Source organism: Camellia sinensis, chromosome 2 (genome assembly GCF_055761805.1).
Source record: "Camellia sinensis isolate YWXY chromosome 2, ASM5576180v1, whole genome shotgun sequence".
NCBI classification, from domain to species: Eukaryota; Viridiplantae; Streptophyta; class Magnoliopsida; order Ericales; family Theaceae; genus Camellia; species Camellia sinensis.
Window position 1 is genome coordinate 60,620,044 of NC_138962.1, and position 144,179 is coordinate 60,764,222.

The 144,179-nt window shown below is 39.5% G+C and overlaps 1 protein-coding gene and 1 long non-coding RNA gene across 4 annotated transcripts; one reads left to right on the forward strand and one right to left on the reverse strand.

Moving 5' to 3' along the window:
• Window positions 1-10,619: 10,619 nt before the first annotated feature.
• Window positions 10,620-13,778, forward strand: LOC145819571 (uncharacterized). The gene is made up of 3 exons (XR_014360321.1): window positions 10,620-11,244; window positions 11,355-11,835; window positions 13,660-13,778. It is a non-coding gene; the product is annotated as an uncharacterized LOC145819571 (long non-coding RNA).
• Window positions 13,779-51,859: 38,081 nt separating this feature from the next.
• On the reverse strand, window positions 51,860-101,304 carry LOC114265059 (disease resistance protein At4g27190-like). Of its 3 annotated transcripts, none has more exons than XM_082914537.1 (5): window positions 101,032-101,304; window positions 99,875-99,976; window positions 93,117-93,171; window positions 52,638-56,219; window positions 51,860-52,216 (listed from the first exon to the last, which is right to left on the reverse strand). In XM_082914537.1, exon 4 carries the CDS (start codon window positions 56,068-56,070, stop codon window positions 52,645-52,647), a length of 3,426 nt encoding a protein of 1,141 aa, XP_082770663.1. In that variant the 5' UTR covers window positions 56,071-56,219; window positions 93,117-93,171; window positions 99,875-99,976; window positions 101,032-101,304; the 3' UTR covers window positions 51,860-52,216; window positions 52,638-52,644. The 3 variants fall into 3 exon arrangements, with proteins under 3 accessions (XP_082770663.1, XP_082770662.1, XP_082770664.1); XM_082914536.1 differs by having other exon boundaries at window positions 52,638-56,226; XM_082914538.1 differs by lacking the exon at window positions 93,117-93,171 and having other exon boundaries at window positions 52,638-56,226.
• Window positions 101,305-144,179: the final 42,875 nt, after the last annotated feature.

Below are 144,179 nucleotides of genomic sequence, written 5' to 3' on the forward strand. Positions count from 1 at the left end.
TTCTAAGATTAATTTTTTGGACAAAATTCATTTGAATTTTTTTTTCCAAAAAATCTTGCGGGAAAGTTAATTTTTCTAGACAAAATTAATTCAAATTTGAATTCAATTTTAAACTGTCCATAACAGTGAATTTCCGGTCCAATTTCAGCCAATTCAAACTATTTATAACAGTTATAAAACTACCAGCAGTTGGATAGGTTCAAAACTGTCGAATAGATTCAAAATTGCAAGCAGATCTGTCCAGTTTGAATTCTACACATGTTCACTTCAATTTGCACCTGTTCGAACAGATTGAATGGTCACCAAGTTGCCTATTAATAAAGACCCATTTCTAGCAGTCAAAACATCCTGAAAAATCTGAAATTGTCTTGGTTTCCTTCCAATTTTTGCACTCTTGCATCAACTTATTCTTCATATTATTTTAGGGAAAATTTGGAGAGTATAGAACACAGGTTTTTGTTAGCCGTATAAATTGTTTGAAGTGCTACCACAATTTGAGAAAATCATTGTATCCTGGGAGATAGACGCCATTTATCCGTAAGCACCGTAGCGGGGTGAATCTGTCTTAAGGATAGAGTGTCACACACTCGACTTGATCTTTTTGTACTTTTACATTTCAGTAAAATAATTTATTTTTATTTGGTCGATTTGCTTCAAGTTATTTATTTTGTAGTGATCCCGGTTTTCCCTTCCTTTGTTTATTGTATTCCGAACTTGGTTCCGTGGTTATGTTGTTGTCTTGTTCTCATTTGCATCATTTACTCTTTGTATTTGAGTCTTGGGTTGTGTTGGGCAGGTTTGGAACAGGTTGGTTGTGTTTAGAAACCAAAAGTTGATGCCCAGATTTTGGCCTTCACGCTCGAGCGGGGCTTATGACGCTCGAGCGGGCCCTTTGTTGTTGCTTATCCGCTCGAGCGGGCGTTTTGATGCTCGAGCGTAAATATTCATCTCCTAGTATTTTCTCTACAGGTCATCGTGCACTCGAGCAGGAGTTTTGACGCTCGAGCGGGCCCTTTCGATTTTGTTCCTCTGCTTGAGCGGGGAGTCTGATGCTCGTGTGGGGACCATGGTCTGCAAAACTTCTGGAAGTGTGAAATCAACGCTCGAGTGGCGCTTTTCACGCTTGAGCGTGAGTCTGTGTCTGACGCTCGAGCGGGGAGTTCCACGCTCGAGCGGGGCGACTTTTATATCAATCCGAAAAGTGACATTTTGGATCACTTTTTGACTTTCTTTCTCTCTCCTACTTTTTCAAAACCTCTATTGGAGAGCACCTCACTCTAAAACTCCAACTTCTCTCTAGGGATTGATCTAGTAGGAGTGATCTTCTATCCTTGGGCCTTTGTAAAAAGTGTGGAGCTTGTTGAGGGCTACATTTTGATCCGAAAATATTGGGGTTTGGAGCACTTTCAAATTTCTTCATCTTCTCCTTTGAGCTCCGAATTTGAGGTAGGGATAACTACTCATTTTTATGGTCTTTGACATAAACTAGTGGTTATTTTGTTGTAATGTTGAAGTTGGGTAATTTTGGGTGTTAGGGTTACAAAATGAATAAAGAGGGGTTTGGTTATATTGACTCATAAATGTGTATCTTGGGTCTTAAAATGATGGTATTGATGTTGTTGATGATATATGGGACCTTTGGGTCATTGTAGAGAGAAAGGGGGAGAAAGCCCTAAATTGTTGTATGAATTAATTTATATAATTAATTTGGGAATGTTATGGAAATATGGAATTGAGTTGGAAATAATGAAATTGGCTCATTATAAGAGGGAATGGTGGAGTTGGATTTATTAATCGCTCACTTATGAAATTGTTGTCAAATTATCTGTTAATGCATTTATTATATGTTTAGAAATAAATTGCTTTGGCCTATCGGTGGAGGATAGTCTTGATTGTTGTAAACAATGCATGATGATTAGGTGAATTAAAACTAATCAATTGATTATGTCATCGAATATGACGGTTGGAATAATACATCAAATTTATGTATTGACTGCTCATGTATATGATATGTGTTTATATATATTGTGTTGCGTGGGAGGAGATAGGGGATGCACTCCACGGTTTAGGGGAAGATAGGGGATGGACTCCTAAACCGGATTTTATTTGGGAGGAGATAGGGGATGAACTCCATTGATAGAGCGAATCTGTGTATCATTTATGAAGTATGGAAGTGTTTTAATGTGTTATTGATACAGCAAATCTGTGTATCATTTATGAAGTATGGAATTGTTTTGATGTGGTATTGATACAGCAAGTATGTGTATTTGTTGTGAATTATATAAGTGTTTTGATATGAGTTATAGTCTCATTAAATTATTGGCCAGGTTCTGAGCCTTATTCATGAATTGAGAACTAGATAAGTAATGGAAAATGGAATGAAACATGGGCATATTTGTCATGGAATTGAAATGTGTTATAAGTTGGTATATATGAGTTAAAAATTTATCGAATGCTAATGTTTTAGTTATTGCTCATATTATGTTTAGCATATCTCTACTGGGCGTTAGCTCACCCTATATGGGACATCATTTTTCAGGTTCAGGTATTATGCCGCCTTCGAGGTCTTAGCTTAGATGGTTATGGGAGTTGAAGGTTCTTGTTTATTTTTGTGTATTACATGTAAATCAAGCCAAAGGCTTATTTTGTGTTTTGAGTTAGTACTCTCTTTTTGTAACCAAGTGTCGACTTGGAAAGTTGTAAGCCCGTAGGGCATTTACTTTTGATGTCAACATGTAATACTTTTGTAATGAATACTCTAATGAATGAAATTATGCTTTATTCTCTTATGTCTAAGTATGTCAAGATTGTATGATTTTTAGGTTTATTTCGAAGGCATTACATATTTTACGCAGAAGATTGTTCCAGAGTCAAACAGCAGTACTCAGCCAACTTATGAAGAACTTGGAAGGGGCAAAGATTTGATGGATGAATTAACTAAAGACATTTATTTGCACCAATAACAGTTGCATTTTTAATAGCCAGGTAATGTCTCCTACCTTTCCCATTTAAGAAATATAGTGGATATTTTCTTTTCCTCTAAAAGCATTTATTATACTGGACCAACCAAACTCTCATACATGCATTGTGATCACTCTTATTATCTCCTCTATTTCAAGTTAAATTGGGATGGATCCTCAAATTATGTATACATTTTGCTTCTTTTTAGCACCTTTTGGGTGACATTAGATTGTAATAACAGCACATGCTTAATTAAATAAACAACCAGTGCTTGATTCCCTTAGCTAATTGAACCATCACCCATGTGGTTAGAGCCTGATAACAATTTACTTCCACAGGCAACAGATGCATCCAAATTTTTGTTTTTATTTTCTCACTAGGCTTACTATTACAAGAAGATTGAATGAATTTAGGGTCACACACATCTGGAACATGACATTTTGCCAATTAATTAATTAATTTTATTGATTTTGACATTGTTTGTCATATTTGCCATTTGTCTAGTGAGTGACAGTTTATGACAGCTTCATAAAGACCCTTGTGGTAGAAGATTGGGACAATCCGATGGTGTTAAGGAGCTTAAGTTGAGGAACTGTTGCTACTGGTGGCTGTAAATACCAATAAATCATCCTCAAGCAAAACCGATTAGATTAAGCTTTATATAAAGCTTGTTGGTTAATTTCTTTCTTGTATTAATTTCTGCTTGTTTTCATGCTTTGAATGCATTGGGATGTGATGCTTTATTTTCTTTAACTAATGTCTTTGATGCTTTATCTGTTTTAATGTCTCGTTTGGATGTGATCGTGACAATAATTATTGTAAGTGTTGTTTGCTGATATACTTGTTATTGTCGTTTACTTGAAATCTATCAGCAATTTTGTGTAATGTATTTTGGTAACTAAATGCAGGGAAATTTTCTAACTTCATCCATTGATATAGTACTGGAATTGATTGACTGTACCAGTTATGACCCATATGTAACTTACTTGGAAGGATTTGGTTGAATTAATCAAGTTTCAGGGTGGCTTTCTGGCCCCACTCCTGGGTATTCATACTCTAATGTTAACAAGAGCATGGCTGTTAATCGGGAAGAGAAAACACTGTACGATTACTTGCTTAACCCAAAGAAGGTATGAAACTGTGCTTGTTTCCCTCTTAATTGGTTGATTCTATAATTTTTGTAACTATTTATGAGAAATTTGTAGTCTTGGGACACCATAACCTCTATTTCTTATATTCTTGGTTATGCTGCTTGACTATGGATATAGTAATTTTGGACCCCGTGATGTGTACATCATCTAGCACCTATGAAGGACAGACACTTTAACTTAGTTGCCATAGCCGTGTCGGATATGACACCGGCACACTAGGATATGCATCGGTCATGCCACGTGGTGTGTCATGGACATGCATGCCTTGCCTCTAGACACACTCCAAGGCACGGTTATCTTACTATGAGCTATTCTAATATGGTTTTAAATTCATAATTATCACTATGTAGACATGTTGTTAGTGTTATCGCTGTATATTTTCTCTGCCTTATTCATTAAACTCTTCCTTAATTTTTGAACTAGTCTTTGATTGTTGAAATTGTTGAATTGCCATTTTAAATTAGTGTATGATTGTTGAAATTACTATTTTAAAATTGAAATGATTATTGAAAAACTTGTCTTCTTCTACTTGTGCAAGTAGATCACACATAATTTTTGATGTTGATGAAGACAAACAACTCTAATGTAATGATTTATGACTGATAAAAGTAGTATAGCCCGTTGCACTCAAACCCCCTGCAAAAAATCTTCTTCAAAATTAGGTCCTGTAATAAGCAATGATTAGGTAAGAAAATAACAGCACAATGAAGGTTTTTAGCAAGGTGACTAACAGAGAGAAGATTTTAAGCAAAACGGGGCACATGTAAGACATAAGTAAGTGTAATATCAAATGACAAACACACATCACCCTTATGTTGGACATGTGAAATAGACCCATCAGCAAGACATATAGTCTGAGCGGTAGTAGTAACAGGAGAGGATAAACAAGAAAACTCACCGGTCATATGATCATTGGCCCTAGAATCCAATACCTAAGTAGGTGCAGTGCAAACATGAAAGGCTATAAGAGTACCTGTAGCGAGTGTGGCAGTGGAAAGGACACTTGGAGACATGGTAGTGAATGAACCAAGTTGCTCTTGAAAGTGATCAATCTGAGATTGAAGCTGATGAAGATCAACGGAATGAGTTGGCTGAGGAGTACTAGATGTGTCGGGAATAACAATAGTATGGGGAGGGCCTGAAGGGCGTGCCTTTGCAAAGCGTTGCTTTAACTCAGAATGAAGCTTGAAGCACTGTGCTTGGACATGACCAGCTGTGCCACAATAGTGGCAAATAACCTTGCTACTAGAAGCTTGAGAACTAAACTTGGCAGCAAGAGCCATCTAATCTGAAACTGAAGATGAGGCAGGAATAGTGGAAGGAAGCGGAGCCATCGGTTGAACCAATCGACAACAATGCTCCTCGCTGTCAATAATAGCAAAAGCCTCATATAAGGATGGCATAGGTGATGTGTTCAAAATCTAAATACGAAGAGACTCAAATTCAGGTTTTAAACCCATCAAAAATTGATAGGTGTGCTGGCAAGCAAGACGAGCAGACACAATAGAAGCGGCAATAGATAAAAAATCACTCAATGGCTCATACTGTGCTAACTCCTCCCGACGAGACTGAAGATACCCAAAAAATTTAGCAACGGTAAGACCCAAAGCTTCCTGAGAGGCATAAGAAATATCCTGATAGAGCTAGAAAATCCTAGCATCATTGTGGGCATGTGCGTACATCTGGGTAAGAGCACTTTACAACCGAGGAACTATATCACAGTACATAAACATGTTGTAGATGCGTTCTTCCATAGAGTTGAATATCCAACAAAGTAAGGTGCAATTGTCAATATCCCATTGAACCCGCTTAGGATCATCAACGGGAGGTTGTGTCTCGGTTTCTAGAAGCCATCCAGATTTGCCTCTACCCCTAAGGTAGAGACGTATAGACCAACTTCAAGCAGCAAAGTTGCGACCATTAAGCAACACACTAGTAATCCGATGAATCGGAACATGGGAGGCAAGGGAAACATCTGAATGAGGCATAATGCTCTGGGTTTGTGTAACAAGGTCAGACATTTTGAAACACCACAAAGTTGAAGTAGCGACGTCACACAAAAGAGATGCTACCGAACAAACCGGTAGCCCAGGTAATAAGAAACACACACAGAGGTTGCTTACCACATCAGCAAGGCACAACCCTAAAAGGGTTAGACACCAACCACCCTAGAAGGATGCCGAACTACACAGAACTAGGACAGAGCCTAGTCGGCTGCTGGAAAGGACTACCAATAGAGAGAGAAAGGATTTTGGGTGGTGAAGGGTGGTTGAAGAGGGCTGGGTAGGTGAGTCGGCTGCTAGGAAAGGGAGAGGCTGGCGGTGGTGATGGGTAAGTGCAGCTAGGGTTTCTTTGGCTCTGATACCAAGAGGAAAGTTGTACAATATTTGCTTATCCTAATTTGGGTGAGACCATGTCTATAAATAATCAATATAAGATACACGGGAAAAGGGAATTAAATAATTACACAATCAAATCCTAAAATCAAATCCCTAAATAACCGTAATATATAGAAATCACGGTATCTCCTAAATATTCAATATTTCATATTCCAACACAAGGCATGGTTATCTTACTATGAGTTATTCTAATATGGTTTTAAATTCATAATCATCACTATGTAGACATGTTGTCAGTGTTATCACTGTATATTTTCTCTCCCTTATTCATTAAACTCTTAATTAATTTTTGAACTGGTGTTTGATTGTTGAAATTGTTGAATTGTCATTTTAAATTAGTGTATGATTGTTGAAATTACTATTTTAAAATTGAAATGATTATTGAAAGACCTGTCTTCTTCTACTTGTGCAAGTAGATCACCCATAATTTTTTATGTTGATGAAGACAAACAACTCTAATTTAATGATTTATGACTGATAAAATTGTATTTTTCATATTGAGTAAAGTTTAACTTATAGATTGAGTTATTTATCCATGTTGTATTATTGTTGTTAGTTTTCATTATTTTTAGTTGTTTGTGGATGTAATAGCAAATAAAAGTATATAAAAACAATTTTTACCTTATTCCCTCGGTGTAATATTCATATGCATTGTTGTTGGTGGCTTCGTGCATTTTTAATTTCACTAGCCCTAGAATTCTTTATTATTTATCACTGATGTGAAGCTCGGAACTTGAATGATCCAACTTCAGTTCATAGGACCTTTGTTTTGCATGCATGCAAATTTAGACTGCATCTTTATCTTGCCATATCACAAATGCTTTCTCAATTATTTGGGGTATTTTTATTGTAAGGTAGGGAAGATGTAGAACACCTTCGTTTATTGGGTCATATGCATAATAAGTAACATAGATCCTATGCTATAATCCGCCCAATGAAATAGGCCCATACGGTTCTGATCTAGTGTGATTTTTTGTTGTACGCGAAAACTGTGCATGTACTTGGAAGGTGGTCTGATTTTTTTAAAAATGATTGCCTAACATAGTTTAACCTGGAAGAGAAATTGTACTTCTGAAGTGTTGGTCTTCCCAGTGTGTTTTTGAAGTGCCAATTTCTTTTTAGACAAATTTCATCATTCCAGGTAATGACTACTCTTGAGGTGATGGGGACCTGTTATGAAGATATTGGAGATAACTTGGTTGTTTGTGTACCAATGGGGGAGAATAATTTAATAAAAAATTGTTAGTTATATTAGTACTTTTTTGGGGTTGTAAATGGAGAATATTCATGATGGAGATTTTGTTGAATAAGTTGAAGAAGATTATGATGGCTTTCTACTTTCTAATTATAAAATTATGGAGGGGCAAAAAGTTGTACTGAAATAGGCAAGGTGATATTGTAAGATAGAAAAAGAGCATCCTGTGAAAATGTAGTATCTTTTTGGGGAAAGGACCTTGTTGGAGTAGTTAAAGCGGTGGCGTGCTCTTATCTTTGCTTATAAGATGGTTTGGAAGTTAGGAAATTGTGGGATCTTTTTATTGACTTTCGAATTTCATCCTTCTCATTTTTAAATTTCATATGACATTAGTGAAAATTGAGAAGGAAAAAAAAGGAAAGGTTCTCTTTGAGATCATTCTCCATTTTTAGTTTTTTTTTGGGGTATCTTCTTTTAGGAAAAGTAATTCCAAAAAAAGGAAATGCCAAACAGCCCATCTAATGGGGTATATGTGTAAAAAGTAGATTTGAATATGTAGAAAGTGTATAGAAATATATGAGTTGTGTATTGAAATTCTAACCTTTTTGACATTATTTGGTCTTTAACAAATGCCCAATGGCAATCTACCAAATATATCTTTCATGCCATTTCCACCTTTCTTTTTGCTGGGAACAGAGTACAATTCTCAAAATGAGCACAATTCTTTCTTTGGTTTTGTAGTTTACTGTTAACAAATGTGTGCTAGTAATGGCCGTGTAGCGTGCCTTGTATTACTTAGACACGTTGTTATTTAAGTGGATGGTCTAATTTTTGTCACTTTAATGTACATGAATTTTCCAAATGGTCCATTTAGCCATTATATTGGATTTTACTTTAATTGTTGAGTTATAAGTTAGAAATTGTGCTTAATGTGTAATTTTTTTTTTTTGTTTCAAATGTGAGATTTGAGGTCCCAATTTGCATAACTATATCTACCTGAGATTGAATGAAACTTGTAGAATTGAATGTTCTAGGAACTTGTTTGATCTCTCACCACATACACGTTAGACAAACAAATAAAAGTTGTGAACTAAATCTATATGGTGTTCTCTGTGAAGTACACCCCTGGAACCAAGATGGTTTTCTCTGGATTGAAGAAGCCATAGGAGTGTGCTGACCTCATAGCATATCTGAAGCATGCAACTTCCTAATTCTTTTGCCTCATGTATTAAGGCATTTATATTTTGCGGCAGTTGGAAAGAGTTTGGTAACTCGTCGCTAGTTTGGAATTCTTTTTTCGGAACTTTAGATACTACCTATTTGTTTAAATAAGACTGTTAAGGTCTCTGCTATGCTATTCTTCGGATATTTGATCCGATATTGAGAATTTTTTTTGTCAATTTACATGTTTCTCAGATGATTCGATCTCATACCTAATTTCTTCGTCATGATAAAAGAATTAAAAGAAATGGTTCCATTTTATGTGATGTGATGGTTTTTTCTCATGGTTCAGTTTTGTGTGTTGGATTTGGCTGCTGAGAAGCATGGTTAAGGTTACCTTTTCGGTATATCATTTTCGTTTTCTATGTTTTTAGAAACAAATACAATGAAGAGCAAAAAAACATCTAACATTTTCATATTGTTTTTATTTGTGAAAACAATTTTAAAAAATCCTATGAAGTGTGTTTTCATAAATTTTTATTCTGAAAATAGTTTGCTCGTGTTTTCCAAAAATGAATATAGAGAACAAAAAATGTATCTAACAGTCTAAGTGCTTTGAGATTGATCAACTGATTTGATGAAGTAATTGGTTGACTATGTTTAGTGGATCTATTAGTCATCGTTTGAGAAATTAAATGTATGATTCTTGAGATGATTATTTGAATTTGTATTGTATTAACTACAAGAAATTAGTCTTTTAGAGACTAATATTTAGGGACTTTGGTCGCTAAAAATAATTTTTTAGGGGCAAATGTAACCATATAATAATTTACTTATAAGATTATAAAAAATAACTGTTAATATCCTCACTTAATATTTACATAACTTTTTGAGACCAATAAATTTAGTTGCTAATACATTATTTACATCTTTAGGACCAAAAATAATGAAAAATTTTCAAAACCACCAGATCAAATACACGCTTTGTTCACGCTCCATTCACTTTTACAAATCTACGATGTGAAACAGCTTCTCTCTCTGTCTCGAGCTCCATTACAGATCTTCGCTCTCTCTATCGCAGATCTTCACTCCACGTCAAATTTGAGATCTATAGCTTCAATCCATAGTAAATCTCTCTTCGTCAAATTTGTTGCAGATTTGGTGAGTCTCTATCTTAATCCCTCTCTGCTTATACATACATGCATATATATATATATATATGTGTGTGTATATATATTTGTAGATCTATAAAGAACACAATAAGTAGTTCACGTATTGTTCGATTGGACAGATTAAAATTGCTATATACTACATATTATTGTCGATGGAGCTCTCATTATCATCTTGTATAAAATCTAGGGATTCTTTCGCATTCTACATCTCAATCTCTTGTTCTTCATCTTTGTCTGATCTGATCATCTCTCTTCATTTGAGTGATTTGAGAATCTAAAGAGCACAAAATACCTATTCGACTAATCGAACGTCAAATCCGAGGCACTTGTTCTGCATTTTTTTTTTATGCTTTGGGACTGGAAATTTATGTGTCAATTTTTTTTAAAAAAAAAAGTTTTTCAAATAATCTAGGTAAGGTGTTTTTTTTTCTTAGCTAAACTGTAGCAATCTGGATTCGAATTTGTTTTCAATAGTTTGTGTTTTAATTCAACTTCATAATTGATTTGATTTGTATTTGATTGTTTTGTATTCAAGTTCACTCCAGAAATGATTGGATTTTGATGTTTATCAATGTACGGCCTTTTAGATTTCTTTTAGTTCAATTTGGATTTGACTGATTTGAATCTGGAGGTAAAGTTTTATTTCACTCTTCCATGGTTTCTATCAATCCATACTTTGCTATTGCTTGCTACTTCATATCACGTAATTAAGAGTGATTGCGTAATTAGGTACAAACTGTATATGTGAGAGGCATACTACATTAGGCAAAATAATTTTGTTATGAAATTAATTTTGTAGAGTGTTTAACCTTTTGGATTTGTGGTTTTATTTTTATCAATGGAAGACACAAGTTTAAGCTCATACACACCCACACTCATCATTCCCCCTTGCTCCCTTGTTGATTGTTTGATGTTTGAGGATCAAAACAAAGGTTAAAAGCCCTCCTAAAATAGCCTCTGCTGCTACAAAATTCCATCTTTCCCTCCCCTCTCTTGGTTTGCTTCATTACTAGGAATAGTTAATGATGTTGCAAGTTGTGGCTAGAAAGCAATGATTTGATGAGGTAATCTATCTCCACTGTGTTCTTGTTGTCATTATCTTTTTTTCCCCCAATTGTTGTAGTTGGCTAATGTCTGAATTCAATGTTTTAGAGTGATTTGGAGTATCAATTTTACTTTGTGATTACGAAGACGATATGAAACAGGTAGGCAATAGATGGTAAGATATTGTTCACTTTTTTATTTTTTATTTTTTGTCTTTATATTAAGCATAAGTAATTTGTTGCAAGCTAAATGTCTTTAAATTAATGAGCAGATGACAAACCTGACTAAAAAGGAATTTGTGCACATTGTTCGTCGCCAAAGCACCGGATTCTCTCGGGAGAGCTCAAAATATAGAGGAGTGACCTTGCACAAATGTGGTCTATGGGAGGCAAAAATGGGACAGTTCCTTGGGAAGAAGTGAGTGCCCTTAAACTCAAAACTGTTACTAATTAATTAGATGATCCTATTGTTAGATGTAAATATTAGAAGTTACAAACCTGGTAGTTGGTGTTAGTAACTCTGATTTGGTTTTTGAGAACTTGCCATTATGCTTTTACTCATGCTGGATAAAAATCTAGGATGGTAATTTCAAAGTAGAAATGCTTAAGGACCCCTTTTATCTATGAGATTATGATGTTTGCTTGCAGGTATATGTATCTTGGGTTATTCAACGGTGAAGTAGAAGCCGCAAGTTTCTTGTGTTCTCTACTGCAGCATCATCAGGATTCGCTATTTTGAATCTGGTTAGCTCGGTAATAGCTTGTTAGATTTTGTATTCTCTGGACTGATAATCAGATCATGTAAGTGAACCAAACAACTCCTAAAACAACTGTTTTTTCTCTTTCTGTTTCCTGCTTTTGGAAACACACTGTTTAGCACAGTCAGAATCTGCTAATATGTCATACACCCTCTGATACTTTGTGAGATTTTACTATTTTTTTTGTGTTTTTGATTTGATGTTTATTTTTTTAGGATGGAGATTGTTTGCTTGAAATTTATTCTATAATTTATTTATTTTTTATTAAGAAATTCCCTGTTTTGCTAAATTGTTCAATCTATAATTATGTATAATTAATAACCTAATTTGGGCTCTGTTTGTTTTGGAAAATTCCAATTCTGTAATTAAGAAGAATCTTTGACTTGATTGATTCAGAATGATTTGCTTTGATTAGACAAACCATAAATCATAAACTGTATGGAACATTATACAAATAAAAAATAAATTTTATTGGTTATGGCTTGTTAGGAAATTTTTATATCTATATCTCTATATATATGTATAACACTATTTTCTAAAGCTAGAGACAGTTAATTGAATGTTTGTTTTGTGACTCGACATTTTTATGCTTTTGGCACCATTAAATGATGTAAATGTTGTTTTTAAATATATATATATATTTTTTTTTATAAAAAATATCAATTTTTCAAACAACCAACTGAAGGAAAACAATTATTGTGTCTGCCTAGCATTGTGGTGGTCTGAAAGCAATCTTGATAGCATTCTAGTGGAAGTTATAGTATGATGGTGATGGTATTAATGGTGATAGAACTAGAAATCTTATTGAAACTACAACTGGACAAGATTAACCTATAGTAGTGCATCCTGAATGAAAGTAAGTTTGGATTCACATGTTTATCTTGCAAAATGTCAGATGTTTTATAAGACTAATCATTAAAGCAAGGGCCTATGAATCTGTGTTGTATTTACACACATCTGGGATTATTTACTAGTTTGATCACTTTTTGGGAGTCCATTCATATGATTTGAAATGTTTAGTGGGGATTTAGACTTTGTTATGTGGTGGCACTTAACATTATTCTGTTACATGAAGATAATGATGGTTTAATTTTGTTATTGGTTATTGTGCCATTGTATTACTGCTCTCTATTTTGAGAATCTTTTTACATGATTGCACACCACTTGCAACTGATGGCATATGACTACTTTTTTGCATGGCTAGTGAGATGATTTATTAGAGCAACAATGTCACACTTGATGGTTATGTGCAGGCATCTTAAGTCAAAGTATCTAAATTTTAGTTGTGGGTTGAAATTTTATTAAATATAATTAGATTTGATGGCTTAACTAAATGTTATACCTTATCTTTGTGTAATTACCAGCTTGTTTCATTAGGCTAATTTCTTTCCTCATTTCATGCCATTTACATACTGATAAATATTGGGTGTCAACTGATAAATATTTCCATTTACACACTGATTACTGATTATAAGTTGACTTTTGTGATGATGGTGGGTGATGGAAGAATGAATGTACTTCATCAAGTTCTTATTGTGTAAATTTTTCTATAGAGCAAGTTGAGAGGACATTTAATTGAGATTTCTAGACAAAATGAGGGACAAGAAGATAGAGAGAAAAAAATAACTATTGCCAAAAATTAGTTTCAATGTTAAGTTAATAAAATTGATTTAACTCATTCTATTCAATTTAGCCTTTTTTAAAATGTGTGGCTGGTTTGAATTCTCTCTTGTCTTTGAATTTTTGTAATCACATAGGTCGTGATCTTTGTGTTTACTATAACCTCTTAATAGATCAATGTCTTTTGTGTATTTTACAGGTTGAGAGCTCTATTTCTGCTCCTACGGATGGACAAAACACCAGTGGTCTAACAATGGCCCAAGCACCCTTCGATATGGTCTGGCATCTATCCCATTTTCACACCAAACTATGAGGTAACTATCGTCTATCGTTTTGTCTATCTCACAGGTAACTGAGTCACCAATATCTCTACCTTCTAAAACCGCAGAGGAATGCAATCTTTCTAATATAACATCAAAATCTATATGGTAAAGCACAGTAAGCAAGCATTCCATAGCAAAAGTCAGAGTCCTTGTTTTAACAAAATGATAAATAATAGATGAACAACTCAAATCATATATTAGCCTTCTAAGAAACCTTTTGATTGATTAGAACTTCAGTTTATGCTTTTGTCCCTAGACCTTTTCATTTGGATTTCTAAGAAAATGGTGTTGATCATCATCTTTGGTTTGCCAGGAAAGACCATTAGGGAAGGCCACTGAAGCCCTTTCTTTGCCAGCACTCTCAAACTGGGCATGGCAAATGCAAAGCCATAGTGTGGTGTTGAAGTCGAATTGGTTGATATCTTCATAGAGTTTTAATTCATATAATGAACTATGTTGAACTATTTTGATCCTATTTTGAGTTTTAACTCATATAATAAACTATGTTGAAGTGAATTTGGATACTTTGTGTTTTAATTTTTGTAAAATTTTATTTTCTATATGCTCTTTGTGGTTTGGGAGTGAAGTGCCTTTGGGGTATGGATTTTAAATTTTTATTTTATTTTATTGGATGACAAATTTAATTTTTGTGCATTTTAACCTATGAAATTAAATGGTTACAAAACATTTTCAAAATTGACTTTTAGCGACGAAAATGTGTGATAGAGAGTTATTTGTCTTTTAGTGACCAAATATAGTTGTCGTTAAAAATGTCATTTTGTTTTTCGCGACCAAATTGGGATATTTTGTGACGAAGTATTGGCGACCAAATGTTTAGTCTTGTAAAATCAAACATTTTGTGACAATATAAAATTGGTTGTTAATTGCCATTTTTTGCGACATTTTTAAAAATTTGTCACTAAAGACTTTTTTGGATGCACTTTTAGTGACTTTTTTAGTGACAAATTTAATTTTGTCACAAAAACCATTTAGAGACCAAAATAATGGTTTTAGGGACCAAAATAATTGGTCGCCAAAAGTCTTATATGTTGTAGTGATACTTGATTATATTTACACCTTTAAAACTTGCTTAATACCTTCGCTGGTTTCTTCTCCTTTTTTGGTGCCGTTTCTGTTATTTTATTTTGTTTTGTTTTTGATAATTGGGTGTTCGGGTTAATTTGTGTGTAGCTTGACTAATCTCAGGACTTCAAAATTATTGACTAATCTCAAGATATCAGATAAGTTTTCAGTGGTCTCTTAGGTCATATTTGTTTTCAGAGATGAAGGGTAGGATTGGATTAATAGTGAAGTGAGTTCACAAAATTATGTTTGCTTTGAAACATTGCTATGGGATTAAATTAGTCTTATGAGACTATGAAATCTAAGGAGGAGAACGTGGAATTGAAATTTACTTTCATAGGATTGAAAGTAGAAAGACTATTTTGTTCTTCTTTTTATAAAAATATCAAAGTCACCTTTTATATGTAACTAGTGGGGATGCCGCATGCAAATGGTGTCTATTATAAAGTGTATAAATAAAATAAGTGCGAGGGATTGAGACTTTTTTTGTTGATTATTTTTGTTCTTTTTGCAAAAGCATAAATAGAGAGAGTTAAAGAATAGACAAAAGAATTAAAGGTTGGTTTGGGAATTATTTTTTAGTAGTTTTTTAATTTTTTACATAAAAAATATGTAAAAATATAAAGAGAAAATTTGATTGTTTTTGTGGTGACTTTTTGATTGTGACTTCCTAAAATATGTCTAAATAAAATATAGGGGGATGCACCAATAAATCCCAAATTAATAACTTATACACTGTTTAGTCCTAAAAGTTTTCTTATAGACTGAAAGGTCCCATTACAATGTTTCAAACATCAGATTAATGTTTCGAACATTAGATTTCGAACATTAGATTCCAAACATCAAATTAATGTTTCGAACATTAGATTGATGTGCAAATGGGACTAAATGGAGCATAAGAAAACTTTTAGGACTAAATGGTTCAACTTTTCAGAAACTAGGACTTATGGGTAAATTTTCCTAAAATATATGTATATGTTACTCTAAAGAGGTAAGGAAATTTACGCGCTTATATATTATTAAAAAAATTAGGTTTTAATGGAAAACTTAAAAATATAATTTTAAATTTTTGTATATTTAAAAATAGTATAAAACATTTGTTGGAACATATTCAATTTTTGTGTTAAAAAAAAAATCGTATTGGTAAGATTTTTAAACATTCAAAATTTACGAGTAAAAACTATTAATCTCAACTTAATTAAAAAAAAAAAGGAAGAATTAAAAAATTTAAGGTTTTATAAGAAATTAAAAATAAAAATAAAAAATCATTCATTTACTACTCTATCTAAAACCTCAAAGTTAAACTTACATTTTTTTAACATTTTTAAAAAAACATCTAATCTTTCGGAGCGGTTACTATGTGCACTTCTAAAAGAATATATATATATTTTCTTAATTTTTTTACAAAATTTCATAACATAAACCATAAAATGTCATAATTTTTCTATTCACACGTTAGAGTACACACCATAAACTTAATATATATAACTTTATCACAAAGCGGCATAACACACTATAAATAATCATAATTTCACTACAAAGTTTATAACTTTTTTATAATATGCATCTTTTTTGGGGTGCACCTTGTAAATTTCTTCTTAATGTTTAGATCTTTTAGTCTTTTATTCATTTGCCATAATAATAAAACAATTTAAAAATTGCTATGATATCGACCCTCACTACAAGAAATTACAGCTTTGGCGACTAATTTTGCCGACTAAAGTCAATTTAGTCGCCAAAGGTGTATACATTAGCTACTAAAAATGTTTTGGTCGCCAATGGTACACACATTAGCTACCAAACATTATTTGGTCGCCAATGCTAAGACGTATTAGCTACTAAACTGTTTTGGTCGGTAAATGTGACCTACTTCGCTACTAATGTTATATGTAGTCGGAATAGTCTCCACTAATGGCGACTAATTACATGTTAGTCGTTAAATATTAACTTTTGGCCGACTAAATATCACAATGGTCGCTAACTGTATAATATTTATACATTTTTATTTTTTATTTTCGTATTTCTTTGATTTTTGGCTACTAACAGTACTGTTAGTCGTGGAAATGATTGGTTTCGGCGACTAATTTGATTTTGGTCGCCAAATAATTCAGTTTCACTGACTATGTTTTCGGTAGCCAAACGTGCCACGAACCACTGGAGGGAAAATTAATTTTTCATTACAAATATTACCGACGAAAATAATTTTTGGTCGGTAATAAATATTTTTTTCTTTTATTTTCATTGCAAAAGTATTCCATTTCCCTCCCTCTCGCACTCCCGCCTCCATCACTGCTCTGTCTCCATCGCAAGAGTTGCTGTGTAACGCCCTCAAAATAAACCCATTATATATATATATCATTAACATGCAATATTTAAAGAAAACAATTCATCCATCAGAGTATTACTAAATAAAAGCTTTACATGTAACATCAAATCAAATGCCCTGCGGGCTAACATCTTTCCAAGCCAACACTTGGACACAAAATATGAGTTCTAACTCAAATACAAGTAAAGCCCTCGGCTTGAGTGTTTACATGTAATATCAAATAAATAAATAACAACTAAACTAAACAGAGTCTTCAACTCCAATTCCTTCCAAGCTAAGTCCTTGGAGGTAGCTTATCACCTGAACCTGAAAATGATGTTCCCATAAAGGGTGAGCCACAGCCCAGTAGAAATATACTAAACCAAATATAAGCATTGAATAAAGCAATAGCATTCAATAGATGGTCAACCAAGATGATCATTTATAACTTAATACAATCCCAAGACACTAATGCCTATGACGTGTTTCAATTCCCATTATTATCAATATGGCTCTGAACCTGGCCAAACTTACAACAGTGAACTATATATCACATTCACATTACTTTCAATATCAACAAAACAAATGAGACTCAAGCTCATATCAAAACACTTCATACTTCCCATTTAATACACATTTTAGTGCTGTATCAATAACATGTAAAAACACTTCAATATAATAAGCACACATAAGAGTGATGCTAATGGAGTCCATCCCCTATCTCCTCCCAAACAAAATCCGGTTTAGAGGTCCATCCCCTATCTTCCCCTAAACCGTGGAGTACATCCCCTATCTCCTCCCAAACATTATGCATATGCAATGCTCAATCAATACAAGTATACTCTGTATTAATTCAATAGTCTAAATTTATGACTTAAACAAATTGATTAGTTTCAATTTCCCCTAATCCACATGCAATGTCTACAACAAACACGACTATCCTCCACCGATAGCCCAAAACAGTTATTTCTAGACTGGAAATAAATATATCAACAATTCAACAGGCGAGTGATTTAAATTATCCAACTACACCATTTAATCAATAAATTCCTCAATTTCATGAATTTAACCAAATTCCCAAATTTCCTTAAATTAATTACACACATCAATTTATTCATTCAACTAGGGTTTTTCAATAGTCTAAATTTATGACTTAAACAAATTGATTAGTTTCAATTTCCCCTAATCCACATGCAATGTCTACAACAAACACGACTATCCTCCACCGATAGCCCAAAACAGTTATTTCTAGACTGGAAATAAATATATCAACAATTCAACAGGCGAGTGATTTAAATTATCCAACTACACCATTTAATCAATAAATTCCTCAATTTCATGAATTTAACCAAATTCCCAAATTTCCTTAAATTAATTACACACATCAATTTATTCATTCAACTAGGGTTTTTCCCAAAATTTCCAAAGTGACCCCAACATATCAAAATACCAAAACTTAGAACAAAACTTATAAGATGGAGTAGGAAGTCCCTACCTCGAAGAAAATAACCCGAATGGAGAAGACGAAGGTGAAGACCCAACTTCCAAAGTGCTCCAAACCACCAAACGTTCAGATTAAATGGAAGCCCTCGACTCACTCTATCTTTTTAACAAAGGACTTAGGGTAGAAATACACTCTAAGTAGATCAATCCTAAGAGAGAAAGTGAGTAGGGAGAGAGAGATGGCGGTTCTAGGGTTTTAGAATCAAGAGGGAGATGAAAAATGATCCAGAAAGTCGGTTCTCGGATTTTTATAACAGTCGCCCCGCTCGAGCGTGGAAACCCCCGCTCGAGCGCCACTCACAGACTCCCGCTCGAGCGTCCAAACTCCCGCTCGAGCGTCGGATGCACACTCCCAGAAGTTTTTGCAGACAGGTCCCCGCTCGAGCTCCCAACTCCCCGCTCGAGCGTCACTCACAATACCCCGCTTGAGCGGCCAATCCCCCGCTCGAGCGTCCAACACTACACAGGACATACTGGATGGGTGAATTCCCCGCTCGAGCGCCCAAACCCCCGCTCGAGCGGACAAGCCAAAATCTGGGCAACTAGACTTGGTTCCTAAGCTCCACCAACCTGCTCCAAAACTTCCCAACGCAACCCAAGACTCAATATAAGGATTAAAGGGTGGATATAACAAGTAAAGAAAAAGGGAAACCGGGATCGCTATAACCTCCCCCCCTTAAAGAATTTCGTCCCCGAAATTAAGCATAAGGTTTCGAAAACAAGTTTTTCTCAAATTCCAACAATATGATAACTCAAAATAAACAACTTGACCCAACACCAGCCATTTCATCTCTTATCAAGAGGCATCTTACAAAATGCAAAATAACATATATTTACACCCGTATTAACACTATGCAATTTCCTTTCAATTTCAACAATTTTCAATATATTCAACATATGCAATGTTCCATTAAACTTCCATTTCAAGGCAAGTTCCAAAATATTTCCATTAACCAAAACATTCTCAATGTTTTACAGCTTAAGATATATATAAAGCTCTAAAGTTCAACAATTTTACAAAATCTAAATACAAGATTACAAATCGATAAACATGTCCGGATATTTCTCGCGGACTTCCAACTCACGTTCCCAAGTGGCTTCCTCCACTCCGTGATGTTTCCACAAAACTTTTACCAAAGGAATGGTCTTGCCTCGCAAGACTTGATCCCGTCTATCTAAGACCCGAACCGGCCTCTCCTCGTACGAGGTATCCTCATCTACCTCTAAGTCAATTCAATCCAATACATGCGATGGATCCGGCTCATACTTCCGAAGCATACTTACATGAAACACGTCATGAACTCCGGACAACTGCGGTGGTAAAGCTAAACGATAAGCAGCCTCGCCAATCCTCTCAAGGATCTCAAAAGGGCCAATAAATCGAGGGGACAACTTCCCACTCTTCCCAAACCTCATCAATCCCCGCCTTGGTGATATCTTCAGAAAGACATGATCACCCACCTCAAACATCAAAGGTCTCCTCCTACGGTCGGCATAAGATTTCTGACGACTCTGGGCTGTAACAAGCCTCTTACGGATAAGCTCAACTTTCTCCGTCGTTTCTCTCACTAATTCTGGACCCAACAAAGGTACATCACCCACCTCGGCCCAGCAAACAGGAGATCTACACGGTCGGCCATACAAGGCCTCAAATGGTGCCATACCGATACTAGACTGGAAACTATTGTTATAGGCAAACTCCACCAAAGGCAAGTGCCTCTCCCACGACCCACCAAAGTCAAGAACACAACCCCGAAGCATATCCTCAAGGATCTGAATAGTACGCTCGGACTGCCCGTCAGTCTGAGGATGATAAGCTGTGTTAAAGGTCAACTTAGTGCCTAAGGCACTCTGCAAGCTCTGCCACAATCTGGCAGTAAAACGAGGATCTCTATCGGAAACGATTGTCACTGGAACCCCATGCAACCTTACTATATCCCGAATATACAAGTCGGCAAGATGATCTACCGAATCTCTCACGCGCATAGGAATGAAGTGCGCTGACTTAGTCAACCGGTCTACAACCACCCAAATAGCATCACCACCCCGTTGAGTCCTCGGAAGACCCACAACGAAGTCCATAGTGACGTGTTCCCACTTCCACTCGGCAATAGGCAAGGGTTGTAACAAACCCGCTGGCCTCTGATGCTCGGCCTTCACTTGCTGACAAATAAGACACTTAGATACGAAAGCTGCCACATCTCTCTTCATACCCCGCCACCAGAACTGGCGACCCAAATCCCGATACATCTTAGTGCCTCCCGGATGCACCGCAAGGCGTGAATGATGAAACTCTCGGAGTACCTCCTCTCGACAAGACTCTGGCACAAACAGACGGTCTCGGTATCTCACACTCAGGTCGGGATACACCGTCAAACCCTTCTCACCCTTCCCACCGGAAATCCTCTCACGGAGAGATTCTACCTCAAGGTCACCCCTCTGAGCCTCTAACACTCGAGTCACAAGTGTAGGCTGTGCAACAACAGAAAACAAGGTCGCAGCCTCAACGGATTCGCCCAAAAGTAAATCAAACTTCCCAAGTGCACCTAACATCTCCCATTCTCGAATGGCTATACTAGCTATGTCACCAACAGGTTTCCTGCTAAGGGCATCGGCCACTACATTGGCCTTTCCCGGATGATAATGCAACTCGAAGTCATAATCCTCAATGAACTCCATCCACCTCCTCTGCCTCAAGTTCAAGTCTTTCTGTGAAAACAAATATTTCAAACTCTTATGATCCGAGAATACCTCAAATCTCTCACCATAAAGATAATGCCTCCAAATCTTCAAGGCAAATATCACAGCTACTAACTCTAGATCATGCGTAGGGTAATTCTACTTGTGAGTTTTCAATTGACGTGAGCCATAGGCAACCACTTTCCCCTCTTGCATCAACACACAACCTAGACCCTCTCGTGAGGCGTCACAATAGACTGCATAACTCAACCCTCTCTCCGGAATAATCAAGACTGGAGCGGTGGTCAGTCTAACTTTCAACTCCTGGAACGACTTTTCACAAGTCTCACTCCAAACAAATTTGACTCCCTTCCGAGTCAATCTGGTCAAAGGCGAAGCTAACCTGGAGAAATCCTTCACAAATCGACGATAATACCCGGCCAAACCCAGGAAACTGCGTATCTCAAACACACTCTTAGGCTGTGCCCAATCTTGCACTGCCTCTGTCTTGGATGTATCAACAGACACCCCTTCCCCAGAAACTACATGGCCTAAAAACTTCACCTCATCTAGCCAGAACTCACACTTCCCAAACTTAGCATAAAGCTTATGGGCTCTAAGTAACTCAAGCACCACTCTCAAGTGTTCCTTGTGCTCCTCCTCCGAAGGTGAATAGATCAGAATGTCGTCTACGAAGACGACTACAAAACGATCTAGAAATTCCCGGAATATTCGGTTCATCAAATCCATAAACACCGCCGGTGCATTGGTGAGCCCAAATGGCATCACCAGAAATTCATAGTGGCCATACCGCGTACGAAATGCCGTCTTCGGAATATCCTCCTCCCTGACTCTCAACTGATGATAACCCGATCTCAAGTCTATCTTTGAGAAACAACGAGAACCCTTCAACTGATCGAACAAATCATCTATACGAGGCATAGGGTACTTATTCTTAACCGTAGCCCGATTCAATTTCCGGTAATCTATACAAAGTCTCAAAGCACCACCTTTCTTTTTAACAAAGAGGGCCGGTGCTCCCCACGGCGAAACACTAGGACGTATAAAACCCTTGTCTAGTAACTCCTGGAGCTGAATCTTCAACTCAACTAACTCAGCTGGCGCGAAACGATAAGGTGCCATAGAAATCGGCACCGTGCCGGGCACTAGGTCAATAGAGAACTCAATCTCCCGATGCGGTGGCAAACCAACAAGATCCTCGGGAAAGACGTCCGAGTACTCACAAACCACCCGTGGCAACACAATCTGGGTCTCATCACACTCACTACTCAAAAAGCTTGCAAGTAGACCACTAAGCTCACTCCGCCCTCGCGAATCATACCCCGGTGGCAAAACACTACTAACCCGGTCCCCCAGAAAATGAAAACACTCCCCGCTCACGGTACAACAAGTTACCCTCTGGCAGTAGCAATCAATAACTGCCCGGTATGACGATAACCAGTCCATACCCAAAATAACATCAAAGCCCTTCATGGGCATAACTACAAAAGGAAATGGAAGTCTATGATGGTCAACCTCTATATCACAACCCCTAACACCTTGTTTCAAGATCAATTCACCCCCAAGAGGTGACACTACACAAATAGGAGATGCCAACTGTGCTAACTCTAACTCCAAAATAGATGCAAATGCAGCAGACACAAAGGAATGAGATGCACCCGTATCTATCAAAACACTAGCAACCGAGTTGCAAAACAAGAAGGTACCTCTCACAACAGATGGAGCCGGTACAAGATCCTGCGCAGTAACCGCATACACGCGCCCAGACGACCTCTGATCAACCTGCTCACCCCTAGGAGCATAAGGCTGCTGCACTGACTGGGACGATGAAGCCCCCTGATTTGCCCTCGAGGCCTGACCCGACTGAGCTGGCTGCTGACCCTGAATCTGCCTCAAACCAGATGCACCAGGTGTGCCACCCAACTGCAGGCAATACCTCTTCATATGTCCTGGCTGACCACACTGATAACACGAGAGTGGCTAGCCTCTACCCTGACTCTGGTTCAGAGATCGAGCCGAAGATGATGCTGCTCTCAGCACTCCTCCCCTCTGAGGACAAACTGGAGACTTGTGGCCCAGCTGGCCACACTTGAAACAGGTAATGTCTCCCTGACTGCCTTTCCCCGAACTAGCACTTGGCACAGGAAAAGTCGATCTAGAAAAGCTACCCTGAGACTGCTGAGGATTAAAACCCTTCTGTCTCCTACCATCACCCTGACCATCCTGACTCCTCTTGGAGCCCTTCTGTCCTTCCTCCTCCTCCTGCATCATGATTTCCATGTGGGCTGCAGCATCAACCATACACCCATAATCCCGAATCATAGTTCCCCCAACTCTCAGCTTGAGTCCACGCCTCAACTTCTTCTCAAACTCGATACAACGGCGTTCCTCAGACGCCACCAACTCAGGTGCAAACCTGGACAAGCTAGTAAATGCAGCCTCAAACTCGGCCACTGAAGAACTCGACTGCTTAAGCTGGCAGAACTGGTCTCTCAGCTTCTCCCTAACTGCTGGAGATAAGAACCTCTCCTGGAAAGCATTCACAAAAGCCTCCCATGTACCTCCTATACGACCCTTGGTGAACTTCCACCACTGACCCGCATCCCCCTTCGGCTGGAAAGATGCCAAGGTCACTTTCAACCCCTCGTCTTCGATACCAAGCATCTCAAACGTCTTCGTTGTCTGTTCGAGCCATTCATCTGCCTTAAGCGGCTCTTTAGGATCACTCACAAATTCATCCGGATTAGACCGGAAGAACTCCCTCTTCAGAAAGGCAGGTCCTGCATCCGCAACAACAACCCGAGCTTGATTCTCAGCTCTGAGAATGCCTACTGACTCCCTGAATGCCCCTGCTATCTCTTGGGCTAAAGCGTCCATAGCTTGCTGGCCTACTGGCTCGGCCTCATTGGCCTGGCCAACTCCCTCCTGTACTGCTGGAATCTCTTCTGGCACAGGCACCTCCTGCCTACCCGGCCTACCACGCCTACCGCGTCCTCGTCCTCGTCCTGACATCCTAATAAAGGAAACAAAGACGTTAGCACATTAATAAATGTGCCGAAGCTAAACACTCGCGTCCTAATGCATTGGACAACAATAATTCATTCCACGTAAGCACATAATCACATAAGCACCTACGAATTTCATTCCTAGATGATGATAGTCCCAAAGCGTTACTATAGTTCCGGTTGGAAGCAGCATTGATCAAGTGCCTTTCCAACAAGACTACTAGAAACTCAAGGATCCAATCAACATCCTAGGAACTACATTCCATACCCACATAGTCACATAAACATGTTATCATGTAAGCATATAACATTACACTAAGTCTCTGTCAAACGAGACGAACCCATTGTGATACTAATCACTTCCCACGTACCCAAAGTATTCAAACCCGGTACGCTCTGATACCAAGTTGTAACGCCCTCAAAATAAACCCATTATATATATATATATATCATTAACATGCAATATTTAAAGAAAACAATTCATCCATCAGAGTATTACTAAATAAAAGCTTTACATGTAACATCAAATCAAATGCCCTGCGGGCTAACATCTTTCCAAGCCAACACTTGGACACAAAATATGAGTTCTAACTCAAATACAAGTAAAGCCCTCGGCTTGAGTGTTTACATGTAATATCAAATAAATAAATAACAACTAAACTAAACAGAGTCTTCAACTCCAATTCCTTCCAAGCTAAGTCCTTGGAGGTAGCTTATCACCTGAACCTGAAAATGATGTTCCCATAAAGGGTGAGCCACAGCCCAGTAGAAATATACTAAACCAAATATAAGCATTGAATAAAGCAATAGCATTCAATAGATGGTTAACCAAGATGATCATTTATAACTTAATACAATCCCAAGACACTAATGCCTATGACGTGTTTCAATTCCCATTATTATCAATATGGCTCTGAACCTGGCCAAACTTACAACAGTGAACTATATATCACATTCACATTACTTTCAATATCAACAAAACAAATGAGACTCAAGCTCATATCAAAACACTTCATACTTCCCATTTGATACACATTTTAGTGCTGCATCAATAACATGTAAAAACACTTCAATATAATAAGCACACATAAGAGTGATGCTAATGGAGTCCATCCCCTATCTCCTCCCAAACAAAATCCGGTTTAGAGGTCCATCCCCTATCTTCCCCTAAACCGTGGAGTACATCCCCTATCTCCTCCCAAACATTATGCATATGCAATGCTCAATCAATACAAGTATACTCTGTATTAATTCAATAGTCTAAATTTATGACTTAAACAAATTGATTAGTTTCAATTTCCCCTAATCCACATGCAATGTCTACAACAAACACGACTATCCTCCACCGATAGCCCAAAACAGTTATTTCTAGACTGGAAATAAATATATCAACAATTCAACAGGCGAGTGATTTAAATTATCCAACTACACCATTTAATTAATAAATTCCTCAATTTCATGAATTTAACCAAATTCCCAAATTTCCTTAAATTAATTACACACATCAATTTATTCATTCAACTAGGGTTTTTCCCAAAATTTCCAAAGTGACCCCAACATATCAAAATACCAAAACTTAGAACAAAACTTATAAGATGGAGTAGGAAGTCCCTACCTCGAAGAAAATAACCCGAATGGAGAAGACGAAGGTGAAGACCCAACTTCCAAAGTGCTCCAAACCACCAAACGTTCAGATTAAATGGAAGCCCTCGACTCATTCTATCTTTTTAACAAAGGACTTAGGGTAGAAATACACTCTAAGTAGATCAATCCTAAGAGAGAAAGTGAGTAGGGAGAGAGAGATGGCGGTTCTAGGGTTTTAGAATCAAGAGGGAGATGAAAAATGATCCAGAAAGTCGGTTCTCGGATTTTTATAACAGCCGCCCCGCTCGAGCGTGGAAACCCCCGCTCGAGCGCCACTCACAGACTCCCGCTCGAGCGTCGGATGCACACTTCCAGAATTTTTTGCAGACAGGTCCCCGCTCGAGCTCCCAACTCCCCGCTCGAGCGTCACTCACAATATCCCGCTCGAGCGGCCAATCCTCCGCTCGAGCGTCCAACACTACACAGGACATACTGGATGGGTGAATTCCCCGCTCGAGCGCCCAAACCCCCGCTCGAGCGGACAAGCCAAAATCTGGGCAACTAGACTTGGTTCCTAAGCTCCACCAACCTGCTCCAAAACTTCCCAACGCAACCCAAGACTCAATATAAGGATTAAAGGGTGGATATAACAAGTAAAGAAAAAGGGAAACCGGGATCGCTATATGCTGTATCATCGAAAGAACTCCCTCCTCCCAGGTATCTCCCTCTCTCTCTCTGTATCTCCCTCTCCATTTCTTAAACATCCCACAAGGCCTCTCGGGTTCCCCTCTTTCTCTCTCTGTTTACACACACACACACACACACATATATATGTATATATATATATATACACACACACACAAATCATATATTCACAACCTTGATTCCATATATACTCGATTATATACACAAATCATATGTACACTCACGCCTTTGCCCTCTTCTCTACAAGAATAGTCTCCATCGCCCGAACTCCCCCGAACTGGATCATCCCCCGAACTCCCTCCCAGGTATGTCCTCCATTTCGCATCTGTCTCTCCCTCTCTCTGTATCTCCCTCTCGATTTCCCTCTGTTTCTATCCGTCTCTGTTTACACACGCACACACATACATACATATATATATATATATGTCAAAGCACACAGAATATGCAGTACGAAATGCCCTCAATTAGGGCATTGTTATTGAAATGTGATTCAAATTAAAAATTAGTGCAATGCTTGGGGTGAATCAAGCCATTTGCTAAAGAAACTAGGGCAAAGTCTTGTAGTAGTGGTACATATAAAAGAGGAATTTTTATGGTTTTGAGCAAATATACTAGCTGCTCGTTGCTTCTGGATGCCTTGGTAAGAATGTTGAGGCACTTAATATATACCTATTGTTCTTCTTCATAGTTGCATTTCCAATGTATGAATTTGATGTAATATGTAATTGTTGACAATCTTGAGATATGAATGATTTTAAAATCTACAAATGAATAAGTATTCACACTTGAGGTAGGATATTTTGTGTCTTGGAAGTACCTGAAAAGAGATGCAGTCATCATAGTTTTGGTAAAACAAGGGCAGGGATTAGATTGTCTTTGTAGATTCTTCGGCTGATGTTGTGTTCTTGAATGAACATATAGTAGTAGCTTGGTACCCATGGATCATGACTTTCGATCTGTTGGCCTAGCTGTGTATGTTTTTTTTTTTTTTAAACATTTGGTGTCACTGTGCATTATAAGTTGAAATATGATTGTAGAATATAATAATAGCATTGGAAACTATGGTGGATGGATAGCATTGCCTTGTCTTGAATGGATAGGATTCACTTGTTAAATTCTTGGAAACTACTTGGCAAACATGATAATTACATGTGAGTAATATTTAAACATCACTACATAAAAAAGTACAAGGAGGCTGCTCTTGGTATGGGAACTGAGGAGAATATAACCTCGATGCTTCCATTTTAGTTCAGGTTGGAAATTTATGATGCTTGCATCATGGCGGCATATTGCTCATGTTGCCTCCTTAGTAATTTAAGTCCATATTTCCAAAGAAGGAGAAAGCTCGTTTATGCCCAAAGCTTAGGTTGGAAATGTGTGAATATGCATTTGCGGACATGCACAGTTGCCATGTATGATTTTTTGTTTTGTGATTTTCAGAATAGGATGAATGTTCTTTTCTCTTTTATTGGTGTTTCTGTCTTTACTTTTTTTTTTATAAATAACATGTCATGCACACACACTGTGAAGAGCATGAAAATGTTTTTGATTTTTTTGATATATCATTCTATTATTGACCATATGGTTTCATTAGTACTAGTGCTCTACTAGTTATGCTATCTAGTCGAAAAAAGGGGTTCGGGGGGCGAAAATGCAAAACAGCCCCTGAACCACTATTTTTTCGTAACGGGAAGCTTCCCAGTGACAAATGTGACATGTAGGGACGGACGGTACGTAAATGCGACACCTACGTTGGGAGTTAGAGTTAAAAATGTCATAAACGTAGTCGAAAAAAGGGGTTTCGGGGGGCGAAAATGCAAAACAGTCCCCGAACCACTGTTTTTTCGTAACGGGAAGCTTCCCGATGACAAATGTGACATGTAGGGACGGACGATACGTAAATAGGACACGTACGTTGGGAGTTAGGGTAGAAAATATCATAAACTTAGTCGAAAAAAGGGGTTCGGGGAGCGAATATGCAAAACAGCCCCCGAGGCACCATTTTTTCGTAACGTGAAGCTTCACGGTGACAAATGTGTCATGTAGGGACAGACGGGACATAAATAGAACACGTATGTATGGAGTTAAGGTTGAAAATGTCATAAACTTAGTCGAAAAAAGGGGTTCGGGGGGCGAAAATGCAAAACAGTCCCCGAACCACTGTTTTTTCGTAACGGGAAGCTTCCCGGTGATAAATGTGACATGTAGGGACAGACGGTACGGAAATAGGACACCTACGTTGGGAGTTAGAGTTGAAAATGTCATAAACTTAGTTGAAAAAAGGGGTTCCGGGGGCGAAAATGCAAAACAACCCCCGAACCACTGTTTTTAGGTAACGGGAAGCTTACCGGTGACAAATGTGACATATAGGGATGGACGGTACGTAAATAGGACACCTTATTAGTTACATGGCACAATATTTTTGGTACGTAAATAGGACACCTTATTTTGGTAATACTATAGTTTGTTTAACTATTTCTTTATTAGTTAAACGTGGCACAATATTTTTGGTAAATTGTTTAGTGCTTATGTTGATTGTCGCCCTTTTAATTGCCATAAACAGAACTTTTGGCATTAATTCATAGAATCGATGCTCGTCAAGAATTCCATGTTACGGGAGGGCACCAAACTAATAGCTATTACTAGTTTAATTCATAGAATCGATGCTCGCCCTTTACTGTCTTTCATTAATTAATAGCTATTACTCTCCTTGGCTTTTAATGTTTGAAATTAATACAGTTGCTATATAGGCACCAAACTAATGATTTTTTTTTTTTTTTTTTTTGCAGATGGTTTTGGACATACAAATGTGGATATATAATTTTTTGACAATTACGGGAGGGCATTGTTTTTATATCTCTATCCGTATATATGGTGGCTCGTATAAATTACTCTTTTGGTGTGGTAAATATCCGATTAAATTTGGCGTGGTAAAAATTAGCATAGCACGTTGTACAAAATAGTTTTCGGGCAGTACAGATTAAATTTTTGTGGTGGTACAAATGTTCTTTTTGTCAATTAATTTGGTTATTTTTGTATTATGTATGGATTTAAATTATTGACGTTGGATTAGACTTGGAGTGTATGGAATTTGTATTATATATAGAATTGGACATTGTCTTCATAATTTTTTGAATGCTTGGAATTGAAATGTGTGCACGTTGTTGAATGGTTTAATGGTTGATAGTCAATTTTCGTGTTGATGGATTATATTGTTTATACAGGATACAGGTTGTACTAATAATGAATACAGGTTGTTTACAAATTTTTTTTAAAAAAAAAAAAAAAAAAAACAAAACGAAAAATTATTTGGCCACCAAATGTTTTGGTAGCCAAATAGGTAATCAAAAGTTTTGGCTACTAATAATTTAGTAGCAAAAACATAACCCAAAACGTTTTTGTGACCAACAAATTAGTAGCTAAAAAATTTGAGAATGAGAGAAGTAAACTATTGGCTACTAATTTTTTTAGTCACAGAAAAGAAGGGTATCATTTGGCGACCAAAACTTTTTTTGGCAAAAAGTTTTCAAATGAATCTAAATAGGTTTTTAGCTACGAACAGTTTTAGTCGGCAAAAGAAACAACGACCAAAACTACTTAGTCGCTAAAAATATGTATTCTATTGGTGACCAAAATGTTTGGTCTATAATAGTCATTCTCATTTTATGGTAGCACTTTTAGTGACTAACATTTTAGTCGCCGAAATCACCTTTTGCCGACTAAATAATATTTCGTAGTCGAATGAGTACTTTCGGCGACCAATTATTTAGTAGCTAAAAGTGAACTTTCCCCGACCAAACCAACTTAGTAGCCAAAAGTACTCATTCGGCGACTAATATTTTAGTGGCGGAAACATACCTTTTGCCGACTAAAGTAAATTTAGTAGCCAAATGTAGTCACTTTCGGCGACCAAAAAAATTTTAGTCGCCAATACTATCGCCGACAGGGTAAAGGCGACGACCTTAGCGACAAAATATTTTGGTCGCTAAAGAGTTTCGGCGACTAAATTTTTGACTTTTGGCGACCAATATTTTGGTAGCCAAAAGTGACATTTCTTGTAGTGCCTATTTGTTGTAATTTATTGGATCTACTTATAACTTTTTTTTCTTCTTCTTTTTCCTTTAAAAAAAAATTAAAAATCAATATCAAAGTATTTGATATAGCTTTAACTTATGATATAGATATAACTTAAATAATTTAAAAATATTAAAACACTAATTATGTGAAAGTTAGGGAGGAATACTATTAGCTCCTATTTCTCATTATTTATTTCAGCTTAAAAAAAAAAAATGCACCCATTATATCCAACCACAATATAAATTTAAAATTGCATTATTTCAATTTATCTAAGCTAGTAGTAAAGATAAAACACTTGACTTGATATTATTAAAAATAAATCATTGTCAATTTTCAGCTAAACCTAAATTAAGCTTAATGTTGAACAACTTGGCCTATATTTTTAGGTTACTAAAATTTTATTTAAGGGAAAAAATGTTAAATCTACTCTGTCTACTTGGAATAATAAGATTTCCATAATCTTATAATTCTTGAAATTTACAATCTATCTATATGTATTTATATCATACGAAAGTTATTTTTACAAAAAATAGTTCTAAGAGTTTCAAATTTTAAAATAAAATTTGGAAATTTTTATATATGCTAAAAACTTCAATTTGCCTATAAATTTAAAAATATGTTGAACGTTTAAAATACTTATTCTTACAGGTGTTACAAAATCATTGGGTCAAAATTTAACTATAAATTAAAAAAAATTAAACAAATATATATATATATATATATATTTTATAAAAAATATCTATCTATATAATAAGAGGAGAAGGTTTTTGAAAAATGTATCAAAATGTATGTGAGATACATTTTGATCCAATGGCTAAGATCAGTTCTAAGAATATATTAATGGTACAGATCATAATAAAGGACAATGTGATTCCCGCTCAAACATCTCTCCCTCAGCCTTCCACCTACCCACGTCTCTCTCTCTCTCTCTCACTCTGTTCTCAGCCACGTCTTCTCCCCATTTCCTCTTTATCTCTCTCGCCCTCTCTGATCTTCTTATTCCCTCTTCATACTGACGCTGCTCACTTCTCCCCTTACAACCCTCCCTCATCGCTCGGCTTGCAAGGTAAGATTTCCTCGATTTCTATCTCTCCACTTCTCCCTCTGTCTCGATTTCTTTTTCCCTGTTCGATGCTTTGGCGCTGCTCTCGAACTCTCTCTCTATCGGGTGAAGGAGATTCCAAGATTCAAACCTTAACTGCTACTAATTGTTTGAATACATAACTAAAACCTCGAACTCTCTCTCTATTGTGAATGAATTTTTTGAATCCACAAGTGTAACTCCCACAACTTCTGTGATAGATTGGGGTAAATAGGTATTTAATCAGTGGAACATATTTTTAACTCCTATTTTTGTCATTCAATTTCAGCTTCTGTGATAGATTGAGGTAAATAGGTATTTAATTGTTTGGTTTAACATTATATTGAAGCATTTTTTACTTCTTCATCCCCACCCCCTGGCAGACATCCCATGAGTTGCATATTTCACTAATCATAGAAAACATGATTTGGCTACCATTGTGAATATAGTTTGCATGTGTAATTTTCTTTGTATTATATTCTTGATTTGTTGAGTTATATATGAGTGTCTCACATGTATTTTTTATAGTGTTCTTAATATAAGTTTGTATCTGATTTGTATTTCGGGATGATCTTTTTACCTCCTTGATTTTCTTTTGTAACAGCCAAAGATTGCGTCCCACAATTCACGACATTATCACTGGCAAGATCAAAGGTTATGCAGAGCACTTTAGTTGCTAAAGGGCTGGCATTGGTCAGGCCGCCCAAACTATTACTACTGGCCTGCATTATTTGAAAGGACATTTGGAGAGCTACCAGTTGCCAATTGGCTGGAATATCATTGGATGCTGGAACGCTATTGGAGAGCGATAGAATATGAGTGTCTCACAGAGCTACTATTTGGAGAGCAACAGAATTTGATTTGTTGAGTTATATGAGTGTCTCACAGAGCTACTATTTGGAGAGCGACAAAATGGAATATCATTGGCTGGAAAGCTATTGGCTGTCAGCCCTGTCTCACCTGATATGGCTCCCATGGGAATAGCACAGGCTGTAGCTGTAACGCCCTCAAAATAATAACACTAAACCCATCAATATTGACATACATTGATAATAAAGATAAACATTCTTCTATTCATCAGAGTAGTTCATTACAAAAATATTACATGTTAACAACAAAAGCAAATGCCCTACAGGCTTACAGCTTTCCAAGTTAACACTTGGTTACAACAAAAGAGTACTAACTCAATTACACTTTAAGCCCTTGGCTTGATTTTACATGTAATACATCCAAAAATAAAACGACAAAAGTGTGTCCGCCTCTAGCCTCCCAAGCTAAGTCCTTGGAGGTGGCATGCTACATGTACCTGAAAATGATATCCCCATATAGGGTGAGCCACAGCCCAGTAGAAATACACTAAACCAACCATGAACAATGACTAAAAGATTAGCAATTGATAGATGGCCAACACAAATATATCCACATAAATCACATTTTATGCCATACGACTTATGAGTCCAAGTTACTTTTCATTTTCCCTTTTTCAACAGATGAGCATGTTAGCTCTATCATCATCTCAACAGATATATATAAAAACTATATCCCACATTCACAGATAAGCATATAAGCTATATCCACATTCTCAACAGATATGTATAACAACTATATCCCACATTCACAGATAAGCATATTAGCCCTATCTTCACTTCTCTAGACAAGCATATGAGCTGTGTCTACACTTCTCAAAGATAAGCATATGAGCTCTATCTTCATTTCTCTAGACAAGCATATGAGCTGTGTCTACGGAGTTCATCCCCCATCTCCTCCCAACACTATCCGGTTTAGAGGTACATCCCCCATCTTCCCCTAAACCGCGGAGTACATCCCCCATCTCCTCCTCTACACATAACGTATACAAACACATTGGTTCTATATACAATCACTCAATACATGCAGTTAATGTATTCTATCAACCGTCAAATTCCATGACACATTCCATTGATTAGTTTTCGTTTGCCTAATCATCATGCATTGTCTACAACAATCACGACTATCCTCCACCGATAGCCCAAAGCAGTTATTTCTAAACAGAGAATAAATGCACAATGGATATTCAATCGACATTTCATTTCGGTGAGTGATAATTAATTCAACTACACCCTTTAACCCCATACATTCCCAACCCCAACAATTCCATTTCATTTCCTCATTTCTCACAATTAATTATCCCAATTAATCAAACAATGTAATTAGGTCATCTTCCATAATTACCATTTCAACCCTTAGGTCCCATTTTCATCAATGATTCAACATTTAGTCCATTTCTCTATGCCAAACATGCATCTAGGTTTATTATAAATAAAACCCCAACTTTTGTAAAATAACACAAAAGCCCCAAATTTTCACAAAATTACTAAACCAACCCCAACATCTCAAAATACTAAAATTTAAAGACAAAATCCATAGAGAGGAGTAGGATATCCCTACCTCAAATCCGGAGCCCCAAAGGAGATGAAGACAAAAATCCAACGTGCTCCAAAGACCAAGATTCTCGGATCAAAACGACGCCCTCGACGATCCACACAACTATTACAAAGGCCGAAGAGAAGGAGGACACTCTAACTAGATCAAACCCTAGAGAGAAGGGAGTTTCTAGAGAGAGAGGCTCTCAAAAAGGGTTTTTAGAAAAAGTAGGAGAGAGAAAGAAATGTAAAAAGTGATTTAAAATCACCCAGCGGATAACTCATATACGTATGACCCGATCGAGCGGAGAACACGACGCTCGAGCACCAAGAACAAAACTCTGGACACGCTCGAGCGCAATAAGGCCCGCTCGAGCGCCAAGACACAAGAATAAAGCACATCCGCTCGAGCGCGAAAACCAGTCCGCTCGAGCGCAAATTTCCACCTCCCAGAACTTACACCCAGAAAGTACTACCCGCTCGAGCGCCACCGCTCGAGCGCCACCGCTCGAGGGTAAACAAACCCACTCGAGCGTAAAAATCACATCTGCAGAAGTTTTGCAGGAACACGAAAATACTGGAAGTGTGCAATCTCCGCTCGAGCGCAAGAAGACCCGCTCGAGCGGACCGCCTAAAAACTCAACAACAAGGAATTTGAAACCAAGGCCTAACCAACCTGTAACAAACCTTCCCAACACATCCTATAACTCAAATACAAAGTATAAAGGATGTAAACAAGATAATAACCAACTACCAACATCCACGGACACATGTCCGGATCACTGTACAACAAGGGTAAACCCGGGATCGCTATAACCTCCCCCCCTTAAAGAATTTCGTCCCCGAAATTAAGCATAAGTTTCAAAAACAGGTTTTCATCCATTTTAAACAATGTTATACCTTAACATTCAAAAACTCAACCCATTACCGGTCATCCCATCTCTTTAACAAGAGGCATTTCACAATATGTAAACAACATATGTACTTTCAACATGCATCAACCTTATGCATTTCTTTTTCAATTTCAACAATATATTTCAACATATATAATGTTACACTCAACTTCCATATTAGGCAAGTTCCAAAACATACTTTCAATAAATCAAAACACTTTCAATGTTTCACAACTTAAGACATATATAAAAGTTCTTAAGTTCAATAATAGTCCAAAAAGTAAATACAAGATTATACAACAGCAAACAAGTCCGGATATTTTTCACGGACCTTCAATTCACGTTCCCAAGTGGCTTCCTCCACTCCGTGATATTTCCACAAAACCTTTACCAAAGGGATGGTCTTGCCACGCAGGATTTGATCCCGCCTATCCAAGACCCGAACCGGTCTCTCCTCATACGAGGCATCCTCATCTACCTCTAAATCGGTCCAATCCAATGCATGTGATGGATCTGGCTCATACTTCCGAAGCATACTCACATGAAACACGTCATGAACTCCGGACAACTGCGGCGGTAAAGCTAACCGATAAGCAACCTCGCCAATCCTCTCAAGGATCTCAAAAGGACCAATAAATCGAGGGGATAACTTCCCACTCTTCCCAAACCTCATCAAGCCTCGCCTAGGTGATATCTTCAGAAAGACATGATCACCGGATAAGCTCAACTCTCTCACCGAGCGTACTATTCAGAAAGACATGACCTACCTCAAACGCTAAAGGCCTCCTCCTACGGTCGGCATAACTCTTTTGGCGACTCTGGCCTGTAACAAGCCTCCTACGGATAATCTCAACTTTCTCCGTCGTCTCCCTAACCAACTCCGGACCCAACAAAGGTGCATCACCCACCTCGGACCAACAAACTGGAGACCTACACGGTCGGCCATACAAGGCCTCAAACGGTGCCATACCGATGCTAGACTGAAAACTGTTGTTGTAGGCAAACTCCACTAATGGCAAGTGCCTCTCCCACGTCCCACTGAAGTCCAGGACACAACCCCGAAGCATATCCTCGAGGATCTAAATAGTACGCTCGGACTGCCCATCAGTCTGAGGGTGATAAGCCGTACTAAAGGTCAACTTAGTGCCCAAGGCACTCTGCAAACTCTGCCACAGCCTGGTAGTAAAACGAGGATCTCTATCTGAGACGATCGTCACTGGGACCCCGTGCAACCTCACTATGTCTCAAATATACAAGTCGGCAAGATGATCTACCGAATCTCTCACGCGCATAGGAATGAAGTGTGCCGACTTAGTCAACCCGTCTACAACCACCCAAATAGCATCACTACCCCGCTGAGTCTTCGGAAGACCTACAACAAAGTCCATAGTGACATGCTCCCACTTCCACTCGGCAATAGGCAAGGGTTGCAACAAACCCGCTGGCCTCTGATGCTCGGACTTCACTTGCTGGCAAGTAAGGCACTTCGATACGAAAACAGCCACATCTCTTTTCATACCCCGCCACCAAAACTGGCGACCCAAATCCTGATACATCTTAGTACCTCCCGGATGCACCGCAAGGCGCGAATGGTGAAACTCTCGGAGTACTTCCTCTCGGCAAGACTCCGGCACAAACAAACGGTCTCGGTATCTCACACTCAGGTCGGGATACACCGTCAAACCCTTCTCAACTTTCCCATTGGAGATCTTCTCTCGGAGGGATTCTACCTCAAGGTCACCTCTCTGTGCCTCTAACACTCGTGTCATAAGTGTAGGCTGCGCAACAACAGAAAACAAGGCCGCAGCCTCAACGGATTCGCCCAGTAGCAAATCAAACTCACCAAGTGCTCCCAACATCTCCCATTCCCGGATGGCTATACAAGCTACATCACTAATGGATTTCCTACTAAGGGCATCGGCCACAACATTGGCCTTTCCCGGATGATAATGCAACTCAAAATCATAGTCTTCGATGAACTCCATCCACCTCCTCTGCCTTAAATTCAAGTCCCTCTGTGTAAACAGATACTTCAAACTCTTGTGGTCCGAGAACACCTCGAACCTCTCACCGTAAAGGTAATGCCTCCAGATTTTCAAGGCAAAGATCACAGCCGCTAACTCTAGATCGTGTGTAGGGTAATTCTTCTCGTGTATTTTCAACTGACGTGAGCCATAAGCTACCACTTTCCCCTCTTGCATCAACACACAACCCAAACCCTCTCGTGAGGCATCACAATAAACCGCATAACCCAACCCTCTCTCCGGAATAATCAACACCGGAGCGGTAGTCAATCTAACTTTCAGTTCTTGGAACGACTTTTCACAAGTCTCACTCCACACAAACTTGGCTCCTTTCCGAGTCAGCCTAGTCAACGGTGACGCTAACCTGGAGAAATCTTTCACAAACCGACAGTAATACCCAGCTAATCCCAGAAAACTGCGGATCTCAAACACACTCTTAGGCTGTGCCCAATCTTGCACTGCCTCAACCTTGGATGTATCAACAGACACCCCTTTCCCGGATACCACGTGGCCTAAGAATTTCACCTCTCCTAGCCAGAACTCACACTTCCCAAACTTGGCATACATCCTATGGGCTCTAAGTAACTCAAGCACCACTCTCAAGTGTTCCTCGTGCTCCTCCTCAGAAGGTGAATAGATAAGAATGTCATCCACGAAGACAACCACAAATCGATCTAAGAACTCCCGGAAAACCCAGTTCATCAAGTCCATAAAGACTGCCGGTGCATTGGTAAGCCCAAATGGCATCACCAGAAACTCATAATGGCCATACCGCGTACGGAATGCCGTCTTTGGAATATCCTCTTCCCTGACCCTCAACTGGTGGTAACCCGATCTCAAGTCTATCTTAGAGAAACAACGGGAACCCTTCAACTGGTCAAACAGATCATCTATACGGGGCATAGGGTACTTATTCTTAACCGTAGCCCGATTCAACTTCCGGTAGTCAATACACAACCTCAAGGCACCATCTTTCTTTTTAGCAAAGAGGGTCGGTGCTCCCCACGGCGAAACACTAGGGCGAATAAAGCCCTTATCTAACAACTCCTGAAGCTGAACTTTCAACTCAACCAACTCTACTGGAGCAAAACGATAAGGTGCCGTAGAAATCGGCGCTGTGCCGGGTACTAAATCAATGGAGAACTCGATCTCCCGACGAGGTGGCAAACTAACGAGATCCTCGGGAAAGACGTCCGAGTACTCACAAACTACCCTCGGCAACACAACCTGGGTCTCATCACACTCACCACTCTCGAAGCTAGCAAGCAAACCGCTAAGCTCTCCCCGCCCTCGCGGATCATACCCCGGTGGCAAAACACTACCAACCTGGTCTCCCAAGAAATGGAAACACTCCCCGCTCGGAGTATACACAGTTACCCTCTGACGGTAACAATCTATAACAGCTCGGTATGACGACAGCCAGTCCATACCCAAAATAACATCAAAACCCTTCATGGGCATGACAACAAACGGAAAAGGAAGCCTATGGTCGGCGACCTCTATATCACAACCTCTAACACCTTGTTTCAAGATCAGTTCACCCCCAAGAGGTGACACTACACAAATAGGAGATGCTAACTGTGCTAACTCCAATTCCAAAACAGATGCAAATGCAGCAGATACAAAAGAATGAGATGCACCCGTGTCTATCAACACACTAGTAACCGAGTTGCAAAACAGAAAAGTACCTCTCACTACTGATGGAGCCGGTACTAAATCCTGCGCGGTAACAGCATACACGCGCCCTGTAGGCCCCTGATCTACCTGCTCACCCCTCGGAGCAACCGACTGCTGCACAAACTGGGATGACGAAGCTCTCGGATTGGCCCTCGAGGCCTGCACAGACTGAGTTGGCTGATAACTCTGCATCTGCCTAGAACCAGACGCTCCCGAAGTGGCACTCAACTACGGGCAAAACCTCTTCAGGTGCCCGGGCTGACCACACTGATAACAAGACAAGGGCTGCACCCTGCCCAAACTCTGACTCTGCGGTCTAGCTGAAGAAGAAGCAGCTCTCTGACCCCCACCCTTCTGCGGGCAAACTGAAACCTTGTGACCCAGCTGGCCACACTTGTAACAGGTGAAATCCCCCTGACTACCTCTCCCGGAGCCTGCACTCGGCACTGGAAAGGTCGATCTAGCAACACCACCCTGCGACTGCTGAGGGTTAGAACCCCTCTGCCTCCTGCCATCACCCTGGCCATCTTGGCTCCTCTTGGAGCCTCTCTGCCCCTCATCCTCCTCCTGCATCAAGAGCTCCATATGAGCTGCAGCATCCACTAGGTGTCTATACTCTCGGATGTAAGACCCACCAACTCTCGGCTTGAGGCCCCGCCTCAACTTCCGCTCAAACTCATAGCAACGGCGTTCCTCAGACGCCACCAGTTCAGGTGCAAACCTGGACAGACTGGTAAAAGTAGCCTCAAACTCGGCCACTGACAAGCCCTGCTGATTAAGCCGGCTAAACTGATCCCTCAACTTCTCCCTAGCCACTGCAGACAAGAACCTCTCCTGGAAAGCATTTACAAACGCCTCCCACGTATCCCCAACACGAGCCTTCTCGTACTTCCACCATTGACCCGCAACTCCCTTCAGCTGGAAGGATGCCAAGGTCACCTTCAGTGCTCCGTCCTCGATGCCAAGCATCTCGAACGTCTTACTCATTTGCTCTAGCCACTCATCAGCCTTCAGTGGCTCCTTCGGATCCCTGATAAACTCGTCCGGATTAGACCGGAAAAACTCCCTCTTCAAGAAAGAAGGCCCTGCCTCAACTGCCTGATTCCCTGCTCTGAGAATACCCAAAGCTCCTGCTATCTCTCGTGCCAAGGCACTCATAGCCTGCTGACCCACCGGCTCGGCCACATTGGCATGACCAACTCCTTCCTGTACTGCCGGAACGTCATCCGGTACAGGTACCTCCTGCCTTGCAGGTCTACCACGCCTAGCACCTCTTCCTCGTCCTGACATCCTAATAAAGGTAACCAAGACTATTAGCACATTCACAAATGTGCCGAAGCTATAACACTCGCGTCCTAATGCATGGACAACTGTAATTCACTCCACGTAAGCACATAAACACATAAGCACTTACGAATTTCATTTCCGGATAATGATAGTCCCGAGGCGTTACTAGAGCTCCGGTTAGAAACAGCATTGATCAGGTGCCTTTCCAACAAGACTCACAGAAACCCAAGGATCCAATCGACATCCTAGAAATTAAATCCCACACCCAAATAAACAAATAAGCATGTTATCAATTAAACACATAGCATATGACACTACATCTAAGTCTCTACCAAGCGAGACAAACCCATTGTGATACTAATCACTTCCCACGTACCCAAAGTATTCGAACCCGGTACGCTCTGATACCAAGTTGTAACGCCCTCAAAATAATAACACTAAACCCATCAATATTGACATACATTGATAATAAAGATAAACATTCTTCTATTCATCAGAGTAGTTCATTACAAAAATATTACATGTTAACAACAAAAGCAAATGCCCTACAGGCTTACAGCTTTCCAAGTTAACACTTGGTTACAACAAAAGAGTACTAACTCAATTACACTTTAAGCCCTTGGCTTGAATTTACATGTAATACATCCAAAAATAAAACGACGAAAGTGTGTCCGCCTCTAGCCTCCCAAGCTAAGTCCTTAGAGGTGGCATGCTACATGTACCTAAAAATGATATCCCCATATAGGGTGAGCCACAGCCCAGTATAAATACACTAAACCAACCATGAACAATGACTAAAAGATTAGCAATTGATAGATGGCCAACACAAATATATCCACATAAATCACATTTTATGCCATACGACTTATGAGTCCAAGTTACTTTTCATTTTCCCTTTTTCAACAGATGAGCATGTTAGCTCTATCATCATCTCAACAGATATATATAAAAACTATATCCCACATTCACAGATAAGCATATAAGCTATATCCACATTCTCAACAGATATGTATAACAACTATATCCCACATTCACAGATAAGCATATTAGCCCTATCTTCACTTCTCTAGACAAGCATATGAGCTGTGTCTACACTTCTCAAAGATAAGCATATGAGCTCTATCTTCATTTCTCTAGACAAGCATATGAGCTGTGTCTACAGAGTTCATCCCCCATCTCCTCCTCTACACATAACGTATACAAACACATTGGTTCTATATACAATCACTCAATACATGCAGTTAATGTATTCTATCAACCGTCAAATTCCATGACACATTCCATTGATTAGTTTTCGTTTGCCTAATCATCATGCATTGTCTACAACAATCACGACTATCCTCCACCGATAGCCCAAAGCAGTTATTTCTAAACAGAGAATAAATGCACAATGGATATTCAATCGACATTTCATTTCGGTGAGTGATAATTAATTCAACTACACCCTTTAACCCCATACATTCCCAACCCCAACAATTCCATTTCATTTCCTCATTTCTCACAATTAATTATCCCAATTAATCAAACAATGTAATTAGGTCATCTTCCATAATTACCATTTCAACCCTTAGGTCCCATTTTCATCAATGATTCAACATTTAGTCCATTTCTCTATGCCAAACATGCATATAGGTTTATTATAAATAAAACCCCAACTTTTGTAAAATAACACAAAAGCCCCAAATTTTCACAAAATTACTAAACCAACCCCAACATCTCAAAATACTAAAATTTAAAGACAAAATCCATAGAGAGGAGTAGGATATCCCTACCTCAAATCCGGAGCCCCAAAGGAGATGAAGACAAAAATCCAACGTGCTCCAAAGACCAAGATTCTCGTATCAAAACGACGCCCTCGACGATCCACACAACTATTACAAAGGCCGAAGAGAAGGAGGACACTCTAACTAGATCAAACCCTAGAGAGAAGGGAGTTTCTAGAGAGAGAGGCTCTCAAAAAGGGTTTTTAGAAAAAGTAGGAGAGAGAAAGAAATGTAAAAAGTGATTTAAAATCACCCAGTGGATAACTCATATACGTATGACCCGCTCGAGCGGAGAACACGACGCTCGAGCGCCAAGAACAAAACTCTGGACACGCTCGAGCGCAATAAGGCCCGCTCGAGCGCCAAGACACAAGAATAAAGCACATCCGCTCGAGTGCGAAAACCAGTCCGCTCGAGCGCAAATTTCCACCTCCCAGAACTTACACCCAGAAAGTACTACCCGCTCGAGCGCCAAATGACCCGCTCGAGCGCCACCGCTCGAGCGTAAACAAACCCACTCGAGCGTAAAAATCACATCTGCAGAAGTTTTGCAGGAACACGAAAATACTGGAAGTGTGCAATCTTCGCTCAAGCGCAAGAAGACCCGCTCGAGCGGACCGCCTAAAAACTCAACAACAAGGAATTTGAAACCAAGGCCTAACCAACCTGTAACAAACCTTCCCAACACATCCTATAACTCAAATACAAAGTATAAAGGATGTAAACAAGATAATAACCAACTACCAACATCCACGGACACATGTCCGGATCACTGTACAACAAGGGTAAACCCGGGATCGCTATAGTAGCAAAGGAACTTCTTAATTCGATTTTGGATGCTGTTGTTTGGATATTCGGTGAGATATAATTATGTAATACTTAGTTTTGGGTATTCTTTTCCCTTTTGTTGAATTTAAGTTTGACCATATAAATGTTCAGAGAACCATGATATTGGTGGAGAGCTTCTAGAATCAAAATCCTCACAACAAAGTGACATGAACACACCAAAGTCAATGGCAGAGATAAATTGGAACCCTGATTCTGATGCGTCTCATGATACTGGAGGCTACAGTATCGGCTTTTCATTGACAATTTTACAGGTAGTGTCTGCCATTGTATTTGTCATTAGCTTTCTGGTGCTAATCTAGCGACCAATTGAAAATTTTTCATTTTCTGAATTTCAACATTGTCCATTTAATTAAAAATATTGGTTCATAGATTTAGTTCTCATTGAGTTTATATTTTTCTAATTTTGTATAATAGAGTGAATGCCAACAACTTATATGTGAGATTCTACAGGCAACTCCTGAAGCTGCATCTGCAGATGCTGCTGTACAAACAGCTAGACTTGCAAACAAGGCTCCTTCCAAAGAAAAGAGGCAGGAAACTAAAACTTTATTTTTCTTTTATATTGTATGCATACCTTTTTGGCATTCTTTTCTCTGTAATTTCCTTCTTTGTATCTTTGAGGCTCATTTCTTTTTTTTCTTTCTTCCTCCTCTCTTGAAAATGCAGCTGGCAAGGGCTCTTGGGCTACAACCAAGACAAATAGCTATATGGTTTCAGAGCAAGAGGGCTAGGTGGAAGACAAAGCAGTTAGAGAAAGACTGATGTTCTTAAGAGACAGTTTGATGCTATCAAGGCTGATAATGATGCTCTCCAATCTCAGAACCAGAAACTTCAAGCTGAGGTATGGTTTTCGAAATTTTTGTTTTTTCGAAAACAAAAATAATGAGGAGTTCAGAAACACTCATCGTTTTCGTTTTTGTTTGAAAACAGCTGTTGAAAATTTGGAAAAGTTTTTGAAAGTGTTTTTCTAAAAGACGGGTGTTTTTAGAAATTGCCAAACAAAGTTTTCAGATCATTTTTTTTTTTAAACAAAATTTGAAAACAAAACCAAAGGGAATTAATTCCAAAATTATTTTGATGCTTTGGGAAGATGCATGTGTTGATAACTGTTAGATTTTAGTTTGGACAAAATTCCCCTTCTTTATTGCCAATTGAGTAAGCAACTTTTCTTTTCTTTTGTTTTTGTTTTTGTTTTTGTATTTTTTTTTTTTTTTTGGGTGGATTGATTAAGAAGAAGAAAAAAAATTCAATTTGAATCACTTTAGATAGCCATAATTATGGTTGTCATTTTGGGTGTTGTTTCTGTTTTTCAAGTTTTCAGAAACAAAAACAATGAGTAGTTCAAAAACACCAATTGTTTTCATTCTTTTGTGAAAACAATTCAAATAAGCTTTTTTCAACTTCTATTTTATGTTTTCCAAAGTAAAAGACTATACTAAACTCACCCATATAGTTGTTGATTTTCATTCCATTCTGTTGCAAACATAGAAAAGAGCATAAAACATGCATTAATGAAATAAAATTTTATAAAATTCGCTGATGAGGCCCACTTTAAAAAAAAAAATTGTCTTTCATATATAGTAATGCTACAAATCCAGAAGATTTACTTTAGAAAATCACATAGAAAAAAAAAAAAATCAATAGTCTACATCTATTTTGAGTGTGTGTGATCTACATTCCATCAACTTTAAATTTACATCACACGCTCACTTTTAGAATAATATTCAAGACAAATTTTCATGAACCATTGTATTTTATTCCATATATATTTTATGTCCGATGCTATAATCAATTTTTATGTATCCAAAACTTCTTGATTTTTCCTATCTAAAAAACGAACTTCCTGATTTTGAATCGAATGAATGCAGATAATGTTACACGCAATCTCATTTGTTATCTTGTTTTCTCACTTGAGACCCAATTATTGTGTTTAGAGATGAGAAAATACGATAAGAAATCTATATAATAAGGGAAGAAGGTTTTTGAAAATATATAAAATGTCTTAGAGATACATTTTGATCCAATGGTTTAAATTGTCTCATCTCAACTTCAATGGTTGAGATGTCTTTATTTCCCACCCAAATGCTCTTTGAGCATCAACCGAGATCTAACGGTCCAAAATGTAAATTGAAGAAAATCTCTCATCTTTGATTCAACAGACCACTATACTTCTATAATTAGGTCTCTATACGAGTCGGAAGATCTAAGAACACACACACATGGATAACATATTAGCCAAAAACAAGAACAAGCTAAGCTAAGAGTTATTAGAGTTATTAGTACACTGGTATAGAGTTATTAGTATACTGGTATAAGACAGTCATGTCATAAAATATTAGCCAAAAACAAGCTAAGCTTCTATATAATCCTTGAAGCATATTGATATTAACTATCCCTGTTTGGCTCCCATTTTTTTGGTATTTTTCTTCTGTTTTTAATTTTAGTAAATTTTATATACAAACATATATATATAGGTTGCTAATATAACTGGTTTCTTTGTAATACTTCTGCAAGTGTTCCTTATAGACATATGTTTTGATGCTTCTTCTATCTATTTCCTGCAATATAAAAGACCCTGTAATTTTTGAGTTAAAAGTTGCATTATTTGTGCTAGGAAAAAAAATTTGGCAAAGAGTACATTGTAACTACTATATTCGAAAGAATTGAAATTGCACTTGCTGAAATTACAGATCTACTAACTAAATCTCATGTTCCAATCATTGGTTCTGGTAGCAGTCAGCCTTAGTGACTCCTTTGTAAACTTTGGTTCTCATATGTTATCCATGTGTGTGTGTTCATATGTATTTGTATTAGAAAATATTCAACAGACCACTATACTTCTATAATTAGGTCTCTATACGAGTCGGAAGATCTAAGAACACACACACATGGATAACATATTAGCCAAAAACAAGAACAAGCTAAGCTAAGAGTTATTAGAGTTATTAGTACACTGGTATAGAGTTATTAGTATACTGGTATAAGACAGTCATGTCATAAAATATTAGCCAAAAACAAGCTAAGCTTCTGTATAATCCTTGAAGCATATTGATATTAACTACCCCTGTTTGGCTCCCATTTTTTTGGTATTTTTCTTCTGTTTTTAATTTTAGTAAATTTTATATGCAAACATATATATAGGTTGCTAATATAACATGTATGGATCCAAATTCATTAAAGAACTTAAATAGCATCTACATTTCAAGCTCCTACTTGATCATCCCAAATAGATAGATATCTTTTATCTATCTATTCTGCATTTATACTTGATCATCCATAATAAATCTGTGTATACTACATTTATATCTGCAGTATACTTGATCATCCATATTCTGCATTTATATCTGTGTATACTACAATTTCTGGAGGGATTGTAAGACTGATACACATATAGCACTTTGTACAAACTTCATTTCCTTCCATCATCGATCTACTTAGTGACAAGTAACAAAGGGTGTAATAGAGATTTGATTTTTTATTTAACATCTTTTCCCCTCCCCTTATCAGACTACATTTTCATGTCCTAATTTCAATCTGACATCATAATAAATATATGGATACCAGATTCATTTTCCTACCTCAACAAAAAGAAAAGATGTTGTCAAAAAAATAAAAAAATAAAAAGCAAATTGGCTGTTAACACTAAAATGTAGAGCACATATGTAGAGCACTAAAATATACTACATTTGAATATAGATTTAGATATTCTACACCGTGCCTTTAACAGCCAATTTGCTTTAGTGCTCTACATTTTAGTATGTAGAGCACTTACTGATGTGCTTTAGTGCTCTACATTTTAAATGTGAAATAGATATTCTTCTCTTTCTATTCACATTTATGTATTTGCTATATTAGGATTTCATGCTTTAGGATCGTGTTTTGTGAAATGTGATTCGAGGTTTTTGCAAATAGGGCGAGTGATAAGTGTCAGAAAGAGAAGAGGAAGACGATCAATGGTGATGATTTGCTTTGTGCAATGGCTACTTTTGGGTTTGAAGATTACATTGCTTCGCTTAAAGTGTATCTAACTAGGTACCGGGAGGTATAATTGTCTCTATCTTTGATTTTGTATTGGTTCTTCATATGTTCAGAATCATGATTTCTAAACATTTTAAGAACTCAATTCTCTGAAGCCATTTATTGTAATAGCCACTGTCGGCTGGAGGTTTTGTTTGTTTAATTTTCTCTGTAATTGAACCAAGGATTAGCTTATATTCTTATCTGATTTTCTATTACTTTGCATAATCATTATGAATTTAAACTGACACCATTTTTTTTTTCTTTTCTATTTTGCCCGATTTATTTTGGGAAATAATTGTGGTTTCTCAGTTGGAGGTATTTGAGCCAATTTCTTGCCGGAATTACTGTTGTTCTTTATTTTGTTCATTACTGATTCAGGCAATAAGTTGTAATTTTTTGACAGGGTGACACGAAGGGATCTGCTAGCGGAGGTGATCGATCCTCTAAAAGGGATATAGTTGGTGCTTAGATTGATCCAAATGCATTGGTAAGGCAGCAAATAGCCTCTTTTTTATTTTGCCACATGAGTGTGTAAGTTTAAATGTAATTGTCCTTTTGATCCGGTGGAATGAACTTCAAATAACAATTTCATTTTGTTGTCTACTGTTTGCATCTGTGGTGGATAAATTTGGCAGTTTGCTCATCAACAGTCCTTCACACAAAGCATGAATTATTTGAATTCCGAAGTGTGAATTCCAAGTAAGTCTGTTTGTGTCTGTGTGATTAGCCTAATCCAAATGTAATTCTTGCTAAGTGAGCATCAACTTAGAAGTGGAGCAATTATGTGGAGATTTTTGGATACCCATGGAAGGTCACATTTTACATTACCATTTCACGCATTTCCAGCCCTCCCCACTTAAACTGTAAAGAAAATAATCAGAGAACCTCTTCATAGTGGCCCTCTAACTTCATGTTAAATTGCCTGCTTTGAACTTTCTCATTATCCACTGACCCACTAATAACTTATCAGAGTAGCTAAGGTTTGTAATTATATGATTTTTATCATATTTGTTTTAAAAAAAAAAAAAGTGATAAGCATAATTTTATAATAGACTCTTCATTTCTTAACGATAAACATGATGAAATTAATTAACTTATTTTATCAAATTCAAACCAGTGGTAAACCCTACTAATCAAATTACGCCTTTCCAGTTAATACCAGGACTGAAGTGAGCTGCTATGGGTGTAATTTTGTGTTGTGACCTTGAAGGAACATCTCAAATAATTGATTATTATGCATATACAATTATGTCATATTTTCTCAAATTGAAACCAGTGGTAAACCCTACAAATCAAATTACACCTTTCCAGTTAATACCATGACTGAAGTAAGCTGCTATGGGTGTAATTTTGTATTGTTACCTTCAAGGAACATCTCAAATAATTGGTTGTTATGCACATACAATTATGTCATATGGCTTGCTTGCATAATGTTTAAAGGGCCACCACTTTCATGGTCCCAAATTGAGAGCTTAACTCAGAAATTTTATATTTTTATCATTGAACAAAATTGTTTTCATCATCTAGAACAAAATTATTTTTTTTTCATAATTTATGTATGCTCGACAGATTTGATTCAATATCTACAGATTTTATTTCCATACAATGTAGGTATGGTCGACAAATTATTTAGTATAGAGCATAAATTTTTTTTCTTAATAGTCTCTACCATTTCTACATCCAAAAACTACTCTCTTGATAGTATGGTCGACCATACATACATCCAAAAACTAGAGTGAATTTGTTTTTTAACATCAAAATAACTATCAAAAATAAAAATTTGACCTAATTCTGTTGTATGTGTATTTTTTATTTTTATTTATTTATTTATTTTTGTTCTAATTTTGTTTCCACATTATGTCATTTAGTTTTCACTACTCATGAATTGCAATGTGCGACATGGAAATTGCTCTCATTGTTGTTATTATTATTGTTTTATTTCGTTTCAGGTGTCATCTTTCAATCGCAATTTGAATTCTGCAAAGTTTCAATCAAGCATTTTTGGTACTGTTGTTCCTGGTAAGCCATCTTCCTTATAGTTGAGTAATCCACTGTTTCCTCTTTGTGCAGTTGATATTGATGTAATTTAGACTCTTCCCATTGTTATTTTGAGGTCCTAAAATGCTTAACAAAGCCAAGATAGTTAGGTTTGTGTGAATGCATTTAACAAAGGGACAACGTTAAAACTTCTCAATATATTGAACGTTGAAACTTCTTAATATATTGAAAGTCAAGTTACTTATGTGTTTATGGGATATTTATGTGTTTCTTTGAATTGAATTAAGTGAATTGAATAGTATAGCATATTGCTCCGTGCACCAGTTCATTTTTACACTGCCATAGCCCCATGAATAGAGCTTCAAGCCCATGACCCTTGCTTTGAAAGGTTGGGTCTCTACCAACTGTTATTATACCCAGTGTGTTAGTGTTCCCCTTCAATTACTATGCATTTGTCTACACCATTAACATTTATTGTATACAGTTTTTATTTATTTATTTATTTATTTATTTTATTATTATTATTATTATTATTATATGGTTAATTGATGGAATGTGTTCAATATATTTCAGGGAGGAATTTAAGGATGAGGAGATGGTTGATGTGAAGTCATTACACATCCGAAACTTTCTCTGAAGTTGAGTTTGTTGGTTAGTACTTTGCTTTGCATTTAACAATTGTTAGGATACTCATATCCAGCAATTGTTTCTCTATCTTCTTTGATTGAAATTCATTGATTACCTAGGGACCTGTCTTAAAAAGAGATGTAATCCTAGATTTAATAGTAAACTACTTGACGATCTTTTCGTCTATTGTTATTGGTCGGTTTCCAGACAAAAGAAATTTAAAAACTATGCTAATATACTGTAAGAATGTGATGGATCGCAGCCCTCTAAATCTCCATTCTCAAATTTTCACAAAATCATAAAAAAGGGTAAATTATAAATATGCCCCTGATGTTTGTAAAATATTCTCACTCTCTCTATGGGAGCTTGCATTTTAAGATTAGTATCCAGAGTTTGGTAATGAGGTGCGGTGTTGCCTTTGAGTCAAACTTGGTTCTAAATCATGACACAATGCAATTATACAATTGGATTTGTTGATTGGGATTTTATTTTATTTATTTATTTTTATTTTTTGTCAGTCAAACTTGGTTCTTATGTAGTTATAATTTGATTAGCAGCAGTAGCACTAACTGGTATGCATTTAAGTTTTAATTTCTTTTAAATTGTAGAGCCCTGGCTGGTGTGCATTATTTGATATTTTAATTTTTTTTATATTTGATTTGTTTGGAATTGTAGAGTACAGTCTGTTAAATTTATTTTTATAACTGCATTTTAATCTTAATATTATTTACACCGTGCCTTTAGGCACGGGCATACGCTAGTCCTTCTATACATAAGGGCTGAATGTAGCTCGACAAAAATTTGTAACTTTTTTTAAGAGTAAACAAATATATCCTTTGAGATTTGCTTAAAATACATATTATCCATATGGTTTGAAAAATTATAAATACTCCATTATCACAATTTTTTTATTTAATAGAATTAACTGAAAAAGAAAATTTCTAACTACTCTCTTATGCAATAATAAAATTACCTGAATTATTAATTGAAATATATTTTTTATATCATTAAAAACTATTAATTGACTTGACGATTTATTAATAAAAATGGTCATTTGTTATGAAATTAGGACCGTCAATAGGCAAAATGTAATTTCTAGAAAAAAAATTAGTTATTAAATATCCATCCTATATATAAAGGATGAATGCAACTGGACAAAAAATTGTAACTTTTTATTTTATGATAGAGCGGTGTGTACCATAAACTTTCTCAAAACAAATATTGGAATTGGTAAAACAAAATAAACGAACCAAACTAATATATAATTATATATATATATAAGGTTGTACTTGAGTCATAGATGTAAAAAGAGATTCGAAAGAGAAAGGAAAATGTGAGAATTATAGATAAAAAATTAATTTATATTTTATTCACATTTTTTTTGTTCTTTTCTTTTGAAATACAGACCCAATTTTATAATTTATATACAACATAAACGTAATTTGAACCTAGAAAAAAAAAAGTGGATATTGCATTTAAAAAATAAATATAATAATAAAAGGGCAATGAATAAACTTAAATAGCATGGCATAAGATGACATGGGATGATGGTGATTAGATGACATGAAAGTAAAAGGGCAATAAAGTCATTTCGGCGAGCCCTAAATTTTTGTCCAAGCTGCATTCAGCGTTTATATATATAGGAACGAATGGATGATGATTTTTGTGTAATTTTATAAATTTAATCCTAATCAATTAACATCATCATTACATTAGTGTATAAATAAATACAATTTATCTTATATTTTTAATTTTTGTATATTTTTCCGGAAATGATTGAATCAACTGAGAGAGTGAGAGTTGAATTTTGTTTGTGCAGTTGAAATTTAAATCCGTTTTCCATATTGAAGTCATTTTATTCTAGTGAATAAGGACAACCTAATTAATTGTGTATATCTATACAATCCAGACTATTCTAAAGCACTCTTTGTCACCCTACTACATGTGAGGATCCTTATGTACACAAAAAATAAAACTACTGCCAAAATCATATTGATGGCATTGTGGACAGTACCACTAGCAAAAAAGGAAAAAGAAAAAAACACATCATTTCAGTATTAATATTGTTGGCCTTTAAAAGACAGAAGTCATCCGGTTAAATGCAATTATCACTGAAAATAAAAGTTTTTCAGAAAAGATAGAAAAAATTTGAATCACTTCATTACAAAGATTAAAAAAATAAAATTGTAGCATAGACTCATTGGACATTTAAATGATCTCAAACTTCTAGGATATCGTCTAAACTACTAATCTCTCCATTCCACATGTACGAGGTAATTACTGTCTAAACCCTATAATTTCAAGGACATAGTTCCAAGACATGACCTAGTGTCCTTTAGGTTACCTACACTTTAGGCCGCAATTGTATTTTCAAATGAATAAATAGAATGGAGTCATATGCAATGAGATAGTTATAAACTTTCGCTGAATGTAGCACTAAAGCGCCAGATGTATACAGGCATGTATTAGTTACCAAAATAGATTGAACAAAACAATTGATAGATTTCAGGCAAACAACAATAACAAGTTTATTAGCAAACAACACTCACAATAAGTATTGTCACTGTCACATCCAAACAAGACATTAAAACAAATACAGTATCAAAGACATTAAAGCAAATAAAGCATCACATCCTAATGTATTCAACGACATGAAAACAAGCAGAATTTAATACAAGAAAGAAATGAACCAACAAGCTATATAGAAAGCTTAATCTGATCGATTTTGCTTGAAGATTATTTATTGGTATTTACAGCCACCAGTAGCAACAATTCCCCAGCTTAAGCTCCTTAACACCATCGGATTGTCCCAATCTCCTAACACAAGGGTCTTCATGAAGCTGTCATAACCTGTCACTCACCGGATAAATGGCAAAGATGACAAATAGTGTCAGAATCAATTAAATTAATTAGCTAATTGTCGTGTTTCAGATATGTAACCCTAAATTCATTCACTATGCTTGTAATAGTAAGCCTAGTGAAAAAATAAAAATAAAAATTTGGATCCATTTGCTGCCTATGGAAGTAATTTGTTATCAGGCTCTAACCACATAGGTGAGGGTTCAATTAGTTAAGGGAATCAAGCACGGGATATACAATGCAAATTTTTACACAATTTGATGATCTATCCCAATTTAACTTGAAATAGAGGTGATAATAAGACTGATCACAATGCAAGTAGGAGAATTTGGTTAGTTTGGTATAACAAATGCTTTTAGAGGAAAAGAAAATACCACTATATTTCTTAAATGAAAAAGGTATGAGACATTACCTAGCTATTAAAAATGCAACCCCTGCTGGTGTGAGTAGATGTCTCTAGCTAATTCATCCATCAAATCTTCACCCCTTCCAAGTTCCTCATAAGTTGGCCGAATACCGCTGCTTGACTCTGATTCATGCCACTTTAACGATTCCCACCACTCCTTCTCTCCTTTGATCGTCAAATATTTGATAGCAGGCGCTTTGTTAACATAAAGAGTTTCAAGCTTTGGACAATTATAAACAATCAGACTTTTCAACACAGGACTGATACTTGTAACATCTGAAATGCTAACCAATTCTGGTAGGTCAAGAAGCGATATACTCTTCAACAATTTGAGAACATAACCATGTTTCAATTCTGAAGATTCTTGACTTACTAGGCTCTTGATTTTGCAGCAGTCTTCAACTATAAGCTCTTCCAATCGCCTCAGATTACCAAGCAAATTTGGTGTGAAAATGGTAGTCAAATTGGGGGACGTATGCAATGCCAAAACCCTCAGATTGGATAGACAACCCTTATCAATTGGACCTTTCCAAATACTTTGTAAATTCCACATATAATGAATACCCAAGTACTTCAGGTATATGAATACAGGTTTCCTATAAACATAATCAACACCCAACGGATATTTATAATCTCCATCAATAATAGTTTGAAGTTCATTACATTCCACCAGCAAGCAAACTCTGAGGTTTTCCATGTTTTCATGCCTGAAATCAGAAAGCATCTTCACTGTCCAGTGGCGGTCTAGGAAGAAAAAATTGGCATGGTTGAGTACCTCGGTAATCTCAGTTGCTATGTCTTCACCATTTATATACTCAAGGCATTTCATTGATTTCTTTTTTTCCTTGAATATCTCTTCAACTTCATGGGGTAGACGGGATATGATGCGTTGTCGATGATGGCCAACCGTGAATCTAAAATACATTAAGTATTTTGGGAGATCCTGTCTAAGTCGTTGCAACAATTCAGCTGATGGTAGATACAACTCAAGGATAGACAATGATTTTAAGCCACTTAGTTCATTCAGGATTACCTTCACATCAACATCCCACCAGTCACCATCTAGATTCACATCAACGCTTAATTCTTGCAATCCATTGAGTTTTGACAACACCCCTGTAGGGATTGTTGTGTCCATCTGCTTAGTTTCCTTGTAGCGATTTGCATGTTGACAGAAAGAGACCTTGAAGCGTCTCAATTTGATTAGTTTTCCAATTTCCTTGGGCAGATACATTATTTCAGTTCCTTCAAGATCAAACTCCTCAAGATTCTCAAGAGCTCCGATGTCAGGCGGCAGTTCCATGAGAAGTTCACAACCTCTCAAAAGGAATTTTTGAAGTGATTTCAAATTGGAAATGGAAGGTGGCAAAGACTTTATGCTAGTATAAGACAAATCTAGATGTGTTAGGCAAGGCATGTATTGAAAGAATAGTTGAGGAATTTCCATCAGATCATAGTTGTTATGTAACAACAATTTTTGGAGAAATGAGCACTGAGGTTTCTCCGGTAGCTCAGATAATTTATTATTCATCAACTCAATCTCCTCGGAATAAAACCAATCTTCAACTTTTGGTGTTTCAGTCAATCCCAATCCCCCTAGCTTTAAATGACTAGGTATACAATTTTTCAAGACAGATTGAGTTTCTTCATGCATTTGGACCAAACCAAAGCCCCGATTGTCTAGCAAGAAGGAATTGATGAGTTCTTGAAGAATAACTTTTCCGTTTGCTTCCGTTTCTACTAAACCATTCTCAATCCAAGATGATACAAATGAATCTGCAGTCCAATTCAGGCGATCTGTGCAGTTTTTAATGCAATGTTTTGTTATAATGTCCTTCTGATACCAACAGAATTTTAACACACGAACCATGACTTTCTTTCCATTTTCCTGCTGGTGGGAGGATCGTGATGCTAAATGGTTGAGTGCAAGTTCCCACACACCAATATCAGTCACACCTTTCAAGGCCCTTGCAAGAAGAACAATGGCACGCAGATGGCCGTGGCACTCTTTCACTAACTGGGCGGCCATTTGTTGGATGACAGAGGAAGAATGAACAAGTGATGGGCCCACACTCCAACAGAATAGTTTCCAGGGTAACAGATGATCCTCCATTCTGATCCCCAAATCCAAATCCATTATCTCATGGACTTTTTGCGATTGAGTTGTAAGCAGTAGGAATCCACAATCAGGGATTTTTAAGTCATGTAGGTCTATCTGCCCATCAATGCAATCCACAAGCAGCAAGAAGTTGTCAGGCAAATATTGGTCTTGCGATCCCTCCGAAGTGTAATCAGTTTTACCAGATTTTAATCTGCCGGTCTGTGTTGCGATGTTCTGCCTAACCTCTTCGATGCTGTGATGTCGTGAGACAGAGATGCAGAGGACAACACTGCACTTGGATTTGACCATTTGCATATCCTTTAATGCGCTTGCTACTTTCTCCCCTCCGAGCCCTGAAATCCCAATCTTTCGAATTATTCCATATTTTCTGGCATTTCTGGCATTGGAAATGGCCCACAAAATCCCAGTATCTGGAATTCTTTCATCTTGAATACAATTCGAAACTTGGCGAACAGCAGAATCGATAGCTATTTCCAAAAGTTCATCTCCACTAGTTTCAGGCGTTAGCCCAACCTCTGTTTTCTGTGTCAAGCTCTCCTCATATGACTTCATAATATCATCTTCTTGGCGTTTAAAAGTCCAATTAGCAGAACCTTCACGGGAAAAGCTTTTCTGTGTCAAACTTTCATCTAAGCTCATAATATCATATTCTTCTTGACGTATAAAAGCCCAATAAATTCCTGAATCTTCGCGGACCAAGTTTCTTGTAACATCCTGAAATTCCTTCTCAATGCCCTCTTTGACAGCATTAATGCATCTTTGAACATCCTGAAATTCTTCATGTTTGACATGATTGTTATTTGATACCAAAGCTTTTTGTTTTCTTAGTTCTTGTATCCATATGAGGTGCTGTGTAAAGCCAAAATAGTGGAATGACACTGATTCTGATTGGTATGACTGGAGAAGATGAATTAAGTCAACCGTTCTTGTCAAAGCCTCAATTTTTCGTATCATCCCTACGCATTCTTCTCTCAAGACTTGTTTTGACGCAGACGAAGGTGAGGCTTTTTTCTTCATTTTTCCAAAGGCCTGCTTCGGTGAGGCCTCTTTCTTCATTTTTCCAAAGGCCTTCTTCTCGTCCGATTCCAATCCAGATGACGCAACTTTCTTTTTTGCTTCGAAATGAATTTCGTGGTGTTCTTCTCGTCCAAAGGCCTTCTTCTCGTTCGATTCCATTCCAGATGACGCAACTTTCTTTTTTGCTTCGAAATGAATTTCGTGGTCTTCTTCTCGTCCAAAGGCCTTCTTCTTGTCCGATTCCATTCCAGATGACGCAACTTTCTTTGTTGCTTCAAACTGAATATCGTGTTCTTCCATGTCTATGGATAATGCTACGCTACTTCTTCAGACAGACAAGAGATAGAGATCCTCTTTGGACAACTTTTTAGTTGACTTCTTCCTTGGCCGAATCTGATTAATGTGTGCCGCCTTTCTGCTCCATCTCCACCATCCCCACCCAAATTAACCTTAAAACTACAAAAGACATTGATTAAAATCAATATTAATTGATTGTTGGTTTTGAAAATTTATAAATACATTTTGAGTTTAATCATTTCTACAAGTTTTTTATTCGGTGGACCGATTAATCCTAATATCCATATCAACCATCCTCATCAAATTAGTCAAATTTTTATTATATTTTATTTTAAAATTATATTTTCTAGGAGAAATTATACATAAAAAAAAAAAATTCATCCTAAAGTTTAATTATTTTAACAAATTAAACTCTAAGTTTTAACTATCAATTTAAGCTCCACACTTTTGATTTATTATCAATCTAAACCACATTGATGCATATGGTCACGCATATTGGCATGTCATACTTTCTATTTTTTAAAAAAATTTGCTACCAAATATCTTTCATTTACATTTTTATTAAATTTATATTTTTAAATTTATTTGTCGATATCTATTAATCAAGGCTTATAATTAATATAAAATTATATAAACAGATATATATATATATATATATATTGGAAAAAAATTACTATACACATCTGTTAATGTTGCATAGACCTCGTTTAGAAACTTAATCTTTTAGGTTACAAAAAATTATAAAAAGAAAAAGACCAATCATTAAAAAAGTTAGAAAAAAATGTCAAAATTTTAAAAAATCACTAAAAAAGTAAGTTATACATACCATTAATTCATTTTTTTTTCATAAAACAAAGAGATATTTAGTTTAACATCCCTCTCTAACTTTTAGTAATCAAAGAGGTCAACAATATTTTCTTTTTTAGCCTAAGGTTCATCAACCACACCCATATATGATATCCACTATCTCGTTCTCTCTTCTCTCAACTTCTTCTCTTTTCCTCTTTCCCGGCGTAACCTCCTCCTTCGCCACCATGACTGTCGCGATCGCCATTGCCGCCACAGCAACTGGCAACGACAACAACAAGAACAGAGCAATTCACTACCCTTGGAACAGGTTTATTGCTCCTGTGAAAAATCATCATCATCATCATCATAGAATGTACGCTTCTCTAAATCCCCATTATTTCCTTATCAATCTCTAAACTGAGTGTTGTTTACTTACTATTAATCTCTCTCTCTCTCTCTCTCTTGGAAGGAAGCAAATGCAAATTGAATAGGAGGGGCTTTGTATATATGTGTGTGTGATATATATATATATATATATATTTTTGTTCATATGAGTTTGTTATTATACTCAATTTGACTACTCTAGTGGACAAACTCAATTCAAGCATAAATTTGAATAAGAGCATTTTTAATCCTCAATTTCTTTTTGTGTATTTGTTTGTTGAAGGTTGCTTGAAATTTCTCTCAAAATTTATCTTGTGTGAAATTTCTCTTTGGAGAGTTTAAATTTCTCTGTGAAAAGACAAAATTTTCTCTGGTTTGATTAAAATACAGAGAAAATTATAAGCAAATCACGAAGAAATTTGTGAGCAAACCTTAGAAAATTCAGTCTAAAAAATTTTCAAAATACAGAGAAAATCAGAGAAATTGAACAAACTAGAGAAATTGAACAAACTAGAGAAATTTCAAACTAGAAAAATTTGTCTGTGTTTTAAAATTTCTCTGAAAAAATGTTGAGGAATCCCAACCACTATGAAAATATTACATGTCATTTATCCTATAAAATCTTAATATCAGGAAGTTTAAAAACAATTCCCCAAAATAAAATCTCAAACTACCTCATAAACATGAACTTCTCCACTGACATTATTAATCGACGTACATAAAAAAGTTATTCACTTCTTAAAAATTTATTACATTTTCTAATCTTGATTATTCTATTGAGAGCTATTTCATTGATTTTTAATCTTAAAAATTTCCCTAGACAAATTCTTCTAATTTTTCAATTGATTTTTACATTAAAATTTTGAAAATAGAAATTCTCTGTTTGATCAAATCACGAAATTTCTCAATTGTGTGAAATTGAGAAAATAAAACTTTTAAAATTTTGAAAATTATGTTAGTTTGTATATATATATATATATAATATAATTTGAAACTTAGAAAACAATGAAACTTTTAAAATTTATGTTAGTTGTATATATATGTTCATGAAAGAGAGATCTCTCATTTATTTTAATTTTTAATTGACTGTTCAATGGATAATTAAAAAAATGAGGAATCCAAGAAATTCTTTATTTGGTGAGCTGAGAACTTTCTCAATTTTACACTGAAATTTCTCAGTTTTAAATTGATATTTATCCATTTTGAGATATAAATTCACAATTTTGAGTTAAAAATTTTGATTTTCACAAAATTGAGAGAAACTGGGAAAGTTTCTTACAAGTAATGGATTATAATCATTACTACTTTTATATATAACTAAATATTACAATAGGAAGTAAATAACTTTAATTTGATAGTTTGTTGGTTTTAACACTACAATTACTCATAATCAATCACAAGCGTTTTCAGTGTGGTAGGATGTTGGTGGGTGTGGGCCTCAAGAGTTTTATTTGTAATTTTTTTTTTAATTTTAAAAAATAAAAACTATGAGGCTGAGAGACTGGTTGTAAGGATGTGAGTTGCAATAGTGGGAAAGTTTGCACTCTTTGAATCTCTTTTGATACATCTTTCTTTCTTGTACCTTTTATTTTCATGTTTTTAATGAGCTTTTTACTTTGAAGATCAAAAAAAAAAAAGAACATAAATCATTATAATAGTTCATAACTAATACTAATTTGGATCACAATGATTGTAACACTTTGTTTTCCTTGGACTAGTGAGATTGCTCTTGACACTACTACCATCACCTTTATCATCATTGTCATTATTGTCATAAACACCACAATCATTTACTACTACTACTACCACCACCACCACCATGCCACTACTACTACCACTACCGTTATCGCTACCACCACCACCACTACCATTATGCCATTGCCGCCACTACCACCACCATTATCACAATATAAAAATTAAAATATATAATTTAAAAATAATAAATTTCAAATTTGATTTTATGCATATCAAACAACTTATTTTTAATTTAGCACTTAAATTTTTATCAAACAACTTTTCAACTTAAAAAATTCAGTATTCATTTTCAATACTTAATTTTCAGTCTTCAGTTTTCAATTTTCAACTTTATCAAATAGTACCTTAATATATCTACAATTTGAGGTATATATGTGGTATTTTGTTAATTATATAGATGTATGAGACGATTTTGCTATATAAAATGGGTTTGATAAACAAAAGGGTTTATACCTAATGTTTTTGGGAAAGATTATAAATGTTTATTGTTCATTATTGTTGTTGATGATGAATATTAACTCTTTAAGTGCAAAGGAAAAGAAAGTTTCAATTTTTTCAAAAACTCTAGTTTTCAAAGTTGACTTAATAATGAGTTTGGCCAAATTGACTCTTAAATCTTGAAATTTGATGAATGATTATGACAATGGTGTTGAGACATGAGGTTTTCAACTTTCTTGGATATTTGTATTGAGATTGAGAAATGTTGAGATTGATAAATGTTGAGATTCTAGAAATTTTGAGATTGGAGAAATCCTTGTGTTGTTGATATTATTAAATGTTGTTGTGAATTAAACAAACCTTAGGGAAATTAGATTTGAAAACTCATGCATCATATGTAGGATAATTTCTCTTGTGATCTTACAATTTTGTGGATGTTTGGAAAGTGTCGGAATGGGGTAAATAACATATGAGTTTGGGTAGTTGAGTTGGGTCTTTGGTAATGGGTTGTGTGTTGTAGTTGGTATCCCTGCCCAAGGAGCCAATGTGCCCAATTGCCCTGTCTTGAGCATTTCGCCAGACGAATGTAGGAAAAAGTTTTTGGGTGTCCACGAGTTCGTTGTTTTTAGAGTCGGCAAATGTGGAAAAATAAGGTTTTTGGTGTCCACGAGCCCGCCATTTCTGGAGTCGGCAAATGTGGAAAGGAAATATTTTTGGTGCCCATCGCCCTGTCGTTTTTAGAGTCAGCAAATGTGGAAATATTTTTAGTATATAAATCTATATATGTATGTATAGTTTGCAGCTCTTACTTAGGGCATCATAAAGTATTTACCACCTTATGGTTATGGATGAGATTTTGAATGGAAATCATGCATTGAGCATTTTTGGTTTTAAAAGAAAAAAATATAGATTTTGTAACAAGTGCATGGCATGATCATATGCATCTTACTTATTTATATACTCTGTTAAATGTATTCCTACTAGGCATTAGCTCCCTCCCCCCATTAACAACATTTCAAGAAATGATGGTGTGATTTTGCCAAAGTGACTTGGTAATGGATGTGTTTTGACTGGAGCACAAAGGCTCACTAGATGTTACTTGTTAAAGCTTCAAAGCTATTTTGTGGGTTGTGACTAAATGTCTATTTTTGTACAATCAAGGACTATCCTTGAAAATGTGTACGCCTTTAGGGCACTTTATTTTTGTATTCGTTTACCCTCTGAACTGTTATCATTCATAATTGTATGTTAATGGCCAATGATGTTTATTTCACTTGGAATAATACCATGATAAAGAGATTATTTTGGGTAAAAGACTTTGTTCTTTAATGGTATTCATTGGAACAGTTGGAAAATATTTAATAGATATAATTATAAACTGGATGATAATCTTTAGGGCATTACAACTTGGTATTAGAGCTAACCAAGTTTGAATGCCTTGCGCTCGTGGGATGTGGCTTTTGCCAGAATGGGTTTATCATGCTAGGATGGGACATTAGTTGTCTTGCATGTTTATGCGTTTATATGGCTATGTAGGTAAGGGGTTAAGCTTTTTGGATATGACTAGCGCCCATTGCATTCATCGAAATCCTTTTAGAAGGGTACCTAATCAATGCTTTTTCCACTTGGAAGTCTTTGAGCGCCGTGGGACTAGTTGATATCTTAGGAGAGTGATTCGTATGTGCTCTATGTAACTATATGCTTATGTGGTTTGCCTTATGTGTAGATATATGTATAGGTTTGTGTTTAACTTGTGTGCGACATGTGGGAACTCGTGTGGAGTATTAAACTGTCAGTTAATTTTGTCTATACTTTGAGGATGCCTCTAAAAAAAGGGTAATGATAGAGACCACTAAAAGTGGCGCTCTAAACCAACCACTAATGATGTGACATCCATTTTAAAAAAAAAAGACATAACAACACTGTGGCAGTGGGTATCATTAGTGGTGGCACTAATTAGTGCTCCCACTCATTTTCCTAAAAAAAAGGGGTAGGATAGGCTAATAGGGCTAGACAGATGAGTTAAGATAATTTAGAATTGGTATTGGATCATAAGCTAATTAGTTTTTTAGAATTGTGTGTGTAAGTGTGACCTTCAAATGGTGGGGACTATGATGCATATTAAATGGTTTGTCATTATGAGAAGTGGCTATTTCTTAAATCTTATATTAAATTGTGAAGGTGAGCTAGATGAAGCATTTTGGAGGAAGAGTGAGTTAGAAATTAAATTAGTTGTAGTAGTATAGTTGATTTGAGGTTTTAATGATAAATGGGGTGACTTAAAGTAAAATGTTTTAGACTGATGAGGTCTAAATAAGTAAAAATAGTTCAAAATTACTTTGGGATGGACAAAGTTAATCGTGGTTGGATTTCTCTAATTGTTGATTGATTATTTGTGAGGATCGTGTTGGGTCTTAGGCCAATTATCTTGGTATATGTTTAGAAATGGGTGTGTTCTTAACGTGATAGAAATTGTAGAGTGTAGTAAGAAATAAGTTTTCTAGGGAGTTTATCTAGTTCAGAATCTTGTAACAAGTTCTAGGTGAATGAAGTAGATAAAGAATTTTTGGATGAGATTGAATTTGATTTAAGTTGCACTGTCTGGTTGAATTTCTAGTGATGGAAATGGTGACCTATGAATTTGTGTTATGAGTACTGAATAAGTAGGCTAATTTTGAATGCCTTTAGGACTAGTAGGATCAATTGTTTCGGAGTTGTTAGTTGATGTGTTTGAGTGTAATAGATGGATGTTTACAAAGATGACAAGGAATTGTGTTAACAAATTAGTGTCCATAGAGAAACTATTTTGGGATGAATTTCTGAGAATGTTATGATTCAATAGAGATTGTGACTATTTATTTTAGGATAGTTGATGTGACTGTAATTTGAGCATTTACATGGAAATTTGTGATTGATCCACCAAGAGTAATTAATGTTAATTTTTAAAGTTACCCTTGGCTAGAAATTGCAAATTGTGAAGACCGGGGGTATATTCTGAGTTAAGTTTGGCTTATGTAATGGCAATGTGTTTTATGGAATTGAAATGGGGATTAGTTTTGTATCCCTTGTCGTTGAGCTATAAGATAGTATTCTTATTGTAATGGTTACGAATCCCTTGTATTAATCCTTGGTCTTGTTATTGGTATGGTGAGAGTTTGTGTTGTTGGTAAGCTGATTTCGTATTATTGATATTGGGTTCAAATTGAGCGCATTTGATCTTGAGTGATTAGTAGTGGTCCCAATTAAGGGGTATTTAGTTTTACTTGATATATGATCATTTCTTATTTAATTTTATGTCATTGTATATTGTGGTGATATTATTTTGGGTAAATTACACTCTGCACCCCTACACTTTGCACCAAATCTCACATTGACTCATACACATAAAATCATGACAGTCAACCCCTTGCACTTGGTCAAATCCCACTTTGATCCCCACATGAAATCGTGACAGTCAACCCTTTGCACTTTTACTTAAAATTCCACTTTGGTCCCTACACAAGTGTTAATGTCCCTCTTTTGTTATTTTATTTTTAAATCTTTAACAAAATCTAGTCATGTGACAAAAATGTGACTACGAAATGAGGATAAGAAAGGAAAATTATCCATATTTCCCACCAATACACTTTGTCCTAGGTGATAAGCACATGAGAGTTATATACTACACAGTATATATATATATATATATATATGTATGTTCGTCTGGTAAAATTGGGATGAAAATGCAAGAAAGTAAAGTTTTTGAAATTAAAAAAAAAATGTGACAATGAAATCAAAGAGAAAGAAAGATGAATAGACAAAAGACTGTGTTACTTTGAAAAACAAAGTTTCATGATTCCAATTTATGCAAAACCTTAGTTTATCTTCTTAATTGTTCATAATCTGGGTTTTGTTTTAGCCTAATACAGTAATATTTTGTTGTAAAATTTGGGATAAAGTGTGTATTGGTAGAAAATGTAAGTGATTTTCTTTTCTTACTCTCATGTCATAGTCACATTCTTATCACAAGACTAAATTCTATTAAAGATTTAAATAATTGGGTAACATAAAGGAAACATTGACACTTGTATAGGGATCAAAGTGAGATTTTGACCAAAAGTACAAGGGGTTGACTGTCACAATTTCATGTGTAGGGACCAAAGTGAAATTTGACCAGAAGTGCAGGGGGTTGACTGTCATGATTTCATGTGTAGGGGCCAAAGTGAGATTTGGTGCAAAGTGCAGGGGTGCAGAGTGTAATTTACCCTATTATTTTAGAAAAAGTTACTCGACAGACCCCTTGTTGGGGAATAAAATTGGTATGAAGTACTTATGTTATTTTGTTAGTCATGAAAACTGTTTTGGAATGATCGTTGTTGTCAGAGGAAAATTTCTTAGAATGAATGAGTGACATTATAGCTTGTGGTTGTATCTTTAGAGTTTGAGTAGACTTCAGGGGAAATTTCAAAGTAACTACAACTATGAATATTTGTTGGTGTAACCTTTTGTCTTGAGTTGTATAGGTTTTTGTGATGGGTTTGATATGGTAGTTAGTGTCGTTGTTTTGTGACATAAGCAGTTATGGGAATTAGATTTCATTTTCATTTTAAAAAGTCGTGGTGAATTACTTCCCGAATTAAATTGTTTTTCAGGGGCGGAGCAACTTTAGTAGTGATTGGATTGATGTACTGAAAATATTATTTTAGTTAGAATTTTATATTCGAGGCGTGATGTTATTTTGATGAGAGATGCATATTGAATTTTGTTTGGAGAGATTTTATTGAAATTTGAGATTAATTTATACATTAACGATTTGGAAATTTTAAGGTCGTTTTAGTGTTAATCTCTACATGTGTCTTATTGTGATTGGTTGGCTATACTTCGAGGGTGAGAGGTAGAATATTTTGTTAACTATCCTTAGGAATGCTATAAATATTTGTCATTGAGTGAGTTTGTGTTATAGAAGGTACTGAATTTAGGCTTGATCTCGCGGGAGATCATAATATTAATGTGGTGTGGAGTCATGTTATAGCTTTATAGTTGGTGTCATGGCATTGACCTTAAGGAATGTAGGGTGTTGTGCGAGTATAGGTAGACAATGTAAGCGTGGATGATTTTCTTCTTGTGTGATTGTCTATTATAGTTGTGGCATTGGGAGAGGTTGACAATGAGCCACCTTAGGACTCGTCTTACACTTCGAATAGGAGATGTAAGGATGAGTATTACTTGCTTGTGTGTATGTCAGTGATTGTCTATTATAGTTGTGGCGTTGGAAGATGTTGACAATGAGCTACCTCAGGACTCGTCTTACACTTCGAATAGGAGGCATAAGGATGAGTATTACTTGCTTGTGTGTATGTTACTCATAAGAGTGACAAGGCATGCTAAATATTTGATATTTGTTTCTAGTTGGTCGCATGTGATCCCTAAGATGGGGTAGTTGCAAAAATTATTTTTGTGAGCCTGAAATTTGTAATGAGTAGTTGATATATTGTAGTGGTAGTTGTGAGGGAATACGACTTCCCATGTTTATGAGCAAAACTTTTTTGTTGTTTTATTTAATCTTATTGTTATTATTTTGAATTGTTGTTGCTTGTATGATTGGAATTGGGATTGTTAGGTGACAGTTGAGGGTTTCACCAGTTGAAATCTGTTTGAGAAAAAAGTTGAGAACAAAGTTTTCCTATTAAGTATGACCTTATTTTTACGAAATTGAGAATATAACGTTATGGATAAACTAGTGACTAAAGAAGAAATAGTCATGAAGATGGCGTATTGAGTCTTATAAGGTGCGTAAACCTTAACTATTTCAAAAAAAAAAAAAAAATTCTTTTCAAACCCTTCACTTTTACAATTCACTTGTTTATATCTAAAGTATATATATATATATATATATTTATAAAGCTTTCTATCAAGAATAATCTCTTTTAATTTCGAAAGTCAGGAAATATATATATTTTTGGGTGTTTTTGGTTCTTAAGTATTTCAAAAATGCAATTAAGTGATGTGTGGTCATGTAATACTACTATCTGTGTTGTAAGAACGTAGTTCGTAGTGCTTTGATTTTGTTGGCTTGTGTTTATCGAAGGCCATGTTTGGCGGGTGGAACTCTTATTAGAATCTGTTCTTTCTCATGAGAGGGGGTTGAAGACTTTTTAAGTAGTGTAAGGTAATCATTTGAAAATTTTGGTTGTCGAGCGACTAGTAGTCATTTATTAGGGTGTGACTGTGATGTGAGAGCTTACTTTTATGAGGTTTTAGGTCGTTAGACAACCAAGAGTTATTCCCTTGAGGTTGAGTCTATTTGAGACGCGAGTACTATAGTGCATGTTAGTGACACCTTTTGATTGACTTTTATTTCATAGGATCGATGGGTTCTTGTGGCTTGTTAAAGGTAGTTCTTGCGAAGGAGTTGAAAGAGAGACTCACCACTTTCAAATTATTATTCACATCATTTGGGGTGTTGTCAGAATACCAGTGTGGGACATAAATACGAAAATTTGTTTTAGATTTCGAACTAGATTTTTGGAGTGACGATTGTAATTCTATTAGGAGTTATTTTACCCCTTATATCATTGTGTTGCCTCATCTTCTTTCGTGGGAATTGTTTCTTGTTCATCACGCGAAATCTTTTGCACTGGGAGACTCTTCTAGAAACTTGTTGTTGAGTAGAGGTCATTTGTGATTAGTTGGTGGGAGTATTAGTTCCAATATCTGTTTCATTTTAGTTTGTCCAAACTTCAAATCTTGAAGTGTCTGATTTCGGGAACGAAATTTCCTAAGCTAGAGAGAGCGTAACACTTCGTATTCCTTGGACTAGTGGAATTGCTATTGACACTCTTATTATTGTACTTGGAGCCTCTTTGATTCATTTTAGAGTATTGATTGAGGTGGTTTCATAATGGTAAAATAGGATTGAACTAAAAACATTGATTCGGATAATTGTCCTATAAGTAGTCTTCACTCTTTTTCTTTTTAATCTTTCCACACTTTGAATCTGGATGTGAGGGTAGAACCATTGGAAAGCTTATTTCTGAGGTTTCAATTTAGACACAGCGGACAAGGGAGTTATGCTTGTTTGAAATTTGAGTATCTTTGCTGGAAACAAGTCTGCTTGAGCGAACTTTAGACCGCTTGAGTTGTTAGTTTGAGTTATAGAGATTCTGAAAGCTTTCTTTCACCGTTCGGGCCAATCTTTGGCTGCTTGAGTGGTTTGTTTGAAGTCTGCCACTTTAAAGTCACTTTTTGGTCCAAACTTTTCATTCTTTCTTCCTTTCTTCTCTACATCTCCATTCTTGAAACCCTAGACATCCAAACCTTGATTTGATCTATTTTTCACCAAGAATGCACCACATATCTTGCATTAAAGGTGAAGAACAAGTGAAGATCAACATTTTGATTGATTGAATTGCGATTCTTTCGAGGTTTCTCTTTTGGTTTGCATCTTCTTGCCTCCATATTTGAGATAGGGGTACTTTTAACTTAGGGGGTGTTTGATAACATGGTTCAGCACTTAAAACTGAATTGATTAAGCGATAATCAATTAAGTTCGTTTGATAACCATAATTGATATTACTTAAAAATTTAAGTACCTATTAAAATGTAGGCTAAAATTTAATTTTTTTTTTAAGTCATATAAAATTTACTTAGTTCTGACTGAATTTATAAATACTGAATATAAGTATCAATATACACTATTATAAACTCACCACCACCACTGCTACCGTAACCACTACCACCACCACAACGACCACCATTATGCCACCGCTACTATTACCACCACCACCACAACCACTACCATCATGCCACCGCCAATATTACCACCACCACCATCATCACTACCGCTACCACCACCGCTACCACCACCACTACCATCATGCCACCGCCATCACTACAACCACTATTACAACCACCGCCACTATCATGCCACCACTACCACCATCACCACCGCTACTGCTACCACCACCACCAGCATGCCACCGCTAGCACTACCATCGTCATCGTCGCCCTCGCCCTCGCCACTACTACCATCATCTTCATCACCATTGTCATTATTATCATAAACACTACCATCATTTACTACCACCACCATTGCTACCACCACCATGCCACTACGACTACCCCTAAGGCTACGACTACAACTACCACCAGCACCAGCACTAGCACTATACCACTGCCACCACTACCACTACCACTACTATAATATAAAAATTAAAAAATACAATTTAAAATAATAGATTTCAAAATTGATTTTATACATATCAAACAATTTATTTTTAATTCAGCACTTAAATTTTTATTAAAGAGTTTTTCAACTTAAAAAATTCAGTATTCAGTTTTCAATACTTAATTTTCAATCTTAAATTTTCAGTTTTCAACTTTATCAAATACCACTTTAGTATATCTATGATTTGAGGTATATATGTGGTATTTTGTTAGTTATATAGATGTATGAGATGATTATGCTATATAAAATGGGTTTGATAAACAAAAGGGCTTATAGCTAATGGTTTTGGGAAAGATTATAAATGTTTTTTTTGTTGATTATTGTTGTTGGTGATGAATATTGACTCTTTAAATGCAAAGAAAGGGAAAGCTCCAATTTTTCCAAAATTCTAGTTTTCAAATTTGACTTAATAATGGGTTTGGCCAAATTGACTCTTAAATCTTGAAATTTGATAAATGATTATGACAATGGGGTTGAGATATAAGGTTTTGAATTTTCTTGGATATTTGTATTGAGATTGATAAATGTTGAGATTGTGGAAATTTTGAGATTGGAAAAATGCTTGCGTTGTTGATTTTATTAAATGTTGTTGTGAATTGAACAAACCTTAGGGAAATTGGATTTTAAAACTCATGCATCATGTGCAGCATAATTTCTCTTGTGATCCTACAATTGTGTGGATGTTTGGAAATTGTTAGAAGGGGATAAATATGAGTTCGAGTAGTTGAGTCGGGCCTTTGATAATGGGTTTTGTGTTGTAGTTGGTACCCGCGCGGGGAGTCAAGGTGCCCAATTTTCCTATCTTGAGCACATTGACAGACGAATGTGGGAAAAGGTTTTTTGGGTGTCCACGAGCCCTCCGTTTTTAGAGCCTGCAAATATGGAAAAACATGGTTTGGGAGTCCACGAGCACGTCATTTCTAGAGTCGGCAAATATGAAAAGAAAAGGTTTTGGGTGCCCATCGCCTCGCTGTTTTTAGAGTTGACAAATGTGGGAATATTTTTAGTATATAAATCTATATGTGTGTATAGTTTGCAGCTCTTACGTAGGACGTCATAGCGTATTTACCACCTTATGGTTGTGGATAAGATTTTGAAAGGAAATCATGCATTGTGCATTTTTGGTTTTAAAAGAAAAAAATACAGATTTTGTAACAAGTGCATGGCATGATCATATGCATCTTGATTATTTATATACTCTGTTAAATGTATTCCTACTGAACATTAGCTCACCGCCCTCCCTCCCACATTAATAACATTTAAAGAAATGATGGTGTGATTTTGCCAAAGTGACCTGGCGATGGATGTGTTTTAACTGTACCACGAAGGCTCACTGGATGTTACTTGTTGAAGCTCTGAAGCGATTTTGTGGTTTGGGACTGAATGTTCATTTTTGTATAATCAAAGACTATCCTTGAAAATGTGTATACCTTTAGGGTGCTTTATTTTTGTATTCTTTTATCTTCAGAACTATTATCATTCATAATTGTATGTCAATGGACAATGTTGTATATTTCACTTGGAATAGTACCATGATAAAAAGATTATTTTGGGTAAAAGATTTTGTTCTTTAATGGTATTTATTGGAATCGTTGGAAAATATTTAATGGATTTAATTATAAAGTGGATGATAATTTTTGGGGCGTTATAATGAAAGGATATGTAGAGGGGTAAAATATTGGCCCAAGCATGAAGCAATTAGGTAAAGCAGCCCAAAGAAGAGAGAAGGCCCAGATGAATTTCAAAGGAGCCCATTAGAGACAACTGGCAGTACAATGATGCATGACTAAGAGTGTGAGGAGCAATGAAAAGTAAAGATCTTCTTGTAGAAGGGAACTTGCAAAACGTAGGAGGAACGTCAGATTCATCTTCATCCAATGGTAGAAATATCAAAGCAGAAAATACAGGAGTATAGGTCAGGCCTACTAGATGGTAAGTGTGCTCAAATCAACCTGAATCAAAGAACACAACACTTGGCAAGCTGGCCACTAGCATCTGACATAATCTAAACCATCTATAGGAGGATGATCCAACAATCGAAGGCAAAATCAACTTGACCACTTGCCTGACCAAAGCCAGGAACGAGTAAATCCCTTGAATCAAACATTGATCCAACGGATGAGATTTAAGTCAAGAAAACTATGAAGGCAAAGCAGGTAAAGCAAAGAAGACATACTAGAGGTATTCAAGAACCCTTTTTAAAATACAATATTCACGGCTAAATAGTATTCTAACTTGACCGTCGGAGGGTCCTCTGGACTAATCTTGGTCGGGGGTGATCACTTATGTTTTGGTTTCTCTTGATAGAGCAAAGAAATGGACATGTTATCTTGCTTTTCTTGTGGAGAAGAATTCTATCTTCCACAATTAGTGTTGTCTGTGGGAATGACGAGAATATAAGTGCTCATCCCTCTTTAGAAGAGATACCAAGTGATCATCAGAATATCTTGGTGGGCAATATGCTCGGTCTAAATTTTGGCCACGACTAAAAAATGGCACCAGTGGATTCGAGGAGAGTAACTCCCCTACCAAACAACGATAACTTGCAAATCTAACTTGTAGATCAGCTTCTAGCTCTGATCGAGGCTCTCAAGAAAGAGTTACGAATAGCTTAGAGGGAACCAGAAACCTAAAGAAAGACAACCGAAGTATGAAGCGCTCAACAAAAGAGGGTTGTCTCCCAAGAGGCCACTAGCCAAACTGCTAGTAGCCATCTCGATCAAACAGAAAAAAATTACCAAGTTGCCAAACGGGATGACTCACTAGAGCACCAAAAAAGTGACCTAGTGAGCTAGCTCGACCAACGTACAGGAGGATTTAGAGAAAGCTTTTTACATAAAGAATTACCTCTCTATTTTCCTAAGAAATTGAGAGCGTTGATCCAACGAAGAGATTTACTCCTCCGAAGTTTAGCTTGTACAATGGAAAATGAGATCCAACCAACCATATCTAGCACTACACGTAACCTATTACCTTATGGAGCAACAATGATTGATCATATGTAGAATGTTCTCCTCAAGCTTGGGAGAGATGACCATTTGATGGTACTACAAGCTAGAAGCTAGATCAATCAGCGTTTGGAAGCAGCTTTAATAGGTGTTCATTTCACTCTTTATTACCAATAGTCGACCACCGAAGGAGGTGGACGTGAACCTTTCCATGAAGAAGGAAGAAATAGAGAGTATATGAGATTATGCTAGTAGATACTGGGCAGCTTATAATGAGATCGACAACTGTAATGAACAGGTAGTGGTTGTCTCATTTAAGCTAGGATTGTAGTCGACCAATAAGCTCCATCAATCCTTAACTAAGAAGCCTCCTGCCGATGTGGGCAGCTTAATGAGCCGAGTAAAGCAACATTACAAGATCAAAGACGATCTGCGAAGATCCGAAGAACTAAAGCCTGGATGCGTTCTGTTGAAAACTCCGTAGAAAGAAGGAAGGAAAGCTCATGATCCTAAAAGAATGAGTCGGACGCAATCGTTGAATAACCTAAGCTATGAAAGGAAGCCTTCAGAGCAGTGGTTACCACCTTCGCAGAGCTGATATAACGGATACTGATGAAAATCCAGAATGAACCCTACTTCTTGTGGCCCCCAAAAATGATCAGAAACCCATCTTTTTGAAATCGAAGGTTGCGGTGCTCATACCACAAGGACTACAGACATCTCACCGAAGATTGCAAAGCGTTGAAGCAATTCTTGGAAGAGTTAGTACAAAATGGTCATTTAAAAACATTTCTTGATCATTCTGTGGACCACAAAGAAAAGCACGAAGACAAGGAATGAAACACCCAGCCAACGGCAACAATCAACATGATAATTTCGATCCCCTTAAGAAAATAGATAAATCAAGTCTAGAGAGATATTAGAAGGTCGACACACTTAAGGGAAGTGATGGCCTTGTCCGAAGGCTCCACAAAGAGAATATGTTTTTCAGAAGTGAGGGTCTCATTTTCTGATGAAGACTTGTTGTGGATTCACCATCCACACAATGACGCGCTAGTGGTAACCTTGCAAATTGGAGAATTTACCATCAAGAGGATACTGGTGGATCAAGGTAACTTTTTAGAGGTCACGTACAACAGGTTCTTCAAAACTTAGGATTGTCACACGTTGACCTGCATTCTATAGGATGTACCATTGTACGACTTTAATTTTAACCCAATTTTTCCTCTGGGAAAAATTCTCTTGCCAATAAAGGAAAGAATAGTAACCTAGCAGGTGGAATTTCAAGTGGTGAACGTCCTTTCCCCATACAATGCGATAATGGGAAGGGTGTGACTTCACAAAATGAGAGCAGTTCCGTTTACCTTTCATCAGGTTGTATGGGCCAAGATTTCCCACCATTACCTTACCGCTAGATTTGTGTCTTTCTTGTTATGTCCTTGTTGACAAACACATATATATAGGCAATAATTAAGGGCAAAAGTGTATCCTAATCTTTAAGCCAGGGGTTTGATTTTTCAATCCCAGTTCATCTGATGGAAAGGTAATCTGGTTAGGGTGTGGAAGTAATACTCCAAGTGGAGTAGCAGTCTCATTCAATAAGGAAGCAAACAAACAAGCTTTTGTGGGACTCACCTGTATACTACTCCAATCCCACACCCTAATCAGCAAAACAACATAGGGTTTACGGAAGGAAGAGAGGGGAATGGGGAGGCAATAATTATGTGTCACCCTAAATATTTAATTAATACCACAACCAATCACGATAATAATAACAATAGTGGTAGTATTCAAATAAAATAATTAATGTTATGGTTGTATGTAATAAAATGTAATTTAATTGGATTATTAAGATTTGGGGCCAAAGTAGAATTAAATAAAAAAAAACTAAGCAAAACTGGAGATAAGGATGTATCTAAGCAGGATTTGGCTTAAGATTTGGCCTATCCAAGCAAGATTGGCCCATAAGCACATGGCACACCTAAGAGACTCCATGTGGATTGCTAATTATGGTTTGCCTCCCTATTTATAGGGAGGATATGCTCAGGGTTAGGAAAACAAAAACAAAAGGAAAGAAAAGAAGGGAACAGAGAGGGGAGCAAGACAACATGCGTGAATAGTCATAAAAAATAAGAAGGAAATAGTAAGAATTAATATTACGGTAAGTTATATTATACTTTGAGTTACCATAATATATTTTACGTGTGTTTTGAGTTATCATAATTCATTTTACGCAAATTGTGTTTTACAAATTATATTAATATTTCAATTATGTTGATTATTTTCTAAACTCTATTTGCTTAAATTGAAACTCATGGATATGATTATTTAAATTTTAATAATTATTTGACAATGGTGTTATAAACAATTATGTTTTGTAAGTATTACCACGGGAGACCCATCCCTTGGGGGACTACTTCTGTTTGGTCACTTTATGGTCCTCTGTTTGTCATGGATCCATTAACCTATGTTCTAACTGTCACTCCTGTGACCGTTGTTCTGTTCTGTACCGTGGTTATGGTTATTTATTTATATAATTTGTGTATTTCATTTTCTGTCACTTTGAATAATTTGTTTAGTCAAATTAAGTTATGTAAATGTTTTAGCTTAACTAATTATCCATGGTTATTTTGTGTTCCCTATACTCTTGGCATAATATTTCTCACTCTGCTGTGTGCTTATAGCTGTTACCCTTGCAGGTGATGAGATGTAAGGAAGACCCATAACTTCATGTAGTGGAACCCGCACAAGAATTTGATGCTGATCCATCATTTTGTTTTATATTTTTCCTTTTGTTTTTTTTCACTGAAGCCCGGTTACTGAATAATAAAATAATAAAATCCCTATAGATGTACTTTCTTTTATCAGCATAATAGAATGAAATAAATTTCCTGTTTAATTATTTTTACTTACATTTTGCCTCCGTCTGCGCCATTTAATTGTTACGATTATAATTATTTAGTGGGTTGTGATTCCAACCCTAAGCCCCTGGGGTTGGGTCATGACAAAGGTGGCATCAGAGCAACGATTAGAAATAAGAAATAAAATAAACTAAGAAACAAATATTTACCTGTGACGTTAGTCATTTTCTATAAAATCTCACGTTTATTTTGGTGATATAGGAATGTCCGAGTTTAACCTTGATGAGGCATTTTGGGAGGAGCTCGAGGTTATTAATTTGGAAGATATTTTAGCAGAGCACCACGCCCCTGCCTCACTGAAAGGATGGGGAGACTCGGAGGATATAATTAGGAGACTGCATCCAGGCCTTGCCCAATTGATGGGTCGGCCAATATATATACAGACTGATCCTATTGATGTACCATACTTATTATGGAGAGAGAGCCGTGCCTACACGCGCGGACGGTTTCTCGGACCCCCCCCCGTGTCCTTGGCCTTGCCCCAGGATATGACCGCCTGCACTACATCGTTGGCCCTTTGCCCCCGGATTTTGTGGCAAGAAGGGAAAATGTGTATCCCGAGGGCTACATCTTCACCCATGTCCCTAACCTGTTAGCAATTATTAATATTCAAAATGTTGATTTTAGTAACAACCTATTATACATTGAGCGACCTGGATGGATCGTCGATCGAGCGTTTTAGGGCTACATATTGTTTTGGTGTGGTACAGTTAGGATGAGAATTTGAGCTTTTCATGCAGTATTACTTTCCGTGGTTGTTTGACCCACCACTCTAGATTTTGGAGATGAAAATTATTTTGTACACTAACCATGCTGCGTTCTAATCCCTTTTTTTCTATTATTTTTTTTGTTTTTTTGTTGTACCACAGGGATGAGACATTAATAAATTTTGACTTTTGGACAATGATGTAATATTAATTGTAAAAATAGTAAAGTTGATATTATATATATATATATATATATTGCACTATATACGCTTATATATATGCTGCGTTATGGATGTAATGCCTCGTTTATTACTTTGTAGAATGGCCAATAATGGTAACGGAAGCGAATCATCAATTAGTGGCACTGAATCGATGGAAAGAATCATGGAAAGAGTGGTTATTAGCTTTTTGCAAGCCTTGTAGACTAACATAAACAATGGGATGTGAGTGGGTAATTTTTGGTAAAAATTGGGCCGAGCTGTGAGATGGGCTTGATGGCCCAAAATACCAAGGACTGGGTAAAGGGCCGAAATGTTACTGCGGCCCAAGAGAGATAAAAGTCACTCCGGCCCGAGCTGTTGAAATGACTCCGGCTCAAGAACGACAGATTTACTCCGGTTCTGCGGGGGATGATTGACTTCGGACAAAAGAGATGAAGTTACTTCGGCTAAAGGAGTTGCAAAGCTACTTCGGTTTTTGACAAACTTGAGTTAGTCCGGTCTCAAAAGATAGTCCGGTCATGATTGAAATTGATATAGGTCGGTTGTAATGTTATTACTCAGTAGATCGGTCCAAACACACCATGGTTCATGTATGAGAGAACCGAGATATGGTGTAGCATGAAGAAGAACCGAACAACTGTTAGTACGGCCTACTTTGTGGCTCGGCATAGCCATTTTTACTTCGGTCAAATGGAAGTTCGGCCGTAAAGAGAACCATCCCACTTGGTTTAAGCAGTGGGGGAGGGTGTAAAAGGATAAGCATTATCCTTAGGAGTGTGAATCCTAGGAGGACTCTGCATGGAGGAGTACAAGTCCTATTAGGATTGTGCCACGCGAAACTTATAAAAGCTCACAACCATCACCTTGGAGGAGGTAATTGAACACAATTCTTTCTGAGAACATAGAGCTTTGTCTATTTGTCAAGTTTTCTGACTTAGGCATCGGAGAGGTTTCCGGCACACACCCGCCGGCTAGCTCACGTTTGTGTTTTCAGGTGACAAAGCGACGTCGTACGGAGGAGCGTGGACTTGGTCAACAGGATTATACGAGGAGAATTATTTCCTCCCCGTACAATTGGCGCCGTCTGTGGGAAAAACAGACAAGAACAAAAACCTCTTGACCAAACTTCTCCTTTGCTGAAAAATCAATGGCTCACATTGAAGAACTACCACAATCCGCCGTCGACGGACTAACCCCAGAAGGAGGCGCGAGGCGTGAAGGATTACCCATTGTCCCTCCCATGGCGGACTTGGAGCCCCAGCAACATAACTCCAGGAGGAGTGGCAGGGGAAGACGGAATACCAGCCCTCGTCGCTCTCAAAGTCCGGACAGGCAAAGGAGGAGGATTGATCCCCAAGCCTTAGAAGATCGCGTGAGAGAACAAGATGAATTAATAAGGAAGATGGCGGCGGACATGGAAGCTTTGAAACGCCAGATGACAAAGAAGGAGGTGGCGACAGGAGAGGGGTGCAGAAACAAAACGCCCCCTCGCCACTCAGAAAGTCGTGGTAGGAATGCCACGCCCTCACAAGGAGAGAGCAGAAGCCTCAGGACAGGCGACACTCATTCCTTGTCTTCCAGAACTCGTCACTCCAGGTCTGAGAGGACGAGATCTGAGAGATCCTACACTGAAGGAAGCACGTATTGGCCCTCGCATTCACACCAAACCCGATCTAGACAGACAGAACTACCCAGGTCATCCGACTTACGAACCGTGCTAGAAGAAAAGGCACGATGCAAGGAGGATGCAAGGGCGCGAGATCCACACAGAGTCTCTGCCTTACAGCGGTTGGCTCCTCGGACGCATGGAAGCGTCGAGGTTGGAATGCCAATACCGCGCCCGGCCTATGAACCAACGGACAAAGCCTTGGCGAGATTGCAGACTTCGCCATTCGTTCCAGCAATTGAAAACGCGCCCCTACCAACAGGCTTCCTTCAGCCGAAGTTCACTACATACGAAGGGAAGACAGACCCGTATTCACACTTGAGCCACTTTCGCCATGTTATGGCCATATACAGGCGAAACGAGGCCTTGATGTGCATACTCTTCCCATCAAGCCTTGGCGACCTAGGCTTAACTTGGTTCGAAAAGCTTCCAGAGGGCAGCATAGCCTCCTGGGCTCAATTGGCAGAAGCGTTCGTAACCAGGTTCCGAACTAACACTAAAACGCCGGTGGAGATCGACCAGTTGCTCTCCATCGACATGGGGGATAAAGAGACTCTCAGGTCCTACAACAGTCGGTACTGGGAGACGTTCAATCAAATTGGAGATTGCCCCACCAATCTTGCCATTGCCCAGTATAAAAGAGGCCTTCCAGTCGGGAACAGACTGAGGGACTCAATCACCATGACGCCACCCCTCACCATGGAGGCCCTGATGGAAAGAGTGCATCAGCACATCAGGGTAGAAGAGGATGGCGCACGTGCCAAAGCAAAATCTAGTACGACCGCAGTACCAGAAAAGAAAAATTCAGCAAAGGTCAATACAGTAGACCGTCAAAACAGAAACGGTCGTGGCAGACGAGATAACGGAGAAGACCCAGACAAAAGATGGTTGAGAATCCGCACTGCCATAACAACCGTGTTCAAAAAACCAATATATCGGATTCTGAGCGAAATCAAAGATGAGCCTTTCGTCAAATGGCCAGCCAAACTGGGAGAAGCTCAGAAGGATTATGACGACAGGTCGCGGTGCACCTTCCACAAAGAAAAGGGGCACCGAACTGAGAATTGCACACCACTGAGACAACATTTGGAAGAACTAGTGGCAGCAGGCCACTTGGACAAATACATTGAAGGGGGGACACAGCCGGCCCCCCAGGATCACAATAACCCCAATGGAATGCCAATTGACGCCCCACCACATTGCATCATCAATATGATTCATGGAGTCTTTGAACCTGAGCGTGTATGCGAGCTCAGGGGATCGATCAAGAAAGCGGAACACTTTAGAGAAGTGCTAAGTGCCCAACCAGCCACCAAGAAGGGGAAGACCGAAGCAACCAACATCATGTCTTTTTCAGATAAAGACTTGGATCGAATTTACTGCCCACACAATGATGCCTTGGTTGTCACTCTCCGAGTCAAGGATTTTGACGTCAAGCGGATTCTGATTGACCAAGGTAGTTCATGTGAGATCATGTACTACGAAACATTCAAACAGCTCAAGTTGCAAGACAAAGACTTGGCACCTGCCGTGTCTCCCCTGATTGGATTCAACTCCATGCCAGAATGGCCCGTCGGCAAGATCATTCTTCCAGTCAGAGCAGGAAGCGTAACAAAACAAGTGGAGTTCTGGGTGTTGAAGGTCCCCTCCACTTACAACATCATCCTAGGCAGAACATGGCTGCATGCCATGCGATCAGTAGCGTCATCTTACCATCAAGTCATGCGGTTTCCCAACGACAATGGTATAATTGAAGAAGTCTATGGAGACCAAATCATGTCAAAACAGTGCTTTGCCACGGCGAATGGCAGCCGCGCTGCCAAAGGATACGTTCATTCAGTGGAGGAACCAGAAAGTAATGAATTATTCGCAGATGTTGGCAAAGTGGCGGATCAAAAAGCAGTGGAAGACCTGGTGGAGGTAAAAATCGATGAAAAGAACCCGGATAAGTTCTTTTTGCTTGGTTCATCATTGTCCAGCACTGAGAGATTAGAGGTCTTGGAATTTTTGACCTCTAACATCGAAGTGTTCGCCTGGACACCCTATGACATGCCAGGCATTGATCCAAACTTCATCTGTCACCAACTCAATGTCCACCCATCCGCCAGACCAGTCATTCAGCGCACTCGTAGATCGGCACTTCACCATGCCGAAATAGTGGCCGAAGAAGTTGGTAACCTGCTGGAGGCAGGGGCAATTAGAGAGGTGCACTACCCAAGATGGATCTCCAACACCGTTGTAGTGCCAAAAAAGAATGGTAAATGGCGTGTCTGCGTCGACTACAAAACAGTCAACAAAGCATGCCCAAAAGATAGCTTCCCTCTACCAAGGATAGATCAACTGGTAGACCTGACGGCGGGGCACAATCGGCTTAGCTTCCTGGACGCATACAGAGGCTATCACCAAATTGCCATGCACGAACCAGACCAGGAGGTCACATCCTTCACCACACCAAGAGGATTGTATTGTTACAAGGTCATGCCCTTTGGCCTAAAGAACGCAGGGGCAACATTCCAAAGAATGGTCACCAAGATGTTCAAACCATTGTTAGGCAGAACAATGGAGGCTTACATCGACGATATGGTGGTCAAAAGCAAGGATGAAAGTGACCATCTCAAGGACTTGGGAGCAATGTTTGAGATCCTGAAGAAGTACAAGTTACGCCTCAATGCGTCAAAGTGTGCATTCGGAGTAGGATCTGGCAAGTTCCTAGGCTTCCTTGTGACCAACCGAGGTATAGAAGTAGACCCCTCCCAGATCAAAGCAATCCAAGAGTTGGAGAGACCAAACTCAGTTAAAGAAGTACAGCATCTCACCGGCATGGCGGCTGCACTCAACCGGTTCATAAGCAAATCATCAGACAGACTGCGGCCATTCTTCCAAGCTTTAAAGGCCAAGTTTGAGTGGGATGAAGAATGCGACCAAGCTCTGGAAAGCTTGAAGGAGTATATGTCTTCCCCACCACTACTCGTCACCCCAGTGCCTGGTGAAGAGCTCTTCTTGTACCTGGCGGTCTCTCAGCACGCAGTCAGCGCAGTATTGGTTCGTGCAGAAGGAATACAACACTTACCCATCTTTTATGTCAGCAAGACATTGTTGGGAGCCGAAACAAGGTATTTGCCCTTGGAGAAACTAGCATTAGCATTAATGATGGCATCCAGAAAACTGGCGCACTACTTTCACGCCCACACCATAGTCGTCCTCACGGCCTTTCCACTAAAAGCTCTGTTTGAAAGGGCGAACTTTAGTGGGCGAATTTTGAAGTGGGCAGTAGAGTTGGGACAATTCGACATCAAGTTCCAACCCAAGACCGCAATAAAAGCCCAATCTTTGGCAGACTTCGTCGCAGAGTTTACTCCTGGAAGTCATCATATCTGCCCAGTCGACCTAACTGACACAACCGAACTAGGGACGGAAGTTGACGCCGGAATAGCGCAACCCCTAGCAGAAGGTAGTCAATCAAGCACCAAGGCAGACCACATTAAGGATAACAAGGAAGAGACAAACAAAGACTCACCAACAGTTCAAACAGAGGACGAAGGACAGACAGCCAACATGGACCTTGAAGAAAACACCATCCTTGACCTCACGACATCATCTGACCCCTCCACCTGCTGGAAGTTGTTCGTTGGGGAGATGTGGAAGCTCTTTGTGGATGGAGCATCCAACCAACATGGCGCAGGACTTGGCATAGTCCTCATCTCTCCGGACGGCCTGGTTGTAGAGCAAGCAATCAACCTTGGCTTCCCAGCATCCAACAATGAAGCAGAATATGAAGCGCTTCTTGCAGGTCTCAAGTCAGCATGCTACATGAAAGCCACCGAAGTAATGGTCTACAGCGACTCACAGCTGGTGGTAAACCAAATTTCTGGCGACTATGAGGCAAAAGATGATAGGATGGCTAAGTATCAAGAGTTGGTCAGAACCAAGATCAAGAAGTTTGATGTTGTAAGGATAGAACAAATTGGCAGAGAGGAAAACAGCAGAGCGGACGAACTAGCAGGCTTCGCCTCAATGGCTGACTCCTCCATTCCTCATCCACTTCTGATCGACTACCTACCAAGACCAAGCATAGAAGACCCTGAAGCAGAAGAAGTATGCTGCGCAGAACTAGGCCCTTCTTGGATGGATCCCATCATCCTGTTCCTAAAAGACGGCATCCTACCAGAAGAGAAAAAAGAAGCCAACAGAATAAGAACAAAGTCACAGCGATTTTGGCTATCTCCATCTTTGGCATTGTACAAGAAGTCATTCTCAGGACCTTACTTAAAGTGTGTTCATCCCAGCAAGGTGGAAGCATTCTTGTTCGAAATACATGAAGGGGTTTGCGGAAGCCATCAAGGGGGAAGATCACTAGCTTACAGGGCTATCTCGCAAGGATATTGGTGGCCATACATGCAGGCAGACTCAGAAAAATATGTGAAGAAGTGTGAGAAATGTCAAAAATTCGCGCACCAAATACATCAACCAGCAAGAGAACTGTTACCATTGACTAGCCCATGGCCTTTCGCAATGTGGGGCTTGGACATCGTAGGACCACTTCCAACAGCACCTGGCAGCAGGAAGTTCTTTCTCGCAGCAACAGACTACTTCACAAAATGGGTAGAAGCAGAAGCATTGGCATCAATCAAAGAAAAAGATGTAAAGAAGTTTGTTTGGCAGAACATCATCACTCGGTTTGGCATTCCAAAAGCCCTAATTTCAGACAATGGCACTCAATTCGACGGCAGAATATTCAGAGGCTTTTGTGAAGAGTACAAGATAGAGTTCTACAATTCTACACCGGCGTATCCTCAAGCAAATGGGCAAGCAGAAGCATCAAATAAAGTCGTCTTGGATGGACTAAAGAAAAGACTAGAAAAAGCAAAAGGCAAGTGGGCGGATGAACTTCCTCATGTTCTATGGGCTTACCGCACCACACCTCGGCGATCAACAGGAGAAACACCTTTCGCCTTAGCTTATGGAATGGAAGCAGTGATCCCACTAGAAGTTGGCCTCCCCACAATCCGAAACGAAAATTTTGACTCAGACTTGAATGGAGAAGCCATAACTTTGGAACTTGACCTTGCAGAAGAAAGAAGAGAAAGAGCGCTGGTTCACATCGCCGCATACCAACGAGAGTTAATTAGAAAATACAGCAAAAAGGTGCATCCAAGACAATTCAAGATTGGAGATTGGGTACTGCGCAAAGTAATGGGAAACACCTCAAACCCAGGAGATGGCAAGTTAGGCCCAAATTGGGAAGGTCCTTACAAGGTGGTTGGGTTAGCAGGCAAAGGTGCATACCACCTAGAAGACAAGGATGGCAAGGCAATCCCTAGGCCATGGAATACCGCCAATCTCAAGTTATTTTACTTTTAGCTTTTCTTTTTCAGACATATGTAATTTTTTCTTCCTTCAATAAAACAAGCAATTCTTTTTAACACAACTTGTTCTTTGTAAAAAATAGCTTTAGTAACGGTTAGGTACATCGCAAGCATTCTATTCTAAGTTAGCTGGAAAAACTAACTTAGAGGTTGGCTGGAATAAACCAACACCCTTCCTAAGCCCAGGATAAGGATCCAGGCTGCAGGACGTTTGGTCGGAATAACCAAACCTTATTCTAAGTTAGCTGGAAAAACTAACTTAGAGGTTGGCTGGAATAAACCAACACTTTTTACTCTCCAGCCGAAGTAAGGGAATGGCTGAAGAGTGGTTGGCTGGAATAAACCAACACCCTTCCTAAGCCCAGGATAAGGATCCAGGCTGCAGGACGTTTGGTCGGAATAACCAAACCTTATTCTAAGTTGGCTGGAAAAACTAACTTAGAGGTTGGCTGGAATAAACCAACACTTGTTACTCTTCAGCCGAAGTATGGGTATGGATGAAGAGTGGTTGGCTGGAATAAACCAACACTTGTTACTCTTCAGCCGAAGTATGGGTATGGCTGAAGAGTGGTTGGCTGGAATAAACCAACAATTGTTACTCTTCAGCCGAAGTAAGGGAATGGCTCAAGAATGATGGGCTAAAATAGACAAACTCTTGTTTCTCTTCAGCCGAAGTAAGGGAATGGCTGAAGAAGTGGCTGGATAAACCAACTTTGTGTACTCCTCAGCCGAAGTAATTATATCGGCTAAGGAGTGGTTGGCTAGCAAGCATATTTTAACCAGCCAAAACCAAAATAACAGTTGGAGTAATAGAAGACATTACCAAGTACAAGCATACATATCACAACCGGAATAAGAGTTGAAGCAAAATTTTCATTCAAAGAAAAGTCAATACAAAGGGGCATAGTTCGGTTACAAAGGAAAGAAGTACAAAATCAGGAAAAAAGTTCTTCAATATCAGCATCAAAACCTGCATCACCACCAACTTGAAGACCGGTTTCGGAAGGGAGCTCATTCACAGTAGGGAGAGTCACCTCGGCTACGGTTTCACTGGGAAGATCAACAGTTAGGTCTTCAACAGTGGGCACCGACCGAACTGGCTAGTCCACATTATCGACCGGAGTATCTTCAGACGAGGAGTCGTCGGAATCGGAGTCTTCCAGAAACTCCTGCTGCAGGGTATCGGCATACTCCGCGAGGGACTTCGGTATAAAGTAGTCTGGAGGGTTGAAGATCTCGGTCTGTTGATCATGACCGAGCTGCTCAACAGCCGCCCTCCAGCCACATTTGAAGAACAACTCTTTGGCAGCATCGCATTGCTTCACATAGGCTTCTTCTGCCTTCTTGTAGCCCTGCTTGTAACCCTCCTTTTCGGCCGCCTCCAAGTTCTTTTTTAGTTCGCTTATTTCGGTGTTTTTTCTCTTCTCAAGCTTTACCAACTCGCGCAAATACTTGTCTTTCATGGCAATGGCCGCCTTCTCCTTCTCCGCTTCAGCCAAACTAACAAGATCGGCAAGTCGGTTGTTCGTTGTTTGTAGCTTGGCCATTTTCTTCTCGGCCTCTTCTAGTTCGGCTGCCTTTGCTTCGGCTTCCGCCATTACTTGCCTTGTGGTTTTGCAGAGTTCTTGAACTTTCTTGTAAGTGATGTTGTTCTTCTGCAAGGCCTGACAAAACAAAAATTTTTGTTCAGCCGAAGTAAAAGTTGGAAAATTGAGGCAGAAAAAACAGACCGAGCTACTTACCAAGATCATGGACTTTGAAACAGACCGAATTGACTTCATTTCGGTGTTCAACTGCTTCAAGTGGTGCTCCATGTCCTTGGGGAGGCACACACTTTTGGCCAGGTTAAAGGCCAGTTGGTGGTCTTTTTCAGCCACGACCGAGTCAGTAGCTTTGATGTCTCGGTCGTTGAAGGTCAGCGGCGGAGCCCACTTCGGGGATTCAGCTCGGTCAGTTTGCACCGGTTGAGGGGAAGGTTGAGGACTCTGGGGGATGGACTCAACCTCATCGACAAGTTGCTGTTCGGTCGATGTAGGTCGGGCGCGTTTGGAAGGGCGAGATGAAGAAGGCTGCTGAGAAGGGAGGGCCACAACGGCAGGCTGCGCCTCGACGGATGGCTGTACTTCGGCTCTGGTTGTTGAAGTTAGAAGGGCCCTGACTCTGCTCTTCTTTGCCATTTCTTCCTCAGCAGTTAATGGAACAAGTCTTATTTCGGGCAAAGTTGGGTCCGGTTCTGGTGCTTCCTCAAGTAGGAAATCGGTTACTCTTGCTTTTCGGCGACCGCTATATCGGTAGGTCGGTTCAAAATTTAGAAGCTTGGCCCAACCTCTTTCTTTAATCCGTAGTGCGGCTCGCAAAACCGCAAGGTTGGGATAGCTATACAGGGAATGGAGGTGGGCGAAATCTGCAAAAAAGAAGTATTAGTTCGGTCAATAGACTAAAAAAACCGAGATAACATACAAGAAAGAAGACCGAAGTCAAATTACCAGGCTCTCCCTTTTTCCAATTGATAGGTCGGCCAGGAATTTGGGCTTGAAAATCCTCAAAATTCCCAGAGACCCAGAAGAAGTCATCATCATTAAGGTCTTTGTCCGGTGTGTGCTTAACTATCTTCTCTCGGCGGCGGCGGATCCTAAGGTAATAGACCCACCCAGCATCTTTCGAGCCGATGGAATATTGATGGAATATTTCGGCAAGGCCAAGGTTTAAACCGGTTTGGTGGTTCAGTGCGGCTATTCCCATAATAATACGGTATGTATTGGTGGACAGTTGGGTGGGGCATAACCTAGTCTGCCTGAGGAATTCGCAGATCAACGGTTGGACAGGGAATCGTAGTCCGGTTTCTATTATTGATTGAAGGGTAAAAGGGACGAAGCCTTCATTTTCCCAAGGAATAACATTTTTCTTTGCCAACACCAGTTGGACATCATCAGGAATCTGGTAATCTTGCCTAAATTCGGCCATGCCACCAGGGGTTTCGACTAAATATCTATACTTACCCATTTGTTGTATAAATTACGAATAAATTATTTCGGTACAAAAATTTGGCTCAGTAGCTCGGTTGAGCACACGCAGGAGTGCCTGGGCAACCTAAGTCTGCAAGGTAGAAAACAAAGGGGTTAAGCACAGATCGTTGGACCGCGCTACAAATTATAAGCAAGATATACGAATCCTACCTCGGCTTAGTGGGCTGGTTCTACCTCGGTTCATCAGAAGGTTTGTTAGCTCGGTTTTGAGCAGATTAGACCGGTTTAACGTCTAGGGGCAGCTTTCTGAGTTTGGTCTAAGAAACTAAGAAAGCTGGTTTAGTCCCAAGGCCTAAATCGGTTGCAGTGTGAGGAAAGTTACTTCGGTTGAGCCCCTAAGGGCGGCTTTCTGAGTTCGGTTTAAGGACCAAGAAAGCCGGTTGGCCCAAAAACTTAGCTCGGTTATAGACCGAAGTACCTAGTTCGGTATGTGCAAGCCTGTTCGGTGATCTTATCTTGGCTAGAGTGGTTCAGAAGAAACTACTGATATTCCTATAAGTTCTAGTTCGGTTATTTTCTGAATCTATCTACATACATGACACAAACAGTATCCTAGTTCGGTTGGGACGTGATTCTGGATCAAAATCGAGTTTTCTCTAGGGTATATGACATACTCATGGGTTTTACTGATTTTTCCATAAAAGTACTAAAGTAACATAGAACTGGAAGAAAAATGTTTTGCAAAAGCAAGCAGAGCATGGAAAACAGAATATGAAAGCAAAACAAAGGAAAGGAAAAAGGATTGCTTACCAGGAAAAGATGAAGCAGAGGGCAGGAGCAACGGCACCAACGAAGAACACAAACTCAAGAGGCTCAGAGGCTGGAGAAGCAGAGGCACAGAGAGAGAAGAAGGTGAATGGTTCAAAGGCTGAATGATCGTTTTGTGGAAGGAGAGAGAAAGGGCGGGAACTGTTCAAAAATTTCGTACTACGAGGGCGGCGTGACAGCTGCTCCCAGCCAATCAGAGCTTGCCACGTGTCACTGGAATGGGAAGCGTTACAGACGCTATGATTGAAGAGACGTTTTTGACCGGGCAGAACGGAGCCCGGAGTGAAATTAGCTCGGCTTAAAAATCCAAGAGTTTTTAGCTCGACTGGAGAGGCTAAAGTATTCTTAGCTCGGCTGGAAAAGCTTAAAACAACGCCAGCTCGGTTGATAGACTGATAATCCCAATCATGCCATGCAGATGGAATTAAGGGGCAATTGAGTGGGTAATTTTTGGTAAAAATTGGGCCGAGCTGTGAGATGGGCTTGATGGCCCAAAATACCAAGGACTGGGTAAAGGGCCGAAATGTTACTGCGGCCCAAGAGAGATAAAAGTCACTCCGGCCCGAGCTGTTGAAATGACTCCGGCTCAAGAACGACAGATTTACTCCGGTTCTGCGGGGGATGATTGACTTCGGACAAAAGAGATGAAGTTACTTCGGCTAAAGGAGTTGCAAAGCTACTTCGGTTTTTGACAAACTTGAGTTAGTCCGGTCTCAAAAGATAGTCCGGTCATGATTGAAATTGATATAGGTCGGTTGTAATGTTATTACTCAGTAGATCGGTCCAAACACACCATGGTTCATGTATGAGAGAACCGAGATATGGTGTAGCATGAAGAAGAACCGAACAACTGTTAGTACGGCCTATTTTGTGGCTCGGCATAGCCATTTTTACTTCGGTCAAATGGAAGTTCGGCCGTAAAGAGAACCATCCCACTTGGTTTAAGCAGTGGGGGAGGGTGTAAAAGGATAAGCATTATCCTTAGGAGTGTGAATCCTAGGAGGACTCTGCATGGAGGAGTACAAGTCCTATTAGGATTGTGCCACGCGAAACTTATAAAAGCTCACAACCATCACCTTGGAGGAGGTAATTGAACACAATTCTTTCTGAGAACATAGAGCTTTGTCTATTTGTCAAGTTTTCTGACTTAGGCATCGGAGAGGTTTCCGGCACACACCCGCCGGCTAGCTCATGTTTGTGTTTTCAGGTGACAAAGCGACGTCGTACGGAGGAGCGTGGACTTGGTCAACAGGATTATACGAGGAGAATTATTTCCTCCCCGTACAGGATGCCAGAACGGCGAGAAGAGCTGGTTATTATAAAACAATTCCAAGATCTGAAACCCACCATATTTACCGGCGGTCTAGACCCAATGGTAGTAGACGCTTGGGTTAAAGACATGGAAAAGATTTTTCATACCTTACCTTGCACCGAAAGACAAAAGGTAACTTTTGCCACTTTCACTTTCAAAGATAATGCGCAGTAATGGTGGCTTCTCACCCTGGAGAAAGAAGAAATTGTGACTTGGGCAAGATTCTTGGAAGTATTTTATGAAAAATAATTTCCAGATTCGTTGTTGGAACAAAAGGCGTCGAAATTTATATATCTAAAGTAAGGAACCATGATGATAGCCGAATACGATAGCAAATTCACACAACTAGCCCGATTTACGACATATGTCATCCCCACTGAAGCTCGAAAAGCAAGGAAATTTGTATCAGGCTTGGATGTTGAAATCAAATATAGGCTTAAGGTTTTGAAACTACCAACGTATGCGGAAGTGGTAGACCAAGCATACATTGCAGAAAAAGGAATTAAAGCCTCACGCTCCATGGAACCAAGCCAAAAAAAGTGATTTTGGGAAAAAGACAACAGAAGATCCGGTGTTGCGCCTCCCAAGAGGGTGAATACGGGGCACAACTAGCTCAGGCAATCAAGGTTCTACTAACCCCAGAGGTAGCACCATTCCAACTTGCCCTATATGTGGAATGGCTTATTGGGGACGATGCTATCGAGACACGGGAGCATGCTTTAAATGCGGTCAAGTTGGCCATTTGCTGCGGGATTGTCCAAAGCTTGCCACTCCTATAGCCGGCCCCTCTGAACCAGTCAGAAAACCTGCAAGACCTAGAAGAGTGAGGAAGGACCAAAAAGGCCAACGAAAGGTTTTTGCTTTGGTACCTGAAAAATCGAAAGTTACTGAAAACGTTGTGTCAGGTATACTTTTTGTGTGTGATCATTTAGCTCATGCTCTCTTTGACTCAGGTTCAACTTATTCCTTTGTTGCACCACACTTTGCTGCCAAGTTGGCATCAACACCCGAACCCTTAGGATATATATTGTCTGTATCTTTTTCTTTTGATAATTCTGCCTGTAGTACTGATGTGTACAGATTATGCACGATATCCATAAAAGGAAAAACCTTATACGTAGACTTGATTCCCCTCTACATTGGGAACTTTGATGTGATCTTAAGGATGGATTTGCTAGCTGCCAACCATGTATCTATCGATTGTAAAGCCAAAAAGGTCTCTCTTTGGCTACCAAACCAACTCAAGCTTGTCTTTGATGGAACTGGAATTTTCACCCCTCTCTGTCTTATATCCTCCATGACAGCCCAACGACTTCTAAAAAAGGGTTGTTGTAATTATATCTGTTATGTGATCGATACACAAAAAAAGGCCCTCACCATTGATATAATCCCCGTGTTCGAGAATTCCTGGATGTCTTTCCTGAAGATCTACCCGGTACCCCGGTTGACCGAGAAATAGAATTCACCATTGAAACCCAACATGGTACATAACCGATATCGAAAGCTCCTTATCGTATGTCGATAACGGAATTGAAAGAACTGAAGACTCAACTCTAGGAACTACTGGACAAAGGCTTCATTCAACCTAGTACCTCGCCCTGGGGAGCTCCAGTACTGTTCATAAAGAAAAAAGATGGCACAATGAGATTATGCATTGATTTCCGAGAGCTGAACAAGGTCACCATCAAGAATCGGTACCTTCTGCCATGAATTGATGACTTGTTCGATCAACTTCAAGGCACCCAAGTCTTCTAAAAAATTGACTTGCATTCCGGCTACCATCAACTAAAAGTTAAGATGGAAAACATCGAAAAGACTGCCTTCAGAACCCGTTACGGGCACTATGAGTTTCTTGTCATACCATTTGGCATCACAAATGCTCCAGCAGCCTTTATGGATCTCATCAATTGAGTGTTCAAACCCTATCTTGACGAGTTCATTATTGTCTTCATTGATGACAATCTCATATACTCCAAGTCACTGAAAGACCATGAGCAGCACTTGCGAACGATTTTACAAACACTACGTAATCACAGACTTTATGCTAAGTTGAAGAAATGCGATTTTTGGATCACTAGTGTACACTTTCTTAATCGCATCATTAACAAAGATGCCATCTCGATTGACCCCCAAAAAGTTGCCGCAATCGTGGACTGGCCACGACCTACTAATGTGTCAGAAATTTGAAGTTTCTTAGGTCAAGCTAGCTATTACCGATGTTTCATGCAAGATTTCTCGAAAATAGCATCACCCTTGACCTAACTAACTCAGAAGAATACACCCTGTGAATGGACTGACAAACAGGAGCGTTGCTTCTAAGAGTTAAAAAGCAGACTTGTGTCAGCTCCTATACTAGCACTCTTCGCAGGAACAGATGGGTTCATCATTTATAGTGATGCTTCATATAATGGTTTGGGTTGCGTTCTTATGCAAAACAGAAAAGTCATTGCTTATGCCTCACGTCAACTAAAGACTCACAAAGGAAACTACCTAACCCATGATCTAGAATTAGCTGCGGTGATCTTCGCCTTCAAAATCTGGCGTCATTATCTCTACGGGGCAACCTGCGAGATTTACACTGATCATAAAAGTCTTAAATATCTGTTTACACAGAAGGAACTAAATATGAGGCAACGGTGGTGGCTAGAATTTATGAAAGACTACGACATAAAGATCCATCACCATCCAGGCAAAGCTAACGTGATGGCAGACGCACTGACCCGAAAGACGACCAAAAGTTTGGCATGTACTCTTGTTTCCCGCAAGATCAATGGACTGCTCGCCAACATAATCGTGGAACCTATCTTGATTGAAGAAATTAGAGCACGCCAATGTGAGGATAAACTATTGAAGAAAAAGTACGAGGAGCAAAGGAGTACACTTGATCCCAATTTCACTATAAGCAATGGGATACTAAAATTTCGAAATCGAATCTGCATACTCGACATTCTGGAACTTAAGAAGAAGTTATTGGTGGAAGCTCATAGCTCGAGGGTTGCAGTCCACCCTAGAAACATAAAGATGTACGATCTGAAGGAACATTACTGGTGGACATGAACGAAAAGAGACATAGCAAGCCATGTCTCCAAATGTCTGCATTGTCAGCGTGTTAAAACAGAACATCAGAGACCTGCATGAATGTTGCAACCACTCCCTATTCCTGAATGTAAATGGGAGCACATTACCATAGACTTCGTGGTCAAGCTACCTCAGTCAGTCTCAAAGAATGATGCAATATGGGTTATAGTAGACCAATTGACGAAGTCGGCACATTTTTTGCCAATCAAAATCATGTACTCCCTTAATAAGTTTGCCACTTTATACATCAAGAAAATCATTCGGTTGCATGGTACCCTAGTTTCAATCATGTTTGACCGATACCCCCACTTCGTGTCTCATTTTTGGAATAAATTGCAGGAGGCTTTGGGGACTACACTGAAGTTTAGCATTCCTTATCACCCGCAAATTGAAAGGCAATTTGAAAGAACAATCCAGACTTTGGAAGACATGTTATGTGTATGCGTATTGGACCTCAAAGGTAACTGGGATGAGCACATACCTTTAGTGGAATTCGCCTAAAACAACAGCTACCAAGCAAGCATTGGAATGGCACCGTACAAAGCACTGTATGGAATGAGGTGTCGATCACCTCTATGTTGGATGGAAGTCGGAGACAGGAAACTATTAGGCCCTGAGATCGTACAGATAACGAGTGATAAAATTCAACTCATCCAGCAGCAAATTCATACTGCTAAGAGCCGCCAGAAAAGTTATGTAGATACACGAAGACGGGACTTGGAATTCCAAGTAGGGGATCATGTGTTCCTTAAGATCTCACCAACAAGAGGAGTTATCCGATTTGGAAAGCGAGGAAAGTTAAACCCATGTTATATCGGGTCATTAGAGATACTAGAAAGGATTGGTCTTGCAGCATATCGCCTTGCCCTGCCACCTAAACTATCCAATGTTCACAATGTGTTTCACGTTTAGATGCTTCAGTGGTATTTTTGGGATCTAGAGCATGTGGTTGATTATGAGGACCTGAGAGTTCTAGAAGATCTCTCTTATGAAGAATAACCAGTGCAGATTCTCGATTGTTGTGATCAGGTTCTTCGAAACATGACTATACCTCTTGCAAAAGTTTTGTGGCGAAATTATTGTATCGAAGAAGCTACGTGGGAAACGAAAAATCAAATGCAAGCCAAATACCCACACCTCTTCGAAAATTAAGGTGCGTCAAGTTTAGGGACAGACTTCTGTTTAGAATGGGAGAAATGTGACAACCTAAATATCTAATTAATACCATAACCAATAGTGGTAGTAGTAAAATAAAATAATTAATGTTATGGTTGTATGTGATAAAACATAATTTAATTGGATTATTAAGATTTGGGGGCAAAGTAGAATTAAATAAAAAGTTAAGCAAAACTAGAGATAATGATGTATCTAAGTAGGATTTGGCTTACGATTTGGCCTATCCAAGCAAGATTGGCCCTTAAGCATGTGACATACCTAGAAGACTCCATGTGGATTGCTAATTATGGTTTGCCTCCCTATAAATAGGGAGGATATGCTCAGGGTTAGGAAAACAAAAACAAAAAGAAAGAAAAGGAGGGAAAAGAGAGGAGAGCAAGAGAATAGGCGTGAATAGTTGGCAAAAATAAGAAGGAGATAGTAAGAATTAATATTACGGTAAGTTATATTATACTTTGAGTCACTATAATATATTTTACGTATGTTTTGAGTTACTATAATTTATTTTACACAAATTGTGTTTTATAAATTATATTAATATTTCAATTACGTTGATTATTTTCTAAACTCTATTTGCTTAAATTGAAACCCATGGATATGATTGTTTAAATTTTAATAATTATTTGACAATGGTGTTATAAATAATTATGTTTTGTAAGTATCACCACGAGAGTCACATGCCTTGGGGGACTTAAATAACCATTGGCCTCTGTTTGGCCACTTTATGGTCCTCTGTTTGTCATGAATCCACTGACCTTTGTTCTGATTGTCACTCCTGTGACCACTGTTCTGTTTTGTTCTGCACCGTGGTTATGGTTATTTATTTATATAATTTATGTATTTCAGTTTCTGTCACTTTGAATTATTTGGTTAGTCAAATTAAGTTATGTAAATGTTTTAGCTTAACTAACTACCAATAGTTATTTTGTGTTCCCTATACTATTGGTATAATATTTCTCACTCTGTTGTGTGATTATAGTTGTTAGCTTTTCAGGTGATGAGGTGTAAGGAAGAGTTGTAACCTCGTGTAGTGGAACCCGCACAAGAATTTGATGCTGATCCGTCAATTTGTTTTTTCTTTCTTTTCTTTTCTTCCTTTTGTTTTTTTTACTGAAGGCCGGTCACTGAATAATAAAATAATAAAAGCCCTATAGATGTACTTCCTTTTATCAGCATAGTAGAATGAAATAAATTTTCTATTTAATTATTTTTACTTCCATTTTGCCTCCACCTGTGTTATTTAATTGTTACAATTAGAATTATTTAGTGAGTTGCGATTCCAGCCGTAAGCCCCTGGGGTTGGGTCGTGACAAATTATGTAAGGTAGATCAGTGAAAATTTGATTTGAGATGCTGACGTGGCAATTCATCGTTGGCTGCCCATAAACTTTGGTTTTACGAGACAACTGTAAGTAATTTAATCCCCCCAAAAATGATGAAAACAGTTTTTTCTTTTCTTCCAGTGCTACACTCCTTAACTTATGCAGGAAAAATGACAACATAGGGCCGAATTAAAAGTTTTAGTTCGGCAACGTCTAACTGAACATTATTCATATGTTTAGCACTTTGAATGTAATGTTAACGCATACTTATATTTTGGTTGTGCAATGAACTTTAGTTTATTTATTAATCAAATGATGGGTCAAACTTGTTCACAAACACAAGACTTTACATTTTTATAATGTTTGGTAACACACATGTCTGAACATGATAGCAGAGAGATCAACAACAAAGAAAGGTTGGCGGTGAAAGATTGGCTGTGAGAGAAGTCGATGGCAGAGAGATCGCTTGTGACCAAAATTGACGCAGAGGTATTGATTATGGACAGAGATCAACGACGAAGGTCTATCGATAGTGAGAAAAAGTTTGAGTTCAACAGTAAGAGTTCAGCAATTGATGGTAAGAGGAAGCTTGAGTTTAACAATGAGAGTTTAACAGTAAAGGATTTTGGGAGATAAAAGATTTTAAGGGGTATGCTATGGAATATACATTTTGGTGGGTGTAATATTTTTAAAATAATACTTTTAGTATTATTTGGGGGTTTGTTGGAAAATTTTTAATAATTTGAATTTTGTAGGTGGGAATCCAAAGAAATGGGGGGTTCCAAAGTATTAGTTGAAGTACTAATTGCAACACTCATAAAGTAAAGATTAGATTTGGTATGGTAAAACCTTTAAATTTTTTTATGCCAAGTAATTTTTTTATTTCTCTATTTAAAACATAAAATTATATACAAAGAAAAATAAAACTCAAAACCAAAACTTTCAAATGAATAAAGAAAGCCCTTACCATTTATAGAGAGAGAATTGGCAACAAGTATGTCCAACTCCCCTTTTACACCAACCTACACACAAGCATGCTCATTTTAATAAAAGTAAGGTATAAGTAAGGTTGATTATCAATAAATGTCATAATTGAATCATTTTCAGTCATAATTAAAGTATAAAAAAATAAAATAAAATTGAGTCATAACTAAACCACCACATAAAGTATAACCTATGAAGCATAGGTACGGGTACGAGTACTGGTACTGGTACAATACGGGTACGTTGATACGGTAAAATTAAAAAAAAAATAGGGTACGGGTACGGCTTGGTACGCTTGTAAAAAAATATTTATTTTTAATTTAGAGTAATGTAAAAATTAATTAAATGGTTTAATTTGTTAAGATCCAATCTATAATTAACATTTAATGCCAAAAGGAAAAGTATAAATCAAAATTAAATGTCAATATATTAAATAACTTACAAATCATAGTTTAATTTTAAAATTATGCTAAGCATAAAACAAAAATTAAAAAAGAAATATAGTGAAATGAGTTTTATCTTTGTAGTAGAAGGAAAATATTGTTTCAACTGAAGTACGGTACGGTATGGCTTAGATATATACTAGGTACGTCTGGGTACGTCAAAAATTAAGAAGAAAAAACTTGAGTACATATTTCGTGTACCCGGTACGTATGCAGAAGTACCATACGAGGTACGGTACGCCGGTAAGTACCCGGTACGGTTACGGCATGTTTTTCAAAGTACCCATGCTTCATAGAGTATAACTAAAAACTTTTAGAGTATAATTAAAATAGTGTTATAACTAACATCACAATGAATCATAATTAATAACACAATGTGTATAACTAAATTATAAGCAACACCACAATAGATCATAACTAAAAATCACAAATATGATTACTGGGTCATATGCACCCCAAAAGCAGGTGTATCATAGGATTTCCCATATTTTATTTATTGGTTTGGAATAATAATAAGGAAAATTGCTTACTATTTTGTACATCAGATCAATCATGACCAATAATTTTATTATTTAAAAAAAAAAAAAACCTTGAACTATTATGGACCAAGTTCTTTTATCTACTTAATAAAAACAAAATAAATAAATCCTGGGACACGGATCTTTCTTTCTCAATTGTTAGATTATAAATTTTAATACATGATTTAATAATTGAAAGTTTATTAATGTTGGGATCTGGGATCCCGCCCAAGACCTTATAGAAATTATTCCATGCAGAAAAACACACCCACACTCAAGGAGACACAATATTTAACGTGGTTCGGCCTCAATGCCTACGTCCACGGGAGAGTAGCCGGTTATCACTATAACAATGGAAATATTACAGAAAGATTACAATAGAGGAGGAGCTCACACTCTCCTCGCTCACACACTCACCCGTCTCCCTCGCTCACACCGAGGGAGACGGTCTCTCCGCCTCACATATCTCACTCTCTGTGGCTTGCTCTGCTCTCACTTTCTCTCAAATAAACTCTCCCCTCAGCCTCCATTTATACACTAACAGAGTAGGAGATGAAGAGGGGCTGGCCAGCACATGGCCAGCTTGTGCCAACTCTCTTGTGTGTTGGCTTCACATGGCCAAAGGTTGGCTAACATGGCAGCTCATGTGTGTGTTGGCTTTGCACATTGCCAACTCCTTCTTCACATGGAGAATCACCCCTCACATGGGGTGATGATATCCCACAAATCACCCCCTCAGCCCATGTGAGGTGATCCACTACACACATTGCTGCTAATCTTGTCACGCCCAAATTCAACATAGTTTGCATCTCCTCACTGAGACGCTGCATCCCTTGAAAGCTAGAGATAATACACCAGAGATATAAGAGGAGGAGGGAATCCTACATCCTCAACTCAACTCACACCACTCTCTGATTTGGAGAGAGCCTCTGCTCCTATCTCCCACAGATCTCTTCCACGCTTCTGTCTCGGATATCTATACCTGCTATGCTTGAACTTGCGCAACCAAGATATCCGACACCCCCTGATTGGATGTCCTGCACCCCTTGCTGGGATGCCCTTGACTGTCATGCATTACCGTGCAACTCCTTGCATGATGAACACGGGAGCAACTAGAAAACTTCAGAGTTTGACACATCAACATCCTCAATTTTCCTTGCTCGGAGCTTATTTCTGAACTTTCAGCCTTTGCCCTCTGCACTTCTGAACAACCTCCTGGCGTTTCCACATACGCTTGTTGTCTGTGCTGCAATCCCTGATGTTCGGTTCTGTCTCACTTGTACGTCCGTACTGATGTTTGACAGTTAGCCCTTCTGCCAAGACAACTTCCACTGGTCTGTACAAGTTACCACTATGCAACTCCGTGCATAGTGCTCGCACCCATGGCTTCTGGTCTCCCTGCGTCAAGCTCGCTTGAGAGATCCGCATCAACTCTATCCTCCGCTGCCATGGAACTCAAGAAACCACCATAGAGAAAAAAAAAGACTTGCCACTCCTTGACACGCACTCTTGCGTTTTACCTGTCTCAATTTCTCTGTCTGGAAGTTCCTGTGAACTTTCAACAACCCGTTGCTGCATACTGCTCTTGCGCCTCTGTACGATACTCTACCGTACCCTTGCACTGCTGCACGTCTGCATTTGTGCTTCTGCACTTAGTATGCTCCTCTGTAACTATTGTTCTACACGTCCATGTACCACCAGTACTTACTCGTATACAGTAGCTCCAACAGCCACAGTATTTCCCTGAGCCTGTACTGGTTGCCAAATCATCTATCCGTCGATGAATGGTCTTCTCTTTTGATTGAACCAGATCCTCCAACGAACTCCGGAGATAATCATCTTTGCAATCCTCTGATCACCCCTGACCAATCCTGATCTCCCTTGATTTGCCATTTGATCAAGCCTGATCTCCTCTGGTCTTCAATGATCTATCTCAATCTGTATCTGGTTGTCCAATCTGGTCAGAATTTGCCCATTCTAACCTCTTCAGTGAATCCGCAGCGTTCCACAATATCCAGCAACCTTCCTTCGAGTATTGAAGATGACAAACACCCATGTTTTGACAATCTTTCCAAACCGTTCAGAATTTCACTATTCTGACCTCGCAGTTGCGTCCGGAGCGGTCCGTTTAGCTAGAACCAATCTTTGCTGCATTTTCGGGGACCTCACTGAAAACTATCCGCGAAAGCTGGGCCACACCACAATTTTCTGAAAAATTCTGGGCCAAATTGCAATTTTCAGAAGTTCAGGGAATATTCCGTGCACTAACAGAATATTCCGTCCACTGCCCCTAACGCCGTCTGCCACCTTAATCTGCCTTCTTTTTACAGAAACTCCGTCTCCAAAATCTGACCGTACAGATGTGTCCGGAATACTCCAAATAGTCGGAAACCACTATTGGATCACCAAAAACGGACTCCAAATGGCTTCGATCAAGCCAAAACATTTTGTACGCCTCAGATCTGCGGCTGTACCTTCGCCGCAAAGCACTGGATCCTTCCCTGCCTCTGGTTGACTGGTCAACACCACTGCTGACGTGGCAGACACGTGGCAGACCTTTGCTGACGTGTCGACACGTGTTGACGACGTGGCACGCTGACGCGGCCTGCGCGTGTTCCAGGCGCATGGTGGACACGCGCTGCCTGCCCACTCGTCTTCTTCCTTCAGCCGCGCGTGGAGCGCGTGCCTGCGACTGGTACGACGCGCCGACTATCTTCACGGCGCGTGGAGGCGCGTGCCGAGACTGGGATTCACGCGCCACATTCCAGAGGCGCGTGAGGGCGCGTCCGTCCTCCGTTGGGTGTCTGCTTTATATTTCTGGACTCCTCTCGTCGAGCCCTTGCTCCTGGTATGCTCAAAACCTGATTTCGAGCAACTTGATTTCTGGGCAGTTTCAAACAACACGCTGTTTTTGTTCCGAAACGCCACCAACGAGGCTCTGATACCACTTGTTGGGATCTGGGATCCCGCCCAAGACCTTATAGAAATTATTCCATGTAGAAAAACACACCCACACTCAAGGAGACACAATATTTAACGTGGTTCGGCCTCAATGCCTACGTCCACGGGAGAGTAGCCGGTTATCACTATAACAATGGAAATATTACAGAAAGATTACAATAGAGGAGGAGCTCACACTCTCCTCGCTCACACACTCACCCGTCTCCCTCGCTCACACCGAGGGAGACGGTCTCTCCGCCTCACATATCTCACTCTCTGTGGCTTGCTCTGCTCTCACTTTCTCTCAAATAAACTCTCCCCTCAGCCTCCATTTATACACTAACAGAGTAGGAGATGAAGAGGGGCTGGCCAGCACATGGCCAGCTTGTGCCAACTCTCTTGTGTGTTGGCTTCACATGGCCAAAGGTTGGCTAACATGGCAGCTCATGTGTGTGTTGGCTTTGCACATTGCCAACTCCTTCTTCACATGGAGAATCACCCCTCACATGGGGTGATGATATTCCACAATTAAGACATGATGATACATAATAATTGCAAAAGGGATGGAAGAATTCCAGCGAAAAATGATTCTTAGCGAAATCCTGAGATCCTCAAAATCGGAAAAGTTGCATAATTTTCATAGGTGCATCATTTGACTTTTAAGGTACTATGCATGATGGCTCTTGTGTTAATAGACTCTCAATTATTAAATCATGTCGTAAAATTTATGTAAGTCAAGATTTTTATATGATTTAATAGTTAGATGTGAATTTTAAGAGAATGATGGAAAAATTTGGGAGGTTAGGAGTGAATTATAAGAGAAAGGTGGAAACTTTTGGGAGATCTAGGCTTCTTGACCAAATTCTAAGGGTCTTGAGACTAGAAATGTTGCATAATTTCCAGGTACACTTCAAATTTAAGATATTGTGCACTTATTAGGGACTTTTCACAGCAGAAGTGTTTGAAGATCAGGATTAGACACGGTGTTCTTCAAACTTAAGATATTATGCACTTATTAGGGACTTTTCACAGCAAAAGTGTTTGAAGATCAGGATTAGACACGGTATTCATGCAGGCTTGGTTCAGTTCCTTTTAAGATCTTTTCTGAAAAAACAGCAAAAAATAAAATAAAATATTGAGGACCAAACTTCAAACGCAAAAGAAAACAAAGCAAGAGGAATGAAGGGAAGAAATGTTTACATCCGACAGGATCCCAATTGAATCTTGCCAATCCCGGAAACTCACTTTTGCTACTTCAGAAACAAATGCTAATAATGATGAGCAATGGAAACAAATCAAAGAAGATAAGGGAACGACCAATATATATGACTTTTCTTTGCCATTCACAACGTAGAGTCAATGAAAAACAAGCGATCAAAATAATAAATAAATAACTAACAATAATAATTATTATTATCATTAAGGAAAATTAGTGAACGATAGTGCTACATGTACTAATTAGTGTACACACTAGTGTACCAAGGGCCGTGCTACGTAGCTCGAAAGGGCATCCCTCCTAATCCCCCGAAACGAAAAACGACGTCGTTTCGTATTTTTGAATTTTTTTTTTTTTTGGTTCAATTAGAGAAGAAGAAGTAGACGAAGGAAAGAAGGGAAGAAGAAGAAGCAGAGGCGGACGGCGGCGAAGGACTGGAGGGGGCCAAATAAATCGGGGTGGAGGCTGAGGCGGGGGGCGGAGGCGGAGGCAGAGGCAGGGGCTGCCAGGGGCGGGGCTGCGACGACGAGCTACGACATCCCGGCGACGTGCTCTTCCCTGCGACGGCGACGAGCTGCGACCTGCCTCTCCCTCTCCCTCTCCCTCTCCCTGTCTCAGAGCTACATGAAGAAGACGAAGGAAAAAAAAAAAAAAAAAAAGAAAATGCCCAAAACGACGTCGTTTTGGGCATTAGGGGGATTCGGGGGGAAAGAATTCGAGCTCTGAAACATTATTCAGTGTACCAATTAGTATTATAATATTATTATTGACCACATTTATTATACAAGTTACAAATACCCAAAACCATACAAATGATGCCACATCATCTGTTAGTACACTAGTGTGTATATTAATTGGTACATATAGCATTATTCATTAGTGAAACATCTCTCTCTAACTTTGTGTAGTAGAAGAGGTCCAAGATTTTTTTTTTATTAGCTAAGGTCTCTTGATGAAATTTCTCTGTGATCATACCAGAGAAATTTCAAAATTTTTTTATATCGGGGCTAAAATTTTTCTGAGTCGGATGCAAATTTCTTTAAGTCGAATTTCTCAGTGAAAATGTTGAGAGACCCCAACTACTATTATCTAATAAAATCTTAATATTAGGGACTTAAAAAAAAAAAATCTTCTTACTTTAAGCTCTCCTATGGAATAATAATTCTCTTATAATAATAAATGATAATTCCGTTTATAATGTAATTTTTATTATTTTTTTAAATCAACCAAATACAACAATATATATTTTGACTAAATAATTATTCTATTCTATTCCATTCTAAGGCCAAGTTTGGAAAGATAAGAAAAAGTCAAAAAGTCAAAAAGTTACTCAAAAAGTTAAAAAGTTAACATTATTCACCAAAAGTCAATAATTACGGCTGTACAACTCCCAATCATAATTTTCCCCTACAAATCAATTTTTACAATATTTTAATACACATTTTTTCATAAAAAGTTAAAAAGTTAACCCAAACATCCATATTTTTTTCCTCAATTTTTTTGTCTAAAAAAATAAAAAATACACTTATTTAAGACACTTCAAACTACCCCTAAAAGACCAAACACTACTTTAAAATGATAGGGTTAAGATTTTAAAAGTTGAAAAGTGAAATAATTAATTTACCTTCAACTTTCGTAGAATTAATTCTCAGTCTTCCGTAAAATCACTTCAAGATCAATGTAAAAAAATCCATCCAGATTAGTTGGCGGCTTTCCATGGAATCTCCTGTTCCAAAAATCATAAGATCAAAGGTTCCGCCTTTTAGTTCAAGATTTGTCAGGTGAAAAAAAGGTTTGAGAGGAAAAACCATAAATAAATAAATAAATACATAAAACGAAGAAAAATAAAAGGCACACAAGTCATAAGTTTAATTTTAAATTTTTTGGAATAATAGTTCCAAATTCTATTTTTTTTTGGGCCAAAAGAACAAAATAATTTGAAAGATCATATTACCCTACTTCTATTTATCCACTGTCCAATTAACTCTCTAATTGTCAATTATTTGTCCACTTGTCATTCCCTTAATTATCTGTCTACATGTCACCTATTTATTTCCTAGTCTATTCATCTGTCCATATTACTACCATCACCAACCAACAAGGCAATGATCTAGCAATAGTGGGATAAAAATAGGGAAAAAAAATTCTTCAAAATAATAATTCATCTTTCTCACTAAATAATTTCATTAGTCATGTTCTTATCTTCATAAAAAATCAATTCTAACACCCAATATTTTTTTCTTTTTTTGAAGAAGAAGACCCAAGACCCAATGCCTGATCTCATAGAAATAGACTTATTCCCAATAAATTCAAAAAAGAAAATAAGGATTTGAATTAAAAAATAGGGAGAATTACACTGATATGGTGTCAATGAAAAGTATTTACAAGAAAATAGAAAATGTCACAAATATTAATAATTAATATCATAAACTTTTTCATTAATATAAAATAATTTTTTAACAACCACACTGAGCAATAATTCCCCCTTAAAATAATGGTGAAAATCCATAAATTTTGTTAGATTATAATTTTGAATTAATTTTTTCTTTTTTTAGAACTAAAAAATAGTCGTAAAGGGATCAAATTCTGTCAAACTCTAAACTAGAACATCGATATTCAAATACGGAATGAATCAATCCAAAGCATCAATTCATGACGCATATTATAAACTTATGAATTTTAGAATCCTAGTAATTAATTGATGACTATTATCTAGATCAGAAAAGAGAGAAAGCTACGCTGAAGGAACAAAAAAAGAAAAAGAAAAAAGAGCGAATATACCTTATCTATGCGTTGAATGCAAAGCCACTGGAATCGGAAACACAAGCCACTGGAATTTCGGTTACAATTTGTATGCTTCTGAAGGAAAATGGGTTGTGGGTGAAGGGGAATTAGGTAATCAGAGGTGGGTCTCCTCTTACTTCAGCCAACAACATTCACAAACAAGGACTTAATTCTGATCCAAATGATTTTTCTTTTAAAAGAAAATGAAAGAAAATTAACAACCAAAATAGGAAAAGTAGCATTCATATTTAGGGTCCACATTGCCGAGCGCGCCATTACTAACTTGGGGAAGTTTAGTTATCGTTTGAGAATTGGTAACGCGCTTACAATAATTGAATTTGAAATGGGGTATGGGAAAGTGACGTGTACTTAAATAAGGAGTGTAACGTCTATGTTGGGAAAAATAAATAGAATAGACAACACAGAGAGGACAGGATGGCGTGGATTTGAAAAATTATTAGTTGATAGAAAGGCGTTATGTGATGATACTCCTTATTAATTACAAATTATTATATATATATTTTTATATTTTTTAATTATTTAATATAAAATTATGAATCTTATTTTTTTTTTTTATCAATTATAATATCGTCACAATACCATTTGGTAGCGGTACTGGCATATGTGTATCGTTTCAAGCCTCTTTCATTTCAGTTATTGTAATCAGCAAAAACTAAGTTATTGGCTGGTTCTGAACACCGCTATCAAGTGGTATTGCGACGATATTATAATTGATAAAAAAAAATAAAATTCATAATTTTATATTTAATAATTAAAAATTATAAAAAAATATAATGATTTGTAATTAATAAGGAATATCATCACATAACACCTTTCTATCAATTAAGGTAGGATGGAGTAAGTGGAGAAGTGCGTCTGGGGTATTGTGCGACAAATGAATACCCACTAGACTAAAAGGTAAATTCTATAGAACAACTATTAGACCAGCGATGTTGTATGGAACAGAGTGTTGGGCAACCAATAAATATCATGTAGATAAGATGAATGTGAATGAGATGGGGATACTAAGGTGGATGTATGACAAGACGAGACAAGATAGAATTAGGAATAAGTGTATTCGAGAATGAATAAGAGTGACATCGATAGAAGATAAGTTGAGAGAGAATCGATGGAGATTGTTTGGTCATATTCAACGGAGACTAACAGAAGCAATAGTGAAGAGATACGATGCAGTGACGGTAGATAGAAGTGTTAGGGGACAGGGTAGACCTAGATTAACGTTGGCTAGTGTTGTAAATAAAGATATGGATCTACTTAATTTGACTAACGATATGACTTTTGATAGAGTCACGTAGAGAAGAAGAATTCATGTAGCTGACCTATTTGATAGAATTTAAGGCTTGATTGGTTTCGTTTTGGTTTTATTAGTTGACAAAAAAGCATTATGTGATGATATTACTTATTAATTACAAATCATTATATATATATATATATATATATATTTATATTTTTTAATTATTTAATATAAAATTATGAATCTTATGTTTTTTTTACCAAATATAATATTGTCACAATACCACTTGATAGCGGTGTTCAGAACCTGTCAATAAGTTGGTTTTCGTTGAGTACAATAACTGAAATGAAAGAGACTTGAAACGGTACTGACATATATGTTTCATATCCACAAATGAGGAAATAATTCTGAGCCAAATGATTTTTCTTTTAAAGAAAATGAAAGAAAATTAACAATCAAAATAGGAAAAGTAGCATTCATACTGGTTTTAGTGTCCGCATTGCAGAGCGTGCCATTGCTGACTTGGGGGAAGTCTAGTCAGCATCATGTGACGTTTTTTTATATATATTATAAGAATAATGTTTGAGTGCTTGAATTTGGCCTCCCCTAATCTCCCCAAAACGATGTCGTTTTGAGAAATTTTTTTTATTTTTTATTTTTTTTATTTTCGGCTCAAACGCAGAGGGGAAGAGAGAAGAGAGAGAGAGAGAGAGAGAGAGAGAGAGAGAAGCAGAGGGAGGGAGGGAGAGTCGCCGATCGTCGCCCCGCCAGCCGCCGATCGTCGCCCCGCCCAGTCGCCGATCGTCGCCCAGCCCAACCCCGCCCCGCCGCAGCCCCGCCGTCATAGCCCTACCTCTGCTGATGGCCCCCTCCAGTCCCCTCCTCCTCCTCCTCCTCCTCCCCTTCCTCCTCCGTCTTCTTCTTCCTTCTGCTGAAAAAAAAAAAAAAGAGAAATTAGGGGGATTCGGGGGAGCTACGAGCTCCCTAGCACGGTCGACATTATAATTGGTGGGGAGAATAGAATTGTCAACCATCTCAGACCATCTTCAATGGAGTTCTCAAAACACTTGTAAAAGTTATAATTTAGTACTTAGTGATAAAAAGTAGATCTTTAATAGTTTGCTACTTTACTTGTCAAAGATGGCATATGTCATATCTATTCTTAAATTTGACAAGTATAATAGCAACTACTAAACATGTCACATCAGCAAATATGAACATATTTGTGACTCCAAATTCAGTTGAAAAAACAGAATTGAAACAGTAGAAAACCAAATAATTTTTCAAATTGAATTATATTTAATTTTTTTCTTCTAATTTTTCAAAAAAAAATTTATTTTTTATATTTGTCTAGTCGGGAATAATATAAATATATAATTTTTTTTTACAAATAGTTAAAAAATGGTCATAAAAGACAAAAAATAAACAAAAATAAAATCATAAAAAAACTTATATCCAAACAACACCTATAAACTAGGAGGAAAAATTGGTTGAAAATTGTCAAAATAGCAAGTGACCATTAGAACACCATTACTATAATTTGACAAAATAATACTATTCATTATCAAATTATAACAATAATAATAATATGGACTTTTCTTAAGTGTGCAACTTACACTTACACTTACGTTTTTCTGTTTGCTGTCCTGTTTCATGTTTACACCTTCCACTTACACCTTTTGTGTTGGTTGCATATGGTGTGCAACCTTAAGGGGTTACACACCATAACAGGACCCTAATAATATTATAGTAACAACTATTGGAGGTGCTCTTAGCTATTGAACTAACTAAAAGCTAAAATCGTAGTAGTTTTTACAGGTGAAATAGCATCGCGTAGTTCACTTATCGTAGACAAGTCAAATTAATAAGAAAAAAAAAAAAAAAAAAAATTAAATTGAGAGTGAACTTGACAATCGAACTCATGGGACTAACATGGGCTGCAATTTGATTATCTATTTCATTTATGTTTCAAGTATTTGTATGTACATCGTTGATTTATTATTTTATTATTTAAAAAAATGAAAAACTATATATCTTAAAAAAATGATAAAAGGATAAAATTATAATTATTTAATTAATTAAAATTTGTATAAATAATTTACATATAAATACATAAAAAAGAAAAAAATAATAAATGATAAAAAATGAGTCTGTAGTGAGGCCACACATACTCATCAGTTAAAATATAGGATAAATTACAAATACACTCTCGAGATTTGATTAAAATACGAATCGCCCTCTATGATTTTAAAAATTATATTTCACCCCTTGAGGTTTCTGATTTCATAACAAATCGTCTATTTTACTAATAAATTATCAAGTCAATTAACCGTTTTTAATAATGTTAGAAATATGTTTCAATTAATAATTTAGATAATTTTATTATTGTATAGAAGAGTAATTATGAATTTTATTTTTTAGTTAATTCTGTTAAATAATTTTTTTAAATAAAGGGTGTTATTTTCTAAATCACAAGAGCAATCTGTATTTTAATCAAATCTCAAGAAATATATTTATAATTTATCTTAAAAAATAAAACAAAATAGAAAATAACAAACAAAACACAAACACAAACAGGTTGTGTACACCATACTATGCCGTGGAGAATCAGGGCCGGCCCTGGCCTAAGGCCAATAAGGCTTGTGCCTTAGGCTCCATAATTTTGGCCTAACAAAAAAGAGCCCCCAAATTTAATAAATTGTTATAGGCCCAATCTTTTTTTTTTTGTTTTTTTTGTTTTGTTTTAGGATCAATTTAAGGGGCCCAAAATGTTTTATTGGCCTATGTTTGGTTTAGTCCATATTTATGTGGTTTGACCCATATTTATTAAAATAAAAATATATAAAAAACAAAAAAAAAAAACAAATAAAGTGTTTGGGCCCAACCCAAACCATACATACAATATACAACATTGTTCACTTAATATACCAAAGTAAATTTTAATTTATAATTTTAATAATTATATGTGTAAGTATACTTAAATAAAAAATTTATAAACACTTATCATTTTAATCATAAATTTTTATTAAAAAAAATATATTAGAGAGGCCTCATTTTCATAGTCCGCCTCAGGCCCCACAAATCTCAGGACCGGCCCTGTGGAGAATTGGGTAGTGGTGGGTACGAAACGCATATGTCAGTACCGTTTCATGCCTCTTTCATTTCAGTTATTGTAATCAACGAAAACCAAGTTATTGGCTGGTTCTGAACACCGCTACCAAGTGGTATTGTGATGGTATTATAATTGATAAAAAAAAATAAGATTCATAATTTATATTAAATAATTAAAAAAATTAAAAAATATAATGATTTGTAATTAATAAAGAATATCATCACATAACGCCTTTCTATCAACTAATAATTTTTCAAATCCACGCCATCCTATCATCTCTGTGTTGTCTGTCCTATTTGTTTTCTCTGACATAGACGTTACACTCCTTATTTAATTACATGTCACCTTCCCACACCTTCCATTCCAAATTCAGTTATTGTAAGCGCCCCACGTGACGCTGATCCTAAACCAATTCTCAAACGATAACTAGACTTTCCCAAGTCAGTAATGGCGCGTTCTGCAATGTGGCCCCTAAATATGAATGCTACTTTTCCTATTTTGATTGTTAATTTTCTTTCATTTTCTTTTAAAAGAAAAATCATTTGGATCAGAATTAAGTCCTTGTTTGTGAATGTTGTTGGCTGAAGTAAGAGGAGAGCCATCTCTGATTACCCAATTCCCCTTCACCCACAACCCATTTTCCTTCAGAAACATACAAATTGTAACCGAAATTCCAGTGGCTTGTGTTTCCGATTCCAGTGGCTTTGCATTCAACGCATAGATAAGGTATATTTGCTCTTTTTTTTTTTTTGGTTCCTTCAGCGTTGCTTTCTCTTTTTTCTGATCTAGATAATACGCATCACTTAATTACTAGGATTCTAAAATTCATAAGTTTATAATATGCGTCATGAATTGATGCTTTGGATTGATTCATTCCATATTTGAATATCAATGTTCTAGTTTAGAGTTTGACAGAATTTGATGCCTTTACGACTATTTTCTAGTTCTAAAAAAAGAAAAAATTAATTCAAAATTATAATCTAACAAAATTTATGGATTTTCACCATTATTTTAAGGGGGAATTATTGCTCTGTGTGGTTTTTGAAAAATTATTATATATTAATGAAAAAGTTTATGATATTAATTATTAATATTTGTGATGTTTTCTATTTTCTTGTAGATACTTTTCATTGACACGATGTTAGTGTAATTCTCCGGATTTTTTAATTCAAATCGTTATTTTCCTTTTTGAATTTATTGGGAAGAAGTCTATTTCTATGGGATCAGGCATTGGGTCTTGGGTCGTCTTCTTTTTTTTCTTCTTATTCAAAAAAGGCTTTGGGTCTTAGAATTGATTTTTTTATGAAGATAAGAACATGACAAATGAAATTATTTGATGAAAAAGACAAATTATTATTTTGAAGAATTTTTTTTTCCCCTATTTTTATCCCATTATTGCTGGATCATTGCCTTGTTGACTGGTTGTGGTGGTAATATGGACAGATGGATAGATTAAGAGATAAATAGGTGACATGTAGACAAATAAGGGAATGATACGTGGACAAATAGTAGACACTTAGAGAGTTAATTGGACAGTGGACAAATAGACAAATAAGTAGGGTAATATGATCTTTCAAATTATTTTATTTTTTTTGCCAAAAAAATAGAATTTGGAACTATTATTCCAAAAATTTTAAAATTAAACTTATGACTCATGTGCCTCTTATTTTTCTTCATTTTATATATTTATTTATTTATGGTTTTTCCTCTCAAACCTTTTTTCCCCCAACAAATCTTGAACTAAAGGGCGCAACCTTTGATCTTACAGAAGTGCTAGGGACCCCCAGCTGGGGGCACCCCCAGCACCCCCAGCTCAACCCCATTGGCCAGTTTCCTTTTTTTTTTTTTTTTTTCTTTCCTTCCAATCACCCAGTGCCACGTGGCACTGGGGGGTCACTGGGGGTCGGTTTTGCTGGGGGTCTGCCGCATTTTTCTTATTATGATGAACAGGAGATTCCGTAGAAAGCCCCCATCGAGTCTGGATGGATTTTTCTACATTGGTCTTATAGTGATTTTACTGAAGATAGAGATTTAATTGTACAAAAGTTGAATGTAATTATTTCACTTTTTAACTCTCAAATCCTTAACCCCATCACTTTAAAGTAGTGTTTGGTTCTTTAGAATGGAATAGAATAAAATAATTATTCAGTCAAAATATATATTGTTATATTTGGTTGATTTAAAAAAATAATAAAATATACATTATAAATGGAATTATCGTTTATCATTGTAAGAGAATTATTATTCCATAGGAGAGCTTAAAGTAAGGAGAATTTTTGTAAGATCCTGATACTAAGATTTTATAAGATAAATGACATATAATATTTTCATAGTAATTGGGGTTTCTCAAACATTTCACAGAAAAAATTTGACTCAAATAAATTTGTGCCCAACTCAAAGAAATTTTGGCATGACTCAAAGAAATTTCGGCCTAACACAGAGAAATTTCAGTTTTCATAGAGAAATTTCTATAATTTCATAGAAAAATTTCAAAATTGCTCTAGTATGATCACAATGACATTTCGTCGAGGGACCTTAGCAAATAAAAAAAAAATATCTTGGACCTCTTATATTATACAAAGTTAGAAAGGGATATTTCACTAATTTCCCATTGATTTTAATGTGCCTCGTGAATTGATATTAACTTTTTTTCGGGGGGTTTAATTGGATTCAAAAAAGTGGATTCATTTAAATAACTAATAAAATGCAATATATCAATGTCCTGGTTTAAAGTTCAACGGAATTTGATGCCTTTACTCCTATTTTTGTATTTCGCTCAAAAAGCCTTTTAACTACTCTTTAATGAAAATTTTAAAAAATTAGACAAATTACACTTTTATCTCCCAAAGTTAGGTAAGAAAAACACGAACCGTTGTTGGAAAAATATTATGCACTAATATAATTTAATTAGTAAAATGATTAACTAATGTATGATAAATAAAATATGGAAGTAAGTAAATTTATATAGAGTAAGAAAAAGTTGGCCTGTGAGATTGAGAGGCATGTAGTTACTACCCTAAAGCTGTTGTTCTTCCCCACGTGAAGGTACAATCAGAGTGCAACGGCTACAAGATACAACCCAAACACTTATAGCCTTCCTCATCCCATGTTTATATCCACCAGGAGGATATGAACGAGTTACGAACTATAGTTATCTAAAAATTCAAAAGATAGATCAAACTATGCTATTCAATAGAATCTCAATATATCTTATACTCGTGTATACTCTTGTGTGTCTTCTTCTCTAATGTTTTGGAAGAGAACGATTTATATAGTTGAACACTTTACAAGAATTAAAACATAACACTTAATCATTACATAATTACAATATAAAATATAATAATATCTTTGTAACCAAAATGTTTGAAACTAATATAAATGTTAATAACAGTCAAACAAATTAAATAAAAATAATTAATTTTATTTTTATTAAAATTTCAAAATTCCCCCACTTTTAATAAAAAAAATAAAATTTTTAATAATACCATAAAGTTTATATTATACCCCCACAATTTTAGAATTTTATATTCAAAACAAAATAAATATATAGAAGGGCACCTGCATACAGCACAATAAGTGTGGGAGCCTTCTAGGCTTAAACCACACTTGTGGTTGACAATTTTCCTCTAAAGGATCATAGTGAAATATATATATTGAACTACACCCTTTGTGCCAGAGTTCAACTTGTCACACACACAACATTGGTATTGGATACGAGTTCGTGGATTAGTACTCTTAAAGTCCATGCACTAGATCTTGATTCTCATGGGGTTACTAAAGACTAGCCCAAGTCTCTGAGTCATAGCCTCATGACAACTCCCATTCAGTAGAACCCTCCAAAGGTACAGTGACGGAATGCACCTTGCAAGAGATTGACTACCTTGGATTCATTCAAGGTAAAATCCTTCCTAACTAGTCACTTCTTCAGCACTACTGACTTAGGGATGGGCAGGAGATCAACCTTGATATAGTCCCCCAAGAAATAAGTGCTGGAATCAAGTCATGCTATATGGATTGTTTTTACTCGTTGAACTTTGTTCGTGGGATCTCCAATCACAGAAGATGGGTTACCTCCCTAGGTGACTTCCTAACGGGCTTACACTCATCCCCTTCGACAAATAATAGATCTATCCTTAACGCTAGTCTAGAGGCAAAAAATTCCTCTTCTGGCTTCTTAAGCCTAATTGTTGATCAACAATGTATTTCTCCATCACATGGAGTATATAATAATTAAGCCTTTTCCATTGCAACATTCCTCTGCTTATCTTTATACACCTGTAAAATTTTCAAACACACTTCTCTAACAAACACACTTAGTGTACCCTCTCATGATAAATATGATTTTAAACCAATACAATTACAAAACAATAAAATATCATATTTTCTTTTGATTCACGTAATCACCTCAAATATCAATTACTCAACGTGGCAAAAGATCTTCACACATACACCCCATTGATACCATATATAATGGTCATGCCATTTGATTGTGACAAAAATCTTTAACCAATTTTATAACTTTCTCCTCAAGTCGAGGATCTTCGAACAATAATAAATAATTCATTTTCAAAACATAGCAAACTAAATAAACACTAGGCTTTTGCAATTATCAAATTTGTTTAAACCAAAATAAACATTCAGATAGAGATCCTAATTTTTACATAATACACATATATATAAGAATTCTTCAAAACACATATATTAGTGTAACTTCACAAACATTTTACATTTCAAATTTTTGTTTCACATAACAAGAGTATTATTGTCCTTTTGGATATAGTCATCTTATTTTCCTTTTGCTTTTCCTTTTAAGTTTGAACAGAAATTTTGGAAAAAATAAAATTCAATTATATAAGCAAAATATTTAATAATATTTCTTACGTTTAAAATTCTCCACACCATTTCCTCAACAGAAAAATTTCCAAAATCTCAAATTCTCTAGATTTTCAAGTATGTTTATCTTAACATTTGTAGATGGTACCATAAAATACGAACGACTAAAGTGTGAAAATAATTGCATAGAACTCCCATATTTTCACATTTTTAGAACCAATTTTAAACATTTAGTTTGAATTATTTTTGAACATTTGAAAAAGTTAAATTTTCACAAAGTAAGCACTAGTCAACTATACAAATAAAGATTTAACTTCACATTAGCGATCCTCCCAAAGACTTATAAGAATTTTTACTACAAGGCCAGATGGTAAGCATGAGATATATATATTGAACATTTTCTGTAACTAATTATTTGTGAACAACCAATGGAATGCAAGCCTAAACTCAATGACCATAAATTACAAAATATTTATATTTCCTCATTTAATTATTTGACCATTCATTAATCAGCCATAGATCAATCATAAAACACAAATAAATAAAACAGAAATTTAAAAGAATATGATCAGGAACATCCAATCTAATATATTACATTCTTGCAAACACATCATCAAAATATTTTTATGAGCATACAAAGTAAGCACACTTTATTTTAAATAATTCTAACTTTAACTAAAAATTATAAAACCAACATTAATGGCATAACAATTCAAAACCATTTCCCACACACAAAGCTATCTTCTTGACATTAGGAAAGTTACATGCAATTCGATAAGACATAATTAAAAAAATTGTTTTATATGGATATTGAACAAAATAATTTTTACTACTACATTTCAACCCAAAATATTTTCCAGCAATAAGGGCTGAGACAATTAATTCAAGCAATAGGCATATTAAACCCATGAATACACAATCACACATTATATTAAATCATGTACTCCCTTCGTCCCAAAATAATAGTTCCTTTTGGAAAATCTAACTTTTTTTGATAATACAATTATTGCACTTTAAAAAAATTGATTTTTCCAAAATTAGCCTTTGATAGTACATTTTTTTGGGAAATATTAATTGTCATAGTTGCACTTTTTATGTTGTTAATGAATTTAAAAGAAGGGAAAAATAAGAAATTCATATTATTTTTGTCCCTAATTTTTGAAAATTGACAAATATTTTGGGATAATGAAAAATAGAATAAGGGACTAATAATTTGGAATGGAGGGAGTAATTTTATGGAATATAAAAACCCTCAAATATTTGTAACTCATGAATTCACTTTACCACAACTAATGAAAATGATTTCAAAGTGAAAAATACAAAACATTGATCAAGCTCCAAACTCAAGCTCCAAACTAACAGGTCAAAATAACCCCCCTCCCCCCCCCCCCCCCCCCCACATTGCAATCCTTGTTTTTTAACAAAATAAAATTATTAACTTATATAACAGCAAGTCTTTTCCCTTTTCAAAACCAACAATCAATAAAACTATACCAATTAATGATGCAAGATTAACATTATATTAGTGCTTAGAATAATCTCAACATAAGAATTTGTAAACATATAAACAATTTCATTCACCCCATTTCAATCCTCTTTTCTTTTCTTTTTTATTTTATTTTTCAAATAAGACTCTGCCAGCAATTATAATTATGTAACTTCCTCAAATAACATAATTGAATTTATCCCACATTTTTCCAACTTTTAAAACTCCCAAAGCCATCAATATTCAAATGATATATATCATAATCAATTAAATGTTTTAATATTTATAAATTCTTTGTAACTCTTTAAAAAAGATATGAGGCTAATCAATTTACAATTCAAGTCTCCCATTATATATTAAACGACATCTATGGTGAATTCAAATTAGACTATGAAATAAATATTATGACATTTACCCGTTGTAAATCTAATTGTATTTTGTATTAAATTTGTAGCTCATAAAAGAGCAAACCTATGGCCAAGTAACATCCCATCATATATTTATAACAATTGATTACATAATAAAGTAGAACTAAATAAATTACATATGACATGAATAATTAAATATAGATAAATATCTGTATGGCTATGATATGACCAAAATGATTAACTAAAAGCAAATAAGACCAATCACATTAAACATGATTGCTTGCACATAATTTGTTCCATAAATCACATTCTCATATATTCACACATGTTAATGCCCATGCACACACAACCAAAGCAACTTCTACAGCAGTGGCAATATTGAGTAATCACAACATGGTGCCATTTTTCATTCCTGTCGGTTTAAACAACATATTCTCTTTAATCAAAACTGTTATGAGAGTAATTCTGATATATTGAATTGAATGAATAATACAATAGCAGAAGCCTATATATATGGGCTGATAAGAAACCTAGATAGGTACATAAGAAGATAGAGATACAATGAGATTGAGATAAGTATAGATAGAGATATATCTACAATACAAGTAGATAAGAATAATAATATACAGCTAACACCCCCCTCAAGCTCAAGGTGGTAAGGCAGATATCAACTTGAGCTTGGAGAGGAGATTAGAGAAGCGGCCTGGAAGATGAGCTTTGGTGAAGAGGTCGGCAGTCTAATCAACAGAGGTAACAAAGAGAAGACGAACAAGGCCACTAGTAATATGCTGGCGTATGAAATGGCAATCAATCTCAATATGCTTGGTGCGATCATGGAAGACATCATTATGTGCAATCTAAATAGCACTCTGATTGTCACAATAAAGATTGGTGGCAGTAGAATGAGAAACTCCCATGTCAGAAAGAAGCCAACGAAGCCACACAAGCTCTTGAGTAGTGTCAGCAAGAGCACGATACTCAGCCTCGGTACTAGAACGAGCAACAAGAGTTTGCTTCTTGCTACGCCAGGAAATGAGAGAGTTGCCTAAGAAAAAATAGAACCCAGTAGTGGAACGACGGTCAGTAGGATCCCCGGCCTAATCGGCATTAGAAAATACATGCAGTTGTAGAGAAGAGTGGGAGGAGTAGTAAAGACCATGAAACAGAGTTCCTTTGAGACAGCGCAAAATGCGAACTAGAGCATCATAGTGTGGAGAACGAGGAGCAACCATGAACTGACTGACAATATGAACAACATAAGCAATATCTGGACGAGTAACCGTGAGATAGGCAAGATTGCCAACTAGTTGAAGATATAAAGTGGCATCAGTCAGTAGGGAACTGTTAAGGGGGGTAAGACGAGTTTGAGGATCAACCAGAGTAGTGGCAGTCTTGCTATCGGAAGACCAGCCCGAGCCAAGAGATCAAAAGTATATTTGGCCTGGGTAAGAAAATAACCAGAGGAATCTTGGGAAATTTCCAAGCCAAGGAAGTAACTAAGAAAACCCAAGTCTTTCATCTCAAATTGGCGATTGAGAAACTGTTTGAGACTAGAAAGACCCACTGTGTCATGTTCAGTGATAATCATATCATCCACATAGAGTATAAGGAGAACAGTACCACGCTCCGTCTTACGTATAAATAAGGCAGAATCATGGGCACTGGAGGAAAAACCAAAGTCACGAATGGTGGAGCTGAACTTGGAAAACCAGGCACGCGGAGCTTGTTTCAAACCATACAAAGCATGGCGAAGTTTGCGAACTTTGTTTGATGGAACAAAAGAACTAAGAGGAGGTTGCATATAAACTTCCTCAGTTAGGTCACCATTGAGAAATGCATTCTTGACATCCATCTGAAAAAGACTCCAGTGGCGAGCAGCAGCACCTTGTAGACACCCAATTTTTGACCGACCTTAAGACTCAGACGTCACCGATTGAGCACTCGGTGATATTGCATGTTGTGCTCGTTCAGAAGTTTCAGAGTCGCGGCCGCGAGCCCTGTATCCGGACTTCCGAACCCTCTTTTGTGCCTTGTCTCGGTTTGCGAACCAGACTCGGTTTTCTCTGTTTCTTTTCCTGAGGGAAGGGAGAGGTCCCGTAGACCATCTCTCAGTGGCCGTGGGCTACGTTTTGTGGCCGTAGGCCATTTTGCCCATTTAGGAGCCCGGTTTCCGGTTTTTCGGGACCGTTGGCCGTGTGCCTCGGTTTGGGACCGCCTAACCATCTCCGTTTGTTCTGATTTTTGGCATACTTCCTTTTTACTCCCTTTTGAGGGACACTGGGGTCTGAGAAACCCACTTCGTGGCCGAATGCCACTTTCGGTGCTTAACAGCCCATTTTTGGGACCCCGAACGGCGTGTTTTGGTCCCCGAACATTCGTTTTGCATCGGTTTTTGTTCATTTTTGGCAGGTACCTCTGTTTCATCACCGGGAAGGTCACTGGAGGGTGGGAGGCCAGCAATTATCTTAGCAACCAGTTATATTCCATTTTCGCCCTCCGACACCCGTTTTTCTCACTTCCGAGCCAATGTTGAACACCTTGGGACCACTTTCTTCAACCCCAAACCACATATTTGTGATGTACACACATGGGAGGATCCTAAAAGTTGCTGGCCGGCCATTAATTCCATCTGACCCTTTTGACCCCCTCTTGAAAGTGGCTTGTTGTCCCTCCTGTTTTACAGTTGCCAATTTTGAACCACAGGGTTGTATTAAGGACACATAGGAGGACAGCAATTTGTGGTGGCCGGCCACTAATTCACCTTGACCTTTTTGACCCTTGGCCGGCTGGCCATGGGAGGTAGCCGGCCGGCCACCTGCAGCTTTGAAACCTGGCCGGCCATGTTCCTTGCAATACACACTTTACAGCTGTATAGCTGTATCCCCCAGAAAATATCTCAATCCGGGGGATATTTTTTGGGGGAAAACTTGCCTCCTTTTCCCCCACTCTTTCCCTCCCTTTGCTCCCTCTTTTTGGTCCATATAACCAGCAGGCAGCATTGGTGATAGGGTTTAGAAAAAATTTCCTTCAAGCTTGCATACAAAAATCCCCCGCCATCTCTCTCATTTCCTTGAAAAACCTCCAAGTCCTACACCACCATTTCTTCTACACCACCAACCCCCACCCTTCCATCCTCCATTCCAGAAGTTTGAAGGTGTTCTCCAAGGCCTAAGGGTGCTACAAACTCAAGCCAAGAGTTGCTAAAGACTTGTCTTCAAGGGTGAGTTTCATTTCCCCCTTTTTGGTCCTTTTCTTGTTTCATTTATAGGCCATACATGCTTTCTGTTTTGAGCTCCGGCCATAACTGAAAGTAGTGTTATTTTGAGCTCTATTTCATGTTTCATTAAGGGACTTTTGTCATTTGAGGTCCATATATTGCACTTGCTTCAATATCCTTCTTGAATGTCATTTTCTTGCATGATATTTTTAGCTTGTGTGTGATCTGTTTTGGAGCATGATGTAAACTGTAAGTAGGCTTATTTTGAGCCCCTCTTCAACATTGAAGAAGGGCTCATCACTGTTTGGGACCTCCATTTGCCACTTGTCATTATATCTCTCTTTTGGTCCCCATTTTTGTATGACTTGGCAGCCCCTTGTGCTTCTGTTTTTGGTCATTTTACAGAACTAAAAATAGTCTTATTTTGGTCCATTCTTCATGTTTCATTAAAGGCCTTTCATGGTTTGAGGCATCTTTCATACACTTCATGTTATATCTCTCTTTTGGTCCCCATTTTTGCATGACTTGGCAGCCTATTATGCTTCCATTTTTGGACGATTTTCAGATCTAGAAAAGGTATTATTTTGGTCATCTCTTCATGTTTCATTGAGGGTCCTTCACTGTTTGAGGCACCCTTCCTATACTTTGTGTTGTATCTCTCTTTTAATCCCCATTTTTGCATGACTTGGCAGCCCCTTATGCTCCTGTTTTTGGTCATTTTACAGAACTGAAAACAGCCTTATTTTGGCCCATTTTTCATGTTTCATTAAGGGCCTTTCATGGTTTGAGGCATCATTTATATACTTTGTGTTGTATCCCTCCTTTTGGCCATATTTTGCATGATATTTTTGGCTTGTATGCATGCTGTTTTGGGACCGGCCATAAACTGTAAATGTGCATATTTTTGGTCCCTCTTCAGTGTTGTAGAAGGGCATTTTTCAGTTTGGGTTTTGCATATACCACTTGTTTCATTGCCCTCTCTTGGCCCCTATTTTTGCATGCCATTGTTGCCCTATCTTTGCTTGCTGTTTGGCCATGATTTGTACTGGTAAAATGCTAATTTTGGGGTTGCCTTGCTACTGTCTATTCATTGCATGTCCATATTGTGCATGTTTGGTATAGCTATAGGCCATTTCGGGTGCCAAAATTCATGTTTCGGGACTATTCCATGCATCGGGTGTACTTTCGCCTCATTTCGGGGCTGTTTTCCCCCACATTTCAGTGTTGAAATCCCATGTTGCATTCTATATGCCATTTTAGCCATATTGCATTGCGTATGCCATTGCTTCGGTTTGCGTGCCCGTGAGCACGCATTTCGAGGCACTTCATTTTCATCCATCGGCCTCTTATGTGAGTGTGGCTGAGGCTCTCTCATGTTAGTATAAGTCCATGTTGCATTCTGTATGTCATTTTAGCCATATCGCATTACGTATGCCATTGTCTCGGTTTGCGTGCCCGTGTGCACGCATTTTGAGGCATCTCATTTTCATAACATTGTGCATGCTAGGCTGTATCTTAGTTGCATTCATACATGTCATGCATATTGCATTGCGTTCGGAATAGAAGTTAGCCCAGGCGCGGGAAACGAGGTGCGTTTCGTACTCCGAGTGACGGAACGCGTCTCAATTCCCCAGTCACCGACACTCCGGATTATCCATGATGGAGTTAGGTTTTAGTTGTGTTTTCATGTGCATTCATCCTATATTGAATTGTGCATTTCGACTCCTCGGCCATCATGCCTCGATATGCGTGATTGGTGGCACGAGGATCGAGGCATGCATATATCTGTGAAAATACATTGCTATGCCCCTTTCTTGCTCTCTGTTGCAGCAAAATGAAGAATCAGCAACTTTTCGGAGCTCGACACGCTTTCCAAGAATAACTGCTAAACAGAGGCTAATTGGGGCATCCCGGTGGATTTCCGCGCAAGGCAGCCTAAATAGACGTCATTCATCAGAAGCAAGGCAGTCCCTGGCTTGCATGCCAGTTTTACAGTTTTCTTAGTTTATTTGTTAAATTAATTAGGAATTTGTACATTATTCGGACTGTATTATTTGGACTGTAATATTCTTTTATTCGGGACTGTATTATTTATTCGGACCCTCTGCTCGAGGGCACAACTGTAATAAGTGTGCGTGAGTGTGATGTATGTCTTCCAACCCCACGTCTTTCTTCCCTTTTATTTACCCGCTTATGATGGTTAGATTAGGGCATATTTTAATTAGCATACTGTATGATAGCATGTTTGCATTCATTCATCTGTTTTGCATGCACCGGGCTCGGCGCACCATACTAACTGCATTGTATTTTCAATTCCAAATTGAATACATGTTAGCTGTAGCATTCCATATGCCATGTTTAGAATAGCCGAGCCTGCTATAGTTGCATTTTTGCATGTGTTGCATTAGGCATTTCTGTATACTTAGGATCATGCATGATTTCTAATGTAGTTTCTGTTTTGACTTGGAGTACTGGGTAAGTTTTATGCTTTAGCATCCTTGTATGCGTGTGAGTGACTTCCATGAATAGCATGCTTACCATGAGGCTATTTGCTTATGTGATATAACTGCCTGAGTGCTTGTGAGTGAAGGTTGGGTTATTTGGATTGGAACAATTCATTCACTGTTTGTTTTAAGCCCACTAGATAGTGGCAAAACCATCTTTTCTAAGCCCACCTGAGGGTGGCAAAACCTGCATTTTAAGCCTACTTGCGAGTAGCAAACCATCTTCCAAAAAGCAAACATGAAATGTTCTGTTCCAATTCGGGTGACCCGATCTATACTTGTATGCTGTGCGCATCACATAGTAACCTAGGCTAATAACAGGAATAAGAACATACAATGTTTTCAAAAACAGATATCATGGTTAGTAGAAGCCGGTCTATGACCGGGCGAGTGGGGGTGCTCACGAAGTGACCTTCCCCAATCGTACCCAAGTTCCCGAGCCGAGGCAACTTTGGTGATGACAGACACGTGGCCTTTGGCACCGAGTCAGGGTTTCCTAAATTTCCCCAATAAAATATTTAGGTGGCGACTCTGTATCTGGCAAAGCAGTCCATGTTTGGCACTTCTTTCAAAAATCTGTTTTCTTAAAACGATTTGCCGGATTTGGACTCTTCGGTTCAGACTTAGAACCGTGACACAAATCGAGTCCGAGCTGTAGCGAGGTCCCCCGCGAGCTTGTTACAGTTTCTGGCGACTCTGCTGGGGAGTTAGAGAACTTGACTCGAACTCATGATATCTGTTTTGACTACACTTGTGTGTTTCTTTGCATTGCATTTGCATTGGTGCGCCAAGGACATCGTGTTTGCCATCTGCTATTCCTGAACGGTTTGCCGGAGGCTTGTCTTGTCAAGGCATGACCATAAGGCTGACCGGTTGTGGGCTCTGCCAGTATGGGAACACAAACCCCGGTTTTACCGGGGCACCCTTTTTGACCATTGGACCTAGTGCATATTCGGATCCATAGTGACCATTCCAAACTAGGACAGGTTGCTTACCCGTTTATAGGTTGTTTTGAAACCGCTGCGTGCATAGTAAAACCCTAGCTCCTGACAAAATAGGACAGGGAAACCCTACCCCAACATAGGGGTGTTTTGGCTCTCACTTATCTGTTATGTGCTTTAGAGTGCGTCTCTACCGGAATGCATATATCAGTGTATGAGTTTGGGCATCAGGCCTGCGGGCGTCAGTTCAGTATTGAGGGTATCAGGCCTGCAGGCATCAGTCATTATTTGGGAATCAGTTATCTGCGGGTATCAGAGATTCAGTTTTGGGGACAGTGATACAGGCATGATAATCAGTGTTCGAGGACAGTGTATATTCAACTTATTGACTGTGTGTTGTTATGCCTGACTGTGTGTCATGCATTTACTTTACGCCGTTATGCTGTCCGTTTATCTGTTTATTCATTTCCTTATTGCTTTATTTATCTTTTTGCTAGGGCAGTTTTAGCACAATTGCTTCAAACCCAGCAGATACCCCCTAAGCACTTTGGACACGAGGTCGCCGACTCAATCGATCTGAGGATCTAATTGACGGACAGCCAGTGTTCCACTCTCTACCCCCTGTAATCAGAAGAAAGCAGAGAAAGCACAGTGTATCTGAACAGAGATCACCAGGACAGTGGTTTCCCCCATCAGTGGACAGTCGCATTGAGATCCCCATTGTTGCTATAGAGATAGATCTGCCAGTAGTTCAGATAGATCAAAACAGTATGGCAGCACCAACAGGAGTTGATGAGATGATACGCCAAATGTAAGAGACCATGCGGGCCATGCAACAGGATGCCATTCGCCGAGATGAGTTCGCCAAGCAACAGGCCGAGATCATGGCCCAGCAGGCTGAACTAATTACCAGACTGCAACAGCAGAACGCGGCATTTGCTTCGCATCAAGTTCCTCCTCAGGCAGGGGCTCCGATACCTGAGCAGACACCTACTGTTCAGAACGCTCCGCCAAACACTCATAATACTGTGCCGAATATCCAGCACCTACAAGAGGACACGAACCTCCTAACGGGGCCAGCTCCGCTCCCGCTTCCGCCACAACTGTCCAACGCCCACACGCCCAATCACCCGGACTCCCCTTTTGAGTTCGAGATTGATCATACTGCTCTGAAATTGAGCAAACTTGAGAAACTTTTCAAGAAATCGCAGGGGGTGAAAGCTATTCCGGACATCGAGGATGGATATACCGATGTAGCCGTGACATTGCCCGAGAGGTTCAAAATGCCGCAAATTGACCGCTTTGACGGGTCTGGGGACCCCATGGTTCATCTTCGGCTATTTTCAGACATTCTGAGGCCAATGGGCCTAACTAGACCCCAGAAACTTTCACTGTTTGGCCGGACACTGTCGGGCGTAGCCGCCACCTGGTATGCAAAATTGGAGGATGATGTTAAACGAAGCTGGGATGAAATGGCTGAGGCCTTTGTCGCACAATATTCGTACAACACTCAGATTGAGATCACAACTCATGATCTCGAGACGACAAGGCAGGAGCCCAAGGAAACCTTTTCTGATTTTGTAATCCGGTGGAGGGCAAAGGCGTCGATGATGACTTTGAGGCCCACCGATAAAGATCAAATCCGGATGATTGTGCACAATCTCCAACCAAAGCTGATGCAGAGAATGATTGTAATCCCCTTTCCCACCTTCTCAGATTTACACGAGATGGGGGTGCAAATTGAGGATGCCATGAAACAAGGTCTGATCGACCAAGACTGGGAGCAACCCCGGAGAACATTCAACCGGAACAACAATGCGGGCCCGAGTGGCTTTGCGACTGCAAGAACTTCAGAGGTGAGCGTGGTCACCACCATTTCCCCTCCCCTTCCAAGGCCCATGGCGGCCACACATTTCTCTGGCGCATCCGGAAGCAACACACAACCCACCAGATTCCAACCTCGAGGCCAAAGAACCTTCACATCCTTATACATGCCCCTGTCCAAAGCTCTGGGGGTATTGATCAGGAAAAAGCATTTGAAACCCCTGGAGTCGAAACCACTACCGAATCCATTCCCTCCCTCTCATGACCCATCAAAATACTGCGCGTATCACCAACAACACGGTCACGACACCGGCCGTTGTTACAGATTGCGTCACAAGATCCAGGATCTTATTGACAAGCAGGTGATCGCGCCTCCCGACAAACCCAATGTCACGACCAATCCTCTTCCACCACATAACCAAGTCCCCCCTCCCAATAGAATCAACTTTATCCAAATTGGGGTCGCATCTTACGATCCTAGTATCTATATCACCCCATCCCACCTACCCAAGTCGGAGGTGTTCCTCCCCGATTGCACTGACTTCTTGTGCATGGTGGACATCTCCAAAACCCAACCAGAGCCAACGGTGGTGACCACCGAAGATGGGGCAGGGCAGGCTTCAGGAAATGATGGGATTGTTGAATCTGGGAATGAACAGAGTTCTGCTGAGAGAGGCTACAATCCGAGCGAGTACATCGTATCAACAAGCCAGAATGGGCTGGGTATAGAATGGCCAGAGGCGGGAGAACTGTGTGTAATCTAGGGAGACGGATTCAGGCAGGGGGCAGATGATTTGGCAGCCATAGAGGAGGACTTCGCCAACCTGCAATTTTTCGATGACCAGGAACCGGGGGATGCGTCAATCAACTGGTTTGACTACGAGGAATCAGCAGAGGCCACTGGATGGCTCGAGGATCAACCAGATGTAGTGGGGGAACCCCAACCAGAGCAGGGCGCGGCAGGGGCAAGAGTAACAGCTGTGGCCGGAAGGGCCGAAAGTCAAGTTATACCGCCGGAGAGCGCCGGTGCTAAGAATTTCGCTCGAAACTTGGGCATTATGGATACAGGAATTGTTGAACAACCAGCTGTACTGACGCAGCTGGAACAAGAAAAGTTTGAGGAGGCCGAGAGAACTGGGAAAGCCAAGGGCCCTGAGGGGACTGAGAGTGCTGTGTGCACGAAGTTAGAGAATGCTGCGAGCATGTGGACGGAGAGCACTGCGAGTGCGAGTGGACCGGAGCCAGACAGATGCCTGTTGGCTGCCAGCAGAATGTGGTGGGAAGACGACGACTTATGTCTTGCCCACACAGACGAAGACTGAGGAAGTGGCCAACCGGATGACACTTGGTATCTTGATGAAGTGGATCACATGACGAGAAGTGGGCGGTACTTCAAGCCCCCACACCTGGACCAACCCGAGGCATCTGGGAAGGATAGAGAAGCGGAAAAACAGAAAGAGAAACAGATTGAAGAAGAAGCTGTGCTGAGACAGCTAAAGAAGATACAAGCAGACATCTCCATCTGGGGACTGCTTATGGCTTCGCGGGTACATAGACAAGCTGTTTTAACTGCTATGGACAAGTCCAAACTCTCCATCGATACTACACCAGAGCAGCTGGTTGGGCTGGTTTTCCAGGGAGGAGGTTCCCCGGCGTTGACCTTTTCAGACAAGGAGCTACCGCCTGAGGGCATAAATCATAACAAACCCCTCTACATTTTCGTGGAATGTAGAGACAAGTGGATACCGGTGGTACTTGTCGATACCGGGTCCGTTATTAATGTCTGCCCAGCCAGAACAGCATATGCAATCGGGTTAAAACCCGTGGACTTTGTGCCAACTACGCAGGTAATTAGAGCCTACGACAACACTAGCAGGGAAGTGATGAGGACTGTCAAGATCCAGACCCAGGTTGGTCCAGGACAACACAACATCGAATTTCATGTCTTGGACGTTCCCGCAACCTTTAACCTACTCTTGGGGCGACCGTGGTTGCACCAGGTCAAGGCAGTCTCTTCCACTTTGCATCAGATACTGAAGTACCCTCACGGGAAGGGGGTAGTAATTGTTTTTGGGAACTCATCAATCCATCCACCACCGGAAGTGTCCAAACCAGTACTAGAAATCGAACACGGCACTGAGGATGTGTTCTTATCCGGGTTCACTTTGGCTGAGGCTCGAGTGGTACAGAATATCATGGCTGTGAATGAGGGAATGTACGTTGGTGCTCAATCCGTCTACCTCATGAACAAGCTACAACACATCCCCGGAATGGGATTGGAAAGGAGCGACCGGAAGGGCGTCTCAGCGTTGGCCGAAGTGCCACACAACCCTCACACCTTTGGACTGGGTTATCTGCCCACCAAAGAGGACTGGGTGAGGAAGGGAAAGGAAATGGCCAGAAGAGCCAGAGCTAAGCAGGCTGGGAAGCCTTTTGAATTAATGCATAGGCCCATCTGGGGTACCCTGAACGGACGTTTCGTCCGGGAGGGGGAAGATTTTCCATTTTGCGGCTTCCCAGAACCATGGCTGAACGCAGAGAGGAAGCGCGTGCCTGGTTTCGAGATTTTCTTCGATCTGCAACTACCCGGGGATGACGTTGCCGAAGAGCAGACAGACCCATCAGCTGAGGTTGAACAGAACAAGGCAGTGGATTCTGAGGGCACCGAGCTTGAAGTGGGGGTAGCGTTGGCAAGTCTACTCTCAGATCCTTCGATCGACCAAATGTGCTTGGGGGATAACTCCTCGGTTTCCATGATTGGGGACGAAACGGCTGTGGGCCTTCCAGCAACAATTTTGGATGCATCTATCGCACCCTCTCTCACTTGGCAATACGAAGAGGGATTCTTATCCAGCAGCACCGGGTCAGGTAGTGAGCCAGAATCTGATTCCACCGAGTCCTGTGAGTCGGAATCAGGTTCCAGCTCGACTGAGTCTGAGTCTGGTAATCCTGGGGGTGATAACCCGGATACCACAGTTATGTCCAGGTCGTCTTTCTCTTTTTCATTTGAGTCTAATGTAACCGAGGTTTCGGACGATTTGGATGAGCTTAATGAGAATCAAATGACTGTGGTTTCTGAGTACTTCTCTGTGCCCTTAATTTATTGCTTAAATTCAGACTTTCAAAATTTTGATAAAAACGACGAGGACGAAGTTCCTTCGGTTTTGCAATGCTTAATTGAGCAGGAGCAGGAGAGGTTTGTTAAACCCTTAACTGACGAAATCATTACCGTGAACATTGGTACTGAGGAGGACCCGCGGCTGGTCCAGTTCGGGTTCACGCTGTCTTCGGAGGAACGCGAGCGCTTAGTCGCTTTACTAAAAGATTTCAAAGATGTTTTCGCGTGGTCCTACGAAGACATGCCTGGGATCGATCCTGAGATTGTACAGCATCGGATCCCCCTTGACCCCGAAGCCCGACCTGTCAAGCAAAAACTCAGAAGGATCCGCCCTGACTGGGCTCTCAAGATTAAGGAAGAGGTCACCAAGCAGATCGACGCAGGCTTCCTGCAGGTATCCGAATACCCGACTTGGTTGGCCAACATCGTTCCAGTGCCGAAGAAGGATGACAGGGTCCGGGTATGCGTGGATTTCAGGGATTTGAACAGAGCAAGTCCGAAGGACGACTTTCCCTTACCGCATATCGATGAGTTGGTGGATTTTACGGCAGGGCATGCTTTACTTTCATTCATGGATGGCTTCTCAGGGTACAATCAGATAGTGATGGCACCAGAAGACAGAGAAAAGACTGCATTCACCACCCCGTGGGGGACGTACTGCTACAGGGTAATGCCGTTTGGGTTGAAGAACGCCGGAGCTACTTATCAACGGGCCGCGATCACCATATTGCACGACATGATCCATAAAGAGGTTGAGGTGTACGTGGACGACATGATTGTCAAGTCCAAGGAAAGAGAGGGCCACTACACCGCCTTGCAAAAGTTTTTCCAAAGGATCAGAGAATTTCGGTTGCGGCTAAATCCTCAGAAATGTACTTTCGGTGTCACAACAGGGAAAATGCTGGGGTTTCTGATTACACAAAGGGGCATCGAGGACGACCCTTCAAAGATTAAGGCCATCTTAGAAATGCCACCACCAAGGACTGAAAAGGAAGTGCGAGGCTTTCTGCGTAAAGTGCAATTCATAAGACGGTTTATCTCAAAATTAACCTTGACTTGTGAACCACTTTTTGGTCTCTTGAAGAAAGGCAAGAAGTTCCAATAGGACGGCCGATGCCAAGCTGCTTTTGAACAGATTAAGGAATACTTGCAGAATCTGCCTGTGTTGTCGCCGCTACAGCCGGGGAAACCGTTGATATTGTACCTCTCAGTGACTGAGACCACAATGGGATGCATGCTCGCACAAGAGTCAGAAGATAAGGTGGAGAGGGCAATCTACTATCTGAGCAAGAAAATGCTAGATTATGAGACCCGCTACACTCCACTTGAGAAGGCTTGCTTAGCTCTGGTATGGGCTACCAGGAAGCTGCGGCACTACCTGTTAGCTCACTCCGTGATGCTGGTTTCACGACTAGATCCCATCAAATATCTTTTCGAGAAACCGGCACTTACGGGCAGGCTAGCTCGTTGGCTGCTGTTGCTCTCCGAATTTGATCTGAAATACGTGACACGCAAGTCAATTAAAGGAAGAGCAGTGGCAGAGTTCTTGGCCGACCATCCAGTGGAAGGAGGTGAAGCAGTTGAGTACTTATTCCCAGATGAAGCCATTTTGCACATCGACGACGAATATTGGACGATGTACTTTGACGGAGCGTCAAATCAATACGGATATGGGATAGGAGTGTTGCTGATAGCACCCGACAATTCCCGTATCTCTCTAGCCTTCAAACTCCGATTCAAAGTCTCGAACAACGAAGCTGAATATGAGGCGTGCATTGTCGGTCTGGAAGCAGCCCTGGAACTAGGGGCAAGACGGTTGGACGTCATTGGGGATTCGAACCTTGTTGTGTCTCAAGCAAACGGAGACTGGAAAGTCAAGGAAAAAAAGATGATGATGTACCACCAAACCTTGGATTTGCTAATCCCTCGGTTTGAGAAGCTAAACTTCGCTCATCTTCCAAGAGAGAACAATAGGTTCGCAGATTCTTTAGCAACTCTATCTTCTATGATAGACATCCCATTTGGAATCCGGATGCGTCCAGTCGTCATTGACCAGAAATTTGCGCCAGCCTATGAGTCGATCGCCGCTATAGATGAGGTTCAGGACGAAAACCCCTAGTATTATGACATTTGGAATTTCTTGGAAAAGGAAGTATACCCGCCAGGGGTAAATGCCAAGGATAAAAGGGCAATCAGAAGAATGGCCGTCCAGTTCATCATCTGTGGGGGTAAACTGTATAAGAGAGGCCATCTGGGAATGCACAAGCTGTGTGTAGAAGCTGAAGAATCGAAGCACCTAATGGAGGCCATCCATGGAGGAGAATGCGGTGCACACATGAATGGGGTAATGCTGGCACGGAAGATCCTCAGACAGGGTTACTATTGGTCCACCATGGAGGAGGATTGTATTAGTTTTGTTCGGCGATGCCACAAATGTCAAATCCATGCAAACCGCATGAACATCCCGCCGTCGAAGCTGTACAACATGACTTCGCCATGGCCATTTTCAGTCTGGGGAATCGATGTGATCGGGGCTGTCACCCCGAAGGGGTCAAATGGGCATGAGTTCATCCTAGTAGCGATAGATTATTTCATGAAGTGGGTCGAGGCCCTATCATATGCGGTGTTGAAGGCGTCACACGTCGCAAAGTTTATCAGAAACAACATCATCTGTCGCTATGGGGTCCCAAACGAGATAATTTCAGATAATGGTTCCCACTTCAAGAAGGAAGTGATAGACTTGTTGGAGAAATACAACGTGGCTTTTCACAAGTCATTTACATACCGGCCGCAGACCAACGGAGCGGTCGAGGCCGCCAACAAGAATATCAAACGCATACTGCAGAAGATGGTGGAAACCTACCGGGACTGGCCAGATAAGCTGCCGTTTGCTCTGTGGGGCTACAGGACTTCAATCAGAACTTCTACTGGGGCGACTCCGTATTCATTGGTTTACGGGATGGAGGCCGTTCTACCTATTGAGATTGAAGTTCCATCATTGCGAGTATTGGCCGAATGTCAAATAGCCGAAGTAGATTGGCAGCAGAGCAGATTTGAGGAACTCATGCTCTTTGATAAAAGAAGATTGAAAGCACTGTACCACATTCAAGGCTATCAACGCAGGATTGCTCGGGCTTTCAACAAGAAAGTTAAGTCCAGGAATCTAAAGGAAGGAGATTTGGTACTCAAGGACAACCGAGCTCCCATCCACGACCCAAGGGGCAAGTTCAAACCCAATTGGACTGGTCCCTACATCATCAAAGCTATCTGGTCAGGTGGAGCTGTGGTTCTGATGGATCTAGATGGCTTGGAGTTCTCACAACCGATCAATATGGACAAGTTGAAGAAATATTACCCTTGAGAGGCTCGCTAGGCCGAAAACCCGAAAGGGCGACCTAGGCAAAAGTTAGAGCACAAAAAATTAAAAAATATAAAAACTGAGCTCGCAAGGTTGAAAACTCGCAAAGGGCGACCTTGGCAAAAGTAAGAGCGTAAAAGGAGAGTGAAAATACCTGAGCGAACCTAAGCCTGAACTACGTAAGGCTTGATTCCCATCTTCGGGATACGTAGGCAACTTCATCCTGAGGTTCAGCCACAAACTCTTCCCCGATCAACTTTGTCCATTTTGACCATCTCAGTCATCTTTATCCATCAGCATTTATCGCGATCTCCGGTACAGTGCTATTCAGACTAGGGGCAACTTTCCGTTGCTACGATGGTGGAGCGCCATACAGACTAGGGGCAACTTTCCGTTGCCATGCAGTGCCGCGGTACTCTTCAAACTAGGGGCAACTTTCCAGTTGCAGGGATCTGGGGTTGTGCATCTCAGTGACAGATCTCAGGCGTGTCCAGTTCTGACCCATATCGAAAATGATTTTGAAAAGTTTTAGTAAAAGTTGACTTTGTTCAAATTAACCTTTTTACAACTAAGACCATTTTTGGACCAAAGCGGAAAATTTTCAGTACTACAACCTTCAATTTCATTGATTTCAAAACAGAGTTCTCCTGCTCTTGCATACAATTGAAGCTGCTTTTTATTACATTCATAAAGAAAACTTGAAAGTACTAATAAAGCAATAAATCTCGGGCATAGTCGAGTCAAGTATCCCTGCGCCCCCTCCCAGAGCTGGTCAAAGCCTCTGACGCCAAGCTAGGCCCAACCTGTGCCTCCTCGTTGAGCCAATCTAAGCACTCATCAGACAAAGCGCAATTGAAAGTTGGAGCAGGAGCCAGAAATTCTCTAGTCCTCCATGCTGTGGCATATCGGGCAAGTTGTGCACCTCGGACCGGGAAAGCAGTCGGGTACTCAATCCCCTCTGGTGGGCAAATCTGATCATGACCGAACTGGCGCTGGAACCGGAACGGGAAGTAGAATACACAGTGGGTGAGACCAACCAACTGAATCCCGATCAGCCGGGACATGCTATAGCTCATTGCCAGGAGGTTGAGCTAAGGACAACGCCAAGCGATGCAATCTGCAGACAAATTGCACATTCAGTCAAACCACCACCTTTCATCAAGGGCATCAACTAGACGTTGTCGAAAGAAATAGCCTCGCGCTGAGTAGGCCGGGCAAGAGTCCACGACCTGTAATTTGTCCATTAACCACACCTGGGGAGGGATGAAAAATGAGAGAATGAAGAATAGAGAGATGTGCGATGAGAGAAAAGTGAGACAAGGGTTTTGTGAGAAAAATCGAGCCTGAGGGCCGAGTGATGTGAGCAAATACACATGTAAGATTGGGTGGGAAACATTACCTGCAGCAGTAGTGGACTCCCAGCAAACCTAGTAGTCTCCCGGCGATGAAAAGCATCCAAGCCCATCAGAGTCTCGGCCAGGATCATGGCGATGCAACTCTTCCCTTCCCTCAAGCCTTGGGTAACTTCGATCAGACGAATGCTAGCTCCGCCGAAACCCGAAGAAAGCAGAAAGTGGGACAACAAGCACAAGCAAAGGGTGTGCTGTCGGAAACTTTGCCAATAGTGGTTGCTGCGGTTACCAGCGTCAGAGAAGCAATGAACCAAACCAAGGATATCTAGTTCCCCATTACAGGTCAGAGATCGAGCATCATGAGCGGTGAGTCCGCACATCCGCCCCAAGGCCTGGGCGTGACCGAAGCGAAACTGGGGCAAGATCTCTTCTTGACTTTCAGATTCCATCAAAACTTGAAAATCTTCAAGAGTCGGACATACCTCTTGCCCGCCAAAGCTGAAGACGTGCGTCACCGGGTTCCAAAACCTCGCCGCGACATGGAGGAAAAGAGGGTGCAACGGAGTGCGACTCAGTGTGAACAATGCATTCAAGCCGAAACCCCAGAAATTCAGCTTCTCGGAGCCATCTAAAGAAGCGATCCAAGCCGTGAGATTTTCAACAAGAAACTCTTCCATTTCTGATGCAAAACTGAAGTGATTGAATGAACCATGGAGCTGGGGCTTTTAAAGAGGGAAGAACACTATTCAGGAGGACACGTGTCAGAAACTGGGTGGCTGCAGGAATAAGTGGCCGGCCGGCCACCTTTTCTGGCTGGCCGGCCATTTCCTTTTTCAAAACTGGCCGGCCACCCCTCCCTCTCCATAAAGCTGGTCGGCCGGCTCCCAAAGGTGGCCGGCCATGCTCCAATGTGCCTCCTTGACCCTGTTTTACCCTCCAAGGGGAAGTTTCGAGCATTTCCGTGCAACGGGAGAGTCAAAGGCCTTCATTTCCCTTTGTTTCGGATGCGTTCCTTTGCCCAGATCATCCGGAGCACACTTTGTATTGTTGAGTTTTGTTTATCGAGTTGTCGTTTTGATTATCGAGTTGTCGTTTTGCTTATCGAGTTGTTTGTCGAGCTGTCGCGTTTCGTGTTTTGAGTCGTTGCTCTCTGTTTAAGCAATCTTCATTTAAGTCTTGTTATTCGCATTGTCAAAATCATCGTATTTCGTTTATCGAGTTGTAAACTTGCTAAGATTTTGTTATATCTTGGAAAGTTAGGTTGTTGCGTCGGTTCACTACTTGACTGGACAAAATGCGCAATACACACTTCCATTCAATCTCATTTTGGTGCAAAATGATGCGATATGATGCTAAGTGTTTAAAATCCAATACTTTCTTTAAAAGCTGTTTCGTTCCATCATGCTTTGTTTGTTACAACATTTTACAAACTAAGGCACAAGTTTTACAAAAAAATAAACTGCCTGATAATGTACAAATGTGCTATAACTACTAACAAAAAGACAAATAAAACAGGGAACAGCCGTATTTGTGCTCTCAAGAGCAGTAATAAGAGGCCCTCTTCGTCCTATTCTGCGGAATGGACTGTCCGCCACCATCGCCATCGCCATCATCATCTGAGTCGGAGCTGTCGTCCTCAGGATCTCCCTCATCCTCGTCTTCACTCCCGGAACCAAGGCCAGAGTCCCCCTCCTCAGCAGATGTCTCTGACTGACGGTCTTTGGCCTCATCCTCCTCCTCATCCTCCTCCTCATCAGGCTCCGGCTCTATGACATGTGCCCTGCGTCTGTGGGAGGACCCTCCTCGAGCTCCTCGGAAAGGCCCAGATGACCCAGCTCCCCGAAAAGGCCTGGATGGCCCAGCTCCCTAAAAAGGCCTGGATGGCCCAGCTCCGTGAAAAGGCCCAGATGGCCCAGCTCCCCAAGGAGACCCCGGTGGCCTGGCCGGCCGCTGAGCGTACACCGGGGGCATCTGAAAATAAAAAGTTCAATTCAAATACATCAGTTCAAATGTGTACATCAGATGCAAATACAAGCAGAAACTACATGAAATGAGTGCATGTAAATACAGTGTACAAGTGGGGTGTGTGTCAGATGTGCTCTACACAAGTAGCCTATCAAATGCAGTAGAAATCAGCATGTCATCAGAAGTATGATAAATGCCAGAAAACTGAAGGGTACCTGGATGCCCGTGATAGACAACTGTGCCTCCCTCCGCAGGACCATGCCGTCAAGCGAGGCCACCAATCCGACCACCTCCTCCATGTACTCTCGGGGTGCCTGCAAATACGAGCTCATAATCATCAGTGAATGAAGGAATGTCTAAGTGCTTGAATGATAGATGAAAAGCAGTAGAACATACCAGTGGTGAGTCAAGATCAATGGCGTATCGATCACCGGGCATCGGAGGCTCTAACGGGATCGGAGTCGGAGAGATGGTCCCATACTGCCACCCCATCAGCTCAGTCGGCATATCCGGCCATCCAGGATGAGGATAAGTCGGAGGAATCGGGGGAACCGATCTACCCCCACCTCTAGACGTACCAGCCCTGCTGGTGGAAGGGGCGCCTGCAGCCCGAGCCCGGGCCTGGCTCGAAGATGACGTGCCGGTAGACCTCGTCATCGGGGTGTGAACTCCCGTCAATGGAGGCATCAAATATGTATGACGGTAAGTGGCGTAGTCCCCCTCTTCGAGATGTAGTAAAGCATCACTACCCAGCGTAGCACCGACTACCTCCTGGGAAGAGAGCCTGTCAGCAGTCCGCATACTGACCGGAGGTGCTGCGGGAGGATCCTGAGAGGTGTATCCCCATACCTGATGCAGAAAGCGTTCCCCCAGAAACCATGCTCTACCAACCGGTCCCTCGAGCAGGGTCCTGTACTGGGAGGTGCCCGATCCTCCGGTATACTGAAATCGGAGACCATCACCCAAGGACGCCTAGGGCTGCCATGTAATCTGCAGATAACAAATGCATAAACCAATCAGAAATCGGGAATATACGGGGCAAATCAAAGATGAAAATGAAAGGAACTGAAAGTTTTGAAATACCTCTGACTGTTGCACAGTGTCAAAATACTGTCGCAGGTAAAGGAGAGACTCTCGGCGTCTCGGCCGGTGCGGGCCCTCGAATACCAATGAATATAGGGTCACGGGAGGCCCTGCCACCTCCAACTCTGGGCCTAACGTCGGGAAATATACGTAAACCCATAACTGAGAAAAGCAGTGCAGAATGTAAGTGAAAAGTGCTGAGGGCAAAATACAGGCTGTAAAGTGCGCTGTGTGTGCAATGTACAAGTAATGAGGAGCAGAAATGTAAATCAAGAGGACAGAAAGTACCTCCCAGGCTCTCCAGTAACCGCCAAGTAAATCTCCCTGCCCGCGGGAGGTCGCGCTCATATAGCAGTAAAGGGTAGCCAGGCCGGCGCCACCCCAGTCGTATCGACTGACCTGTGATACGTCAACCAGAGCGCTCAACAGATATAGCCCGACCGTGTTCCCTCTATCGGCAAACAAAGTAGTCCCGAAGAGGAACATAAGGAAACCCCGGGCATACTGCTCTGTCTCCTTAGGAGTCTCGGGCACCATCTCCGCTTGCCGGAAGTGGGAGGAGAACCAAGTGTATCGGACTCTCCCAGAAGCCCTGTCAACAGGCGGGCGAGCCCCCAGTAGATACATCCAGGCGGCCTCCCACTCGCCCATGTCCTCGTCATAAGGAATAGACCAACCTCCTATGTCCAGGCCGGTCAACACAGCAAAATCCAGAGGCGTCATAGTCATGTCCCCAGTGGCAGAGAAATGAAAGGAGTTAGTGGTGTCCCACCATCTCTCTACCAATGCTGCCATCAATGTCCTCCTGGCAGGACAACGTGATAATCCAATGCAGAAGGCCCCGAACCCTGCCAAGTCTACTAAATCCCGGACAGCCTCCGGGAGCTCAACGTACCAATCCCTCGCGGCGGTGGAGCCATATCCCCATACATCGCGAGAACCAACCTGCATTCAGAATGAATACATGTTTCAGTATAAGAATGAATGAGCTGTGGGCCAATAAAATGAAAGGGCTGTGTACCAATGAAATGAATAAGCTGTGTACAAGTAAATGGGCTGCGTGCAAATGAAATCAATCTGAGTTGCGTCTTCAGAAAATTTAAAGCTTGGGTTGCGTGTTCAACTTTCAATCAAATGTGGGCTGCGGGTTCACCTAAAATTTGGGCTGCGTGTTCAGATTTTAGAAAATTAAAGTTTGGGCTGCGTGTTCAACTTTCAATCAAATGTGGGCTGCGGGTTCACCTAAAATTTGGGCTGCGTGTTCAGATTTTAGAAAATTAAAGTTTGGGCTGCGTGTTCAGATTTCAGAAAATTAGAGTTTGGGCTGCGTGTTCAACTCTCAATCAATGTGGGCTGCGTGTTCACTATTCGAATTTGGGCTGCGTGTTCAGATTTCAGAAAATTAGAGTTTGGGCTGCGTGTTCAACTCTCAATCAATGTGGGCTGCGTGTTCACTATTCGAATTTGGGCTGCGTGTTCAGATTTCAGAAAATTAGAGTTTGGGCTGCGTGTTCAACTCTCAATCAATGTGGGCTGCGTGTTCACTATCCGAATTTAGGCTGCGTGTTCAGATTTCAGAAAATTAAAGTTTGGGCTGCGTGTTCAACTTTCAATCAATGTGGGCTGCGTGTTCACTATCCGAATTTGGGCTGCGTGTTCAGATTTCAGAAAATTAGAGTTTGGGCTGCGTGTTCAACTCTCAATTAATGTGGGCTGCGTGTTCACTATCCGAATTTGGGCTGCGTGTTCAGATTTCAGAAAATTAAAGTTTGGGCTGCGTGTTCAGCTTTCAATCAATGTGGGCTGCGTGTTCACTATCCGAATTTGGGCTGCGTGTTCAGATTTCAGGAAATTAAAGTTTGGGCTGCGTGTTCAACTTTCAATCAATGTGGGCTGTGTGTTCACTATCCGAATTTGGGCTGCATGTTCAGATTTCAGAAAATTAGAGTTTGGGTTGCGTGTTCAACTCTCAATCAATGTGGGCTGCGTGTTCACCTAAAATTTGGGCTGCGTGTTCAGATTTCAGAAAATTTAAAGTTTGGACTGCGTGTTCAACTTTCAATCAAATGTGGGCTGCGTGTTCACAATCAATCTGGGCTGTGTGTTCAGAAAATTAGAGTTTGGGCTGCGTGTTCTACTCTCAATCAGTGTGGACTGCGTGTTCACCTTCAAATTGGGCCGTGTGCTCAGAAAATCAGTGTGTGCTGTGTGCTCACCTTCAAATTCGGGCTGTGTGTTCGATTAGTCAGTGTGTGCCGTGTGTTCACTTCTTAACTAATGTGTGCCGTGCGTTCGCAATCAATTAATGAGCCGAGTGTTCAGAAATTTAAGTGTTTAGGCTATATGTTCAGGATGCAAACAATGTACTATGTCATAAGCTAAACTGTGTGTTCAAGCATGGCAAAGGCACGAAATAGACGAAAAATACAGAAAATGAAGTAAATACCTCTCGAGCCTCATAGGAGAGGTGATGCTCTGGCTCTCGCAGAAGCGGATCCCCGGGTGCTCGATGGTCAAAATCAGTAAAATGACGAAAAACGGCACGGGAAAGGACATGTGCTGGTGGAGCATACCTCCCGCGAATAAAAGGGCGGACCCTCGGGGGCAACGTCATGACATCGAAATCATCCCGGGCACTCGGATGGCCCCCGCCATGAGGAGAATTACCCGCCATTTTCAGAAAATCTGCAAAAGGAGCAAAAATGAGCCAAAATTGAAAAAAAGTCAACAAAAGTCAACTCTCGGGAAATGAAAAGTCAACAAAAGTCAACTCCCGAGAAAATCTTCCAAATATTAAGACAAACTCACGTCAACTCCCGAGAAAATCTTCCAAATATTAAGACAAACTCACCTCAAGTGGCGAGAATGAGAAAAGAAGCACCGAAATCAAAATTTAATTAGTTCAAAGTGCTTGAAACTGACTATTTTCGCGAAAACAACTTGCGTGGGGCGTTGGAAAACGCGTATGGAGCTCATATCTGAAGAAGAAAATGGTGTAGGAAGCAAGAGAAGAAGGTTTCGTGGCTGCGTTTATAGGCTCAAAGTGTTTGGGTGAGAGAGCATGAATAAAGGAGGTGAAAAGACCAAAATGCCCTCAGATTTGGGCAGATGGCCGGCCGGCCACCTTTTCCAGCCGGCCAGCCATTTCCTTTTTGGAAAACTAGCCGGCCACCTCCCATCCCTTACAAAACTAGCCCGCCATGTCCCCCACATGCCCACCTAGCTCTTTGCAAATTTTGAGGAAGATTGGAGTTCCCGGGACCTGAAAAAGTTCAAGGAAAGTGCACTTTCTGTCACAAAATGATCCGCCGGGACTTCAGCTTCAAGTTCTGACATGTGTCTCATCATCATTCATCGAAATCGAAGTGTATCCTTTTTGAATGTGTTGTAGCCATTTCAGGAAGTGGATCGGAGGCCGTGATCGAGTCGCCTTCGCCGAAACACGCATTTCCGTGCTCGTTATTTCGTAACAAACGGGCACCCTGATTCATGCTCGTTTTGCACTATCATGCACATAACTTGCATTCTCATGAGCATACTTGCATTATTGTGCACTTTTCTTGATATTACCATACCTCTATGCTTGAGCATGCGTTGTCACGCACGTTCCTTTCTCGCATCGCGATGCATTCACTTGCCGACACTGCGTGTGTCGAACTTTCAGAATCACATTGAATATATGTTGTTAGCATATTGTGCTTGTTGAATTTCTCTCTTTTGCAGGCACGATATTGTATGTACGGTTCATCTGAGGCTGGTGCGACCAGACGAATCGCGCAGGAATCGTATCTTCTCCGTGTGAGACATGGCGAGGATTGAATAATTCTCCGCATTCTTAACTGCATGAAATGCAGTTGTTGCTTTGCATTCTTGCTTAAAACTGTTGCATCTATTTGCGAATACTTGCTTCATTACAGCTTGCTGCATTTGCATGATCATTGAGTTACCTCCGGCTCTGTGCATATCGTTTTGCATTTTGCCCCCCTCGCCTGCGGGCATGCCTGCGGGCACATCTCTGTTTATCTTGTATGTTTGTCTAAGTCTTCGGCCTTATCAAAAATGGGTCGTCTCTGGGCTTTGACACTCACTCCCGTCACTTGTGACTCCCGAGTTCTGTCAAAGAGGGGCAACTGTAGACACCCCATTTTTGACTGACCTTAAGACTCAGACGTCACCGATTGAGCACTCGGTGACATTGCATGTTGTGCTCGTTCAGAAGTTTCAGAGTCGCGGCCGCGAGCCCTGTCTCCGGACTTCCGAACCCTCTTTTGTGCCTTGTCTCGATTTGCGAACCAGACTCGGTTTTCTCTGTTTCTTTTTCTGAGGGAAGGGAGAGGTCCCGTAGACAATCTCTCAGTGGCCGTGGGCTACGTTTTGTGGCCATAGGCCATTTTGCCCATTTCAGAGCCCGGTTTCCGGTTTTTCGGGACCGTTGGCCGTGTGCCTCGGTTCGGGACCGCCTAACCATCTCCGTTTGTTCTGATTTTTGGCATACTTCCTTTTTACTCCCTTTTGAGGGACACTGGGGTCTGAGAAACCCACTTCGTGGCCGAATGCCACTTTCGGTGCTTAACAGCCCATTTTCGGGACCCCGAACTGCGTGTTTTGATCCCCGAACATTCGTTTTGCATCGGTTTTTGTTCATTTTTGGCAGGTACCTCTGTTTCATCACCGGGAAGGTCACTGGAGGGTGGGAGGCCAGCAATTATCTTAGCAACCAGTTATATTCCATTTTCGCCCTCCGACGCCCGTTTTTCTCACTTCCGAGCCAATGTTGAACACCTTGGGGCCACTTTCTTCAACCCCAAACCACATATTTGTGATGTACACACATGGGAGGATCCTAAAAGTTGCTGGTCGGCCATTAATTTCATCTGACCCTTTTGACCCCCCCTTGAAAGTGGCTTGTTGTCCCTCCTGTTTTACAGTTGCCAATTTTGAACCACAGGGTTGTGTTGAGGACACATAGGAGGACAGCAATTTGTGGTGGCCGGCCACTAATTCACCTTGACCTTTTTGACCCTTGGCCGGCCGGCCATGGGAGGTAGCCGGCCGGCCACCTGCAGCTTTGAAACCTGGCCGGCCATGTTCCTTGTAATACACGCTTTACAGCTGTATAGCTGTATCCCCCAGAAAATATCTCAATCCAGGGGATATTTTTTGGGGGAAAACTTGCCTCCTTTTCCCCCACTCTTTCCCTCCCTTTGCTCCCTCTTTTTGGTCCATACAACCAGCAGGCAGCATTGGTGATAGGGGTTAGAAAAAATTTCCTTCAAGCTTGCATACAAAAATTCCCCTCCATCTCTCTCGTTTCCTTGAAAAACCTCCAAGTCCTACACCACCATTTCTTCTACACCACCAACCCCCACCCTTCCATCCTCCATTCCAGAAGTTTGAAGGTGTTCTCCAAGGCCTAAGGGTGCTACAAACTCAAGCCAAGAGTTGCTAAAGACTTGTCTTCAAGGGTGAGTTTCATTTCCTCCTTTTTGGTCCTTTTCTTGTTTCATTTATAGGCCATACATGCTTGCTGTTTTGAGCTCCGGACATAACTGAAAGTAGTGTTATTTTGAGCTCTATTTCATGTTTCATTAACGGACTTTTGTCATTTGAGGTCCATATATTGCACTTGCTTCAATATCCTTCTTGAATGTCATTTTCTTGCATGATATTTTTAGCTTGTGTGTGATATGTTTTGGAGCATGATGTAAACTGTAAGTAGGCTTATTTTGAGCCCCTCTTCAACATTGAAGAAGGGCTCATCACTGTTTGGGACCTCCATTTGCCACTTGTCATTATATCTCTCTTTTGGTCCCCATTTTTGTATGACTTGGCAGCCCCTTGTGCTTCTGTTTTTGGTCATTTTACAGAACTAAAAATAGTCTTATTTTGGCCCATTCTTCATGTTTCATTAAAGGCCTTTCATGGTTTGAGGCATCTTTCATACACTTCATGTTATATCTCTCTTTTGGTCCCCATTTTTGCATGACTTGGCAGCCTATTATGCTTCCATTTTTGGACGATTTTCAGATCTAGAAAAGGTCTTATTTTGGTCATGTCTTCATGTTTCATTGAGGGTCCTTCACTGTTTGAGGCACCCTTCCTATACTTTGTGTTGTATCTCTCTTTTAATCCCCATTTTTGCATGACTTGGCAGCCCCTTATGCTCCTGTTTTTGGTCATTTTACAGAACTGAAAACAGCCTTATTTTGGCCCATTCTTCATGTTTCATTAAGGGCCTTTCATGGTTTGAGGCATCATTTATATACTTTGTGTTGTATCCCTCCTTTTGGCCATATTTTGCATGATATTTTTGGCTTGTATGCATGCTGTTTTGGGACCGGCCATAAACTGTAAATGTGCATATTTTTGGTCCCTCTTCAGTGTTGTAGAAGGGCATTTTTCAGTTTGGGTTTTGCATATACCACTTGTTTCATTGCCCTCTCTTGGCCCCTATTTTTGCATGCCATTGTTGCCCTATCTTTGCTTGCTGTTTGGCCATGATTTGTACTGGTAAAATGCTAATTTTGGGGTTACCTTGCTACTGTCTATTCATTGCATGTCCGTATTGTGCATGTTTGGTATAGCTATAGGCCATTTCGGGTGCCAAAATTCATGTTTCGGGACTATTCCATGCATCGGGTGTACTTTCGCCTCATTTCGGGGCTGTTTTCCCCCACATTTCAGTGCTGAAATCCCATGTTGCATTCTATATGCCATTTTAGCCATATTGCATTGCGTATGCCATTGCTTCGGTTTGCGTGCCCGTGAGCACGCATTTCGAGGCACTTCATTTTCATCCATCGGCCTCTTATGTGAGTGTGGCTGAGGCTCTCTCATGTTAGTATAAGTCCATGTTGCATTCTGTATGTCATTTTAGCCATATCGCATTACGTATGCCATTGTCTCGGTTTGCGTGCCCGTGTGCACGCATTTCGAGGCATCTCATTTTCATAACATTGTGCATGCTAGGCTGTATCTTAGTTGCATTCATACATGTCATGCATATTGCATTGCGTTCGGAATAGGAGTTAGCCCGGGCGCGGGAAACGAGGTGCGTTTCGTACTCCGAGTGACGGAACGCGTCTCAATTCCCCAGTCACCGACACTCCGGATTATCCATGATGGAGTTAGGTTTTAGTTGTGTTTTCATGTGCATTCATCCTATATTGAATTGTGCATTTCGACTCCTCGGCCATCATGCCTCGATATGCGTGATTGGTGGCACGAGGATCGAGGCATGTATATATCTGTGAAAATACATTGCTATGCCCCTTTCCTGCTCTCTGTTGCAGCAAAATGAAGAATCAGCAACTTTTCGGAGCTCGGCACACTTTTCAAGAATAACTGCTAAACAGAGGCTAATTGGGACATCCCGGTGGATTTCCGCGCAAGGCAGCCTAAATAGACGTCATTCATCAGAAGCAAGGCAGTCCCTGGCTTGCATGCCAGTTTTACAATTTTCTTAGTTTATTTGTTAAATTAATTAGGAATTTGTACATTATTCGGACTGTATTATTTGGACTGTAATATTCTTTTATTCGGGACTGTATTATTTATTCGGACCCTCTGCGCGAGGGCACAACTGTAATAAGTGTGCGTGAGTGTGATGTATGTCTTCCAATGCCACGTCTTTCTTCCCTTTTATTTACCCGCTTATGATGGTTAGATTAGGGCATATTTTAATTAACATACAGTATGATAGCATGTTTGCATTCATTCATCTGTTTTGCAAGCACCGGGCTCGGCGCACCATACTAACTGCATTGTATTTTCAATTCCAAATTAAATACATGTTAGCTGTAGCATTCCATATGCCATGTTTAGAATAGCCGAGCCTGCTATAGTTGCATTTTTGCATGTGTTGCATTAGGCATTTCTGTATACTTAGGATCATGCATGATTTCTAATGTAGTTTCTGTTTTGGCTTGGAGTACTCGGTAAGTTTTATGCTTTAGCATCCTTGCATGTGTGTGAGTGACTGCCATGAATAGCATGCTTACCATGAGGCTATTTGCTTATGTGATATAACTGCCTGAGTGCCTGTGGGTGAAGGTTGGGTGATTTGGATTGGAAAAATTCATTCACTATTTGTTTTAAGCCCACTAGATAGTGGCAAAACCATCTTTTCTAAGCCCACCTGAGGGTGGCAAAACCTGCATTTTAAGCCTACTTGCGAGTAGCAAACCATATTCTAAAAAGCAAACATGAAATGTTCTGTTCCAATTCGGGTGACCCGATCTATACTTGTATGCTGTGCGCATCACATAGTAACCTAGGCTAATAACAGGAATAAGAACATACAATGTTTTCAAAAACAAATATCATGGTTAGTAGAGGCCGGTCTATGACCGGGCGAGCGGGGGTGCTCACGAAGTGACCTTCCCCAATCGTACCCAAGTTCCCGAGCCGAGGCAACTTTGGTGATGACGGACACGTGGCCTTTGTCACCGAGTCAGGGTTTCCTAAATTTCTCCAATAAAATATTTAGGTGGCGACTCTGTATCTGGCAAAGCAGTCCATGTTTGGCACTTCTTTCAAAAATCTGTTTTCTCAAAACGATTTGCCGGATTTGGACTCTTCGGTTCAGACTTAGAACCGTGACACAAATCGAGTCCGAGCTGTAGCGAGGTCCCCCGCGGGCTTGTTACAGTTTCTGGCGACTCTGCTGGGGAGTTAGAGAACTTGACTCGAACTCATGATATCTGTTTTGACTACACTTGTGTGTTTCTTTGCATTGCATTTGCATTGGTGCGCCTAGGACACCGTGTTTGCCATCTGCTATTCCTGAACGGTTTGCTGGAGGCTTGTCTTGTCAAGTCATGACCATAAGGCTGACCGGTTGTGGGCTCTGCCAGTATGGGAACACAAACCCCGGTTTTACCGGGGCACTCTTTTTGACCATTGGACCTAGTGCATATTCGGATCCATAGTGACCATTCCAAACTAGGACAGGTTGCTTACCCGTTTATAGGTTGTTTTGAAACCGCTGCGTGCATAGTAAAACCCTAGCTCCTGACAAAATAGGACAGGGAAACCCTACCCCAACATAGGGGTGTTTTGGCTCTCACTTATCTATTATGTGCTTTAGAGTGCGTCTCTACCGGAATGCATATATCAGTGTATGAGTTTGGGCATCAGGCCTGCGGGCGTCAGTTCAGTATTGAGGGTATCAGGCCTGCAGGCATCAGCCATTATTTGGGAATCAGTTATCTGCGGGTATCAGAGATTCAGTTTTGGGGACAGTGATACAGGGATGATAATCAGTGTTCGAGGACAGTGTATATTCAGCTTATTGATTGTGTGTTGTTATGCCTGACTGTGTGTCATGCATTTACTTTACGCCGTTATGCTGTCCGTTTATCTGTTTATTCATTTCCTTATTGCTTTATTTATCTTTTTGCTAGGGCAGTTTTAGCACAATTGCTTCAAACCCAGCAGATCCCCCCCAAGCACTTTGGACACGAGGTCGCCGACTCAATCGATCTGAGGATCTAATTGACGGACAGCCAGTGTTCCACTCTCTACCCCCTGTTATCAGAAGAAAGCAGAGAAAGCGCAGTGTATCTGAACAGAGATCACCAGGACAGTGGTTTCCCCCATCAGTGGACAGTCGGATTGAGATCCCCATTGTTGCTATAGAGATAGATCTGCCAGTAGTTCAGATAGATCAAAACAGTATGGCAGCACCAACAGGAGTTGATGAGATGATACGCCAAATGCAAGAGACCATGCGGGCCATGCAACAGGATACCATTCGCCGAGATGAGTTCGCCAAGCAACAGGCCGAGATCATGGCCCAGCAGGCTGAACTAATTACCAGACTGCAACAGCAGAACGCGGCATCTGCTTCGCATCAAGTTCCTCCTCAGGCAGGGGCTCTGATACCTGAGCAGATACCTACTGTTCAGAACGCTTCGCCAAACACTCAGAATACTGTGCTGAATATCCAGCACCTACAAGAGGACACGAACCTCCCAACGGGGCCAGCTCCGCCCCCGCTTCCGCCACAACTGTCCAACGCCCACACGCCCAATCACCCGGACTCCCCTTTTGAGTTCGAGATTGATTATACTGCTCTGAAATTGAGCAAACTTGAGAAACTTTTCAAGAAATCGCAGGGGGTGAAAGCTATTCCGGACATCGAGGATGGATATACCGATGTAGCCGTGACATTGCCCGAGAGGTTCAAAATGCCGCAAATTGACCGCTTTGACGGGTCTGGGGACCCCATGGTTCATCTTCGGCTATTTTCAGACATTCTGAGGCCAATGGGCCTAACTAGACCCCAGAAACTTTCACTGTTTGGCCGGACCCTGTCAGGCGTAGCCGCCACCTGGTATGCAAAATTGGAGGATGATGTTAAACGAAGCTGGGATGAAATGGCTGAGGCCTTTGTCGCACAATATTCGTACAACACTCAGATTGAGATCACAACTCGTGATCTCGAGATGACAAGGCAGGAGCCCAAGGAAACCTTTTCTGATTTTGTAATCCGGTGGAGGGCAAAGGCGTCGATGATGACCTTGAGGCCCGCTGATAAAGATCAAATCCGGATGATTGTGCGCAATCTCCAACCAAAGCTGATGCAGAGAATGATTGTAATCCCCTTTCCCACCTTCTCAGATTTACACGAGATGGGGGTGCAAATTGAGGATGCCATGAAACAAGGTCTGATCGACCAAGACCGGGAGCAACCCCGGAGAACATTCAACACGGAACAACAATGCGGGCCCGTGTGGCTCTGCGACTGCAAGAACTTCAGAGGTGAGCGTGGTCACCACCATTCCCCCTCCCCTTCCAAGCCCCATGGCGGCCACACCTTTCTCTGGCGCGTCCGGAAGCAACACACAACCCACCAGATTCCAATCTCGAGGCCAAAGAACCTTCACACCCTTATACATGCCCCTGTCCAAAGCTCTGGGGGTATTGATCAGGAAAAAGCATTTGAAACCCCTGGAGCCGAAACCACTACCGAATCCACTCCCTCCCTCTCATGACCCATCAAAATACTGCGCGTATCACCAACAACACGGTCACGACACCGGCCGTTGTTACAGATTGCGTCACGAGATCCAGGATCTTATTGACAAGCAGGTGATCGCGCCTCCCGACAAACCCAATGTCACGACCAATCCTCTTCCACCACATAACCAAGTCCCCCCTCCCAATAGAATCAACTTTATCCAAATTGGGGTCGCATCTTACGATCCTAGTATCTATATCACCCCATCCCACCTACCCAAGCCAGAGGTGTTCCTCCCCGATTGCACTGACTTCTTGTGCATGGTGGACATCTCCAAAACCCAACCAGAGCCAACGGTGGTGACCACCGAAGATGGGGCAGGGCAGGCTTCAGGAAATGATGGGATTGTTGAATCTGGGAATGAACAGAGTTCTGCTGAGAGAGGCTACAATCCGAGCGAGTACATCGTATCAACAAGCCAGAATGGGCTGGGTATAGAATGGCCAGAGGCGGGAGAACTTTGTGTAATCCAGGGAGACGGATTCAGGCAGGGGGCAGATGATTTGGCAGCCATAGAGGAGGACTTCGCCAACCTGCAATTTTTCGATGACCAGGAACCGGGAGATGCGTCAATCAACTGGTTTGACTACGAGGAATCAGCAGAGGCCACTGGATGGCTCGAGGATCAACCAGATGTAGTGGGGGAACCCCAACCAGAGCAGGGCCCGGCAGGGGCAAGAGTAACAGCTGTGGCCGGAAGGGCCGAAAGTCAAGTTATACCGCCGGAGAGCACTGGTGCTAAGAATTCCGCTCGAAACTTGGGCATTATGGATACAGGAATTGTTGAACAACCAGCTGTGCTGACGCAGCTGGAACAAGAAAAGTTTGAGGAGGCCGAGAGAACTGGGAAAGCCAAGGGCCCTAAGGGGACTGAGAGTGCTGTGTGCACGAAGTTAGAGAATGCTGCGAGCATGTGGACGGAGAGCACTGCGAGTGCGAGTAGACCGGAGCCAGACAGGTGCCTGTTAGCTGCCAGCGGAATATGGTGGGAAGACGACGACTTATGTCTTGCCCACACAAACGAAGACTGGGGAAGTGGCCAACCGGATGACACTTGGTATCTTGATGAAGTGGATCACATGACCAGAAGTGGGCGGTACTTCAAGCCCCCACACCTGGACCAACCCGAGGCATCCGGGAAGGATAGAGAAGCGGAAAAATAGAAAGAGAAACAGACTGAAGAAGAAGCTGTGCTGAGACAGCTAAAGAAGATACAAGCAGACATCTCCATCTGGGGACTGCTTATGGCTTCGCGGGTACATAGACAAGCTGTTTTAACTGCTATGGACAAGTCCAAACTCTCCATCGATACTACGCCAGAGCAGCTGGTTGGGCTGATTTTCCCGGGAGGAGGTTCCCCGGCGTTGACCTTTTCAGACAAGGAGCTACCGCCTGAGGGCATAAATCATAACAAACCCCTCTACATTTCCGTGGAATGTAGAGACAAGTGGATACCGGTGGTACTTGTCGATACCGGGTCCGCTATTAATGTCTGCCCAGCCAGAACAGCATATGCAATCGGGTTAAAACCCGTGGACTTTGTGCCAACTATGCAGGTAAAAAGAGCCTACGACAACACTAGCATGGAAGTGATGGGGACTGTCAAGATCCAGACCCAGGTTGGTCCAGGACAACACAACATCGAATTTCATGTCTTGGACGTTCCCGCAACCTTTAACCTACTCTTGGGGCGACCGTGGTTGCTG

Bases quoted from the DNA above. Each gene is read 5' to 3' on its own strand.
- LOC114265059 (XM_082914538.1), bottom strand. From the start codon at position 56,070: ATGGAAGAACACGATATTCAGTTTGAAGCAACAAAGAAAGTTGCGTCA.